Here is a 121,896-nt window from a genome sequence, read left to right as displayed (position 1 = left end):
TGGCTCTTACAACCCTAACGGAGGGACCCATTTCACAGATGGTAAAACCAAGCACATCCAGGGTGGTGTAGACAAGAAAGGGTTTGCAACGACGGTGTCTCTGACAGTAACTGTGCATCCCCCTAGAAGTCTCTAAGGACAGGCCTGAGAAGGGCCAACGTGTGGGCAGTCCCCACAGACCTCTGCCACACGGCCCCCTTGCTAAGTAGAAGAGGCTCTGCCACACACTGGCTAAGGAGGGAGGAATATGTGAAGACCCTCCTCTGCCTCCCTAAGGAGCTGGCAGTGAGTGGCAGGCCAGCCATCTGGGTCACCAGGGAAGCCAGTAGTGGGGAAAGGAAGAGGGACACAGTGGGACTGTGAGGACTGATGGAGCTCACTGCATGTCAACACCTGTAGGGTGCCAGCATAGCTTCACAAATCTATGCACTCTACAGTTTGCATGCAGTTCCCTCCTCCCTCCACCCAGGAACCTCACTTGATACCCTCACCAACCCTGTCAAGAATGGGGCCTATGTGATAGGTGTCAATATTTCCATTTTACATATGGGAAAACTGAGGCTCAGAGGTGGTAGTCACCTGCCCAGGGATGCACAGCCAGGATGTAGTGGCAGGCTTGGGACTGGACCCAAGCTCTCGGATATCCTCTGATCTCTTTCCAAAATTGTTTGGCAGGGCATTGAATCTGATAGACAGCCCCATGACACTGGGCGACTGGCAGGGAGATCCTTGGGGGCAGGGGGTTAGAAGCCACATGTTCCCCCGTTTCCCCAGTCATCTGAGAGGGTCTCTGTCCTGCTCCTTTGGTCAAGATGGGGCCTTCTTGGTCCATTGCTGCCCCCCTGTGGCATCATACCTTATATCCTCAGGCCTGCAAACTTTTCAACTGCAAACTTCAACATTTAGAGCCTGCTGAGTCCTCAAAGAGACTGGGGTGAGGACAGAGAGACAAAGAGGAGTTGGTGACTTGCTCAGGGTCCCCGCTGACACACTGGGGAGTGCCCTGCCTCACAGCTGAGCCCGAAGGAGTAGAGAGTCTCAGGTCTGCAGCCAGGAAGGGCAGCTCAGCCTCAAACTACCCCCTTCCAGAAGACAGAAACTGAGCCCCGCTGTGTGCCATGACAGCTAGAATAGTCTCGAGGACAACTATCCCCTGGTACAGATAAATCTGTGGCCGGACAAAACTGGGCTTACCCATGTCTCCTTCTTCTTGGTCCCTCCTAGGAGATCGCTAAAAATGCACAGGATGCTTTTGGTTGTCACAATGATTGGGGGACACTCCTGGCAGTGGAGGGAGGGATATCAAACACCCGCAATGCATAGGACAGTCCTACCCAATGATGACTCAGCTCAAAAAGAAGGCCAGTGCCACCCCCAATGAGAAACACTATGCCCTGGGTTCAAATCTTGGCTCAGCCCTTCCAGCCATCCCCCACTCCCTCGGCCTCCACTGCTGCCTTGAGACCATGGACGGAGGAGTGCTCAGCAGGGCACCCAGGCAGGAGTGGGGGGCCTTTCCGAGCAGGAGGAAGGTGAAGCCTCCTGGTGTTACACCGCTCCTGCTACAGACACTCTTGGCCCGGGAAATGGCCCGGCCTGGTCTGACTTGCAACTATATTGCCTCTCAACCATGGACGTCTAGGAGCAGGTGCGATGTTAGCTGGGCCCAGCTGCAGCCTTCTCACCCGCTACCCCAAGGCAGGAAAACCGCCTAAGCCAACGTGAATTCTCTGAGCTGCCCTGGGCCACAGCTGTGGCTGGAGTTTGAGTTGCAAGATGGGCCCCAAACAGGACTCTCAGATTTACAAGCTGGAACCACAGAGCATAGAAGCACCATGGTCTCTCCACCAAAGCAGAGAAGACAACACACTGAGAAAGCAAGGACCGCTGTCCCACCCACACGCACAGCCTTGACCCTCAGAAAAGAAGTACAGGCCACAAGGAATTAACCTCTCTGTTAATTTGGGAGGAATGTTTTCGATAGTCATCTAAAAGGTTCAGTTCAGCTTTACAATTGAAATTCCATTCGTGCCAGGCGCGGTGGCTCATGCCTGTAATCCTAGCTCTCTGGGAGGCCGAGGCAGGCAGATTGCTCAAGGTCAGGAGTTCCAAGGCAGCCTGAGCAAGAGCGAAACCCCGTCTCTACTATAATAGAAAGAAATTAATTGGCCGACTAATATATACAGAAAAAAATTAGCCAGGCATGGTGGCGCATGCCTGTAGTCCAGCTACTTGGGAGGCTGAGGCAGGAGGATTGCTTGAGCCCAGGAGTTTGAGGCTGCTGTGAGCTAGGCTGACGCCACGTCACTCACTCTAGCCTGGGCAACAAAGCGAGACTCTGTCTCAAAAAAAGAAAAAGAAAAAGAAATTCCATTCGGTTCGGAATGATGAAAAAGTTCTCTTGCATGGATGGGGGTGATGGTTGCACAACAGTGTGAATGTCTTTTTGCCACTGAATTGTGTCCTTAAAAATGGCTAAAATGGTAAACTCTGCTATATATATATCTTACCATAATAAAAAATAAGAAACTCCATATGTTCTTTAATAAATAAATGCATTAAGCATTTTCCAGTCTTGTTGGGAAGAAGAAATCAGAATGAGGGAGTGCCGCAGAGGACTGGGAATCACAGGAGAGACAGAGGAGCAAGGGCAGGCAGGAGCCGCCCCTCCCCAGGCCTGCCTGTGCGCTGCAGCCCCAGGCGCTGTAGCGTTTGTCAGGGCGGAAGTCCCAGTGCCCCACCCCAGGAAAACGGTGTCTCTCAGCTGCCAGCCCCTAGCAGGCCTTTTCTTCCCACTCCCCGGGCTGGAGGTCAGGCAGACACCAACCAGGTGGAGTCCAGCCTCTGCAGCAGGCTCGCTGTGTCTGACGATGAAGCCCTGGACACGTGCACAGGGCTCAGGAGGCTTTCCAACTCTCTTCCTGCCTCGACTGTATGCACTGACACACCTCGTGTTGACTCCGCCCGGATGCCAGCAGTCACCCCGGTGCCCTGCACACCGAGCCCACGGTGGCCTCCTGGCCAGCCCCGCAGCGGCCCGTGCTGCTCCCCCTCCCCGGGCCGGGAAGGCCCTGGGTCCTGCCCGAGCACAGCCGCCGCGTCCCTACGGACGCCCCTGCAGTGTTCCCGGGCCTGGGCTGGGTGCCAGTCGCGCACTCCCGTGTGCCCCTCCAGGCGCAGCCCATTCTGCGCGCGGGCAAGGGGCTCCAGACGCAGCCCGACTCGGGCGGGGCCCGCGGGAGCGCACAACCACGCCTGGGGCCGGACGCAGCGGCGAGGTCGCCCGGGGACACCGCCCTGGAAGGAAAGCCAGAGAGGCCTGGAGGAGCGAGGCCCAAGGCCGGGCAAGGCGAGCACACACCCCGCTGCCGCGCGCGACTGCCGGGTCAGGGCTCCGGAGCGCGGAGGCTGCAGGCCCGGCCGCCGAGCGGGAACAGAGCGGAAGGCGAGCGGCGCGGGGCGGGGCGGGGCCGCGGCCCTGTGGGCGGGGCGGGCGGGGCGGGGCGGGGCAGCGGCCGGTGGGCGGGGCGGGAGGGGAGGGGCAGCGGCCTGTGGGCGGGGCAGTGCCTCTATGGGCGGGGCCGGCGGGCGGGGCGGGGCAGCGGCCGTGTGGGCGGGGCAGCAGCTGTGGCGGGGCCGCGGCTGTGTGGGCGGGGCGGGGCAGCGGCCTGTGGGCGGGGCAGCAGCCTGTGGGCGGGGCAGCGGCGGGCGGCGGCGTCATGGCCGCGGCGCGGCGCGCGAAGGCCGACACGCTGGCGCTGCGGCGGCGGCTCCTCAGGTACCGGGCGGGCAGGCATGCGGCGCCACGGCGCACGCGCGGCCGGCGCGCAGCCCGGGGCGCCCACCCGGACCGCTGGCGACTCGGGCCCCCGAAGCTGGCGGCGCGGGCGGGCTCCGCGGCCTCCCCCCAGCGCCGTCTCCGGCCGCCCCTCGGCTCGGAGCCCGCCCGCCCGCGCCGCGCTGGCCCCGCTCTGGCGTCCCGCTCGGCGGCCTTTGCCTTGCGCTCCTGCGAGGAGCGCAGCGGCCGGTCCTCAGGGCCGGGCCCGGCGTGAGAGGACCCGGGAAGGGGCCGAAGGGTCAGGCGAGGCTGGGGCGGGCAGCCGTTTCCCGGCAGCCTTCGAGAAGTCTGCGCCCGACTGGAGAGGTGCCCCGTCCCAGCCGCCCCGCCGGGGAAACGCCCTGACGGAGCCCTCGTGCGCCCGGGGCAGCCACCTCGACCCAGGGCCCAAGGCACTGAGGTGGGCGCGTGCAGAAGTGAGCACGGCCACAGAGGCGCAGCGTGACTTCAACAGTTTTGTTTTTGTTTTTGAGTCAGTCTCACTCTGTCACCCAGGCTAGAGTGAGTGCCGTGGCGTCAGCCTGGCTCACAGCAACCTCCAACTCCTGGGCTCAAGCCATCCTCCTGCCTCAGCCTCCCGAGTAGCTGGGACTACAGGCATGCACAACCCCGTGCCTGGCTAATTTTTTCCTCTATATATTAGTTGGCCAATGAATTTCTTTCTATTTTTAGTAGAGACGGGGTCTCGCTCTTGCTCAGGCTGGTTTCGAACTCCTGACCTGGAGCAATCCGCCCGCCTCGGCCTCCCAGAGTGCTGGGATCACAGGTGTGAGCCACCTCGCCCGGCCTTGAGAAGCAATTTTAAAGCTTCAGCAACTTCTTAGCCCAACCGTTTCCTCCTCTGCAGCCACATACGGAGTAGGGAGAGGAGACAGGGAAGCAGCACATTGCCCTTCACGCTTTTGTCCTTTCTGCAGACTGGAAAGGGGTAGGGGAGGCCTGTGATGGACTCATCCCTTCAGGTTTTCAGACGTGGCTGTCCACCCCTTGCCTGTCCCCACAGCTCTTCCTGCAGACTCTTTTTCCCTGAGGATCCCGTTAAGATTGTCCGGGCCCACGGGCAGTACATGTACGACGAGCAGGGGGCAGAGTACCTGGACTGCATCAACAACGTGGCTCATGGTCAGTATCACACCTCAAGCCCGCAGGGTAGGAGAGGGGGCCGAGGCTGTGAGCCTGGTCCCAGGGTGACCCTGAGGTTGCAGAGAAGTGTGGAGAAGCAGCTCCGTGCAGCTGAGGCAGTACCCGTGTGCAGAGGAAGCCCAGTCTTTGTGATGTAGCCATAGAAGTCTCCAAATCGGAGCTGTGCAAAGCCAGGCAGAAGTCCAAGGTCTAGGTCTGTGGGGCCGGTTCCACCTGGGACTGATTGACGAGCTCGGAGGGTGGCTAACAGCCCAGCTATGACCAGGGTTTCCGCCCTACCCACCGTCTCCGGTGCTGGGCAAGGAAACTGGAGTCGGAACTACTTAGTCCTCCGGATGGGGCCGCCAGAGCTGAGGAAAGGCAGGCCGCAACTCAGCAGAGGGTCAGAGCAGGGCCTCTAGTCTCAGACTGCTTGGTCTCAGGTCCCTGTCCCCCACTTAATGACTCTGTGGTCTTGGGCAAGTTAATTAATTCTCTGTGCCTCAGTTTGTTTATCTGTAAAATAGACATAATACCCACCTCAAGGTGTTTTGGAGAATTAAGTGTGTTAATTCATGTAACTTGCTTTGAATGTGCCTGGCACATGGTGAGCCCTCAATTCATGTTCAGTGTTGTCGTTAGCCTTGGCCCCTGGCACACAAGATAACCTCCAGCCCCCACTGGCTAGGGAAGTCAAACCTGTTGATGACAGTCACCTCCCACCCCATCCCTTTATCAAGCAGAAGGCCTCACGAGGCCTCCATAATGTCATGGGCTAGATAGGGTATCCGCCAGAGAACCTTTTCCTTCTGCCAGAATCTCGGGGACTCCTTTTCTAGGTCTCCCTTTCCAGAACTGGCAGCTCTCGCCCCGCTCTGTCTTCACACTCCCCGTGTCTCCTGGCGGGGTTTGCAGCTTGGGGCTGGGGGAGGCCTGGTGGGCCTGGCTGGGCAGAGTGGCCGTGTGACGAAGGTGGCCCTCTTGCAGTTGGGCACTGCCACCCTCAAGTGGTCCAGGCAGCACATGAACAGAACCAGGTGCTCAACACCAACAGCCGATACCTGCACGACAACATCGTGGATTACGCACAGAGGCTGTCAGAGACCCTGCCGGAGAAGCTCTGTGTGTTTTATTTCCTGAATTCTGGGTAAGTGGACTGCCGCCAGTCCCCAGCAAGGGGGCGAGACGACGAAGAGAGTTGCACACGCGGGCCCCGTGTAGTGTAGCCCACCGCGCGTGGACTTGAGGAAGAGGCGGCCCTCCCTTCACCAGGCTCCCGCACGTCCCAGCCGCAGACCCCACGTGCCTTGTCTGTGGCATCCGGTTTCCTTGTCTCTTAGTAAAGGATGCCATTCCCCCCCCCTCCAGGACCATTTTGGGGGCATAATGAGATAATACAGTCCTTTATTTCTGCCTCATGGACACAGTCAGAATCCCTGCCCTCAGCTTGCTCAGTGAGGAGCAAAAACATCAAGTGATTCTGCAAAGAAATACAGAATTACAAAGAGGGCCGTTGTCCGGAGGAAGAGCACAGGGTAGAGCTAGGCCTGGAGGTACTGGGGGGCCTGACCTGTTCTGGGCGCGTCAGGGACGCCTTCCCTGAGGAGCTGATGACGAGCTCAGAGCTGACTAGGCGATAACCAGGAGAGGAAGAAGGAACGGTACTGCCCCCTCCAGCGCGTGTCCTCCTGTCAAGGTTGGTCACCCCACCGAACAGCCTGTGCAAAGGCCCTGCAGCAGGAAGGGGCGTGCTGCCCTGCCTCTCTTGAACTGAAGGAAGGCCAGTGAGGGAGAGGGGAGGGTGTGAGCTGACACTGGGGAGGGAGGCAGGACCCACCGCTCAGGGCCCTGTCCCCCAGCCAGGGAGCTGTCTTCATCCTGAGAGCACTGGGACGCCATTGGAGGACTTTGATCAGGGAGGCGATCTGGGCGGGGGGAGAGCAAGAGTGGACACTGTTGGGGGCCAGTTCAGCAGCCAGGTAAAAGGTGATGGTAGCTGCTTCCTCGGGGAATAGCAGTGGAAACAAACGGGCAGATGATCACAGCATATCTGGGAGGGAACATTCCAACAAATTATAGGCAGTGGCGTCTAGAGTATAGTAAAGATTATTATTATCGTTGCCATTCACATACGACGTTCGTCAGTCCCCCACATAATTTCTAGGAGGTGGAATTCACCATTTTCATTTCACAGATAAGGAAGCAGCAGTTCAAAGGAAGGAACTAGCTTGCCCAGGGCCACCCACCAGGAGCCGGTGGAGCCGGAACTGTAACTTCTCTGGGAAGAGCAGGCAGCTAGGTACGGGAGCCATCCCTGCTGAGGAAGGGACACTCTTGGTGGCTGACTCCACCAAACGTATCCTGCGTGGATTCCAGTGGCTTCCTTGTCGCCAAACCCAGGAATCTCTTTGCTGTCCTGTCGTACTGTGTCTCTCAGCTGTCATGGACAGGGTCAGCCCTGTCTGGAAGTGCCGTGCTCCCAGGGCACTGAGCGCTCCTGGATGTCTGCCAGCTTCCCTGGCCACTGCTGCCCAGTCTCCTCCTCTGTCGCCCCCTGCTCCTCTGTTCCTCAGGGCTGCTCCTGGGCCATTTTCTCTCTGAGCCCTCTCCTTACAAGATCCCTTCCACTCCCTGGGTGGTGTTCACATACTGGTGACTCCCAAGCCCAGACACTTACCGTGTGTTCCAGACTCAAGTTCTAACTGCCCTTGTGACATCTGACGAACATCTCCAACTTCACATGTCCCAAAGACGAGCAAGAGCTGGTGGTCTTCCACTAACGCCCGGTGTGGGACCGTGGCACTGCTCTCCCCGACTCTCCCAGGCACCCACCCCAGAAGACCGTCCACGCCCACCCCCAGCCTATAGTGCCCGGTGAAGGGCACTGCCGTCTACCTCTCTGCTCAAGGCAGAAGCCACATACACCCACAGCCCGTATCCGTCCTGCCTCCTGCTTCTCCAGGATGTCTCTTAAGCCCACCCACCTCCCTCCATCTCCCTGTCGCCACCTGCTCGCCCCTGGGCATCCCCCTCGGGTCTGCTCCCTTCTCCCTTGACACAGCCCACGGCTGCCTCCTGAAATGGGAGCCGAGCTGCGTCCCTTCTCTGATTAACAGTCTCCAGTGGCATCACATGACACAGAAGAAAAGCCAGGTTCCTTCCTAGCCTAAGAATGTGACCCCTGCATGTCCCCACTTCCTACCCTGCCCTCCTTGGGCCCTGGCCTCACGTGTCTTCTCTTGGGTTCCTGAGCACACCGAGCCCTTTTCCTTCACGGGCCTTAGTGCGGACTGCTTCCTCTGCCTGGAAACCGCTCCCTCAGGACTCGGGGCCAGTGTCGCCTCCTCACAGAGGCCTTCCCTGCCCCCTCTGTGTTGGTCTGCTAGGGCCACCGTAGCAAAATACCACTGCCTGGGTGACTTCAGCAACAGAAGTTCATTTTCTCGGTTCTGGCAGGCAGTTGGGTTTCGTTTGAGGCCTCTCTCCTTGGCTTACAGACGGCCGCCTTCTTGCTGTGTCTTCACATGGTCTTTTCTCCTGTGTACACATGTCCCCACTGTCCCTCCACGTGTCCGGAGTCCCTCCTCCTAGGAGAACACCAGTCTGCTTGAATTAAGGCCCACCTTAATGACCTCATTTTAACTGAATCACCTCTTTAAAGGCCTTATGTCCAAATTCAGTCACATACACAGGCCATTCTGAGGTACTGGGGGTTAGGGCTTCGACAGAAGTTTTGAGGGAACACAATTCAGCCCTGACAGCCCCTGTCTCAAGTAGGCCCCCTTCTGGTTCTCCCTTGGCCTGTGTGTCCATTGTAGCACTTACCAAAATGATCGCTCTTTGTTTTTTGGTTTTCATGACACGTAGTAGAATGTAACTTTCAGGAGGGCCAGGGCCTGTTTTACCTACTGTTTTGCCCCCAGCTCCTAGCACGTACGAGGCATTTGATAGTTACCAAATGATTCTCTGAATGATGTCTGAGAATCTTCTTGCAGCTGGAAGGGCTCCTGCCCTCAAGGCGTCTGTGCGGGAAGCTCCTGGACACCTGTCTGAGCTGTGCCCACCTTCTCGGTCATAGGTCAGAGGCCAACGACCTAGCCCTGAGGCTGGCCCGCCAGTACACAGGACACCAAGACGTGGTGGTGTTAGACCAGTAAGTACAAGTCACAGCCCTGCCACTTCCAAAAGCCTAGGCCACAGGCTTATTGGGGATCAGTGAGGCTTTGGCTTTGGGTGCCTTAGGCAGGGAGGATGAAGGGCCTGGGCCGTTGAAGGGGAGTGTGGCAGGCAGAGGACCCCAGAGACACCTCCTGGGAGGGTCTGTCCCTGGGCCACTAGGAGGGGAGGGCAGCCTCTGGAGAGCAGAGAATATTTTATAAGGGAGTCAAAGTTGGTCCCACAACGTATTTTTTTTTTAAGTTTTAAATTTTATTATAATTTTTTTTTTTTTTTTTTGAGACACAGTCTAGCTCTGTTGCCTGGGCTACAGTGCCGTGGCGTCAGCCTAGCTCACAGCAACCTCCAACTCCTGGGCTCAAGCAATCCTTCTGCCTCAGCCTCCCGAGTATCTGGGACTACAGGCATGCGTCACCATGCCCGGCTAATTTTTTCCATATATTTTTAGTTGTCCGACTAATTTCTTTCTAGTTTTAGTAGAGACGGGGTCTCGCTCTTGCTCAGGCTGGTCTTGAACTCCTGACCTCAAGCGATCCTCCTGCCTCGGCCTCCCAGAGTGCTATGATTACAGGCGTGACCACCACGCCTGGCCAATATTTTCTTAATTTGAGTCATTCTTTACAACTTCTCTTTTTTTTTCTATGTGGAAGTGGATCCCACAACCTTTTATTAGATGTTCAACTTGTTCCAACAGTAGCTTCCACGTGTTGAGTACCTGTGAGCGTAGGACCCAGGCCCGGGTTTAGAGCATCATCACATTTAAGGTGCATTAGAGCCTTGAAGGAGAAATCTCCCCATTTTATAGAAGAGAAAACTGAACCCAGAGAGGTTAAATCAGCGGTCCCTGACCTTTTTGGCACCAAGGACTGGCTTCATGGAAGATGATTTTTCCACAAACCGGGGTGTGGGTGGGCGGCAAGGCAGCAGCAGCAGAGCTCTGCGGCCCCGGGCTCGGGAGCACAGGGTTAGAGGACTAGCCTCCGCCATGCAGCCAGCAGGTGGCCTTGCAGGAGTACTGCTGACCCCAAGGCCACTTCCCAGCCCACGGACTCGGGGGCTGTGTCAGATCAGAAGAGTTGGCCTCCCCCGTGTCTGCGGAGGTGGGTGGACAGTGGTCAGGGCCAGGCCGGGGCGTGTGTCTCGCCTGGCCTGAGCCCACCTTCTGTGCTCCCCAGTGCCTACCACGGTCACCTGAGCTCCCTGATTGACATCAGTCCCTACAAGTTCCGCAGCCTGGACGGCCAGAAGGAGTGGGTCCATGTGGTATGCACTGCCCAACTCGCAACAGGTCGGTGCCCGCCCCCAAGCCCAGATGACACGGTGCTGTCACTCCCCACAGGCACCTCTCCCAGACACCTACCGAGGTCCCTACCGGGAGGACCACCCCAATCCAGCTGTGGCCTATGCCAATGAGGTGAAACGCGTGGTCAGCAGCGCACAGGAGAAGGGCAGGAAGGTAACCATGTCCACACCTGCGCGGCCTGCGAAAGAGTGAATGTCGTCTCTGTTGTTGCTTGCAGCGTGCCAGATCCTGGGAACCTAAAGAGAAAGCAGACCGAGGCCTTCTAGCAGGGGTGGCAGTGGAGGGGAGTGAGGGGCTCAGCAGGGGGTTGTTCACCGGCGAGAGCCTGGGCAGAGACACATCTGGGTGTCTCGTAGGCGGCCAGGGCCCAGGTGTGCTGTGCGGGTGTGGAGGAGGTGCCACCTGCCCGTGGCAGTGAAGACTAGGGCTAGCCATTCCCGGGCGGAGGGGAGTGGCAGAGGAGAGGCATCCTGGGCGGACAGCTGGCACAGTGGAGGGAGCGTGTGAGGGCACGGTCCGGCTTCGGGAGACGAGCCTGGCACAGGCAAGACCCGGAGGCCAGAGGACCCAGCTGTGCGCTGAGCACCCGGGCTGCTCCCTGCCTGCAGGCTGCACGATGGGGAGGCCTGACGGGGCGGCGTGGTAAGGGGCAGAGGCAGGAGAGGCACGTCACCCATGGTGGCAGTAAAGGTAGGCTGTTAGCAACTGGCAGAGGGCCCTCTGGAAGGCTTCACCTATGGGGTGGTGGAGCCGAACGCAGGGTGTGTGACGAACAGGGTGGGCTGCCGGGCTAGAAAGGCCACAGGCCCAGCGGGGGAGCCCAGCCTGTGTGTTTCAGAGGCTGTGCAGCCACTATCATAAAACCTAAAAAAACAATTTCTCTGGTCACAACAGAGGTAGAGGACTGGTTTCCCATCCCATCAGCCCTTCCCTTGCCCCAGCAGTGGCCTCTGAAGCAGCCCTAAGGCAGAGCACCATTGGGAAGCCATTGCTGTAAGCAAAGGGGGTCACTGGAGGGTTTTAAACAGGACAGAGGTGTCACCCCTGTTGCCCCAAGGCAGACAGGCTGGAAGAGGTGTCCGGTGAGGAGGCAAGACAGGCAGGTCTGCCGGGAGGCAGGTGTGTGCAGGCAGAGCTGACCAGCAAGGTGCGAGGGAGGGGCGTGGTGCGGGTCACCAGTGAGGGCCAGAGAAGGAACAGGCTTATGGCAGAGAAATCCGTGAATCTAGTTTAGGGCATGCCAAGTAAGTACAGGCAGTCTAGAGGCATCCAGGTGGTGAGAGTTGGTTTGAGGCCTGAAAGAAAAAACTGAGTCACATGGGCCGGGCGCGGTGGCTCACGCCTGTAATCCCAGCACTCTGGGAGGCTGAGGCGGGCAGATCACTCAAGGTCAGGAGTTCAAAACCAGCCTGAGCAAGTGTGAGACCCTATCTCTACTAAAAATAGAAACAAATTAAGTGGCCAACTAAAAATATATAGAAAAAATTAGCCGGGCATGGTAGTCCCAGCTACTTGGGAAGCTGATGCAGGAGGATTGCTTGAGCCCAGGAGATTGAGGTTGCTGTGAGCTAGGCTGACACCACGGCACTCTAGACTGGGCAACATAGTGAGACTCTGTCTCAAAAAGAAGAAAACTGAGTAACAACCCCTCAGATATGATATGGAGCCCAAGGTAGAGGCTCAGCAGTGGTGATGATTTGTCCTGCTTGGCCCAGCTCCAAGCTGGCACCAGCGTGACACTCGGGGCTAGTCACGCGGCACCTCCGCATAACGTTCCCGACATCCATCTCACCCACAGATTGCAGCCTTCTTCGCCGAGTCTCTGCCCAGCGTGGGAGGGCAGATCATCCCCCCTGCCGGCTACTTCTCCCGAGTGGCAGAGTGAGTAGGTGGTCTGCCCCACGGCGGGCAGCACTGTAATGGGGTTTCCCAGCCTCTTCCGATCCCAAGTCAGCCTGCTCTGCTAGCAAGAGTTTTGAGACAAAGCCCTGAAAGAAATAATGGCCCAGAGAAGGCCAGCCGTTTGCCCAAGACCCCCCACCTACTGCCGACAGAGCCAGGATTCAGCCCCAAGATCTCCTGACTCCTGGTCCGATCTCCCTCCCCACAGCCCCCCATCAGCCGTCTGTCCTCTGCCACAGGCACATTCACGGGGCCGGAGGGGTCTTTGTCGCAGATGAGATCCAGGTCGGCTTTGGCCGAGTAGGCAAGCACTTCTGGGCCTTCCAGCTGCAGGGGGACGACTTCATCCCTGACATCGTTACCATGGGCAAGTCCATTGGCAACGGCCACCCTGTTGCCTGTGTGGCCACAACACAGCCTGTGGCAAGGGCGTTTGAAGTCACCGGTGTTGAGTACTTCAACACGGTAAGTGACAGCTCCGGAATAAGGGAGCAGCTTGGGTTCTGATCAGCCCCAGGAGATCAGCAGAGGCCCTAGGACTAGCACTGTGCCCAGCATGAAGACCCAAGACACTAGCCTTGGAGAGGTTACAGCCAAGTCAGATCAAAAACATAAAACACCTTTAAAAATTAGTGTCAAGGCCAGGCGCAGTGGCTCACGCCTGTAATCCTAGCACTTTAGGAGGCCAAGGCGGGCGGATTGCTCAAGGTCAGGGGTTCAAAACCAGCCTGAGCAAGAGCAAGACCCCATCTCTACTAAAAATAGAAAGAAATTGACAAACTAAATATATATATATATACATATATATATACACACACACAAAAAAAAATTAGCCGGGCATGGTGGCGCATGCCTGTAGTCCCAGCTACTCGGGAGGCTGAGGCAGCAGGATTGCTTGAGCCCAGGAGTCTGAGGTTGCTGTGAGCTAGGCTGATGCCACGGCACTCACTCTAGCCTGGGCAACAAAGTGAGACTCTGTCTCAAAAAAAAAAAAAAATCAGTGTCAATCCAAAAGCTGTCACAAAAGAGCAGCCTTATATAATATACAGAAAGAATATAAGAGTCCTCCTTCCAGGCTAGGTGTGGCGGCTCACACCTGTAATCCTAGCACTCTGAGAGGCCAAGGCGGGAGGATCACGTGAGGTCAGGAATTTGAGACCAGCCTGAGCCCTGAGCAAGAGTGAGACCCCATCTCTACTAAAAATAGGAAAAAAAGCTAGCCAGCCATGGTGGCACATGCCTGTAGTCCTAGCTATTCGGGAGGCTAAGACCAGAGGCTCGCTCGAGCCCAGGAGTTGGAGGTTGCTATGTGCGAGGCTGGCACCACAGCACTCTAGCCTGGGCTACCGAGTGAGACTCTTGTCTCCAAAAAAAAAAAAAAAAGTTTTGTTTTCGTCAGTTCAAGCTGCTATAACAAAATACCATAGACTGGGTGCCTTATAAACAACAAGATTGATTTCTCACAGTTCAGGAAGCTGCAAATCTAAGATCAAGAGTGCCATGGTCAGGTTCTTGTGAGAGTCCTCTTCTGGATTGCAGACTGCCAGCTTCTCACTGCACCCTCACATGGTAGAAAGGGTGAGAGAGTTCTCTGGGGTCCCGTTTATAAAGGCCTATTCCATTCATGAAGGCTCTACTCACATGACCTAATAACCTCCTAAAGTCTCTTAATACCATTGCTTTGGAGATTAGGATTCCAATGTACCAGTTTTGGGGGTGCACAAACATTGAAATCCATTACATGTTACACAGGACTCCTAAAAGTTTTCGTTATATTTTTTTCTGCCTCTTTTTGTCTTTTTCTGGAACTCCATTTGCATGTGTTCATATGCTTAATTGTGTCCACAGGTCTCTAAAGCTCTTTTCTTTATTGACTGATTGATTGAGACAGAATTGTGCGGTTGCCCAGGCTGGAGTTCAGGCGTGGTCACTGCACTTGGGTTTGAGGAATCCTCCCACCCCCGTGTCCCAAGTAGCTGGGACCATAGGTACGTGCTGCTGCACCCAGCTTATTCATTCTTCTGCAGTCCTTTTCTGGTCTTCATACTGGACTATCTCAGTAGATAGACTTTCAGGTTTGCTGATCCTTTCATCCGCCAGCTCAAATCTGTTGTTGAGCCTTTCTGGTGAATTTCTCATTTCAGTTATTGTGCTTTTTAATTTCAGATCTTCTACTTGGTTCTAATAACTTCTATCTTTTTTAGACAGTCTCACTTTGTTGCCCGGGCTGGAGTGCCGTGGCATCAGCCTAGCTCACAGCAACCTCCAACTCCTGGGCTCAAGTGATCCTCCTGCCTCAGCCTCCCGAGTAGCTGGGACTACAGGCACACGCCACCATGCCCGGCTAATTTTTCTATGTATTTTTAGTTGGCCAATTAATTTCTTTCTATTTTTAGTAGAGACAGGGTCTTGCTCTTGCTCAGGCTGATTTCGAACTCCTGACCTTGAGCGACCCACCACAGCCTCCCAGAGTGCTAGGATTATAGGCATGAGCCACCATGCCTGGCCAATAATTTTTATCTCTTTATCATTAATCTGTGTTTTGGTGAGATGTCATTTTCATGATTTGCTTTAATTTAGATATAGTTTCCTTTAGTTCTTTTAACATGTTTATAACATCTGATTTAAAGTCTTTATCCAAGAAAGTCAAGGTCTGGGCTTCCTCAGGGATAGATTGCTATGGGTGATGCTTTTTTTTTTTTTTTTTTTTTTTTTGAGATAGTCTCACTCTCTTGCCTAGCCTAGAGTGCCATGGCATCAGCCTAGCTCACAGCAACCTCAAATTCCTGGGTTCAAGCGATCCTCCTGCCTCATCCTCCCAGGTAGCCAAGACTATGGGCACATACCACTGTGCCCCACAAATTTTTTCTATTTTTAGTTGTTTGGCTAATTTCTATTTATAGTGGAGACAGGGTCTCATTCTTGCTTGGGCTGGTCTCAACCTCCCTAGCTCAAGCAATCCTCCTGCCTCGGCCTCTTAAAGAGTGCTAGGAAGAATTTAAAATAAGACTAAGTGGCTAAAAAAAAGGTAAAATAAACGTTTAAATAATTAAAAAAAAAGAAAAAGAGTGCTAGGATTACAGGTGTGAGCCACTGCTCCCAGCCCCATGCTTCTTTCTTTGCATGTTTTATAATTTTTGGTTGAAAGCTGGACATTTTAAATAATGTAATGTGGCAACTTTGGAAATCATATTCTCTTCCCTCCCCATGATTTGTTGTTGCTTTTTTGTTGCTGTTTGCTTAGTGCCATTTCTGAACTAACTCTGTAAAGTCTGAGTTCTTTGTCATGTGTGGCCACGAGTCTCTACTTGGTTAGCTTAGTAGGTCATCTAAGGATTGGACAGAGAGCTCCTTAATTACCTTGAACTGTAAGTCCCTCAGCCTGGAGTTTATAACTCCTCCTAAGCCTTTACTTCCTCATTCAGAGCCTCGGAATAGCCAGTAGGGAGAGCTCAGGGCTTTCCAGGACTGTGCTGAGCTCACACAGCGCTGGGCGTGTCCCTGTGCGTAGGAATGGCCTTCTAGAGTCCCAGGAATACATCCAGGCCTTTCAGAGCCCCTTGTAGACATCTCATAGTGACAGAAAGCAGGTCAGTGGTTACCTGAGGCCAGTAGTAGGGTGGGTGCACAAGGGTGCACAAGGAGTGTGATAGAAACATTCTGCAGTTTCATTGTGAGGGAGGTTCCCCAGGTTACATTTATCATAGCACACTGAACTTTACTTTTTTTTTTTTTTTTTTTTGAGACAGAGTCTCGCTTTGTTGCCCAGGCTAGAGTGAGTGCCGTGACATCAGCCCAGCTCACAGCAACCTCCAACTCCTGGCTCAAGCAATCCTCCTGCCTCAGCCTCCCAAGTAGCTGGGACTACAGGCATTCGCCACCATGCCCGGCTAATTTTTTGTATATATTAGTTGGCCAATTGATTTCTTTCTATTTATAGTAGAGACGGGGTCTCGCTCTTGCTCAGGCTGTTTTTGAACTCCTGACCTCGAGCAATCTGCCCGCCTCGGCCTCCCAGAGAGCTAGGATTACAGGCGTGAGCCACCACACCCGGCCTGAACTTTACACTTTAAACATACAGTTTGGGGTGAGGTTCTTTTTGGCTCAGCCCTTTACAGGGATGAATAGCACACACATTTATATGTAAATTATGCCTCAATAAAGTTGACTTTTTTTAAAAAAGATGTAGTTTAGAAACAAAAACCTGGTCTACAGGAGACCTCCAGCTCCCTCCTGCTCCTCTCAAGTGCAGGTCCTGACTCAGACCCTTCGGGCGGGGGAGGGAGGTGAGCAAAGGCACTCCGGTGTCTGGGTGTCTGAACTGAGGAAGCACCCCGTGCTGGGCGTGGGCAGCCAGAAAGGCCAGGCTTCGTTTAAGTCACAAATGCAGATTTGTGTGTGACGTCTTTCGTTTTAAATTGTTAGCACCTAATTCATAACTTTAGAATAAGGCCATATGGGCCAAGCAAAATGAGTCCACAGGCCAGACGTGGCTCCCAGGGCCCTGCAGTCTGCCCTGAACTTGTGCCACACAGTGGCTTCCCTAGGGCACTCTGGCACGCTGCCCCTGGCCCTCCTTGAAGGGATGGGAACTAGTCCATTGCTGTGAGTCTGGCTGGGCACAGCCAGTGAGATGGGGCCCTAACTCCTCTTGGCAAAGACTAGCTCTGCAGGAGCGCATGGTACACCCTCAGAGTCTGCATCTTCTTGGGGCTCCTGCTGCACCCCTGGGGATATGACCCGGGTTACAGTCACATGAGCACCTGGAAAGCCAGGACAGCTCATGGGGGCCTCCAGAGAACCCCATGTACTGCCAGTGACGATGAGCCCTGAGGGGTTCTGGCCCTGTGCTCTTGTCACTGCCAGTTGTGCTGCCCTCGTCCTCCCTGGGGTTTGGCCTACGAATTCTGCTGGGTGTGTGACATGTCCTTTGTCCTGGCTCAGTTTGGGGGAAGCCCGGTGTCCTGCGCTGTGGGGCTGGCCGTCCTAGAAGTCTTAGAGAAGGAGCAACTCCAGGCTCATGCCGCGCATGTGGGCAGCTTCCTGATGGAGCTCCTCAGGCAGCAAAAGGCCAAACATCCCATCATCGGGGACGTCAGGTGAGGCTCTGGGGGCAGTAGTCACCACCTACCTGCCATGTACCATTTTCTTCTTTCTCCTCTAGCAACTGGAATGGTGGGAATTTTTATGCCTGCTTTCCAGAGGAGCTGAAATAGGGAGGGGCAAGCCAGGACGCCACCTGACCCTGAGCCCAGCCTCCTTCCTCTGTCCACACCAAGGACCCCTCCATTTCCCAGTTACTTCTTGAACTGTTTTCACCACCCTTCCTGCTCTCAGCCTCCCCAGGAGGCACAGGGCAGTGCCCTGGTGGGCTTTCTAAAGGAGGGCTTGGTCAAGGCCCAGCAGAGGGTGAGCGAGGACCCTGGCTCCTCAGGCCTGGCCCCTGAGATACCACCTTGTTCTCCAGGGGTGTTGGGCTCTTTGTTGGCGTGGATCTGATCAAAGATGAGGCCACGAGGACACCAGCAACGGAAGAGGCCGACTACTTGGTATCCAGGTATTTTTCCTTGAAACAAATTGCCTTCTAGAGTAGGAGACACCATAGGTGCCTCTTTGAAAGCCTAGACCTTAAGTGGGAAGGAACCCGCCTCCTGCCTGTCCATCTGCCCACCGTCTTCCCAGACTGACTGAAGGAGGGCAGCAGCTGGGCCTGGGAGCAGGGCAGCTGGCCAGTGGTCGTGCCAGTTCTACATCCAGTGCCTGGCCACAAAGGCTTCCGGTGAGGTGCAGGCTGCCCCAGCTGAGCGGCCTCCTCTGCCCAGAGTGCCAGAGCTAGCAGACGCTCAGATCCAGGCAGCCCCAATGCCACCTCTCACAGGCTGGGAGCTGGAGAAGGGCAGCAGCTTCTCAGGAGTCACACCAGGTGTCCCCAGACCCCCCCAGTTGGGATGGGCAGGATACCTGGTCCTGGCCTGGGTGGAGGGTATCTGGATGAGTCAGCATCTCAGGAGCTCCTTCTCCTTCTGATTTAATTATTATTCTTGCTACCCACATTCCCCATGCTACCCCTCCCCCACCATGGAAACCCCTTCCGGTGTTTGACATTGTGTCCTTACTCAGACTGTGCAACCTGCACTAACCTGCAACAGTATTGGTGTAAACCTCCCTCTGCACCATGTTTTTAAGACTGGGCCATCCTCAGTGGCCGGCTGGGCTCTGCTCTCTGGTCAGTGACGTGCACAGGCTCATCTGGGTTCTGGACACCTCACAGCACTCAGGCTTGCTGCTCTAGTTCAGGAGAAAGTGGGCTCGGGGCAGACGTTCCACTGAGGCCTGAGGCCGGTCACTCCAGAGCTGCGGCTCCATGGCCCAAGCCTTGTTCTCTCTGTACTGGCTGTGGCCGGCACTGTCCGTGCTGGACAGACTGAGGACAGTCACCACACCCCCAGAGCTGGTAGGAGTCAGAGAACGTACACGGTCACCACAGCCGCCTCTCGGGAGCCAGAGTCCCTTACTAGGCTAAAAATGTCACTGTGTGATATGGAAAACGAATCTTAAGTACAAATGATAACGTTAAAGGTAAAGCCATCTTCTAAAAAGAACTGGAAATCAAAAATGAATAGTCCTCTGGGATTGCAAATACCCTGTGGAACAGGAACGTGGAAGTTACTGAAGCCAGTGTGGCCCATGTAGGGTTCATCGTCCTATTTGCAGTGTGGACATTTTCCATATGAAAAGGAAACAGTGCACGTCACATCAACCTTACCTAAAATAGGAAATGCTGGTGATTCTTGTTGCATTCTAGGCTGCTTAAAGGGGCTCCAGGGATTTGTGACAAGAGAGGAGGCACCTCTTCTGGGGGGCAGCAGGCTCAGGGCTGGGTGCAGCGCACCCTAGGTGGGGCCATCGGTGCTGGGGTATAGAATGAGCGAGACTTCGGCAGGGGTGGCTGGTACAGTGTCCTGGCGGGACTGGCCTGTGGAGGGCTGAGGGCAGCATGACTGGAGCCCCCGGGTAGGGGCCAAGGCCAGGCTGAGGGGAGGCTGAGGCATGTGAAGAGGTGTCCTGTCCTCACAGGCTGAAGGAGAACTACATTTTGCTGAGCACAGATGGCCCTGGAAGGAACGTCCTGAAGTTTAAGCCCCCAATGTGCTTCAGCCTGGACAACGCACGACACGTGGTGGCAAAGCTGGACGCCATTCTGACAGGTGAGCCTGGAGCCTGTGGGGCAGCCGGCCACATCTCTAAACCTCCCAACAATGCACCAGGGAAGGGGTGGGAGCCCAGCAGCTGGGGCTGGGAGCATTAAGTGCAAGTAGACTGGGCCCCGCTTGGGCCTCTTCCTCTTGCTGAGCCCCAGGTAGGTGGGAGCTGAGCCGCCACCCAGGCTGACTGGGCAGAGGGCAGACAGCATGGGACCCAAGGCAAGGACAGCCAAAACCCCATTACTTGTGCTTACAGCCACCCAGGGATACAGGAGACAACTCGAGGTTAGGGCCACCCTTGGCTACTGAGTGGCTGAAACAAGATTTATACTAGCAAGAACTGATTGAATGCAAAACGAAATGCCTCCCCACATTCCTAATCGCCTAGGATGGTCATGGTTAGCCCAGGGTCTCCCATAAATTCACTTTTAACCCTCTTAATGCAGCAGGCCAAAATATCGGCTTCTGCACTAGGGCAGAAAGTACAGTGGGCCAACATTGTTAACCATGTAGGAGCCAATACATCAGCCCACTGCACTTTGCACCCTAGATGACATATAGGCCCACCGCACTGAGGGTTAAGGAAATCTCTTAATTACCAAACTGGACAAGGCTGTGTACTGAGGTACATACAGAGCTCAGTGAGACCCCAAATAGGCAAAATTATATCATGGCAGGGACCAAATTTCCCTCCCACCTCTAGGTACTTCATTGCTACCCACAGAAGGGCTTAAAACCAGGGCTGTGGAGCCAGGGGAGGCCCAGTCCCTGCCAGACACCATTGGAGGTGGTGGGGTGCAAAGGCTGGCCACACGCCTGGCTAGGGTTCTTGGACAAGCCCTGAGTCCTGGGAGAAGGGAGGGCTGGCTCCGGCTCTCAGGAAATTGTGGATAAGGGTAGGGGTGAGACTGAAGGCATCATGTCTTTGGCAGAGAAAGTTGAATTCTTTGTGGTCTTTTCTAGACATGGAAGAGAAGGTGAGAAGCTGTGAAACACTGAGGCTCCAGCCCTGAGCCAGCCCTGCTTGGTCAAGTGTCCTCCAGGTGAGTAGGCCTTGCCTCTTGCTCTGAGACCCAGAGCCACTTCCTTAACCCTCAGCAAACTGGACCATATTTTTTTGTCAACATGTTTTTTCTGATTGATGTCCCCCTTCCCAAAAGCTAGCTTCAGCTAATAGTGGGAGGCTCAGCTGCCCAGATTATCTACTCATCCCACCAAAACACGCAGCTTGCATGTGCTAACAGAAGCAGCTACTTCCTCCTTCAGCTCCTCCTACGGGTGAGAAAAAACAAAACTTGTGAGGCGGCCATGTCCACCTGGAGCCACCAGGCTTGGGGTGTTCAAATTCAGCCAGTTAATACCCCTGCCAGAGCAGGCCTGTGTGTGCCAGCCAGGAGGGGGCACTGTCGTGCCCCTATTCAGCTGGCCCCTGGCATTGCCCTAGTCTGAGTTCCCACTGTCCTGCTGGAAGAGACAAAAAAACCTCATTTATATTGGTCAGTCCAGACTGTCTGGTGTTCAGGGCTGAGGGATGCAGGCCTGCTGGGGGGGGCAGCCCTCGCCCCCATCAGCTGCCTTTTAGGAGGTATTTCCCTTCTTTAAAGGGGGCCTACATTCTGGGCAGGGCGGTCTGAGGAAGCTAGCCCAGGATGTGGGGCGTGTGTGGTTATGCCCCACAGGATGCTGCTAGGAGATCGTAGAGGATGTGGACTCAGAACAGTAAGCGGTGGCTCACAAAGGTCAGTGGCCAGGTCCTTCTATCCAAGCTGCGCCCGCCACTCTGGGCAAGAGGTCTCACACAGCAGATCCCACACTCACCCAGGCTTGGGGGTTTTTAAATTTTTATTTCAAAAGCTTGGATAGCTTCAATATCCAGGTCGTGGCAAAATCAGGACACGTGTAAAATACCTTACAATACATTAGATTCCCAAAAAGGTACCAAAAAGTACAGTAAAATTAACACTTCCATTACAGGAAATGTATGACACAAACAATATAAAATTAAAAGGTGAAAAAAAGGTGACACTGGTTTCCTAAGGTACAGTTTACTCTTTTACGACCAGGGTCCACAGGCCCAGGCTGCAGAGCGGCGGCGGGAGCAGACCCTCCCATCTGGTTCTGGGTAACCTGGTAGTAAAATCAGCCCATAATGCCGCTCTGGCCTCTGAGACACCACACGCTGCCTAAAACAACTAGAGCTCTGGAAATAGTCAACAGGAGAGTGATTTCCAGGGGGCAAATTTTAAATAAGATGCACATGGGACAGGCCATAGAAAGTTTGCCAAGTTAAATTTGGTACATAATTGTGTTCACTCCATATCCAAACAAAGCATGTGCGGTCAGCTGGTCGAGCGCTCCTGCCGCCGCCTCAGTATGGCTTATAGTTATTCTGATGGCCGCCGCGTCGCTGGCTCTTGCCGTAGTTTGTACTACCCTGACCTAGGGAACAAAAACAGTAGAGCTAGTACTTACTGAGCATTCACCCTGTGCCAGGCGCTTGACACGCATCTCCACAGGGTCCTCAGCTGCCCTGCCCCGGGCAGGGATTACCTTCCCCACCTTACCGAGGCCCACTGCTAGAGCTCAAAACCAGGTAGCTCCAGTGGCAGAGCCAGGCCTGTCTGACTCCAAAGCCCCTGCTGCCAGTGGCTCCTGTACTCTCTGTCCTGCCTCCCCTGGGTGGATAAGCAGATGGGGCCTCCCTCTCTCCTACTTACTGTAGTCGTAGCCGGGGCCGTAGCCGTAATAGCCATAGGGCGAGTAGTCGTAGCCGCCATAGCCGGGCCCGTAGCCCTGCTGATAGCCGTAGCCCTGGTTCCAGTAGTTGCCGTAGCCCTGATTCCAACTCTGACTCTGACCTGTGGGGGGAGCAGGGCACAGGGGCCCACGGGCCATTTAGCACACGAAGGAGCTAGGATGGAGGAAATCCTGCCCTTTGGGTGGCGGGGTTACTATGGCAACTCAAGCAGAAACCAGGGCGCTGCTGTTCTAATGCAGAGGGGCCTGGGCCCGGCCCTGCATCTGAGAGACCCAAGCAGCGGATCAGAGGCCAGGACGCTAACTTCACTAGGGGCAAACAAGGCAGCTCACTCACTTAAATCACCCTCTGGTCAACCCCACCCTCCCTGGCAGCTCAGCCTTTAAAAAGATGGAGTTCAGGCTTTGGAGTCAGAGGGGCCTGGGATGGAAGGAGGTAAGCGCCTGGCACAGCTCTGCCCTATCCCTTCCGCCCACGGGTATGCCAGACTCAGAGGATACCCACAGAGCCAAGACACCCTATCATGTCCCCTGCCCAGAATGCAATGCGAATGCTCCCTCTTGCCCTGGACCCCAAAGCCACATGAGTAAGAAAGACAGGGCTCTTCCATTCCAAGGGACAGCAGCAGCACAGCCTCAAGCACACAGCCTTGACCCATGAAAACCGTGCCTGCCCACCCCTGCTGCACAGCACCAGAGGGAGCCCCAAGACAGGCATGGAAGGCTCCATGCAGGCAGGGAAATGGGACCGTTTTCATCCAGGTTCCACTCACCTCCACCGCCACCACCACCGCCGCTGCCTCGGTTCCCCCGGTTGCGGTTTCCACGGCCCCCAGAGCCATACTGCTGCTGCTGATAGACCTCTTTGGGCTGAGCCACCTTGATTTCACACTAAAAGCCGAGAGGACAGTGGGTCAGGCCAGTGGAGCAAGCTCGGGACAGGGATTGTGAATGAAGACGTGCACCACAACAGTCAGTGGATAAGGTCCATTTGCTCAAAAACAAACATGCCGGGGTAGGAGACCACATTTGGGCTAGAAGCTCTTGGAACCAACTAAAACCAAAGGTCCTTCTGATGAGAACCTTTCCTGGGGGTGGATGAGCTCAACCCCAGGGCATCTCCACGTCTGTCTGACAGAGGGACAGCTGGCACCACCTTGGTCCTACTGGGCAGGAGGGTCAGATAAGACTACTCAAATGAGGGGCCTTAGATAAGAAGGTGGTTCCTTACATGTTTTTCTTTTTTTACAGAAACTCATCTCACCCAGACACTCTATTGAGAAGGTGACCCTGCTCTCCATCTTGCAGATAAAGCTCTGAGGCTCCACTGGTTTGTTCGGATGGGCCAGATGTCGACATCTCCCTAGGTCCCAAAGAGTCCACTTCCTCTTTGCTCAAAAATCTGCCCACTGAGGATAGGGTGGGATTGGGGACTGAGGTGCTCCTGCTTAAATAAATCCCAATACTGCATTTTTAAGCTAAGTCCCCTGATACACACTCCCATTAAATATAGCCCATTTTACACACTGTATCCCCATGCAAGCATAAACCTTTAACTGGCAAATTACCCCTACACCAAGTGATACAATCTGATGTTTTCTATCCTACTGAATTAAAAACATGAATACAACCAACTAAATATACTTATTTCTGACACCACCAGCAGTTTCACTTAAATCCCGCCTTAGAGGCTCTTCCCATCCATTTCCCATTATTGCACACAAAGAAAAAGGACTCTCTGTATCACTGTCCAGTGGAGTAACAACTAATGCCTCACTTGTCTGCCCCTAAATTTTCTGTTACATTTAAGGGCCTAATCCAATCTTTCCAAACTCTCAATCTGGATGGAGGCTTCCAGGAGCCCCACCCTACCTGTCCCCCCTTATCTGGCTGCCAAGTCCTACACTGCCACAGTGCTTGCCACACCCTGCCACAGCAGGCCACACCCTCAACTCCAACTGCCAACTTAAAAGCCTAAACTACCTTCTCCCTGACCAGAGTCCAGGGAAGAGCTACACTTCTCACTACACAAGACTCTACTCATTTGAAAGCACAACTGGCCCTGGATTTAAGCTGGCCAGGACCCTGGAAGTTCTCTGGGAGGGATCTTGCCCTGAGGGTAACGTTGATAAAGCAGTGCCCAAGTGGACGGAAAGGGACAAAAATGTGGTTGTAGAGCCCCTTCCCAACTGTGCCCCCTTCTCCAAAACAAACAAATAAATTTTGGTTATAAAAAGAGGTAGAAAAATCCTGTAGCAAGAAAAACCTTCACCATAGAGGGATATCAGTGAGTTGCAGAAGTTCTAAACTCTTCTGAGATCTTAGCTAGAGGCCTAATACACCCAGGACTCTAAGATCTAGAACACTGTCACCTCTAGCTTTAAATCAGGAACCAAAAAGGCCACTCAGCATGCTCTAGTGGACAGGCCACACTTCCTCTCCTATCTTCCCTCATATCCTGTATATTTACTGGCAGTCCTCCCAGCCTCAGAGCTCTGAGGGACAGCATCACCGCACAGGGCAGCACACGCTGAGGAAACAGCAAGGTCTGGCTAACCTGCACAACTCTCGCTCCACGTGGCCCAGCCCCTAACCCACACCTGCAGGGCCAGCTCTCCAGCAGCAAGGAGCCAGGCACACAGAGCTGGGGACCTTACCTTGCTTCCACTGATAGTATGGAACTTTTTTTCCAGAACCTTCTTCACAGGTTCTTCTTCTTTAAAGGTGATAAACACAAAACCTCGTCTCTTGTTCAACTTTGGATCCATTGGAAGCTCAATGGCCTCGATCTGCAAAAAGCACAGGCAAACCTCAGGACCGCTACCCCCAACCCCAGGGCATACAGGAAACTCACAGAAGAAAACCACTACAGGCCGGAGAAGGTGAAAAAGCAGCCCTGCCCAGGGCGCCAGGCAGCCAAGGCTACCAAGGACCAGGAAGAAAGCAGCCTCTGGGCACCTTGCAAGCCACTCCCAGAGCCACACACTCACCTCCCCGAACTCTCCAAAGTACTCCCTGATCTTTTCCTCGGTAGCTTCAGGATTCAGACCCCCCACAAAGATTTTCTTCACTGGATCCTTCTTCATAGCCATGGCCTTTTTAGGATCAATGACACGGCCATCCAGCCTGTGCTCCTTCTGGTCTAGGACCTGTTGCAACAGAAGAGGGACAAGTTCTAACTCAGCAGTATGACCTGGACAAGGCCCCTCTCTTTGAGCCATAAAGACAACGAAAGACACCAGCACAGACACACAAATGCATTTCATCCCCTCAAATTTCTACCCAAGCTAGACTTCCCAACCCAGTTTTCTTCAAATCCCAGGTGCAGCTGGTTTACCTAAACACCTATGAATCAGTCCTCATCCCTGAGCCCATGCTGTGTGCCCTTCTTCCTGCCAAAGCAGTCCCAGCTTAAGGCCCATGCATCTCCGTAAACAAAGCGACAGGAATTCAGAACCCAGGCTGGAGGCAGCTGCTGGGAATGGAACCCTCATTCCACCCTTACTATCTGATCTCCTCTACTTTAACTTGGCTGGGCCTTAGGTTTTTGGCTTTCCAAAAAAAGTGGGGCTAAACGCCCATCTCATAAGAATCTTTGATTCTTTTCTAACATTCACAGTAACATATTAATATAGTGCCCGGTAACAGGCACATAAAAAGGTAACAGATATAAACTGTGACCTTCCTGTACCACCCCAGCCCATACTCTCACTCCAAACTTCACATCTATATTTTTATTCCTCAAAAACAGGAACTTAATTTCTAACCTGTATGCTTTCCCCAAAGCACTCGACCACACAAACAGCACACGAACTAGGCATCCCGTTATAATCCCATCGTCTACACTGGACTGCTGATGGACTGCGCCCAGCTTACCTTCTCCACACTGGCTGCATCTCTGAAGAGGATAAACCCAAACCCTCTTGACCGTCCAGTGTTGGGGTCCATTTTTATCGTACAGTCAACGACCTCCCCAAATTTAGTAAAATAGTCTTTTAAATCTTTTTTGCTGGTATCCCAACTCAGGCCACCGACAAACATTTTCCTGAAATGGTAGGATGAGACACATGGCAACAAGTCTTATTATATTATAAGCTGTGATCTCAGGAAGGAACGGCCGTCGCAAAGCTTTCGCTGAAAAGCTTGCAAAGCCACTATCACCGCAGCCGCCCTAAGAGTGTGCATCGCAAGCTCCACTACCCTCCAAACTCAGCTCGACCCGGACTCTAACACGGCTTAACGAGGCTGTGAAGCCCAGGCTGCGCGAGGAAGGACAAGCTCGCCGGACACGTGGACCCTGACCGCCCGCGACTGGGGATCCACGCGGGCCACCACCTCGCATCCCGAGAACCCGTTTCAAGGACCTGGAGGCTTCCCGGGGCCGAGGCCGCCCCGGGTTCAGGGCCCGACTCCGCCCCCCGGCAGGAGGCGGGAGGCCCGGGCGCGCGCCAACTCCGCCCACGCAGCCCGGCGCGGCCCCAGACTCGCGGCGCCCCGGGTCCGAGCGCTCCCCTTCTTCCGGGCCGCCCGCCGCCGCGCCTGCCCCGGCCCCGGCCCGGCCCCGGCCCCGGCGGCGCGCTGGCGGCCCCGCGGCGGCGCCAAAGTCGGCCCAACAAACTCCTGCCAACTCCGGCGGGCGGCGGCGCGCGGGCTGGCCGGCCGGCGCGGGGACCGGGCCGCCCGCCACCCGCAGGCCCGGCCGCCCGCCGCCCCTCCCCCCGCCGCGTGGCGCCAACAAAAGGCGGCCCGGAACAAAGGCGGCGCCCCGTCCGCACCTACCCTGCGTCCTCCTCGTTCTTGCTGGCGTTGATCTGGTCACCCTCGGCGCCGTTCTGATTCCCGCCCGGGGGCGCCGCGGTCCCGCCTCCGGCCCCCGCCGCGGCCCCGCCGCCAGCCCCGGCCGGCGGCTCGCCCTCGGCGGCGGCCTCGTGTCCGTTCTCGGTGGCGCCCGTCGTCTCCATGGGCTGCTCCTCAGCCGCTTCCGACATACTAGGCCGAAGCGCGGCGGCTCCTGCAACGAGTGGCCGCACGCGGCGACGGCGCGTCAGGCCGGCGCGGCTCCCGCCGGCGCTCCCGCCCGCCGCCGGCCGCCCGCCGCCCGCCCGCCGCTCACCTCGCCGCCGATGACGCCGCGCGGCCCGCTCGTCCCCACCCGCCGGGGAAGGCTCCGCGGGCTCGGCCGCGCTCGGGCTCGCGCTGCTGGGGCCTCGCCTCCGTCCGCCGACGGAGCCGCTCCGACCGCGCTCCCGCCTCCTCGGCCGCCGCCGAACAGAGCCGCCGACCCCAAGCCCAGCCCCGGCCCGCGCGCTGCCGCCGCCTGACAATGCCGACTCGTGGCGCTCTTTATAATGCCGGGGGCCAGGGGGCCACCTCGCAACAAGGCGCATGCTCATTGGCCGCGCTGGCCCGTCACTCAGCCCTGCGCCGCCGTCCCATTGGCCGAGCCGGCGCGCGCACATAGATCCGGGCGGGCTTTGTCCTCATTTTAGAACCCGCGCGAGTCAGGGCCCTACGAAGGGTTCCCGAGTCCGGGCCGGGCGGTGTGTCCCGGGCGACCCGCAGCCGCAGCCCAGCGGCGGGCGGGCCCGAGCTGGACCCTCCGCTCTCTCAGGCAGCAGCCTCTCGCCCCGGTGCGCCCCATCCCAGCACTGGCGGCCCCGGCCTCCCCATTTCCCGAAAGAGGAAGCTGGAGCCGAGGAGAGTCTCGCAGCCCAAGGTCGCCCCGCTGGAAGCGGCAGAGCCCGGGCTTCCAAGATGGGGCGACCGGGGTCCTCCACGGCCCTCAGCAGTGGTCGGAGTGATCGGAATGGAAGCCACCCTCCCCCTCAACCTTGCTGTGCTCGAGGACTCGCGCTCCTGCCCTTTTGATCGCCTCCCCCGGCCACCGGGACTGGGGGTCCCCCAGGTGTGGGGTGCCGACAAGTGTCCCTAAGTCTTACTTAGGTCGCTCCGCACCGCCTTGAAGGCTAGTTAACGTCGCATTTACACTTTCGTTTACTCAAAATTTTCCCTTTAATTCCTTTGTTTTTGTTGAAGCTTATTTTTGACCAAAATATGCCGCTCGTGTAATCATGAGGTTTTTGGAGAGTGGCTACTAGTTCTCTGCTCCTGATCCACAAAGATTCAAAGCCCCTTTATATTAGCTCCTTGATCACCAAACCGGTAGTCTCTGATTCCTCTTAATCGTATGGGAGGCAGCCCCCAAACGGATGAGGATTACAACCTAGGAAGCCCAAGGGTTACCAAACAGCAGCACCGAACACAAGCGGCTAACATTTCTCTGGATTCCTGCAGCCAGGCCCAGTGTGGCAGCCAGGCGTTCTATTTTCTCTTGTGTCCTCACAACCCCATAGAAGGCGCTGCTAACATCACCAATTTTACACGAGAAAACTGAAGCCCAGGTTGGCGGCCCAGGGGCAGAGTTGCCTTGAGGATGAAAAATGTTTCACGTTTTGAAAAAAATATTTTCAGACTTTTTTGAAGAAAAATCTGAAGATTTAGCCACACTGCACTGCATTCCCCCCAGGGCAATAGTCAACTAGAACCGGGGTACCCATGCCCAGCTGAGCAAGTGCACTCTGGTTCACCCCAAGTTGGCCCAGGTAACCTCTTCACACTTTCAGGCCAGACTCCGTAACTAGAAGTCACGGATCTACACACAACCATAGTCATGTCGCTGAAATCTGGCGGTAGGGCTTTCCGGAAGTCTCTAGCAAACTGTCTACCCCCACCTCCACCCTAGCCCTCGCCAACCCTCAGAAATGAGGGCCAGCAGATGATGTGCACGGCTCCTTAAGTAGCGAAGATAATTCAGTAAATTAAGTCCAAAGTCAAATAGTAAACATGCAGCTCCGGGACATTATTGAGGACTTAAATTCACAACTTAAGTCTTAAATTCACAACTTTAGCACAACTCAGACACACTTGCAATGATACGTGAAGTCTAAGCATAGCATCTGAACGCGGCTTCACGGTTTGCAATATGCATTCACCAGCACTGCTTTATTGGAGCTTCGAAATAGCTTTGTGCAGTTACCTCTATTTTATACACAACGCTGAAAGCGTTGGCTGAAAGCGTTGGCTAAAACCGTGGCCACGGAGCCGGCATTTTCAACTTCATGTTAGGGATTGTCTCTAGGGCTCCTGACTACTGTGGAACAAGATGTCTCTGATCTTCTAAATTCCTTGGTCTAAGTTAGATCTCCTATTGGATTAAATTATTCTGAGAAAATGCTCTATAATTCTGAGAACTGCACACGAGGAGGGAGTCAGTCTCGGCACAGAATGCAATATAAATATTGCACTCAAGGGTGTTTTCTGCCAGAGGCGGGGCCCCAGGCTGCTTGGAAACTCTAGGAAGTCCCTTGGACACAAGGGTCTTGTTACTGGGTCCCCGTTACGGACCCTGAGTGGAGGGCATCTTCTATAACAGTGAGGTACTCAAGTCAGCAAGGGGCTCAGTTACTCCTCAAAACCCTTAAGAGATCCGCAGAGCACAGGACTAGCTTTGGGGATCAGATGAGGCTATCTAGCATTGTGTGCATAAAACGTGTATTAAATCTTTTGGCTAGAAGACGACATACACACAACGCATTCTGATAGTTATTTTAATCACATGAATTACATTAAATAATTTTTCTCTCTCTCTTTTTTTTTCCTGTGGCTGAGCCTCCAAGATGGAATTTGCAAGAGTTTAACTAACATATTGTCCCTCCGCTGCGGCCACCTTGCACGGCAGCACTTCCCACACGCCACCAGCCAGCTGCGCTGCTTCAGGGCCCACTGGCTTTAGACTCTGACTCTAGCCGGAGGAATCTTTCTAAAACGCAACTCAGACCTTGTCACCACCTCTGTGTGAAAGCCCTGGCTGACTTGCCAGGGCTCTGAGGACCAAGTCCCAGCCCTGACTTTCAGTCAGAGAGACAGTCAGGGCTTCCAGAAATCCACACCCACCCCACACAGCCTCCCTTGCTGTGTGGTCTGTGAGTGGAAGGGTTACCATGTTTCCCCAAAAATAAGATAGGGTCTTATTTATTTATTTTTTAATTTATTTATTCAATTTAAATATTATATTATTTTAATAATTAATATCATATCAATTATATTAATTATAATATTATATAATATATTATATACTTATATAATATAATATATAATTATATAATATAATATATAGTATAATATATAATATTATTATAATATATAATATATTATAATATATAATTATATAATAAATTATATAATATTATATTAATGATAATAATTAAATAATGATAATAATTAAATAATAATATTAATTATTATTTTATTTATTTATTTATTTAAAAAATAAAAATATTTATTTTTCCTCAAGAAGATACCCTAGACTGGGCGCAGTGGCTCACACCTGTAATCCTAGCACTCTGGGAGGTGGATCGCTCAAGGTCAGGAGTTCAAAACCAGCCTGAGCAAGAGCAAGACCCCGTCTCTACTAAAAACAGAAAAAAATTAATTGGACAATTAAAAATACATAGAAAAAATTAGCCAGGCATGGTGGCACATGCCTGTAGTCCCAGCTACTCGGGAGGCTGAGGCAGGAGGATCACTTGAGCCCAGGAGTTTGAGGTTGCTGTGAGCTAGCCTGATGCCATGGACTCACTCTAGCCTGGGCAACAAAGTGAGACCTGTCTCAAAAAAAAACAGGGACACACATAGAAAACACCACATAACAATAGAGGCAGAGATTGGAGTGATACTTTCTTTTTTTTTTTTTTTTTTTGAGACAGGTCTCACTTTGTTGCCCAGGCTAGAGTGAATGCCCTGGCGTCAGCCTAGCTCACAGCAACCTCAAACTCCTGGGCTCAAGCGATCCTCCTGCCTCAGCCTCCCGAGTAGCTGGGACTACAGGCATGCGCCACCATGCCCGGCTAATTTTTTCTATATACATTAGTTGGCCAATTAATTTATTTCTATTTATAGTAGAGACAGGGTCTCGCTCTTGCTCAGGTTGGTTTCGAACTCCTGACCTCGAGCGATCCACCCGCCTCGGCCTCCCAGAGAGCTAGGATTACAGGCGTGAGCTGGAGTGATACATTTACAAGCTAAGGAACGTCAAGGATTGCCAGCCTCACTGGAGGCTACAGGAGAGGCAAGGAAAGACTCCCCCGAGCCTCTTGAGCCTTTGGGGAGGACCATGGCCCTGCCAACACTTTGATTTTGAACTTCTGGCCTCCATAACTGAGGGAATGAACCCTGTTGTTGCAAGCCACATAGTTTGTGGCACTTGATGACAGCAGCCCTAGCAAACCAACACATCTGTAGACTCTGCCTTCTCCAAGAAGTGTCTGTCTTTCATGCCCGGAGGAAGGGCCACTGTCGGAGCAAGACCATACAGCACTGAAGCTGACTAGCAGCTCCATGAGGTCCCGCACCAGGTCCGTCTCCTCACCCTAACCAACCAGTGGGCTTGCCAGTACTTGCAGAACGAGTGAGATCTCTTCCCCCAGGGTTACAAACCGGCGCCTTCTGGACCAAAGCTGACTCTTGGACATGACTCCTTACCCTACATAGTATTTTAATCTAATTTTATTTATTTACTTCTACATAATAAATGAATTTATTTAGCTCTATCACCTGGGATACAGTGCCGTGGTATCAGCCTAGCTCACAGCAACCTCAAACTCCTGGGCTCAAGCGATCCTCCTACCTCAGCCTCCCAAGTAGCTGGGACTACAGGCATGCGCCACCATGCCCGGCTAATTTTTTCTATATATTTTAGTTTGCCAATTAATTTCTTTCTATTTATAGTAGAGATGCGGGGTCTAGCTCTCGCCGGGCCTAATTTTTCTATTTTTGGTAGAGACAGGGTCTCGCTCTTGCTCAGGCTGGTACCAAACTCCTAAGCTCAAGTGATCCTCCTGCTTCGGCCTCCTAGATAGTTAGGATTACAGGCGTGAGCCACAATGCCCAGCCAGTAGTTTGATTGTTTAAAAAAATTACTTGCCAACATTCATAATTTATGGCATTTCTACAAAATGTTATGTTTCCAGATACCTTTGGAAAATTGTTAGATGAAGTCACACTGGGCAGAGTCTTATGTATCCGTAATCGGCAGGAGCTGAGTCACGCTGCCCACAGCAGAGGAGACAGGTGCTGTCCAAACGCCAGCCCCCACCACGTCCGATGTCCTCCCAGACCTCCTGAACTCGCTCTCACCGACTGGAAGCATCTGAGATGTCAATCCCAAAGCAGACCTCCATGAAGTTCAGCTTCATTTGTCTTTAAAACAGGATGACAGGCCAGGCGCGGTGGCTCACGCCTGTAATCCCAGCACTCTGGGAGGCCGAGGCGGGCGGATTGCTCGAGGTAGGGAGTTCGTTCGAAACCAGCCTGAGCAAGAGCGAGACCCCGTCTCTACTATAAAGAGAAAGAAATTAATTGGCCAACTAATATATATAGAAAAAATTAGCCGGGCATGGTGGCGAATGCCTGTAGTCCCAGCTACTCGGGAGGCTGAGGCAGGAGGATCGCTTGAGCCCAGGAGTGTGAGGTTGCTGTGAGCTAGGCTGACGCCACGGCACTCACTCTAGCCTGGACAACAAAGCGAGACTCTGTCTCAAAAAAATAAAAAAATAAAAAATAAATAAAAATCAGGATGACAGCCCCTGTCAGTAGTTCTTCAGGGGCCGAAAGAACGGTGCCTGGTGTAAATGAGCTGCTGTCACCGCTAAGGACAGTCGTCACAACAGAAGCAAAGGGAAGACTCCTTTTTCTACTGAACCCCCCAGCGTGTCTCAAATAGAATCTTCAAACCAGATGAGTACGATCTGAAGAGACTCACCCCACACCCTGCTTCAGGCTCGGAGGGAGCCTCTGTCCATCAGAGGCCAATCAGAAATGGCTGGAACATCCTTCTGGAATCAGACCTCAATGGAATATGTGATTCCCAAACAAAGCCCTAATCCTCCCAGTTTCCTGGGGAGCTCACAAGCTGCAGACAGTGGGCACAGCACGCACCGAGCCCCTGCCTGGCTTCGTGCCACAAGCCCCTGCATAGCTTTTTTTTTTTTGAGACAGAGTCTCACTTTGTTGCCCAGGCTAGAGTGAGTGCCGTGGCGTCAGCCTAGCTCACAGCAACCTCAAACTCCCGGGCTCAAGCAATCCTCCTGCCTCAGCCTCCTGAGTAGCGGGGACTACAGGCATGCGCCACCATGCCCGGCTAAGTTTTTCTATATATATAAGTTGGCCAATTAACTTCTTTCTATTTACAGTAGAGACAAGGTCTCACTCTTGCTCAGGCTGATTTCGAACTCCTGACCTGGAGCAATCCTCCTGCCTCGGCCTCCCAGAGTGCTAGGATTACAGGCGTGAGCTACAGCGCCCGGCCCAGACCTGTTTTCTGAACTCTGAACCCCCATGCACAACTCACCTCACCAACTCTGCTGAGTCGTCTCCAAGGGCCCTCAATCTCTGCATGTACAAAAGTGAACACGTGATGTTCCCCCCAATCCAGACCCTCTGTGGGGCTCTTGGCCACAGAGAGTGCCTGTCCCATCCAGCCACCCATGCCAGCCGGGAACACAGTGAGTCACCTCTCCCATATCCAATCTGCCACCTAGGCCTGAAGTGCCTTCATTACTGTCACCTGCGCTCAGGTGTGTGCACCGCGGGAATATTAGTCAGGGCAGGCCATGCTGTGGCCACGCAACAGATCTGAACACGTCATTCCACAGCAAAATGGAACAGTGCTGGGTGGTGTCCAGGCCAGAGAGGCAGCTGCCCCCACACTGACCCCCAAGGACGGGAGCCCCCTCTGTCTAGTGGCTCCACTGCCCTGTGGGCCTGGTCGGTGGGGTGCACGCAGCCGGCAGAAGGGGAGCGAGGGGGCCTGGAGCGGGGAGCGCAGGCATTGCGGTGGTCCTGAGAGCGGCACAGGTCGCTGCCACTCGCAGCCTGTTAGCCAAGCCCTGTCCTCCTGTGGCCTCTTCCGGCTACGAGGGATACTGAGAAAGGAGACCAGCTGCTTGCACAGGAAGGCAAGGGCAGCTGGGGCAGGGTCCTCACCACCTCGGGCTTTCAGTGCGCCTGTGCGGAGGACAGTGCAGGGAGATGGCCGAGCAGAGCTGTCACGGAGTCAGGTGGCCTTCGAGGACCTTCACAAGCACTGGTCCTGCATAACACGTTGGCCACCCCTGTCCCAAAGCTGGGCCTGCTTGCCACATGGCACCACCTCAGGGAAGCACAGGGGACTCAGGACCCAGCCAGGGAGGGAGGTGGGGCGGGACACGGTTTCCCTGAGGAGGTGGGGCCCGGGCTGCGTCGTGAAGACCAAAACAGGGGCTGTCTGGCCGGAGGGACAGAGAGGGCTGAGGCCCGCTGGGCAGGGGCCTCATGTGCCACGACAAAGGGTTCAGACTTACCCTGCGGGAACCAGTGGGCACTGCTCTGGCAGTGGCTCAGGGCAGGAGGTGGGAAGGAGGGGACAGTGAGACATCAAGGAGGGTGAGTGGCCAGAATGTTGTGTCACATTGATAATGTTGTGTCACATCTACTACTTGGCACATCAGCCACCAGAGACCCCCTCCGCTTGGGGCAGACCCCATCAGCATGATACTAACCTGCCACCTGGGGCATCAGCATAACACTAAACCGATTACCTGGTGCAGCCACTAACCTATTACCTGGCGGGCATTAGCCACCTGGTACCCCACCCCTCGGACCACCCCAAATTAATAAAAGTGGGAAAAATCGGGTAGAGGGGGCTCAGAATTTGATGGTGAGGCCCCCCCTGAGCCCGCAGAGGAATAAACTTTGATTCTCAGACTCTCCGCGTGCCTCTCGCTGTAACTAACACTTGCTGTAAGGAAATGTGGGTGCCCCCCCCACTCCGTGCGTGAGGCAGGATGGCAGTGAGGACTCTGGACCGGAACCTCAGTGAAGGCCCTGAATGCCGGGCTGGCAGGGAGGACGGTGGGAAAGGCTGCCTCTCCAGGAGGAAGCCGTGCCGTCCCAGTGACGTCCCCTCGCTTCCTGGCTGTGCCCGCCACTGGTGGCATGACCCAGTTCACCCATGTCTTCTAGTGCATTAGTCCCTAGTGGCCAGAAAAGGATCAGGGGGTGATCCGTTTCAAAGATCAAGTCCAAACCCCTCATTAACAGAGAAGAAAACCAAAGTTGGCCAAGTTCGTGCAGAGGCGGCAGCTGCCAGCCTTGCATGCCTCCTCCCTCGGCTGCTCCAGGCACAGGCTTTGGGGTCTAATCAGGCCCAAGAGAAAGAGACAGGGGGCACCCGAGGTTTTCATCCTCCCACCCAAGGGCTGAGTCTAAAGACCAGAGAGACGGCCAGCCGGGCGGTGGCTCATGCCTGTCATCCTAGCACTCTGGGAGGCCGAGGCGGGCGGATTGCTCCAGGTCAGGAGTTCGAAACCAGCCTGAGCAAGAACGAGACCCCGTCTCTACTATAATTAATTGGCCAACTAATTATATAGAAAAAATTAGCCAGGCATGGTGGCACATGCCTGTAGTCCCAGCTACTAGGGAGGCTGAGGCAGGAGGATCGCTTGAGCCCAGGAGATTGAGGTTGCTGTGAGCGAGGCTGACACCAGGGCACTCACTCTAGCCTGGGCGACAAAGTGAGACTCTGTCTCAAAAAAAAAAAATAAAAATAAAAATAAAGACCAGAGAGATATGGACACAGAAAACTCCACCTCTGTCCTGCCAGCCCAGAAACAGGAAGCCACAGGCAGGGACCGGGCTCTCAGCGCCACCCCCACCCTCCTCCCTGCACGGCAGGGGGAGGCCAGGCGGGCTGGGGTGCGCACAGCAAGCCCCAGGAGGAGCCGCTGCTCCAGCTGTTCCCAGCTGGAACAAGGCCAGACCAGGTAGGGCTCCCGGGCGGGGGAGATGGGTGGTTGGGTGCCGGGGTTGTTCGGGACCGAGACGCGGCCTCTAGTTAACAATGAGTAACAGCCAGAAACCTTCTCCTGCTGTGAAAAGGATTCTTGAAAGCTTGAGGATTAACATTCTATTTCCACATCCTGCCAGTGAACTGGTCGAACCACTTCTCTAACTGGGAGGCAGGATCCAGGGTTAGAATAGAAGACAGGTCCATACTATCTCCAGATCCAAGTGGGAGAGAGAATGGAAACTGCCCGGAGGCAGGTCCTCCCATTCATACTCACTCCCCCGCCACTGGCCCTGCAACCGCTGGCTTCCTGCCACCCGCCGGGCTCCAGGGCCCCTCCGGCTGCCCCCCAGACAGCCAGTCCTCCTGCTCCCCAAAGCCCCACCACCCCGCCAGCCCCCTTCTGCGGAAGCCTCCTTGGCAGGAAGGCTCCTTGGCCCTTGTGTGCCTTCCCTCCTCCTCCCCTTAAGGAAATCCTGCTGTCCCCAATGGCCCCACGCTGGACTCCTGAACCGCTGGACTCCTGAACCGCAGCGCCTCCCCTCCGTTTCCCAACACAAACTGGAGGGGTCGCCTCCCTCTGGGCACTCCAGCCTCACTTCCAGATCAGCACCTTACAACAGGGATAGGATACACACCGCAGTTGCAAACAAATGCATAATTTAAAAAAATTTTTAACACATTAAAAAACTATGACGATGAGTAGGAAGGTGCTATGGTTTGGATGTGGTTTGTCCCCACCAAAATCCAGGTTGAAATTTTTTTTTTTTTTTTTTTTGAGACAGAGTCTCACTTTGTTGCCCAGGCTAGAGTGAGTGCTGTGGCGTCAGCCTAGCTCACAGCAACCTCAATCTCCTGGGCTCAAGCAATCCTCCTGCCTCAGCCTCCCGAGTAGCTGGGACTACAGGCATGTGCCACCATGCGCAGCTAATTTTTTTCCTATATATATTAGTTGGCCAATTAGTTTCTTTCTATTTATAGTAGAGACGGGATCTCGCTCTTGCTCAGGCTGGTTTTGAACTCCTGACCTTGAGGGATCCACTCAGCTTCGGCCTCCCAGAGTGCCAGGATGACAGGTGTGAGCCACTGCGCCTGGCCCAGGGTGTGTGTTATACACGGAGGTTGCCTCTCCTGTTTTGCTCTTTTCTCCACGCACCAGGTTCCCCTCCTGTTTCTCTGCCATGTTTGATGTAGCATGAGGCCCTTACCCGAAGCCACCAGGTACAGCTGCCTAATCTTGAACTTCCCAGCCTGTGGAACTGTGAGCTAAATAACCCTCTTTTCTTTACAAATTACCCAGTCTCAGGTATTGTTTTTTTTTGTTTGTTTTTTTGAGACAGAGTCTCACTTTGTTGCCTAGGCTAGAGTGAGTGCCGTGGCGTCAGCCTAGCTCACAGCAACCTCAATCTCCTGGGCTCAAGCAATCCTCCTGCCTCAGCCTCCCGAGTAGCTGGAACTACAGGCATGTGCCACCATGCCTGGCTAATTTTTTCTATATATATTAGTTGGCCAATTAATTTCTTTCTATTTATAGTAGAGACAGAGTCTCACTCTTGCTCAGGCTGGTTTCGAACTCCTGACCTCAAGCAATCCGCCTGCCTCGGCCTCCCAGAGTGCTAGGATGACAGGCGTGAGCCACCGCGCCCGGCCAAAACTTCATTTCTTAAACTAATTACTAATCAAAGAATTTTTACACTCACCTATAACCTGTAAGCCCCCCCTCTTCCAGATGTTGCTCCTATTCAGGCCAGACCCACGTACGCCTTCCACGTGTTGACTTAGGACTTCACGTGTAAGCCCCGTCTCCCTGAAACGAATCAAACCTGCCTGTGACCTGGCCACAGTGAGTCCGCTTGCTCGAGGCTCCTTGGGTGTGGCTCTGGGCCATGGTCCTCAAACGTGGCTCAGAATAAACCTCTTTAAATGATCTTCCAGAGTTTGGATCCTTTTCCGTTGACACTGCTTCCGGGCTCCAGCAGAGCTGCACAGTTGCGACAGAGACCACATAGCCCGCAGAACCTAAAATATTTAATGTCTGGCCCTTAACAGAAGACATCTGCTGACCTCCGACCTAAATCCAGTGGACTGACGCCGGGCCCTTTGCCTACGGAGCCCCAACACCCTCAACCCGGGTCTCCCCAGCCGCCTCCACTCTAGCCTGGCTGGTCCCCTCTCTGTCCCTCCCAAAGAAAGAGAACAACCAGGGCCTCCTCGCGTGCGGGGGAGGAAGGCCGCAGGGCCGGCAGGATGTGGGTCTGTGCACGGGACTGGCAGGGGAGACCCACTGCCCCTCGCGGGCTTGTCCCCTGCACAGAGCGAGATGCATGGATGGGGGCCTGGTTCTCCCCATCTGAGCCCGACTCGCTCCCTGGTCTGGGCCACCCCCATCGTTCCCCCTGTAACAGGAGAAGAGGGGGAAATGGGCCCTAAAGACCCTTCCAGTTCGCACATTCTAGGGGTAGGACCAGGACTCCCTGTCCCTGCAAAGGCAGAGCCAGATGCGGTTGTCGACAGAGCACAGTCGTGCAAGGGACACAAAAGCAGAGCCGGCCACACGTGGCTGCCGGTAATTCCACGCTGCTCCACGAGGTGGGAGTGCAGGCGAGGGAAAGGGGCCGGAGTGGGCTAGGACGGCCCCGGGGGGAGCTCAGCCACCAGAGCCACCTGCCTTCCCAGCTGCACGCTCAGGACTCCAGGCAGGCCTGGGCGCGGAAGCAGGGCCCTTCCTTCTGCAGCGCAGAGACGACAGGTCACACCTCCGCCTAGGTCTCCCCCAGTTCCTGCTGCGGCCACAGTGGCCGCGTTATTAAGCACCTACCGGAGATGCACTTAGATCCCCCCAACAGCCTGATGAGGCAGGGACCACTGTTGTCCCTTCCAAGTGCCCCCACCACGCCTCTTTCGTCTGCAGGTTGCCCTGCCCTGGTCCTCCATACGGTGAGACCTGGTGCACTCATTTCCCGCTGCTGCTGCAACAAATGCCCACTCGGGCTGAGAACCACACCCGCTTACTGTCGCGCGGGTCTGGAGAGCGGAAGGCAGGATGCCAGGTTAGGTTCTCCGCTTGCTCAGGATTTTGCAAGGCTCAAAGTTTCACCTGCTGTGATCACACCTGGTGCATGTGACCCCTCCATCCTCACAACAGCAATGAAATCCTTCTCGCGCTTCCCATCTCCCTAGCTCCCCCTCTACCCCTCTGCCACCAGCCAGGGGCAGCCCTCTGCTTGCAGGGACTCCTGCGATTCCACTGGGCTGACCGAGACAACCCAGGACAGTCTCTTCATCTTAAAGTCCACTGTGCTAGCTAACATGACACATTCACAGCGTCCCCACAGGCTCTGGGGGTCAGGGAGGCAGGCCACCTTTGGGGGGGCTAGTTTTTTTTTTTTGAGACAGAGTCTCACTTTTGTTGCCCTGGCTAGAGTGAGTGCCGTGGCGTCAGCCTCGCTCACAGCAACCTCAAACTCCTGGGCTCAAGCGATCCTTCTGCCTCAGCCTCCCGAGTAGCTGGGACTACAGCCACGAGCCACCATGCCCGGCTAATTTTTTCTATATATATGTTAGTTGGCCAATTAATTTCTTTCTATTTATAGTAGAGACAAGGCCTGGTGTGGTGGCTCACGTCTGTAATCCTAGCTCTCTGGAAGGCCAAGGCAGGCAGATCGTTTGAGTTCAGGAGTTCCAAACCAACTTGAGCAAGAACGTGACCCCATCTCTACTATAAATAGAAAGAAATTAATTGCCCAACTAACATATATAGAAAAAATTAGCCAGGCATAGTGGCACATGCCTGTAGTCCCAGCTACTCGGGAGGCTGAGGCAGGAGGATTGCTTGAGCCCAGGAGTTTGAGGTTGCTGTGAGCTAGGCTGACGCCACGGCACTCACTCTAGCCTGGGCAACAAAGTGAGACTGTGTCTCAAAATATATATGTATAGTAGAGACAGGGTCTCGCTCTTGCTCAGGCTGATTTCGAACTCCGGACCTGGAGCAATCCTCCCGCCTCGGCCTCCCAGAGTGCTAGGATTACAGGTGTGAGCCACCGTGCCCGGCCTGGGGTGGGGGGGTTATTTTAGAAATTCTGCTCACCCCGGCCCCCCTCCTCTTCCCACTGCCACACCCCATATCTCAAAGTCCTGTCCCGTCCTATGTGTTGCTCACACTGATTCCTGGGGCCTCGTGACTGCCAGCCCAGACCAGACCATGCTCCCAGCTCACCACGGCCTCCACAGCGGCTCTGCTGTTGGCATCCTCCCCGCTGCCCCGGCGTGCTGCCCGCCCCTCTCTTGCCCCGCCGTAGCCTAAATGATCTCCCCAACACGCAAAGCTAACCGTGCTACTCCCCAGCCGGAATCCTGCAGTGAATCAAGCCTCAGGTGACAAACGGGACCCCATAAGGTTCATTAGCTGAAATGTTTTCTCACCATTGAGTCCCCACCAGGAGCCCAGATCCCCCAAGACAGCCTCTGCCGTCCTGGAGCCGGTCATCTCAGTGGGCCTGTCACCTGCCACCTGCCACCTGCCACCGCAGCCCTGCCCCAGTTCCCTCCTCACCTCCAGGTCTTCCCGTTAGGTAGATAGTGAGGGATTCTGGGTCTCCTAGGGACAGAAGGGGGTGCCGCTGCCCCTATCTTGGTCCTGCCCCACCCTAATCTCTGACCGCTGCACCTGGGGAGGAGTGAACACCTTACAAATCAGCACTCAATTTAGCACGCCAGCTGCAAAAGAAGGCGGAGGACTTTCTCACCCACGTGCCAAGCAGCACGGGTACCACAGAGTCCAGAAACTGACCTAGGGTGACCTGCATGCGTCGGCAAGACTCAGGTCATGGGACGCCCAACTGTGCAATCAGAGCGGGTTCCATGGTGACCTCTGAACCGCAGGGAAGTGCCACCCCGGGCGCTGTGAGACAGGGCGCAGCCCGTCACCGGGCCCTGTTGGCGCCCTTCCTCGCACCCTCCCTTTGCTGCGACAACGGGTCCGGTCGCCATCTGCGGCGGGTGCATCTCGCTCTGTAAACCTGTATCCTGCTCCTGCTCTGTGATCCCACCTTCTCTCCTCCGTCAACCTCATCCTCGAGCTTGCCTTACTTCGGCGAGTCTGGTCCCTCTCCGGCCGTGAGTGCGTCAAGAACCGACACTCTCAGACTCAAACCTGACGTGCCCCCCCAGCACCCTCCTCGTGTGCCCCCTCCTGTCCAACAGATCTCCTGGGAAGCAGGGCTCCCCAGGTCCCTCCTGGCTTCCAGTTCTGTGTTCCCGCAGCTCCTGATGCTTTCCCGTCCGGGAGCACAACGCCGGCCTCCACGTGGAGCCCCGGGGCCCCTGCTTCCCGTCTCTTGCTCCCGGCCGCTCTGCGCCATGCCTGGCGTGGTGGCAGACGCTCGGGAAGTCGCTTTGAGCGGATGGAAAGTCCAGTGCGGGCCAGTGCAGAGTCCCTCACCCTGCACCTGCTCCCTGGCCTTGGCTGTCAACTGCTGCAAGGGCCCCGGGATGTCGCTGTCTGAGAATCAGCTACGTAAGGAACAGGGCTAGCTCCAGGGCACAAAGTCTGGCAGGAACGTGGATGTTAATTCCAAGAGGCCTAGGAAAAAGGGAGGTGGTTTCTGGCCATAGGAAACTGTCAAAATGTGGCCAGAAATGTGCTCAAGAATTCCGCTCAGCAGTGGGAGGCCGCGTGCGCGGGGAGGGCAGGCTTTGCACACGCACGTGCACACGCGCCCCAGCGAACCCGTCCCACCCTCACCAAGAAGGCAAAGAAAACGGGAGGGACAGCCTCCAACCACGGGAAACACTTCCCTGACTCAGGGCTGTGGAAAGCCAGTGCAAGAGGCCACAGACGGATGTGGGAGAGCCAGCCTGCCTGGCCCCCCCGGGGACAGGGGTGAGCCACTGCTCCTGGCCTTTTTTTTAATTATTCAGTCTCCATAGAGACTGTCAAAACTTGCCAATGCCAGGCCCCAGGCCGGAGGATTGCTCAAGGTCAGGTGTTAAACCAGCCTAAGCAAGAGGGAGACCCTGTCTCTACTAAAAATAGAAAGAAATTGATTGGTTAACTAAAAATATATATAGAGAAAAAATTAGCTGGGCATGGTGGCATGTGCTTTGCTTGTAGTGCCAGCTACTCGGGAGGCTGAGGCAGCAGGATCGCTCGAGCCCAGGAGTTTGAGGTTGCTGTGAGCTAGGCTGACGCCACGGCACTCACTCTAGCCTGGGCAACAAAGTGAGACTCTGTCTCAAAAAAAAAAAAAAAAAAAAAAAGAAATGTTGGGGAACTTATCTCCTGGATACACTCACAGAAGTACCAAAAACATTGCACAATATTCATCGCAACCTTATTTTAACTAGCAAAAATACCAAAAACAAATGAAAGTCCAGCAATAAGGACTGGTTAAATAAATTATGGAAATCTATATAACATGATACTAGTGAGGCATTGAAAGAATAAGATTTATCTCTATGAGTGGAAGTAGAAAAAGTTACTGAGATATATTGATTAAGTGGAAAGAAATTGCCGGAACAGTATATTACTGTACAATGTACTGTATTATTTTACAATAATTGTATAACATATATTATTATATTGTATAATGTACTATATAATGTATATTACATTATTGTATGAGTTATATAATATTGTACAATATGATGTATTGTATATTATTGTACACATATTATATAATAATTATATTATTATATATTATTATGTAATGTATATTTTATATCTTATAATTAGATAACAGTACTTATCAGTACTATATAGTATGTAACTTATATTATTATGTAATATACATATATAGTGTATATTTATATATTAAATATTTGCATATATACACAAAACATTTAATAGTGGATACCTCTGGAAAGTCCAAACACAGGGATTAGGGGTTAGTAGAGAAGGACATTTAACTTTTCACTTTACACTCTTTTGTAATATCTGAAAATGTTTTTTTTTGAGACAGTCTCACTCTGCAGCCCAGGCTAGAGTGCAGTGGCGTGGCGTCATCACAGCTCACTGCAACTACAAATTCTTGGGCTCAAGCAATCCTCCTGCCTCAGCCTCCCGAGTAGCTGGAACTACAAGTGTGCACCACCACATCCAGCTAATTTTTTCTATTTTTCTCTAGAGACGGGCTCTCACTCTTGCTCAGGCTGGTCTGGAACTCCTGGCCTCAAGCGATCCTCCTGCTTTAGCCTCCCAGAGTGCTGGGATTACAGCCCTGAGCCACTGTGCTGGGCTACCTGAAATTTCTTTTAACATTATTATTTTTACAATAATAAATCTTTTTTTTTTCTGAACTGATAGATAATATGGGCTACAATGATAAACCTTAAATTCCAAAGCCCAAATCTGTACCCTGAAGAAATCCATCTTTATGAAGTGCCAAGCTGACTTTTCCAAGCTCTTAGCTTTACACGGTAAGGTGTGTTCCAAGTCATGTCTGAGGACATTTCCACCCTCCAGGACCCCACCTGACCCCTCTCTGGCCTCAGGCCCTGCCTAGAATTTCTCTGTAAAAAAAGGGCCTCAGCACCCGTCTCTGGGGAGACACTGTCAGTAAGGAAACCAGACTGGGACATGAGTCTCCATCAGTCATCTTGACTAATGCCCCACATAGCTAGCCTACAAAAGAATTAAAATTGATGTTAAATATATTTTTAAAATTGCATAAACTATATATATATATATATTTTCTCTTTTACTTGACTTCAGCTCCTAAAGTAAGCATCTAGCTTGATAAATACAAAGTCAACTAAACCACTACACACGGATAGAATGGTCAAAATCCGAAACACTGACAATACCAAATGTTGCTGAGGATATGGACCAATAACCCTCTCTCATTGCTGGTGGGGATACAAAATGCGACAGCACTTTTTTTTTTTTTTTTTTTTTGAGACAGAGTCTCACTCTGTTGCCCAGGCTAGAGTGAATGCCGTCATGTCAGCCTAGCTCACAGCAACCTCCAACTCCTGGGCTCAAGCAATGAGTAGCTGGGACTACAGGCATGCGCCACCATGCCCGGCTAATTTTTTCTATATATTTTTAGTTGCAGACTTTTTTTTTTTTAAAGCCTTATATTTTTTGTGGAAATGAGCTCAGTGTAGCGTTGTGGGGTTTTTTTGTTTGTTTTTTTAAAGCAAGGTACAGATAGTGCTGGGATTGTTATAAATAGGGGCCTGGCGCAGTGGCTCACGCCTGTAATCCTAGCACTCTGGGAAGCCAAGGCGGGCAGATTGCTCGAGGTCAGGAGTTCAAAACCAGCCTGAGCAAGAGCGGGACCCCGTCTCTACTATAAATAGAAAGAAATTAATTGGCCAACTAATATATATATAGAAAAAATTAGCCGGGCATAGTGGCGCATGCCTGTAGTCCCAGCTACTTGGGAGGCTGAGGCAGAAGGATCACTTGAGCCCAGGAGTTTGAGGTTGCTGTGAGCGAGGCTGACGCCGCGGCACTCACTCTAGCCTGGGCAACAAGCGAGACTCTGTCTCAAAAAAAAAAAAAAAAAAAAAAAGAAATAGGATTTAGTGGCCGGCGTGGTGGCTCACACCTGTAATCCTAGCACTCTGGGAGGCCGAGGCAGGTGGATTGCTTGAGCTCAGAAGTTCAAGACCAGCCTGGACAACATAGCAAGCCCGGGCTCAAAAAAAAAAAGAAAAAGCTATAAGGAAAATAAAGGATTATAGGACCCTGGTGGGAGATGGGGGGGGTTGGAATTTTAGGGAAAGTGGTCAAGGGAACCTCTCTTATGGGAAACATTTGAGCAGATCCCTGTGAAAAGAGAACAGAGCCATGGGCTATTTGGGGAAAAGCAGTGTAGACCACGGAACTCCACGAGTGGGCTCACTGCTCGTTTTTTTGTGTCTTTCACAGCTCGCAGCAGGGGCCGGGAATGAGAACAAAGTGTGGAAAAGTGCTCAGGAACTAAAGAAACCGGTGTCAGACTGTACCTCAGCCCTCAGCACCTAGGGGACACCACGCAGGACCAGCCCAGGCCCGGGTCTGACCGGGGTCCTCACAACCCGTCGGAGGCACGAGATTCTAAGGCGGTTTGGAATCGCTCTGAGCACAGACTTCCCGCCCTTTTTTTTTTTTTTTTTTTTGAGACAGAGTCTCACTTTGTTGCCCAGGCTAGAGTGAGTGCCGTGGCGTCAGCCCAGCTCACAGCAACCTCAAACTCCTGGGCTCAAGCGATCCTCCTGTCTCAGCCTCCCGAGTAGCTGGGACTACAGGCATGCACCACCATGCCCCTAATTTTTTGTATATATACTTTTAGTTGGTCAATTAATTTCTTTCTATTTTTAGTAGGGGGGGTTTCGCTCAGGCTGGTTTCGAACTCCCGACCTCAAGCAATCCGCCCGCCTCGGCCTCCCAGAGTGCTAGGATTACAGGCGTGAGCCACCGCGCCCGGCCTAGACTTCCCGCCCTTTAGACGCGGCACCGCCCGCAACCGCCTCCCCGCGCCCCAGGGCCCCAGACGCCCGCCCAGGCCCCGCCCCCTCGTGACCACGCCCCAGTGTCCGCCCCCTTGTGGCCCCGCCCCACGCGCTAATGAAGATGCTGAGCGCCGACGATTGGTCTGAAAGTCGGAGGCCTCGTTTTCTGATTGGTCGTCGTGAGCGCCAGTTTCTCCCCGCGCGGATGACCCGGAAGTAGCTCCGGGAACCGGAGTTCCGCGTGCATTCGCCTCCCGGGGCGGCTCGGCTTCGCGCGGCCGCCGCGATGACCAAGATAAAGGGCGACCCGGACGGGCCGGAGGCGCCGGCGGAGGCGTGCTGCGGGGAGCGCACCTACCACGAGCTGCTGGTCAACCTGAACCCCATCGCGCAGCCGCTGGCGTCCCGCCGCCTCACGCGCAAGCTCTACAAGTGCATCAAGAAGGGTGCGGCGGGCTCCGCGAGGGCCGGGCAGGCGCGCGGGGGGCAGGGCGGAGCCCCCCACTGACCCTTCCGTCCTCTGTCCTCCAGCCGTGAAGCAGAAGCAGATTCGGCGCGGGGTGAAGGAGGTGCAGAAGTTTGTCAACAAGGGCGAGAAAGGGTAAGAACCCTCCGGACTTTGCATTCCACGGCGAGGAAGGGATCCCTGCTGTTTAGTCGGTGCTCGGGAAGAGTCAGGTCGACTCCGACCCAGCCCCATACACACAGGACAGTCAAGCGGTGGGTGAGGTCCCTTCGGCACAGAGACCCACACACCGCGTGCACGCGCTCAAAGCAGTTCCACAGGGAAGCGAACTGTGCAAGCCAGCGCGCTCAGGGTAGACTCCGGCTTCCATTCGTCCAGCGACCGTTTATTAAGAGTCTGCTACCTTCCAGGCACTGTGTGTCATGCCAGGACAGGGACATTGATCAGATAATCACACGCAAATAATTACAAGTTGTGATAGTTAGCCTTGAGGAGCAATAGTCATGACTTCATTACCCTACTTCTTTCCCTAATGGCATTTATCGTAATCCAAAGCTTATTTACATTTTTATTCCGTGTATCATCCACTCGGGCTAGAGGAAGCTCCTTGGGAACTCGGCTTCTCGGATGCCGCATCCCCAGAAGAGTCTGGTACATACTGTAGATGCCCAAGAGATAATCGTGGGGGGATTTGATGCTCAGTGCAGCCTGACCTAGTTAGGGGGTGCATCAGGTAAAGTTTCCCTGGGCAGCCTCACTGGAGCTGGGATCTGAAGACAAAATCAGTAAGGGAGTGGGGGGAATCCTGCCAGAAGAGTGGGTGGGCCCCAGGGCAGGAGAGAGGGCAGTGGTGGGCAGAGGAGCTGCCTTCTCATGGAGCCTAAACCATGGCAAGTTTAGTTGTACTCAGAGCTTTGAGAGGCCATTGAGGGTTAAAGCCAGGAAGTGACGTGTTGATTATGTTTAAAACTTTAAGATTTGGTGATTGAGGAAAGGATTAGAGGCAAGAGTGATTTGGGAAAATTCAGATGGGAGGCCTCTGTAGTATGAAGAGGTGATGGTGGAGATAGAATTAAAGCAGGTGGATTGAAGAGGATCAGATTTGGAGGAGGAGGTATGCATGGCTTCTGGCATGGCTAGCCGAATGGACAGACGGCCCACCGTGAGGCTGTGAACAGTGGAGGAGGACCACATGTGTGTGTGGAGAGATCACAGGTTGGTTTTAGACTCGTCTTCCAGGTGCCTGGGAGACAACTCCCTGCCCCAGCAGAACTGGCAGATAGGAAGATGGCTACATGGGTTTGGAGCTTGGAAGAGAGGGCAAGGCTATAGAGCAGATTTGGGAGCTGTCAGCACATATGTGGCACTTGACACCATGGGGGTGCGCCAGGAAGGAGGCGCTGAGGGGGAAGGAAGCCCAGGATCAGCGGTCAGAGCACCAACAGTTTAAGCTGGTAAGAATAGATACTACACTTGATCTTAGCCAAAAGGCCGAGAAAGGATAACACCAACAGTTTAAAAGCTACTCAGAGGAAGGGAAGGCTGCAGAAGGGAGTCTGGAGGCTAAAGGAGCACTAGGAGTGAGGCAGCAGCATTTTGACGAGGGTTCTTTGTGTCTTCAGGCTCGTGAGGCCTGCCCCAGATCCCTGACACCTTGCCAGCCAGGAGCCCTAGCTGAGGCTTCTCTGGCAAGCTTTCACTGGTTCCTTGCCACTCCTGGGACAGAGCCCACACTTCTTAGCCTGGTTCTCAAAGCCATTGGATGTGTCCCCTGCCAGTCTCACCAGTTTTATTGTCTGCCCCTCCCTGTCCTGGATTCCTGAGCTAGCCCCTCCACGGGCTGCCTCACAGACGTTCATCGTCCAGCTCTCAGTTCACGTGGCGGCTCCTGCTTGAAGCCTTTCTGACTCCCAGCAGAGCTGAGCTCTTCCTCCTTGGCATCTCTCCCATCCCTCATCTATCCCAGCACTATACCGCTTGTCACACTTGGTGGCATTTACATGTTGTCAAGAAATAGAGATCACATCCTCAGAAGAATGCACTCCATCAAACATAATCTTGTGCCCCCTTTAGAGGCAGACCCGCATGAATAACTGGGCTCCTTGAGGGGGGGCGTCTTATTCAAGGCCCAGCCCAGAGGTGGTCCTTACAACTGGAAGGAGGAAGGACAGTGCTAGGAATGACAGCGATGCATCTCATTTCAGGATCATGGTTTTGGCAGGAGACACACTGCCCATAGAGGTGTACTGCCATCTCCCAGTCATGTGTGAGGACCGCAACTTGCCCTATATCTACATCCCCTCTAAGACGGTGAGGAGCACGTGGCCCCAACCTTGGTGGACGCTGGGGAGGGGTCTGGGATGTGGTCTGTGGCAACAGGCCAGTGGGAAAGAACACAAATGCCGGGGTTAAGACAGGCTCCAGGCCAGGCGTGGTGGCTCACACCTGTAATCCTAGCACTCTGGGAGGCTGAGGCGGGAGGATCGTTTGAGGTCAGGAGTTCGAAACCAGCCTGAGCGAGACCCCGTCTCTACTAAAAAAAAAAAAAAATAGAAAGAAATTAATTGACCAACTAAAAATATATATACAAAAAATTAGCCGGGCATGGTGGCACATGCCCTGTAGTCCCAGCTACGTGGGAGGCCGAGGCAGGAGGATTGCTTGAGCCCAGGAGTTTGAGGTTGCTGTGAGCTAGGCTGACGCCACGGCACTCACTCTAGCCTGGGCAACAAAGCGAGACTCTGTCTCAAAAAAAAAAAAAAAAGACAGGCTCCAGTATTTAATAGTTGTGGGATTTACAGACGTTCTCTCTCTACAATTTGGCTTCCTTCTTGTAAAATGGAGATCCTTTCCTCTGTGGACTTTAGAATGAGATAGAAGCTGTGCTTGAACATGCTTTGTAAACTACCGTGCTTCACTTGTGTTAGCCCTGTTAGGTGGTTTCACGCTCCAGGGACCTGTAGCTGTCCTTATCTTTATACAGCAGGGGCCAGGCCTGGATCACAGGGAGTGGGGGATGGCGGGGATCTGGAGACCACAGGCCTCCTGCTGGGCTGGAGCCCTTTCATAGTAGCCATGTGGAAATGTAGGCCCAATGTTGCTGTGCCATGGCTTGGAAGTGTGCTTGAATTTAAAGGATAGCAGCTAATTCAAAGTGTTTTTAAATATAATGTGGACCCAAGAGAATGTGGCTGTGGGCCAGTTTAGGCTGCTGCTGGGTCATCAGTTTGTGACTCCCGGGCACACAGGTTGTGTGGCCTTTTTCTCCAAACAGCCCTTCTTTCCCCTTCTCCTCTGAAGGACCTGGGTGCAGCCGCAGGCTCCAAGCGCCCCACCTGCGTGATAATGGTGAAGCCCCACGAGGAATACCAGGAGGCCTACGACGAGTGCCTGGAGGAAGTGCGGGCCCTGCCCCCACCGCTGTGAAGGACTTGGGCAGCACCCTGGGCACCTGCTCTGGAAGCTGCTGGGCTGGTGGCGGGCCAACTGGCTGCCCTCCCGCCACCCACACTGGCAGCTTCTTCCTGTCTCCCCGAGGCACGCCGACTTCTCAGGCAGCTCCAGCAGCTCTTCTCCGTCCGTGCTGCTTCCTGTTGAGCGGAAGTGACTGGTTCCAAGAATGCAGAGCGGGGAAGTAAATGCTATGTCTAAACTGTAGTGAGTCCATGGGTGTTTTTTAAGCAGCAGCTGCTGGTGGGGCAAGGAACTGGCAAGCAGGAAGAGTGGAGGCAGGCTTTCTCAACAGGAGAGCCCGAAGCACTTCGAGTGCTCAGCACCAGTGCTCTGCTGCCCAGGGCAGTGCCTGGCGCAAGCTGACAGCCAGCTCTGCTGCTCACCCCGGGGCTCTCAGTTCGAGCCCCTCGTGAGGGTCGGTTTCCTCGGTCAGGGCCACTTCCATTCCTTTCTTCCTCCAGGAGCCTTAAACGGCACCGTGAAGCTTATGGAAGCAGTTTACCCACCCACACAATAAATTTTAAATAGGAACATGAAGCTAAAAAGGAGCCCCCAGGCCATCTCTTGCCTAACACAATGGCCCTAGTAACCAAATCCTTTCAAACATTTTACACCTGGGGTCCCTTCCTATTGTCAAAGGCCCCAGATAATACTTAGGACACATAGCAACCAAGCTTCAAGCACCCTGGAATAAACTGGAAAGGGCTTGGGCTTGATCTGGTTTAAATTCCAAGCTCTCTCCTTTCCAAGCTGTGAGCCCTGTTGTGTGAGGCATTTCATCTTCCTCAGTTCCCATATGGATTTCTAACGTGTATGTAAAAGTACCTTGCCTGGGGTCTGACATCTTTTGAGGATCCCTCCCCAATCAGAGGTGCAAGTTTGATTTTTCTGCCTGGGTATCGCCGGCCAGCCACATCCTTACCTGCAGCCACTGCCGGGCCGCGCCCAGCACCTGTGTGCAGTGGGTGTGTAGTGATGATTCCTCAGTGAGGCTAGTGGCTGCTAGAAGTGAGGAGAAGGGCAGTGAATATATTCACTCAACGCTATAAAACAATGGCACTCAGTTCTAACTTTGACTTTTTACAGTGGGAAATGGATACATACAGTTGGGCTGTACAGCGGAGGAGGCGGCCACAGCTGGACGCCCTTGGGCTGGGGGCAAGAATGGACAAGTGCTGGCATAGCAGTAGGAGACAGTGCTGGGGGCAGGCATGGAGGATGTCTGCTGCTGAAGGCCAAGTCCTTTGCTACTCTGTCAGTTCCTTTAGTCAAGGGAAATAAAAACAGGAAGAGACACAGCAGGAGCACAGAGGCCAACGTCTTCCTTTCCTTACGGCCAAGGAGCCAACTGCCAGGTGTGGGCTGGTTCATCTCTCTCCTCAGGCTCTGCCAAAGGGCTGCTCTGGCTCTCCCTTGGTAGCACTCCTCAGCCAGGCGCTCTGAAACAAACCAGAGTCCACTGGAGCCACTGCCCTACTGAGACAGACCAAGGCTCGTGGGTGAAAAACCCCTTTTAACAAAGTTCCAGGCAGGAGTCAGAATATGATGCGTTTCCCATCTGCTGGGTTTTGCTCCATGGGACAGTAGGGACACTTCAGCCTGCAAAGGGAGGAGAACCAAGAACGTCTCAGGGCTGGCGGCAGGAGAGCCCAGCCAAGATGCAGCAGAGCACAGGGAACTTACTTTCCTCCGTTAATGAGCTTGTTCAGTGCGTCTCTGGAGATGACATGGCCGCAGATGAGCTTGATGGGAGGGTTGGAATCCGACGTCTGCTGGCGCAGGATGGGGCAAGCAAACACCGAGTGGTACCAGCACTTCATGCCTAGCTCGATCTCGATCTGGGAGGCCGGCAAAGGGGTCAGCTCCACTTCGTGTCATGGCCGTCCTCCCCGGTGTCTCTGGCCCACACTCCCCCTCCAGGCCTTACCGGTAACTCATCCTTGTGACTCCAGACCCCGGTGCACTGCCTCTGCTCGATCACAGCTTTGATGTTCATCAGCACGGGCAGTGCCACGCAGCCAGAGGCAAAACTGCAGAAGGAAGAACGGGCTGAAGTGGCTCCCATCACAGCATGGGACTCAGATGGGTTCTAATGCACAAAAGGTCAAATCGGTCCTCGAAAATCCCTCGGGTTGTTCATAAGGTGCCATGTGTGTATGTCCAACTCGAGAGGGTCATTCTAACATACTCCTAAATTGGAGAACTTACGGGAAAGACAAGGGACGCTCCAGGGGCAGATATCTGCTCACCCAAACTACTGAAAGTCCTGGGTGTGACTGGGAGACAGCGATCGGTTCTAAAGGGCTCAGCCCACCTGTAGGATCTACCTTGCTCTGTTGTCATAATACACCTCTGTAACAGCGGCTATCGGCTACGACACTTCAAAATGGGGGAGGGCTGGGCATGGTGGCTCTTGTCCATAACCCCAGCACTTTGGGAACAAAAAAGTGAGATCCTATTTCAAAAACAACAAAAACCTAATTGATTACGACCAGTTATAGATTCCTTTGTCCCTTCTCCACTCCCACTGCTTCACTTGTCCAGCTTTTATAAATAAATAGACAGATAGACAGAGGGGGAGGTCAGCTCCCATGAGGGTGGGGAGCCGACTGGCGGAACTCAGAGGCTAAACGCTCTGCCGTGCACGGGGCTGTCCTGCACAGCAGAGCCATCTGGAGTGCTGATGGTGTTCTTGCTGGGAAATACCATTCCACAGCTTGGTGACAAATGAGATAAGATTGGAGATAGTCCACCGTATTGGGGTGGAATGTGAGACGCCATGCCCAGCCTGAGTAAAATGCACTGTGACAACTTCACCGTGGCGGAGTGTGTGGCTGTGGGGTCAGGACCGCGTGCCCTTTGTTCCTGAGGTCCAAGGCAAGTGAGTTCACATCCTGAACCTCCATTTCCTCTTCTATAAAGTGAGGATACCAGTTCCCCTGAGTCCCCAGGGTGCTGTGAAGCTGTCAGAGACCGTGCCTGCGAGGGAGAGGGCCGCGCGACAGAGCCAAAGCCATGGTACTCAGCCACACGTCTCCCTCGAGGGAAGTGGCGTCTGGGAGACAAGCCTGGGGAAGGTGGACTGCAGAGGGGCATGGGTTGGTTGGGAAGGTCTTGCAGGGATCTGGGGTGACATACAGGAGAGGCAGGGACCTCATTAAAGAGACCTTACAAAATGGCAACTTTGGCCCTGCCACTGACTGCATGGTGACCTCGGTCTACGACTTTCCTAACTGCAGTTTCTTTAACTGTAGAAACAGGTACTTCTGGCCGGGCACAGTGGCTCACGCCTATAACCTTGGCACTCTGGGAGGCCGAGGCAGGAGAATCACTTAGGGTCAAGAGTTCGATTCAGTATGATGATGGCTGTAAAAAAAATAAAAAAAAAAAAAAAAAAAAAAAAAAAAAAAAAAAGAGTTCGAGACCAGCCTGAGCAAGAGCAAGATCCCATCTCTACTAAAAACAGAAAAAATTAGCTGGCCATGGTGGCACACACATGGCCTATAGTCCCAGCTACTTGGGAGGCTGAGGCAGCAGGATCGCTTGAGCCCAGGAATTGGAGGTTGCTGTGAGCCAGGCTGACACCACAGCACTCTAGCCCGGGCAACACAGACTCTGTCTCAGAAGAAAAAAGGAACAGGTACTTCCTCCTTCCTCTTCTGAAGAATAGCTAACAGTTTAGGTCCGAGAAAGCACTGAGCACAGTCCCTGGTATGTGGTGGGGCCTTGGCAACAGGATGTCTCCCTCTCTACCCCCCACCGTGCTGCCCGAATGGGGCTGGGTTGTACCTGACGCTGAGGGGGGACTCCACAGAAAGCCCCAGCAGGGAACATGCATCCCGGGTAAAGGTTTCACAGATCTCTGCCCAGTGGCTGTTGTCCAGGAGGTGGCAGTAGGGTGACTTCTCTAAGCCCAGCCGCAGGTACACCAGACTGCCCATCATCACCTGGATCTCTACAAGGCAACCGGGTGGCAGCTCAGGGGGTGCAGGGGCTCTGGGTCCATCCCCAAGGGGACAGCAGGACTGCAAAGCACAGTGTTGTGAGCTGGGCTGAGCCCCAGGCCCCTGGCCACATGGAGCAGCCATTGAAATGCCCTCAGGCAAAACTGACTGTCTAAAATCCAGTGGGGAGGTAGAGTCCCCAGGCTGCTTCTGTAGGACAAGGATAGGCATTACCACACAGAACTGGGTAGCAAGGTGAGTCTTTTCTGTTTGCTTTGCATCCTTCCAACTGCATCAAGGAGCAAGTGTGACAGGCTAGTGCTGAGTCTCCCTGTCCTCCCACACCAGCTAATCTCCCCTTCAGAGCAGATCCCAGGTTCAGAGCTTTTAGGAGGCAACAGTATCTAGTTAAACCTTAAAAACACTGCTTGGTTTTCATATTTATTTTTAAATAAAATCAGAACAAGAAAGAATATGGGGCCGGGCGTGGTGGCTCACGCCTGTAATCCTAGCACTCTGGGAGGCTGAGGCAGGCGGATTGCTCGAGGTCAGGAGTTCAAAAACAGCCTGAGCAAGAGTGAGACCCCGTCTCTACTATGATTAGAAAGAAATTAATTGGCCAACTAATATATATACAGAAAAAATTAGCCGGGCATGGTGGGGCATGCCTGTAGTCCCAGCTACTCGGGAGGCCGAGGCAGGAGGATTGCTTGAGTCCAGGAGTTTGAGGTTGCTGTGAGCTAGGCTGACGCCACGGCACTCACTCTAGCCTGGGCAACAAAGCAAGACTCTGTCTCAAACAAAGAAAGAAAGAAAGAATATGGGTTACTACTGGTGAACATCTTGAGGGTGAGACTCAAATTACAGGTCTGGAAATCCTCGAGTGAAGGAAGAGGCCAAGGAAGGATGCTCCAGAGGTGCCCAGGTGAGTCTTAACATGAGCAGAGGGAGGTGGGAGGTGTGTGCGAGCAGAGCAGCGTGAGTGGCACAGCACGTGGGAGTGTGGGTGGCACACGGCAGACGCTGGGGCCCCACGGTGGCCTGAGGTAGAGCTAAAAACGTGTGGCCGAGATGAAAGAGGAAGAGCCTTGAGTCTGGTGGCACTTGGGACACAGTGTGGGATCACAGAGGTGTTCAGGTTGGGGAGAGGCATCAGAGCAACAGCCCCACATGGGCACAGGGACTAGCAACCTGATGTACCTGCCACGTCCAGACATCTGTCCGCCAAGCAGCACCCCGGGCACTCACCCCGTTGGTGCAGCCGAGCAAAGGGCTGAAAGTGCCGGGCATAGCTGAGAGCTTCCAGCTGCTTCTCAGGGCCACCGGCCAGGAGGCGGATGAAGTGCAGTCGGTGCAGCTTGAACTCCAGGGAGCTGTTGAGTTCCAGCAGGCGCTGCCGGTGGGAGACAGCCCATCTGGGAAGAAAAGGGCCAGTTTAGGGTGGAGCTTGTGGGGCCAGAGGAACGCCCCCAAAGCCTGTATGAGACCCTAGGGTCAAGGCTGGAGGCATGTCAAGCGTGTCTGGGGGGGCCAGGCGAGGTGGCTCACGCCTGTACTCCTAGCACTCTGGGAGGCTGAGGCAGGTGGATCGCTCAAGGTCAGGAGTTCAAAACCAGCCTGAGCAAGAGTGAGACCCCGTCTCTACTAAAAATAGAAATTAATTGGCCAACTAAAACATATAGAAAAAAATTAGCCGGCATAGTGGCGCGTGCCTATAGTCCCAGCTACTTGGGAGGCTGAGACAGAAGGATTGCTTGAGCCCAGGAGATTGAGGTTGCTGTGAGCTAGGCTGACGCCACGGCACTCACTCTAGCCTGGGTGACAGAGTGAGACTCTGTCTCAAAAAAGAAAAAAAAAGCGTGTCGGGGGCAACTGAAGGCCACAGCCAAGCCCTGTGCACCGAGAGGTGAGGGCAGAGCACTGCTGGCCCACTAAGGGCCTGCTTACTCCAGCGCAGGGCCCAGGTCTTGTGCGTGCAGAGCTTCCACAATTCGATTCAACTCCAGGAAAGGCTGCTTGAAATCCAGGTCCACATTCAGTGTTGATTCCTGTAAGGGAAGAGAAAGAGATCTCACCACTGGAACACACACTGTATCTAAAATTCTGTTATGAGCATAATAAGACCTCACCCACCAAAGACAGGCTGGAGGGTGCCGGGCTTTGTGTGAGGAGCTGTGGTCCCCTGCCAGCCACTGGGCCCCTCTTGTTCCCATCTCAGTTCCCCAGAGCACAGACTGCAACCAACACCCCACCACAGAGCACCGGAGACAGTCCCTGGGCTCCGCGTTGAATGGCACAATGAGAACTATTCCTTTTCAGTGCTCCTGATTACACTAAGGAAAGGCTCCTTCACTGTTACCACTGGCGTGTCTTTAATACCTAACAAGTGCCACTTTGTCTTCTCACTCATCTCCCTTTTTCGTAAAGGCATATCAGGCCTCAGCTTGGAACCCCGGCTGGCAACCGCCTCTAACTAGAAATGAGTAACTTCACTTTTCATCATACACGTTTTTAGAGCTACCTTTTATTTATGGCACGGGCACTGATTTCCTTTCTAAAGTAAATTTATTTAAAGAATGGCAGGGACTGGGCCGGGCGCGGTGGCTCACACCTGTAATCCTAGCACTCTGGGAGGCCGAGGCAGGAGGATTGTTCGAGGTCAGGAGTTCGAAACCAGCCTGAGCAAGATCGAGACCCCGTCTCTACTATAAATAGAAAGAAATTAATTGGCCAACTAATATATATATATATAGAAAAAATTATCCGGGCATGGTGGCGAATGCCTGTAGTCCTAGCTACTCAGGAGGATGAGGCAGGAGGATTGCCTGAGCCCAGGAGTTTGAGGTTGCTGTGAGCTAGGCTGACACCACGGCATTCACTCTAGCCTGGGCAACAAAGTGAGACTCTGTCTCAAAAAAAAAAAAAAAAAAAAAAAAGAATGGCAGGGACTTAGTATTAAAAAACTATCAGATAAAAAGCAGAGCAGGCAGGTCCTCCTGTGCCCTCCCTGCCTGGCCCGTACCTGGCACAGCTCCTCGGCAACGCTGAGCATGCCCTGCTGGTACAGGTGCTCCACGATGGCCATCTGCAGGATCTGCTGTTGCTTCTCCCGAGAGTCCCACACCGCGTCCGAGACTACACCACAAATCTCAGAGTCAAAGTTCTGGCAAGGAGGAGAGACAGGGCCCTGTGACTCAGGAACCCTCACTTGCCCCTGCCGAGTCCCTGTACATACCACTCCAAGGCACTCCGTCCCACGTGCTCACCCTGTCAATGGCTTTGCCCACTCGGGACACGCTGCTGTGAATGTCCTTGTGGTCCGAAGCCAGTTTCTGCACGGTGTCTTTGATCTTCCGGCAGCACTGTGACATCACCAGGGAGAGGGTGGCCGAGAGAGGGGTCCCCTGGAGGGCTGCAGAGAAACAGCGGAAGGAGTCGGGACACAGAGGAGGCGTGTCTGCTTCCTCTAGTCTGAATGACAGCCTGGCAGCCCTGAACCTGGAGTAAGATACCTAGCTTCTACTCCAGGGCCTGCCACTTTTTAGCTGCATGATGTGGAATTGGTCAAGTGGGACAAGCCATCTTACCTCTTGGAGCCTTCATTTCCTCATCTGTAAAATTGTAGGTTGCTATGAATTGAAGATGATGTGACATTTACTGTGGTTAAATATTTTAGCTCATGTACTATATCATGCATAGAATTCTGTGTGTTTGTCCAGTTACCATGTGACCCAGCAACTCCACTCCTAGGTACATACCCCAGAGAAACAAAAACACACGTCCACACAAACACTTGTGTGTGCATATTCATAGTTGCATTATTCATAATGGCCAAAAAAGGTGGAAACAGCTCAAATGTCTATCAACTAACGGATAAACAAAATGTGGTGCATCCATTCAATGGAACATTATTCAGCCATAGAAAGGAATGAAGTACTGATTCATTTATCATGGGTGAACTACAGAAACATGTAATGAAAGGAGCCAGACACCAAGGCCACACATATTAAGTCACTGTATTTACATGTAGTACCCAGGATAAGCAAATCTATAGAGACAGAAGAGATTAGTGGTTGTCAAGGGCTGGGAGAGAGAGGACTGAGAGACTGTCAATGGGTTGGGTTTCTTTTGGGGGTGATGGAAATGTTCTGAAATTAGGTAGTGGTAATGATTCTACAACTCTGTAAATATACTAAAAACCACTGAATTATACTTTAAAAGGGTGAGCTCGATGGAATGTGAATTACAGCACAATTTAAAAAAAAACATAGGAACCAGGGGTTCCCTCTAGTCCAATCTAAAGACTATAAACCATTGAATAAATTCTGATGTTCGTTGATATTGGAAAAAAATAAATAAAACTACTGAATAAAATAGGAATTGAGCACCTGTCTGGCTAGCCCAGCCAGTAGACACTCTTTTTTTTTTTTGAGACAGAGTCTCACTTTGTTGCCCAGGGTAGAATGAGTGCCGTGGCATCAGCCTAGCTCAGAGCAACCTCAATCTCCTGGGCTCAAGCAATCCTGCTGCCTCAGCCTCCTAAGTAGCTGGGACTACAGGCATGTGCTACCATGCCCGGCTAATTTTTTGTATATATATTTTTAGTTGGTTAATTGATTTCTTTCTATTGTTAGTAGAGATGGGGTCTCGCTCAGGCTGGTTTTGAACTCCTGACCTTGAGCGATCCTCTGGCCCTGGCCTCTCAAAGTGCTAGGATTACAGGCATGAGCAACCACGCCCAGCCTTCATTCTGATTTTCTACCCTCCTCATTTGCAAGAGTGAGACCCCATCTCTACTAAAAATAGGAAGAAATTAATTGGCCAACTAAAAATATATATAGAAAAAATTAGCCGGGCATGGTGGTGCATGCCTGTAGTCCCAGCCACTTGGGAGGCTGAGGCAGAAGGATTGCTTGAGCCCAGGAGTTTGAGGTTGCTGTGAGCTAAGCTGACGCTATGGCACTCTAGCCCCGGCAACAGAGTAGAGTGAGACTCTTGTCTCAAAAATAAATAAATATATAAATAAATGAAAAAAAGAAAATCACAATGAAAAATAATAAAAAAGATAAAAAACTAAAGATTAGATATGAGAAACTAAATGTAGTATGTGATCTTGGATACTGGGTTACAAAATAAAGTGCTTTATGAAAACTTCTGGAACAATGGCAAAATTGAAATGTGAATTATAGTCGTTAGGTGATACCGTGTTTCCCCGAAAATAAGACAGGGTCTTATATTTATTTTTCCTCAAGAAGACACCCCAGGGCTTATTTTTAGGGGATGTGTTTTTTTTTTAAGTACGATACAACAATCTACATTTATTCAAATATAGTTAAGTCGTCTTCTTCTGGAACATCATCGTAACTCTCCAAACCCCGAATTCCATCCTGAATTTCTTGCAACTCTATTAGAACCATTGGCCCCAATCTCTCATGTGGAGCAATAGAGCTCTCATGGGGCAGATGAGAAGGGCTGCTTGTGTTCTTTACCGCTCCGACACGAAATGCATGGATTGTGCAGATACACTGTGTAGCCACGCCCATCACTAGGTCTTATTTTTGGGGTAGGGCTTCTATTACACAAATGCTTAGAAATCCTACTAGGGCTTATTTTATGGGTAGGTCTTATTTTTGGGGAAACACGGTATTATATCAATGTTTTATTTCTTGGTTTTAATAATTACATATATTGTATTTACATAGATAATGCCTTGATCTTAGGTAATGCACACTAAAGGCTCAGGGGCAAAGGGGTACATTATTTGCAACTTATTTTCAAATGGTTAAGAGTAACAAGATGCAAGAGAATGACAAAGCAAATACAGCAACATATTAGCAGATGGGTAAATCTGGGTGAAGGGAATATGAGGTTTTCTGGTTTGTTTTTTATACATACATATTTTTGAGACAGGGTATCATTCTGATACCCAGGCTGGAGTGCAATGGCATTATCATAGGTCACTGCAACCTGAAACTCCTGGGCTCAAGTGATCCTCCTTCCTTAGCCTCCTTAGTAGTTGGGACTATGGGAGTGTCCCACCACACCCAGTTAATTTTTCAATTTTTTGTAGAGAAGGGTCTTGCAATGTTGCTCCGGCTGGTCTTGAAACTCCTGGCCTCAAGCAATCCTCCCACCTCTGATCCCTAAATTAAATTTTTTTTTTTTTTGAGACAGAGTCTTGCTTTGTTGCCCAGGCTAGAGTGAGTGCCATGGCATCAGCCTAGCTCACAGCAACCTTAAACTCCTGGGCTCAAGCAATCCTGCTGCCTTGGCCTCCCGAGTAGCTGGGACTACAGGTATGCGCCACCATGCCCGGCTGATTTTTTCTATATATATTAGTTGGCCAATTAATTTCTTTCTATTTATAGTAGAGACGGGGTCTCACTCTTGCTCAGGCTGGTTTTGAACTCCCGACCTCGAGCAATCCGCCCGACTCGGCCTCCCAGAGAGCTAGGATGACAGGCGTGAGCCATCTGTTAGGCTTTTAGAAATAGCTTAGAGACTTCCATTACCTCCCTTCAAGGAGGTCTAGAGAGGCATGTACCAACATCCCAACTGTGTCCTTCTGGAACCCTCTCACCAACCAGCCTTGGGTCTCCCGTGTCTACAGGGAGGCTGGCATGGGGATCTTGGGGGGGGGGGGCACCAACCTGCGCTGGCCAGCTCAGCCCGCAGCTGGCCTACGTAGTGCAGCAGCTCCTCCAGGCTCTGCTCACAGTGCTGCCCGTAGGTCAGGAACTTCTGCAAGACCTTGTCCAGCTCCCTCTCCACACACGCACACTGCTCCATGGCGGTCGTGGCCTGGGGAGGGGAGCTGCGTTAGGCCTCATCTGGGCCTGGGTGGCACAGTGGGGAGGGTGCCGGGACCACGATCCCTGTTACCATTCCCATGTCATATACCGACACTCGGAAATTCCCTGCTTAACCGAGTATGGCTGTGCACAGCCTCCCTCTCCCCCGGCTGGGGTACGCACAGCACGCAGGCTGCTACGAGGGCAGGGGTTTTCTGAATCGTGGTGAGAAAACTACTCTGTTTTCAACACTTTTCATGCTGTTATCCTCGTTCATTTCCCTTTTTAATCAGAAGGGAGAGCAGGCCTCGCAGGGACCACAGCAGGCAATGCTGACCAGAACTCCATATACATGGTCACACTTCGTGTATTTTCACATGTTCGTTACAGCCACATTCTCTTACAGTTAGAGGAACTGCTTTTGCATGCACCACAGGGAAACATGCCGCGAAGGCAGCCCTTGAACGGCTCCCATTTGGAAACTCGGCTTAGGGAATAACTGCCAACTATGCTGACCCGACGGGCCCTGCCTGCCACTCCAGCCTTGGCCTCCTGCGGTGCCCACCCATGGCAGCACCTTGTGTGTAGCCAGCCCAAAGCCTTGCTCTCTTACAGCTCCATGCCCTGGGCTGCTCTTCATCCCCCTGCACCTCCTGGACTACTCTGGAAGCTGCCGAATCCCTTCCCGGGCAGCTCAGATGTCATCCCTAGCCTGCTCCCACCTGGTTCCCTCTGCTCTCACTTTGCACCCTCTGATGCCAGTTTTGAGCCCTGGGTAACAATCTGTCTGAAGGCCTGCCTTGCCCACCGGACTAGAACTTCTCTTGTGACACAGACTTCCCTCCTCATTATACCATTGAAATAAGTATTAGTACTATTGTTATGACCATTATCAACAGCTAACATTTCGTAGGGACTTATTATGCACCAGGCACTGTTCTAATAACTTTGCATGTGTTAACTCATTTACTTAATTCTCACAAAAACACTATGAGGTAGGTACAGTAATTCAACCCACTTTGCAGATCAGCATCTTGACACTGTTATTTAAAAAGGTGAGGAAAGAGATGGACAGATTTTCACCCCAGCACTGTTTGTTGTGGTAAGGAGTTGGAAACAATCTAGGGGCCTCATCACTAGAGGAGTTATTCCATCAAGTGAGTAAATTGTGGGGGATTCGTCTACAGAAACCTATGCAGTATTTATAAACTATGTTCCAGATATAGCCACAGCAATAAGATCCCAAAACATGGTACTGAGGAGGAAAACAAGAAATAAAATGAAATCTAGGTAGAATACCATTTATGTAAATTGAAAAGATGTGCATACAACCAAGGCAAATAAAAGATATATACCAGGTTGGGCGTATCGCTCGAGGTCAGGAGTTCGAGACCAGCCTAAGCAAGAGCGAGACCCCGTCTCTACTATAAATATAAAAAAATTAATTGGCCAACTAAAAATATACAGAAAAAATTAGCCGGGCATGGTGGCGCATGCCTATAGTCCCAGTTACTCGGAAGGCTGAGGCAGAAGGATCGCTTGAGCCCAGGAGTTTGAGGTTGCTGTGAGCTAGGCTGACGCCACGGCACTCACTCTAGCCTGGGCAACAGAGTGAGACTCTGTCTCAAAAAAAAAAGATATACACCAAATATATCAGAGTGGTTTCCTATGGTAAGGAGAGAAGGGCGGAATGGAGACAAAAAGAAATAAACAAATAAATACAAAGGAGAAAAAGGCCTTGCATGGGCTAATTAAACGTATCATGAACTGAGAAGTGTGATTAACTCAATACAATATTTAAAGATAAAATAGGCCGGGCGAGGTGGCTCACGCCTGTAATCTTAGCACTCTGGGAGGCCGAGGCGGGCGGATTGCTCGAGTTCAGGAGTTCGAAACCAGCCTGAGCAAGAGCGAGACCCCGTCTCTACTATAAAAATAGAAAGAAATTAATTGTTCAACTAATATATATATAGAAAAAATTAGCCGGGCATGGCGGCACATGCCTGTAGTCCCAGCTTCTCGGGAGGCTGAGGCAGGAGGATCACTTAAGCCCAGGATATTAAGGTTGCTGTGAGCTAGGCTAACGCCACGGCGTGCACTCTAGCCTGGGGAACAAAGCGAGAAAAAAAAAAAATTAAAGATAAAATAAATGAGCTGGGGAAACAACTGTTTGCGGGCATTCCATCCAAAAAGCCCAGGAGGCTGATTCAGGCAATCGACTGTGCCTGAACCACAGTGGATCATCTTTGCTAGGTGCAAGGATGTGTGTTTGTGTTTAACAAACTACAAGATGAATACGAGTGCTGACGATTGGAATTTTATGTGCACTGGTCCTAAGCCTTCCTCCTCAAGGTCTCACATGTACAGAAATTACCCACCAGGGTGATTTCTCCAAAACATGCAGCAGATCCTGTTACCCCTTAGCTCAATACTACCATGGACTGACATACAAGCCCTTTGTAATTATACATTTGCTTCCTTTGCACAAGTTGTTCCTATTTCTAGAGTGCGCTCTGCACTTCTTTGTGTGGAGAATGTGAGCCGTACTTTAATCATCAGCTCCGTGTGAAGCCCTCAATGAAAACTCCCTGCTTCACAAACCTGTTGAAGGTGCCCATACCACACACATGCAAGTCCCTACTACTGCAGCACAGTAACTGTCTCTCCCACTGGTCTGTGAGCTGCTCAAGGCTGGAGTCTAGTATCATCCTCTCTCCCCCCTCAGTGCCCAGTCCGGGGCCTGGTCCAAGGTGCTTGCTCAGCATGCATTTGCTGGTTAAACAGAGCATCTATTTCCTGATCTTTGGCCTAGAGGCCTTGAGCTCAAAGGAGGGTAGAAGGGGAGTTGGCAATGGGAAGAAAGAGCCATGAGTGAAATATGCCAAGCCGTGCATGGAGATTTTGTCCCCAGTCCTTAGCATCCTGCAACAAGAGGGCTCCCTGGGCAGGGACAAGGGAAGTTAGTGCAAATCATGGAAACCTCCCTTTTGCCCGACACAGAATTGGACAGCCTGCACTGACCCAATTCTTATACTTTGGCAGCCCACACCTCTGTCCCTTCTCCACCCTACACATCACTCCTCTGCTTAACACCAATAGATTTCCATCGTACTTGGAACAAACTCCATGCTCCAATGGCCTGCAGGCTCCCAACTCTCTCTCCAACCTCATCTCTTGCCACTCTCAGCCTTTTCTCTGTTCCTTGACTACATCAGGTTTACTTCTGTTTCAGGGCCTTTGCAGTGGCTGTTCCCTCTGCCTGGAACACTCGAGAGCCTTTATTCGGGTCTCAATGCAGATGTCATTCTTCAGAGATGCCACAGGACCTGCTGCAGGCCTCTGCCCCACCTTACACAGTTACCCCGCCATGCTGCCCTGTTCCTTTTCTTCATCATCCACCTCTTTTTGAAGCTGCTAATCTTGTTCCTCTCCTGAGCCAAAGCCAGAGGGAGGAAAGAGTCCACCGATGTCCCTGGACAGCAGCCCCTCCGGGGAGTTTCGCTGTGCATTAACGTGCAAATGACTTACAAACTCCTACTCGTCCCGCTAGACACCCTGCTCGAACGCCCGGCGCGGCCCCCGGCCCGCAGCTGGTTACCTCCGACCCCGGCGGGGCGCGCTAGGCCAGGGCGTCTGAGTTCGAGCGGTTCCCCCAGCCGAGGCGACTTTTCGAGGGCCGGGCCCGGGTCCCGCGAGCCCCTGGGACTCCAGCTCCGGGCCCGGGGCGACGACTGCGGAGACAAGAGCCCGAGCCCGCCGCCCGCCGCCCGCCGCCCGCCTCACCCGGTCCCGCAGCCCCAGCGCCGACTTCCGGCGTCGGCGCCCTCGGAACCGGAAGCCGCGGCGGTTGCGCGGCGGGTCGGGGACACGCCCACTCGCGCTTGCGCAGAGAGGGGTGGCCGCCGCCTCGCGCCGGGCCTTCCGCGGGTTCCTCCTCCCCGCGTGAGGAGAGTCGGGAGCAGGGCGGCGGCGAGGGGCGGCGGGCCGCCCGCGTTCGGTCCCCGGGGGGCGGCGCCGCCACCTGGGCGCCCTCGGGCGCGCCCGGGCCTGAGCCTGGAAGCCGGGCGGCCCTGCGGCCCCGGCCGGCCGGCGCGGCGCGCGGAAGGCGACTGGCGGGCGCCCCTGCCCGGCTGGCGGTGCCCTCTCGAGTCCCCGGCGGCCAGCCTGGCGGGCCCCGCGCTCAGCCCGCACGCCGGGCGGTCCCCCGAGAGCCCCCTCGCTGGCGGGGCCGGGCGCACGTAGCCCTGCCCGCCGCCCTCTCCCTGGGGAGCAAGAGGTGGGGTTAGGGGTGCGCGTCTGTCCCGGGGAGGAAGGCCGAGGGCCAGACAGCAGGGAGGCGGCGGTGACCCCAGACCCAGGCCTGGCCTGCGCCCCCATCCTAGACTGGCCCTGGAAACAGCCCAACCCTCTCCCGCCCCCTTCCGGGCCGGTCTCTCTCAAGGCCACCCTGGAGCCCTCCACGCCTCCCCTGCTCCCCGGCGGCGCCCTTGCACAATCTTTTTTTGTTGTTTTCTTTATAGCACTTGCACAATCCAGCTTTGCTTTTGTTTTGTTTTTTTTTTTTGTATTGCACTTCGCTTGCAGTTCTCTTGTGTGTTTACTGGTGGGCTCTGCCTTCCGGCCCCAGCCCCGCCGACACCACTTTGAGGGCAGACGCTCACTGCAGCATCCCCGACACCTCGTGCTTGGAAACACAGCGGGTGCTCGCAGGTTCTCCAGGGAAGCCGGGATCGCGCACCTGCGGGCGGGACAACCGCGGCCCTGCAACCTTACGCAATAGGGCTGGCTGGGGAGAGGGCGGTCCTCGGTGGGCCGGTGAGCCCGCGGGGCACCCGGAGCGTGGGTGGCCCAGGCCCGGCGCGGAAGCCGCGGGGGCGGGGAGTTGAAGGAACCTAGCCCGGGGCCGGGGCTCAGGCCCCCTCTCCAGGCCGGCAGGACCTCGCAGGCTTTGCCCGCGCTTCCCAGCTCCCTCTCCCGGAGCCCGGGCCTGCAGCTGGGCTTCTGGAAGAACCGACACATCAGGAGCCCTTTAACCCTTGTCTGCCCTTGTTTTCCCGCCTATGTGGCTAATCTTGCACGTCAGTATTATTACTTTCGGAAATGCACCACATTTTATTACATAGTCGATGTTGTCAGCCTTTCTTCATTTGGGATTGTTTTCCGCTGGGGCGGGGAGAATTGCTTCAAAGCAGAGAGGTTTAGCTGTTCTCCATATTAGTTCAGTGGTCATCTGTTTAACTTTCTGCCAGTATAGGGGAGTTCTAAACGTTCCTTCTATTCTCTGAATGTTCAATAATTTGTGTCTCTGGAATAAACGTGACAGTAGACAGATTAAAAGGAGAAAAGATTTATAAATTCATCACCAGGCATGTGCTTGGCTCCCCACAGGATGAGACTCAAAGAAGGGCCAGATGACTGCAGTTTAAAAAGCATTTAAGCTGCGGAAAGAATTAAGGGCTGAGGCTTCTGGGGGAGGTGGAAACAGGTTCTGGGAGGTCGAGGTGAGGAAATACATTGTGAACAAAGGCTGTTTTATGCAGATAAAGTCTCAGAGAGCAGCCGGCTGGAGTTGATGGTATCTCCTTTAGTCTCTCCCCCACCCCCCCAGTTAATCTTCCCCGTTTGAGATCTTAGGGAGGGCTGGAGACAGCAGCTGCATTCCTTCTGCAGGAACCTCCCTTAGATAAAGGAAATGCAGAGAAAGCTCCTGTCTGTCCTTCAGGATGGCTGAGGGGTGAAAGATGATCAGAGACCTTGATTCTCTCCTTCAAAACACTCAGCATGCCAAAGTGCCACACTGTAGCGCATCATTTTCTGAGCCCCAACACTGATTTCCTAGGATTTTATTTTAAAACTGTAACTCGGTGAATATCTATTTTATTTTGACGGGTGGTGCAAAGTATGACCTATTTTTCCCCAAATTTTTTGTCCAGTTATCCCAGCAGTTCTTGTTAAATAATCCTTCCTTACTCTCTTGTCTTGAGACCCCTTACTGTATAAGATCTTCCACAGAATAGAATCTATTTCTGGTTCTTCATTCTTTCCATGGAAGTGTAATTTATTTTTACTCCATTGTCAATTGTTTTTCTTGCTACTTTGTAATACGTTCCAATATTACATATTAGCGCAGAGGGATTAAACACCACTTGCAAAAAAAGAAAAAACATCACAAGGTTATTGAGAACGATCAGTGGTTGCCAGGGGCTGGGGAAGAAGCATTCACTGTAGGGGGGGTGAGAGGGGGCTTGGGCTATTCTCTATTTTGATTGTAGGTTTACACAACTCTGCATTTGTGAAAATTCTAAAAACTACCCTAAAATGGGTGAATTTTCCTGTACGTAAATTATACCTTAAAAATGGGGCAAGAACAGATACACATAGCACACTATGTTAATCGTTAAAACAAACAAAACCCCCAAAGTAAAAATAACAGTTCTTGCAGAGAAGAAAAACCCTTCAGGGTCAAGCAGTCCCCTGAAAATCCAAGCTTCTCTGCCTCCCAAAGCCAGTCTTGGAAGGCTGAGCTAGAAGACAGACCATCTCTGCAAGCTGCTGGGGCTAGTGGCAGCGGTAGGTAATGCAGCCATGGCCTGCCTTCCTCCCCAGAACCTGGGAGCACCAGGACTCAGCTCAGGAGAGGCACAGCTGTCCTCCCTGGCCAGGCCCAGGACATGCTCAGACCCTGGTATCCTCCTTCCACCTTCCAGGTGCCTCTGAAAGTCCCCTGCCTCCTCTCCTTGTTCTCTCCTTCCTTAGAAGTCTTTGGTTCAGGCCTGAATGGCCTACATAATTAGCAGTGCCCAGAGCAAAATGCACATGTGAGGCCCTGTGTTTAAACAGTCTCAGAGCAGTTCAAGATGGGGATAGCAGAGCATCACACCAAGCTTAGGGCCCTGGGTGATGGCGCAGGTCACACACACAGCCTCTCTCACCCTCTTCCAGGCAAGACCCCACCCTGGGACCTGCAGGATACTTCCTGTGTCCAGGCCTATCTCGGGATGTCCTCATCCCATGCTGCTGCAGGGGAAATCCCTCCAATCTTTGTGAAAGCCATCCTGGCCATCCCCTCCCCCACCCCACCACTTGGAGCAAGTGAGCCAGCTCTCCTGTGGCCCTCAACCTCACCTCTCATGACACACATCACTTTTGGGTTTGTTTTTTTTTGAGACAGAGTCTCGCTTTGTTGCCCAGGCTAGAGTGAGTGCCGTAGCGTCAGCCTAGCTCACAGCAACCTCAAACTCCTGGGCTCAAGCGATCCTCCTGCCTCAGCCTCCCGAGTAGCTGGGACTACAGGCATGAGCCACCATGCCCGGCTGATTTTTATATTATATATATTAGTTGGCCAATTAATTTCTTTCTATTTTTATGGTAGAGACGGGGTCTCGCTCAGGCTGGTTTTGAACTCCTGACCTTGAGCAATCCGCCCGCCTTGGCCTCCCAGAGTGCTAGGATTACAGGCTGAGCCACCGCGCCAGGCCCTATATATATTTTTAATTGGCCAATTAATTTCTTTCTATTTATAGTAGAGACGGGGGTCTCGCTCTTGCTCAGGCTGGTTTCGAACTCCAGACCTCGAGCAATCCGCTTGCCTCGGCCTCCCAGAGTGCTAGGATTACAGGCGTGAGCCACCGCGCCCGGCCTACTTTTGGTTTTATTGCAAGAAACATCACATTATTTTTCTTTTCTGAATCCAACAGGGAGGCCTAAGCCCCCACTCATCAGGGTGTGGGGTATCTATGGGGTCTACACTCTCTTTGGAGAAAGGCCCGCTAATCTCAGAGAAATTTGCTCTCAGATGGTCCCTTCTGCCCTCCCTCTGCTGACGTGCTTATCACCACGGAGGCCCCTGTGTCATCCCCGGCTCTGTGTCTGAGCTCTCCAGGTTCTCCTCTGCTCCCCGCATCTCCTGCATGGCCCTGGTCACTATTTGAACGGGCAAGCCCTCCCAGGGCAAGGGCAAGGGCAAGGGCCCAAGCACCTTGGCCACCCTGACTTTCTCACCCGAGAGAACCACGCCTAGCCCTGAGGAAGCCCCTCTGCACATCACTGTGGAATGGATGGCAACTGGCTCTGGAGCCCTGGGCTTGGCACAGACCTGGCATGGACCAGGCGCCCAGCAACGGGGAACGAGCGTTCAGAGGTGGAGCCTCCCACCCCAGTCCCGCTCAAACCCATTCTGGTCAGGGCAGAGGGGTCTGGTCACTTTGACTCTGCATCCCCACAGTGCCCTCTGGGGCTGCAGCCGGGAGCAGGCTTGGGGGTGAAAACAGAAGACACTGCCATGTCCCGGCAATGCCCGCCGCCCAAAGGGGATGGATGCAAACCGACCTTACAGCAGCATGCAGAGGAAGCTCTGGGCACAGGGTAGGTAGGGGCGACTTCATGGAGGGCTTCCCAGAGGAAGCAAGACCTGAGCACCCTGAGGACTCTGCCCAGAGGACAAAAGTCCAGAGGGCTAGGAGGGGCTGCTGAGGCCAGAAGGGGCACAACTATCAGTGACCCTGGAGGCCACCATCAGAAGCCTCAAGTGACAGGCAAAGGAGTCCAGAGAGCTGCTGGAAGGTAAGACACTATCTCAGCAGAGAATAGGAGGCACCAAGGCAGGGTGCCCCGTGCGGGGAGGTGGCCCCATTTCTGGACAGAACTCGGCTGCCTAGTCTGCTGAGCCTGAGGGCAGGAGGGAGGGGCCGCCCTGAAGCAGTAGCCCCTACAGTGACACCTGTGATCCGCTGGCCCCAGAGCCACCCAGCCGGCTTGGGGACCCGAGAACTGGTTTGCCCAGCACGGATGAGCTAACAGGGATCCGGTCCCCCAGGTTTGGCTCTCTCTCGCCCTCCCCCTGCGTCTGGGCCAGGCCTTGGTTTCTGGCACAGCTGCCAAGTTTTGGTGCCACCCACCCACTCCCTGATGGCTGCACTGGCCGGCACAGCTCCCTAATTGCTGGGTGGGGAGCTGTTCTGCAAAGCTGCTGTACCGAGGTGGACCCCGGCCACCCGGGGGCACGTGGGCGCACAGCCTGACCTGCCCCTGGCTACAGGGGGTTCTGATCCAGGCTTCAGGCCAGCACCCAGCTCTGGGGGGGGGGGCCTCTGGAGGAGCCACTGGCCCAGAGACCTGGGTTCAGAGGAGCCTGTGAAATGGGAATGGGTACCAAGGTCTGTGGGGGACTGACCTGCCTAACCTGGGTGCTCCCCTCTCCCTTCTCAGGTGTGGCTGTGATGGCTGTCAGCCACGCCCAGGGGTCTGTCTGGGTCATAGGCTCCACCCAGCCTGGCCAGGGCTAAGAGGGACTAGGGCTGGCAGGAAGGAATGGGGCAGAGGGCGGGGCCACGAGCTGGTTTCCAGAGGCCAGTGCTCCAAACACACCCCCCGGGACACACCTCCATCCGCAGGCTCATCTCCACACCTGCCACTTACAGAGCCATAAACACGCCAGCCCCACGGCAGGCAGCTCACACACCCTACTCTCCGCCCTAAGAAGGTAGAGCCCCCCCACATCCCAGCACAGTGACCCCACTCCACGGCCAGGACACACCTGCCCGGCCTGGGAAGCTGTCAGGCATGGCCCTGGAGGACAGGAGCACAGCCAAGGGGAGCCACCTGGGGTTCTCAGCAGACAACTTCTCAGTTTCCCTGAGCTGCACTATTAGGGAAGGGACTAGACAGAGGGCAGACATGGCACGCCAGCTCCCCTGGAGCACGAAGCACATCTAACTCGGCTTGTGTCCCAGGCCCACAAGGTCCCTGCACAGCACCTGGTAGAGAGTAAGTGCTCAACGCACAGCAGCGGCCCAGTGGCCCAGTGGCCCAGTGAGGCATCCTTAAGGAAGAGGAGCTTCCCGTCAGGGGGAGGGGGCCACACCACTGGCACAGCCACGCCGGCCTGTGCTCCAGGCCACCAACCCAGGAGGGGAGCAAAGGCCTAGAGGGGAAGCTGGACCCCTGAGAGGCCTGGGTGGGTGTGGTTTTTAGAGAAGCTGGGACGAGCCTTCGCTGAGAGCAGAGATAGAAAGGACTGACAGTCCTGGAGCCTGTTATAGGACAGGAGGCAGGTGCTTCCTTCTGGGAGAGAACTTCCCACAACACAAATCGTTCATGTTTTATCTCTGCTTAACAAACACCCCGCAGTCCCACTGCCTGTGGGGACACGGTCCCGTCCCTCGCTGTGCTAAAGGCCCTCTACCAAGTGCCCGCTGCCTCCCCCTACCTCTTCCCTGCACCTCCCAGGGCCCCCCACCCCTCTGGAGAGAGGGCCCACAGCCGGACAGAAAGACGGAGGTGGGTTCTGGGAGGGGAGGGCCGGGGCCTTTGGATGCTCCAGCCAAGGCTGTCTCAGGCTGGCCCCAACACAGCAGGGGCCAAGGCACCTGGGGCCCAGACTTCCCACCAAGAGAACAGCTCACGTTCTCCAAGTGGCTCGGTTGACTTGCCCTTTTATTTTTCTGGAGCTCCCTGGTATTTATTGTTCTTGCTGAAAAATGCACTGGTGCTGAAGAAAAGACTCTCGGCCCACACAGCAGCTGAGGACTATGTGCTGCTGGGGCTGGGGGGGTCGGGCAAGGAGCGTGGACCCCTCCGACACACACACATAGGCCCGGCAGACGCCAGACAGGTGGGGGAGCCATGGGATGAGCTGCGGCCTTGGTCGGTGCCCGGCCCCATCCACAGTGCTCTAGACTCAGGCCAGGGACAGGCTCCACGTATACCCCGGGGACTCCTCGTGAAAAACATGGTTTCATTCCGAGGGAGGTCGATGTTCCCAGCCCAGCCACCTTCTGTGGAGATGGCCTCGGCCCAGGGCTGCAGCCTCCCTCCCTCGTGCCTGCCCTCCTGCATCTCGGGGCTCCAGGCTCCCCAGCCTCCTGCCCTGGGCCACACCCACTCTAGGGAGCAGGGCTGGGCCCCCTGCCTGGGTGCTCTTCTACCAGGAGGGCCTTGCCCTGGCTTCCGCTGCAGGCAAGCTGCCCAGCCCACGGCCCCACTGGATCTCTCCTCTCTGCAGCTCCCCTGCCCGGGGCTGGCCGCTGCGGATGCCGCCCTAGACCAGTGTAAGGGAGGGCTGGGGCGCCTTCTGACAGTGTTTCTGCTGCCAGCTCGCTCCGCTGGCCTCAGATCTTGGAGGACTCGAGCCGAGGACTCCAGGGCGTGGGGGGCTCCCTCAGTGCCCGCAGCTCCTGCTCCAGTGCCTGGTTGCGGCGGTACATGTCCATGTAGCCCCCCTGGATCTCCCGCTGGTAGCGCAGCACACGTTCCTTCTCCTCCTGCCACGTCCGCCGCTCCTGCTCGAAGCGCAGCGCTTGCTCCTGGCCCCGGAGCCGCTCCTGCAGCAGCTCGGCCCGCAGCTGCTCCGCGCCGTCCCTGGCCTCGCTGCCTCCTGCCTCCCCCAGCAGCCCCCTGCTCTTGCAGTCATCGGTCTCGCAGCTGCCCGGCGCCTCCTCCCGAGGGGCCTGCTCCTGCAGGCTGCGCACGGCCTCCCGCAGCCGGGCCAGCTCCGTGTCCTGGGCCTGGGCCTGGGCCCGGCTGCCCCGAAGTTGCGTCTTCAGACTGAAGATCTCGGCCAGCTTCTGGGCCAGTTCCGCCTGGGCTTCCCGCAGCTGCTGCTTCAGGAGGCTGATCTCCGCCGTCTTCTGGCACACCTAGAGCGGGGACACGAGCAAACCCGGGTGAGGGGAGCTGGTCACGGGGCAGGGGCCACGCAACGGGGACGGGAGGGCTTCCGAGCCCCCGGTCGTCTCTCACCTCCCACCGGGCTTCCTCCTCCGGTCGTGTGCTGGGGTCGGCCTCGGGGAAGGTGCCGGGGGGCCGAGGCTCAGGGCCCAGGCCCTGCTGAGCCCGCAGCTCCTTGTGCAGGCGCCGCTGCTCCTGCTGGGCCATGAACAGCTGCAGCTGCAGGCTGCGCTCGCTGCGCTCAGCCTTCTGGGCCACCTCGTGCAGCCGCTCCACGTACAGGCGCTTCAGCTCAGACAGCCACAGCCGCTGGCGCTCCTCGAGCACCTGCCGAGGAGAGGCGCCCAGTGGGGCCAGAGCAGCCGCCGGTGTGCACAGGGGGCCCCAGCCCTCTCCCACAGGTAGGCCCAGCACCCGGCCGGACACCCTCACCCAGATGCCCTAGGAGGTGAAGGGTCCCCAGCACATGGCCCTCCAGAAGGGCCTCTCTCCCTCCTTCCCACACAACTCCCAGGCAAGGACCAGCAGGGACATGAGTCCTCTCCACGTGGGATGGGGGGCAGAAACAGAGACATCGCCCACTTTCTCACTCTCTCGTGTCCGGAGCCGTGCGGGTGAGTTAGCGGGGGCCCCTGTCTGGCCTGTACCCCGATGCCAAGGCACAGAACAAGACTGCACGGCCGGGCGCGGCGGCTCATGCCTGTCATCCTAGCTCTCTGGGAGGCCGAGGCGGATCGCTCGAGGTCAGGAGTTCGAAACCAGCCTGAGCAAGAGCGAGACCCCGTCTCTACTATAAATAGAAAGAAATTAATTGGCCAACTAATTAGCCGGGCATGGTGGTGCATGCCTGGAGTCCCAGCTACTCGGGAGGCTGAGGCAGGAGGATCGCTTGAGCCCAGGAGACTGAGGTTGCTGTGAGCTAGGCTGATGCCACGGCACTCACTCTAGCCTGGGCAACAAAGCGGGACTCTGTCTCAAAAAAACCACAAGACTGCAGGGCGGGGCCTTGCTCACCTGCGTGAAGGCGCTAGAGCCATCCTCAACACCAAGGCCCCTCTTCAGCTCCCCGCAGGTCTCGGGCAGCCCGGCCACCACCTCCTCGGCGGTGGGGCAGGAGAACTCATAGGGTGGCGGTGGCTCGGGCAGGCAGCTCAGCACAGCCAGCGGCCCGGCCTCCTTGGGGCTTCTGGAGGCCCGGTCCAGGGAGCCACCGAGATGGTTAAGGTGGCCCAGGGAGGAGCTGAAGGGGCTGGGGCCGGTGCCGGGGCTGCGGCCAAAGCTACCCCCACTGGAGGAGTCAGACAGGCTGGGCTCGGGCTCGGGGCCGCCCTCGTCCAGGCTGAGGGCGTGGAGCAGCTGCGCGCGGGCCTGGCTGGCCCGGGGCCCCGGGCTGAGGGGCGGGTGGCAGGCCAGCGTGTGCAGGCTGCCATTGCTGCGCCACAGCTTCTGGCCCTTATGGGCCGCCAGGCCCTGCATGGACAGGACGCCTTTCCCGTTGCCCGCTGCAGGCTTGAACACGGACGGGCGAATGCGGCACTGCGGGGAAGAGAGGGGAGGTGTGAGGCCCCGGGGGATCCTCTCTGAGGACGTGGGCACAGGCCACTAGGAAGCAGCCCTTGCCAGGACTGTCACATCTCAGCCCACCCCGTCCCCACCCCACCTCCACATCGGGGTCCCCAGGGAGCCCCGCCCTCCCCATGCCACGGAAGGGTGTAGGCAGACAAGGCGCACCTTGTCAAAGCGACCCCGCTCGGGCAGAGAAGTCTTGCTGAAGTCACCAGCCCAAAGATGTTCCCTGTAGTAGGTGGCATAGTCAGCAGGCTCGTTCCGAGGGGCCCGCTTGGCGGTCTTGCCATCCTTCTTGGGGAGGTGTAGGTAGCTGAAGAGCTCACGCTGGCCCAAGCCCTTCCGGAGGAGCCCGTCCGGCTGGCGGGAGCCCCGGGACCCAGCCAGTGCCGCCCGCAGCTCTTCCGAGGAGAAGTCCTGCCGTTCCAACAGGCTGCCCACGCTGCCCATGGCAATGTCAGCAGGCACTGGGGCTGTGGCCATGAAGTTTCAGCAGGGCACGGGCAGCTGCTCCTGGGAATTGGGAGGCTCCATGAGGGGGAGGTGGGCACTCGCCACCCGCCTCCCCTGATACCCAACAGCCAGGTGCCTGCTCCCCGTCGCCCCGCACCTGGCCCAGGAGTGGCAGATGTGAGCCTGGAAAGAATCCCAGGACAGGACTCCTAGATGGCCAGGAGAAGGGGGTGCAGGCTCCAAAGCCACCTGCCCTCTATCACCCCGTTGGACTAAGTCTAAGGAAAAGCAGCGGTTCTCTGGCCGGGGGCTGCGTGTGATTCGGGGGCATGGGCGCGTCACCGCAGCTACAGGACAAGGGCCCTCCTCCCAGGACGCAGCAGCAAAGGGCCAGGGAGGCCGGAACCGGGCTCTGCAACCCTGACCTTGCCTACTTTCCCGCTGGTGCCCCTCGTTTGTGGGGTGGGGAAGACCCACTCAGCCCTTCCTCCTGCTCAGGGACAGAGCTCTCTGAGGGAAACATCTGGCACGGGAGAGGTGGGGGCGACAGGGGCAGGGACACAAACAGGAAGGGCCAAGGGGAGGAAGGATGGCATGAACAATGGCCAGTTTCCGGAACAGGTGTCCTGTCTGGGAGGTGGCGTGGGACACAGGGAGGGGGTGGGTGGACCCCCGCCAGCCCACACACTCGCTGTTTCTCCAAAGCCCACCACCGGGCAAGGGGGTCCCAAATCCTGACCCTGGCAGAGCCAGTCGGTGTGTGAGTGACCTCGGCCAAGCCACTGACCTCAGCGAGCTCGGGCTTCCTCGCGTGTGCAGTGGTGGTGACAGCACTTAGCACTCTGGGATGCTGGGAGGACGGATGAGATAATGTGACAAAGCGCCCGGTCCGGGCCGCCCGCCGCCAGGGCCAGCACAGCTGGCTGCAGCCAAGCCCAGTCAGACACACGAGCTCCACCGAGCGGCCAGGCTGGCGGGCCAGCCCCCACCCGCGCTGGGCCCCCACTCCGGAGGAGCGGCTGGCACCCAGCCCCCACAGACCCTGTGCACAGCCCAGGGCCCAGCGCGTAGTAGGCGCTCAGGAAGGCGCTGCCAAGGGAAGGAACGCCCCGTCCTCTGCCTCCCACCCCGAGCAGCTGCCGGCATTCTGGAACAGCCCAGCAGGCGGGCTGCAGCCGGGGTCCCTACCGCCCGCCCAACGTGCTTCCGGGACACCCACTCCCACCCGAACAATGGTCGGCGGGAGGCTCCGTCTTCCTCCACCACTTCCAGGTTTTGTGTTCGTGGAAGACAAAGCTCTCCAGGAGGGGTGGGGAGGGGGCAGGCCTTGCCCTCACCCCCATGGCCCTTCCCCTCAAGCTGGCCAACACTAACCTTTCCAGCCTCCCCTCCCAGCCCTGAGGCGGGGGCCGGTCTGAGTTTGGACAGCCGGCTCCCCCAGCCCCGTGGGAGCAGGCGTCACGGGCCACCCGGGCTCGGGGGACCCATCCAGGTACGGAATCACAGTGGCTGTGCAGCCCTGCGCAGCAGTCTCAGAGTCCTGTATCATCCTTATTGTCCCTTTTTTAAAGGTAAGGTCGCAGAGCTGGTCAGGGCAAGGGTGTCTGGGATCCCACCTCCCACAGCCAAAAGAACTGGGATTGAATCATGCCGCCTCTCCACCTGACACCACGTCACCACGGCGAGCACAGCCCACGACAGGCTGCTCTGTCCGGGAGCACACGGAGCCCTCGTCTGCTTCTGGGGAGGGGACAGTGGAGACACCTCTGAGATGGGAGAGGCTCTGCCTGCCCTGCCTTCCCCATCGGATTAGCGAGACCATTGCAGACAAAGCAGGCGAAAGGGCTTGTGAGCCTCCAGCGAGCTCCCTGTGGCCACGGGGGTGGGGACGTCAGCGGCAGTGCCAAACACCGCCTCGGCTTCCCCTGGGCACAGGCTCAGCTCCTGTCTCAGGGAGACATAACCAACACCCCATCTTCCCCACAAAGCGTCTCAGACCTGGGGGGAGAGTCCCTGAACTAGAGGTGGGACTATAGACGCCAGCAGTGCACGCCACCACGCGCGACACAGCGTGTTACCTGCCAGGCCCACCCGGCAGCACAGAGACACGGCGGCCGGTCATGTCCAGTGGCACACACGGTCACGCACTAGGTCACCCACGCAGCACTGAGCACCTTCCAGGACACAGACATGACACAGGAGCACCCCAGCATGAAGACCCAGAGGTTCCCCTGGGTACAGGCCTGTGCATGCATCCGTGTGGGGCCGTGGGGCCCGGGCTACCACAAACAGCTAGGGAGCTTGACGAAGGGGGGACAGTCAGCCCCTTCCCTTTCTTTCCTGAAGCCCCCACCGTGCCCCCTCTGCCCCTCCCAGTAACTTTGGCTGTATTGTCACTGGCCCAGCAGTGCCAGGGGCCCCCAGCTTTCAGGAGGCTCCTTGCTGCCCAGATCAGTCTGGGGACAGTCCCTTTTTGTAAAGGGGTCCATCCCACCTCCACCGCTCCTCCCAACACGCACATTCCTTCCTTCCTGTTGCTTGGACGCCCAGGGACTGCCCCACCAGGCCAGGGCAGCTGTGCAGGCGGGGCTGGAGAGGACTGGGGGGGGAGGGAGGACAGCCAGTGCCTCGCAGCCTCACTGGTGGTCAGAGCAGAAAGCTGAGGCTTCCCCCAGGGGCCTGAGCTGAAACCCCCACCCAGCAGGCTAGGTTTGGGCTGGGCCTCTCCTGCCACATTCTTCACAGGTCCCAGCTGGCCCCCAAAGGGTCCCCTCACTCCTGCTCTCCTCAGCCCCCAGCCCGAGACTAGCAGCAGCCTGAAAGCACGGGAGGCGCAGCTCTTGCACGACCCTGGCGTGCAGCTGTGAGAACAGGCTGCCCTCGCCACGCAGCAAAGAAAGAGCACGCACAGAGGGCGTCGCGGTGCCTGTTGGTGTGCCATCCTCACGACACGCACGGGTGGTGAGTTTTGTCACCTCTTACTTCAGAAAAGGAAACTGAGGCCCAGGAGGTGAAACAATGTGCCGAAGGTCATGTTCAGCTGCGTGGGGGGAAGCACACAGGCTCTCCAGGTTTAGAAGTCCCCCCAAGACCCCACGTGGCATCTCCTCTGGGGTGGGGCACTCCAGCCCCCACTCGGGTAGCAGCCTTGGCCTGGCCCTCAGGGAGGGTCCCGCCACCTGCTGGGGATCAGCTCTGCGGAGGGGCATGTCTGCAGCTGCCCCAGAGGAATGGGACTGGAATGTCCCAGCTCCAGAAGAGGGGCAGCAGGGCAGGGGCCACCGAGGGGCTGGGAGAGGCTGGCGCACCCTCCCCCCACAGCAACGTCTGGGGGCAGAGTGGCCGACCCTGCAGGAGTGGCTCTTGCTGTCACCATGGCCATCACGGCCGCAGGGCACAGGGCAGTTTATCTCAGCCTTCCTTTTCAGTCTCATCTCCACAAGAGCCCTGTGGGGGCCAACGGGACAATGACCCTCACTCCATTTCACACACAGGGAAACTGAGGCCTAGAAAAAGGGAGTGAGTTACCCAAGATCCCACAGCCAGGAGCAATCTCAACTCCCTGCGCAAGGTGCTCCCTACTGCACGGGGCTGCCCAGCCAGCGCTGGCACTGCTGCGTGAATGTCCTCCCAGCCCTCATGTGCATCCAGGCTGGCTGGACTGCAGGACCCTCAGCCTGACCCGCAGGGCAGGAAGAGAGAGGAAGCTCTGCAAGCCCCCATGCTAGCTCCAGCTCCGCCGCGGCGGCCGCGTGCATTCAGTCTCGCACATACACACCCACACACCCAGTCGGTGGAGGAGCCCAGCCTGGGAGGAAGCTGATCGGGCCCAGGACGGCCGCCTGCCTCTGCTCCCAGGCCACTCTGTTCCTACGTGGCTGGGGTGTGTGTGTGTGTTGGGGGGGGGTCTGATTGAAGACAACAAGTCCCAGTCTCCTTTCTGGATACAACCAGGGCCCTGATTTCAGCCTGGACCCTGGCCAGCCCTCACTTTGGCCAAAGGCTGTGGCCAGGAGTAGAACGGGTGCTCCGCCCGCCAAGAATGTCCCCTCGGGTCCGCCGCTGCAGCCCGGACGGACGGAGCAGGCGGTTAGGGGAGGAAAAGGACAGAGGGAGGCGAGAGAGGACAGCCGGGAGGTCCCATGGGGAAGGCAGAAGGGCAGGCGAGATTGGCATCCCTACGGAATTGCCCCCAGGTAGGCAAGAGTGGAGGCGAGGGCTCCCCAAAACTGCGGGAGATCCTCGAGCTACCTGGGGGGCGGGGTGGGGGCGCGTCTCCTTCTGGCCCCTCCCTGGGGCCAGCCGGGCGCGCGGAGCAGGGGGGCGGAGGCCGAGGTCAGACTCCGGCGCCAAGGACGCCCGCCTGCCCCACCCAGCCGCGGTGCGGGGTCCCGCGCTGCTCCCAGGAAAGCGCCTCTGCAGGGCTCGCGGACCGGAGGGCAACCTGCCGCCTGTCCTCCCGCGGAGCGTCGGGGTCGGCCCCCGACCCGGCGCCTCCGTGCCTCGGTGTCCAGGAGCAGGGGCACCCGGGCGCGCACCGCGCCCTGCCACCCCCGCCCACTGCTCCTCTCCAAGCCTGGGTCGACGGGGGCTGCGGCGTGGCCGAGGACGCGGGGAGGAGAGACCCCGGCGACCCGCCCCCACCCCCGTCCGGCCCCCGGTGCCCGGCCCCACGCGCCCCACTCACCATGCTGGCGCCGCGCCCTCGCGCGGCGGTTCCCTGGCGCGGACTCGAACCCTCCCGCAAGGCGCCGGCTCCGGCCGAGACTGCGAGCCGGCTCGGGGCGGCCGCGCGGCCGGCGCCGGGGAAACGCGGGCGGGCGGGCGGGCGGGCGCGGGAGCCGGATTGGCGAGGGAGGGACGCGCTCGCTCGCCGGCCCCAGAGGCGGAGGGAAAACCCGGCCTGACTCACCGGCGCGCGGCGAGCCCCGCGCCCGGCCCGGCCCCCGGATGTGCGGGGCGGGCCCGGCGCCCCCGCCCTGCCGCGGGCCGACCCGAGCTCCGCCCGGGCCCGGGCGCGCGGCCGCCCTGCAGCCCGCCAGGTCCCGGCCCCGCGGGGTCCCGGCCCCGCCGCCCCGCCGCCCCGCGGGGGAGCAGCCTTCCCCGCGGAGGCCGAGCCGAAGGAGCGCCTTGGGGACGGAGAGAGTCCCCGGCGTCGCGGCTGGTCCGCGAGCGCACTGCGCGCCGAGGTGCTGCCGTGCTGGATATTTGCCGCCAGAGCCTTCCAGGGGCAGCAAAGTCAGGTGCCTGCAGGGGCCAGAAAAAATAACGTAAATGAGCCAAACGCCCTGGGTGTAAGACAGTTAGGAAGAGGTGGAAACTGAGGGAGAGAAATGGACACCTAAAGGTATCCACATTCAAAAAATCAAAACCCCATTTCTTCCTCGAAAAGTTAAAACGGGGAGTTCCCATAGGACCCACAGTTGCATTCCTAGGTGTACGCCCAAAAGGATTTAAAACAGGTGCTCAAACAGGCACACGGGTGTCCATAGCAGCGCGGGCGCAACAGGGGAACGGCCAAATGGCGCAGACGGCCGGCCCAGCCACAAACCGGTGAATGGGTCAACAAAATGTGACCTGTCCACAAAGCGGAGTATTGTTCAGCCATTAAAAGGATTGACATGTTGACACATACTGCAACGAGGATGAACCCCCAAAACATAGGATAAATGGGAGCAACCAGACGCAGTTCAAAGTCATAGGGACAGGGCCCGGCGAGGTGGCTCACGCCTGTCATCCTAGCACTCTGGGAGGCCAGGGCTGGAGGATTGCTCAAGGTCAGGAGTTCGAAACCAGCCTGAGCAAGAGCGAGACCCCGTCTCTACTATAAAAAATAGAAAGATATTAATTGGCCAACTAATATATATAGAAAAAAAATTAGCCGGGCATGGTGGCGCATGCCTGTAGTCCCAGCTACTCAGGAGGCTGAGGCAGGAGGATCGCCTGAGCCCAGGAGTTTGAGGTTGCTGTGAGCGAGGCTGATGCCCATGGCACTCACTCTAGCCTGGGCAACAAAGCAAGAGTCTGTCTCAAAAAAACAAAACAAAACAAAACAAAAACAAAGTCATAGGGACAGAAAGCAGGCTACTCCTGGAGGTTGTGGGCAGGGGAATGAGTGAACCCTTAATGGACATGGTGTTTCCTTTTGGGATGAGGAAAATATTTTGGAACCAGGTAGAGGTGGTGGTCGTACAACATCATGAATGTACTATATGCCACTGAATTGTGTGCTTTAAAATAACTCATTTTATGTAATGTAAATTTCACCTCATTTTAAAAAAAAATCACGCCTCTTGTGGACCAGGGGCTACCAATTTGCAGCCCCTTGCCTTCCGTGCTGTCCTTACCAACTTCCTAACAACCGAAGTGCCAGACGTCAGAGGATGCATCTAAGAAAACTCATTAGTAGCTACCCCGGGTCCCAGCCCTGTAGGAGCCTCAGTCTGGTAGGGGTGCTCACTGGGACAGCGTGGACCGTGGACCGTTTTGGAGACCCGAGGAAAGGCCTTCCTGGAGAAGTAGCTTTTGTTTTTGTTTTTGTTTTTTGAGACAGAGTCTCGCTGTGTTGCCTGGGCTAGAGTGAGTGCCGTGGCGTCAGCCTAGCTCACAGCAACCTCAAACTCCTGGGCTCAAGCGATCCTCCTGCCTCAGCCTCCCGAGTAGCTGGGACTACAGGCATGCACCACCATGCCCGGCTAATTTTATGTGTGTGTGTGTCTGTTTAGTTGTCCAGCTAATTTCTATTTTTTTTTTTTTTTTTTTTAGTAGAGACGGGGTCTCGCTCTTGCTCAGGCTGGTCTCGAACTCCTGAGCTCAAAGGATCCTCCCAGAGTGCTAGGATTACAGGTGTGAGCCAGTAGCTTTTGAGATGGTGCCGGGCTGGAGAAGGCAACTCACGTCCAAGTGAAGACCCGCTCACCCGTGGGGCCGGAGTCCCAGGGTGGCAAGGTCAGTGGGAGAGAAGGTGGCACGTGAGACAAAAGCATTTCGAGGCCGGCTGGGCCTGGAGGCCTGTGAGGTGGTGGAGGCTGGGTGGCTGCGTTATTGGCATCTCATGGAAGAAATGAGGCCAAGGAGGGCAAGGGCAGTGGGGAGAGGAAGAGTGGGGAGGTTCATGGGATGGTTTGTAGAAAGAAACTACTCGTAAGCATTGACTTGCAAGAAATTGCAGAAGGAGGCAAAGCAGGGAGTCGTGGATGAGTTCTGATGCAAGCTCCGGTTCAGGAGCCACAAGTCCGGCTCCTTCTTCCTCCTGGGAGGGTTGCTGTGACTAAACGGAACACCAAGAAGGTGGCTGAGCGCCCAGGTAGGAGGCTGGGGTGCGGTGCTCAGGGGGCTCCGGCAGGGTGAGGAACAGCCTGGCCCCACCCTTGTGATACTGTGAAATGTGTTTGGTCCTCATCCCAGTTTCCTGGCGCACAACTCCTAAAAATCCTTATAATAAGACCAAGGCAGGTTTAGAATGTTGGGACTTCCAACCCCACCCCCAACCTCAAGGAGGGCAGGGGGCTCAAGGTTAGGTTGATGGCCAATGGCCAATGGTTTAATCAGTCATGCCCATGTCATGAAACCTCCATAAAAACTCAAAAGGACAGGGTTTGGAGAGGTTTGGGGGCAGCTGGACACATGGAGGTGGCAGAAAGGCATGGAAGCTCACTGTCTCTTGCCCCATACCTTGCTCTACGCATCTCTTCATCTTCATCCTTTGGAATATCCTTTATAAGAAACCAGTAAACGAAGCCGGGCGCGGTGGCTCACGCCTGTAATCCTAGCACTCTGGGAGGCTGAGGCGGGCGGATTGCTCCAGGTCAGGAGTTCGAAACCAGCCTGAGCAAGAGCAAGACCCTGTCTCTACTATAAATAGAAAGAAATTAATTGGCCAACTAATATATATAGAAAATTAGCCAGGCACGGTGGCACATGCCTGTAGTCCCAGCTACTCAGGAGGCTGAGGCAGAAGGATTGCTTGAGGCCAGGAGTTTGAGGTTGCTGTGAGCTAGGCTGACACCACGGCACTCACTCTAGCCTGGTCAACAAGCAAGACTCTGTCTCAAAAAAAAAAAAAAAAAGAAACCAGTAAACAGGCCGGGCGTGGTGGCTCACGCCTGTAATCCTAGCACTCTAGGAGGCCGAGGCGGGCGGATTGCTCAAGGTTGGGAGTTCGAAACCAGCCTGAGCGAGACCTCGTCTCTACTAAAAATAGAAAGAAATTAATTGACCAACTAAAAATATATATACAAAAAAAAAAAAAAAATTAGCCGGGCATGGTGGTGCATGCCTGTAGTCCCTGCTAGTCGGGAGGCTGAGGCAGGAGGATTGCTTGAGCCCAGGAGTTTGAGGTTGCTGTGAGCTAGGCTGATGCCACAGCACTCACTCTAGCCTGGGCAACAAAGTGTGACTCTGTCTCAAAAAAAAAAAGAAAAAAGAAAAAGAAACCAGTAAACCTAAGCAAGCATTTTCCTGAGTTCTTTGAGCTGCTCCCACAAATTAACCAAACCCAAGGAGCAGGTTGTGGGAACCGCAATTTCAGAAGCACAGGGAAAACAACCCCCTCCCCTTGCAGTGGTCATCGGAAGTGGGGGCCAGTCCTGGGGATCCCCCTGTGGGATCCAGCACTGTCTGCAGTGGACAGTCGAGTCGGATGGGAGGACATCCACCCGGTATCCGCTGCAGAAGTGACTGCTTGCTGGTGTGTGGGGAAGACTGCACACACGTTTGGTCACAGAAGTCTTCCGTGTTGACTATATGGGGTTAGAGCAGAGGAAGAACAGTTTGTGTTTCGGGCACTCAATCCTTCTAACAGATGTCATTCAACAAAACAAAACTCAGGGCCCGACCCCTTTGGCCAGGAACAGGCTACCTGTCACCCACCTCCTGCATAGATTCTGGACTGCAGGCTGCCAAGGGCACCCTGTCTTCCAGAGGGTGGGGTGTTGGCCTGGCAGATACCCTTCCTTCCTTCCTGGCTTCTCTGACTCTTTTGAGGTTTCCCTGGTTGCCCGGATGGGGAGTGGCAGGCTGGGGGGACTGGCTGCCCCAGGGGAGAGGCAGCTTCTGTCCCCAGTCCAGACAAGAGCGCCTCCTCCTCCCCTCCTGCGCGGCCCCTCCTGCCTTCCTCTGCACGTTCTCATGCATGAGCCATGGAGCCTTGCATTGCACCCTTGGGTGCCCTTGGTCCCACCTCCTCTGGTGCAGTAACCGAGGTCCAGAGAGGGAGGGGACATGATCTGTCTCCCCCAAAACACATCTCAGAGCTGGATCCTGGCAGGGTGGGACCTGGAAGCTGGGTCTCTTGCTGCCAAGTTAGGGGCTCACTCTGTCACCTGCACTCCAGTCCCTGCGGGCTGCCTCTTGTTCTCATCCCACCCCTGACCCTGGCCTCCCATCTGCCTTGGTGAGGCCTTCGAGAGAAGGCGGGCTGGACAGAGGTGGGGAGGCAGGAGCCAGTGGGAGCCCAGACCTCTTTCTTCCCTTCCACATTTGCCCCCACAGCGTGGGAGAGGCCAGATTCCTGGGGCATGGGGTGGGGGTGGGCGGCAGTGGGGGTGCATGATGACTTGTGTTCAGTGAACTTTCCTCACCTTGCTGGGCTTGCAGGGGCAGACACCCCTGCCTGGGGCCACTTGCCCCCAGACTTGACATTCCTGTGGAGTTGGCATGGGAGCCACACTGCCCCAGTGCCAAGGGCGAGGCACTCGGGGCGCCAGGCCAGGGGAAGCGAAGCTGAGCGCTGCCTGGATGCACCCACTTCCTGAGTCGGCTGACCTTGGACGACTGAATTCGTCACTCCAAACCTCAGTTTCCTCACCTCTAAAAGGGGAGGATTGGCCGGGCGCGGTGGCTCCCGCCTGTAATCCCAGCACTCTGGGAGGCCGAGGCTGGCGGATTGCTCGAGGTCAGGAGTTCGAAACCAGCCTGAGCAAGAGCAAGACCCCATCTCTGCTATAAATAGAAAGACATTAATTGGCCAACTAATATATATAGGAAAAATTAGCCGGGCATGGTGGCGCATGCCTGTAGTCCCAGCTACTCGGGAGGCTGAGGCAGGAGGATCGCTTGAGCCCAGGAGTCTGAGGTTGCTGTGAGCTAGGCTGACGCCATGGCACTCACTCTAGCCTGGGCAACAAAGCGAGACTCTGTCTCAAAAAAATAAAACATAAATAAATAAGTAAAAGGGGAGGATGAAGTGCCCTAGCGGCTGCAAAGCGCCCCGCACAGCGCCCGGCAAGTGTAGGCGTCCGTGGAGCCTGCTTTAAGTGGCCGGGGAGTCTGTGTGCCTTGTCCTGCCTTGTCGTGGGTGCGTCCCTCTGGTCCGGGCAGCGCGTGCGCCTGTGCTGCCTGTCAGTGGCCAGGACTGTGAGATCCCGCAGCCGCCCACGCAGGGAGCAGTTTCCCATCTCCCTGGCTGTCACCTCTGGCCTCATCACCTTTCTTCCAGCCTGCCTGGGCTCCCTGCTGCCCAGCCACCCCCCCCACTGTGCCCCAGAGCCTGGTGGCCCACAGACTCTGTGCCCACGCTCCTCCGCCCAGCGTGCAGGGTCCCAGCGTGCAGACTGGTCCTGCGACTCCTTCAGGCTCGGGCACTGCCGTGGCTTCTGTGCACCTCTGCTCTGGGGACTGGCCGTGTCCTTGTCGGCAAGTGGTTGTTGGCTGTTGGGACAGTCCATTAAGAGAACCCAGCGCCCTCCAGGACCCTCCAGGACCCTCCTCCCACCCTCTGTCGCTGCTGCTCCTGGCCTTTCCCATTTCTTCACTGTGGTGGCACTTGTCACAGTGCCTCGTCGTTTGTGGGTCACCTGCCTGTCGTCCCGGGGAGGCAGTAAGCCCTGAGAGCACAGGGCTGGTGGCCAGTCCGTGTCCTGACTGCCCCCAGCGCCTCTTCCAGGGCCTGACAGCAGCCAGACCCAGCTCTGCCCACCGCCTGCGGAGAGCGGTCCCAGGGCTGTTTCCTATTGAGGGGGATGAAGAAAGACAGGAGGCAGAAGATGGTTCTAAATCGGGAAGTTGGGAACTTTCTGGACCCCTCTGATTCCCAGATTCTTCATTTGTAAAACAGGCAGACTTCCTCCCCTGGGGCGTGTCCAGGGACTTGACAGCTGAGTGCCCCCCAGGGCTCTTTACTCCTCGCCCTCTCTGGGGGTGGGGGAGTGGGGGGGTGGGAGGTGGGGGGGGTGTCCCTGGAGAGGCAGCCTCTGAGGATTTCAGACCTTGCAAAGAGCAGGCCAACAGATACCTTCTGGCGCCCACCTAGGTCCAGCCAATTCCTCCGAGATTATTCTAAAGCTGTGTCTCAGAGGGGACATGTGGCTGCAGGTTGACTGTGGGACCCTGCACCAACCTGGCCTCCCCTGGTCTCACACCTGGAGTGAAAGTGGACATGGGACCTGGGCTGCCCTCCCTGAGTCTGCAGAGCTGGGAAGAGCCTTTGTTCACCCTTCCTGCTCCCGTCCCCTCTGCCCTCCCGCGCTGGGGTGACCTGGGCAGCCCCAGGCAGGAGGCGGGGGTGGAACCTTAGAGAGTGGCCAGGGCCTGGGCAGGTGCCTGCCCTGGGGCAAGCTGAGACCTCCAGGAGCCAGCCAGGGCTCATGCCCCACTCACGGGTCACCAGAAACCTGGACCAGCCCCACAGCCACGTCTGGGTTGAGCCGCCACCCCAGGCGGTAACAGGGCACTGGGCTGTAGAAGTCCTGGGCTCCAGTCCCTCCTTGCAGTGGTTTCTGGCAGGGCTGTGGCAGGGGGCAGTGGGAGAAGCCTGGGGAAGTCACTGCAGACCCACAAGGGCGAGATGAAAAGAGCTCTAGAGACTGGCTGCACAATAACCTGAGTGTACTTAGCACTGCCGAACTGTGCGCTTAGAAATGGTTGAGGTGGTAAATTGTATATGTGTATAAGACCACAGTTTAAAATGTGCTAAGTGTGCATGCGGTGGCTCCCGCCTGTAATCCTAGCACTCTGGGAGGCCCAGGTGGGAGGATCGCTCGAGATCAAAATCAGCCTGAGCAAGAGTGAGACCCTGTCTCTACTAAAAACAGAAAGAAATTAATTGGCCAACTAAAAATATACAGAAAAAATCAGCCAGGCATGGTGGCACATGCCTGTAGTCCCAACTACTGGGGAGGCTGAGGCAGAAGGATCGCTTGAGCCCAGGAGTTTGAGGTTGCTGTGAGCTAGGCTGACGCCACGGCACTCACTCTAGCCTGGGCAACAGAGCGAGACTCTGTCTCAAAAATAAATAAATAAATAAGTGAAGCCTCCATGTGCCCACTGCCTGCCTTTAATAGTTACCTACGGGAGACTGGTTTCATTCACTCCTGCATAACCTCCACTCTCCAGGGTTATTTTAAAGCAAGTTCCAGACATTAAGACATTCCCTCCCCCCCATGGTTCAGTGTAGACATATATTTAAAGTTATGATAACTATGCATTTATTTTACAAGGAATGATTTCACAGCACTGTTGTCTTTAATGAGGCTTAGTGCAGGGTCTGCCAGGGCCTCCCTGTGCGGCCGTCTTCCCGCCGTGGCCCTCCGCCAGCACTGGGGCCGCCTGCCCGCTGGGCCCCCTCCCCTGCCCGCCAGGGAAGGCCAGGGAAAGTGACCCTCGAGGTTACAGGAGGGAGGGACTCCTGCCTGTTTGGACAGACGGCTGTGATGTGGCTGGTGGCCTTAGCACCCAAAGGAGGACACTCCCCACTGGCATGTGGGAGCCACAGGCCTGAGCTGGTCTTGGGGGGGTCTCAGCCACCCGGCCACCCATTCCTGCCCTCACTTAGGTGTCTACTCAGCGGGCCCCTCGGCCCCCCTTCCTCTGTCCACATCCAGCCGGTCAGCCAAGAGTCCCCGAGCCCCCTCCGCCCTGGGCCCCAGCTCCATGAAGCATGGCAGGGCTTGGAAGACCTCCAAAACTCAGTGCCCTCTTCCTAGTATCCTTTGCCAAAACCGAGGTTTCCCCAGGCCCCTGCTCCGTTCCACTTCCTTGGCCCAGTGAGTAGATGTGCCTGACACAGCCTGCCTACCTGGCTTCTGTCCCAAACCGCAGCCAGGCCACGTGACAGCCACTGCCGGTACCCAAACATTCATCCAGCCCCACCCTGGATAGCCAGGTAGCCCGCACACCCTCACCTGCCTGCCACCGCCACGCCCCTGCCCCGCCCTCCCTGCAACCTCCCAGGGCGGCTGCTTCCCCCCACCCCCATCTGCTCCTGCTCATCGGAGAGCCGGGCCACACACAGATTCCCACGCTGTCCTCTCGGTCCTTGTGGCAGGCGTCTGTCGTCAGGCCTGTGGCAGGACTGAGGGGAGGACGGGCACAGGACTGGGCGCAGTGTGCAGAGGCCGGGAGTGCAGCCCCCCCCTGCCTGCACGAGCCGCCAGCCCCTGGGCAGGAGCGTCCAGGGCTGATGAGGACAAAGGCGGCAGCAGAAGGACAGAGACCGCTGTTGCTGTGCTTAGTCCGCCCACAGAACTGGGGGGAAGTTCACACACACTTAGCTTGGCTGTGTCCGTCCTCCGGGAAGCAGGTGCTGAGCAGGAATCAGAAGGTGGGATTTGGCAGAGGGTGCCACCCCTGGAGGTGCAGATCCAGCTGCCTAACAGGGGAGGGACTGCCCTGCTCAGTCTCTGGCCACCAGAGAAGAGGGTGACCCTGATCTGAAAGGTGAGGGGCCCCTGAAGCTGCTGACAGCTGGGCACGGTCAGCCAGCTGCTCACCTTGCAGCTGGGCAGTGAGTCCTTTCTGGAAGGATCACATAACTGTGCCCCACGCAGCCATGCTGGGCCGGGCGCCCCCCCCCCCTGATGGCAGGGCTAGGGCCTCCTAGACTCTGTCCCCTCCCCCTTTGTCACAGGGCAGGACCTGCCCTCAGCTGGCTGAGTGAATGCCTGCACACGCAGACAAGGGGACAGACCCACTCTTTAAGAGTCAGGTGTGGCCGGGCGAGGTGGCTCACGCCTGTAATCTTAGCACTCTGGGAGGCCGAGGCGGGCGGATTGCTCGAGGTCAGGAGTTCAAAACCAGCCTGAGCAAGAGCGAGACCCCGTCTCTACTATAAATAGAAAGAAATTAATTGGCCAACTAATATACGTAGAAAAAATTAGACGGGCAAGGTGGTGCATGCCTGTAGTCCCAGCTACTTGGGAGGCTGAGGCAGGAGGATCGCTTGAGCCCAGGAGTTTGAGGTTGCTGTGAGCTAGGCTGACGCCACGGCACTCACTCTAGCCCGGGCGACGAAGTGAGACTCTGTCTCAAAAAAAACAAAAACCAAAAACCAAAAAAAAAAAAAAACCCCAAAGACTTGAGCATATAAACTCAATGCTCTGATGGAAAAAAATTATAAAATTTTGAATCAAAAAATAAATAAATAAAAACATTAGTATGATAAAATGCTATAAATTCCAGGCTTTATTTGGATTTCACCAGTTTTTCAGTAATGTCCATTTCCTAGTCCGCCAGGGCAGCCGGTGTCCCACATTGAACTTGGTCGTCATGGGTCCTTGGTCTCCTCCAGCCCCTAATGCTCCTCGGTCTTTCCTTGTTGTTCACAACTCACTTCTGGAGGAGCACTGGCCAGGCAGCTTGTGGAGCACCCCTCAGCTCGTGTTGGAGAGAGCCTGCCCGTGACGGGAAGGACGCTGCAGAGATGTCCCCTTCATGCAGATCTGGGGCCACGTGACACCACTAGGTGATGGCACCTCAACCTCTCTCTCTTTTTTTGAGACACAGTCTTGCTCTGTCGTCCGGGCTAGAGTGCAGTGGCCTCATTGTAGCTCACAGCAACCTCGACCTCCTGGGCTCAAGTGATCCTCCTGCCTCAGCCTCCCGGGAAGCTGGGACTACAGGCACGTTCCACGACTCCCAGCTAATTATTCTATTTTTTTTTTTTTTTTTTTTGAGACAGAGTCTCGCTTTGTTGCCCAGGCTAGAGTGAGTGCCATGGCATCAGCCTAGCTCACAGCAACCTCAAACTCCTGGGCTCAAGCGATCCTCCTGCCTCAGCCTCCCGAGTAGCTGGGACTACAGGCATGCGCCACCATGCCTGGCTAATTTTTTCTATATATTTATTAGTTGGCCAATTAATTTCTATTTATAGTAGAGACGGGGTCTCGCTCTTGCTCAGGCCGGTTTCGAACTCCTGACCTCGAGCAATCCGCCCGCCTCGGCCTCCCAGAGAGCTAGGGTTACAGGCATGAGCCACCGAGCCCGGCCTCCTTTTTTTTTATTTTTTAGGCCTGCTACGTAGTATCCCACTATGTGGACACACCATAATGTATTTACCCATTCCCCTGCTGATGGGAATTTAGATCATTTCCAGAATTACATTTCAATAAACAATGCTGCAAAGAAAGACTTTGCACGTAACATCTTTTCACACATGTGAGGATCCCATTGAGTCAGAAGCTGTGTGGATTTATGAATATAATTTGGGTAGTGATTGCAACAGACCTCCACCAAGGTGACCCCAATTCCCATTCCCAGCAGCCACGCAAGAAGGCAGCGTAAGGGGGGCTGCTCTGGAGGCCGCAGGAGTGTGCACAGTGCGCAGCGACCCACTGAGCTGTGCATTTGCCAACACGTGTGTTCTGGCACTTTTCTGTGTGTATGTTATACTTCCGTAAAAAGTTTTTAAAAACTCAATGAATATTTAGGCCGGGCGCGGTGGCTCCCGCCTGTAATTCCAGCACTCTGGGAGGCCGAGGCGGGAGGATCGCTTGAGCCCAGGAGTTTGAGGTTGCTGTGAGCTAGGCTGACGCCACGGCACTCACTCTAGCCTGGGCAACAAAGCGAGACTCTGTCTCAAAAAAAATAAAATAAAATAAAATAAAAAATAAAAACTCAATGAAAATTCAAATTGAAACACAAAAATCATGCCCCTTAGTGGGGGTGGGGGGTAGAAGCATGAGGAGAGGGAGCAGGTCACCAGCCCGGCCACACTGGGATGTCCCTGAGGCCGGAAAAGCCAGTGGGCTGGGTGTGGCTAACGTTGGGAGCAGGACCTGGGGCAGAGCGGCCCCTGACGGTGACAGCCCGCCTGCCTCCTTACTTCCTGCTGTTCCTAGTCCTGCTTGCTCAAGCCTCGACAAGCAGGGCAGCAGCAAGTTACCTTAAGGGCACTCCCCTCCGCGGGGGTGGGGGGGGGAGCCCTGCTGGGGAGATCAGTGGTTCTCTCCCGTGGACGTGTCAAGCCCACCTGCCGTCCTGCCAGCGACCCAAGAGAGACCGTCTGCAGAAACTCGGGGGCCCCTGGAGCTTCAGCCTGTTCCTTCTCTCCAGGCTGGTTCTGTCCCCAGGTGCCTCTGGAATTGCACAGGCCAGGCCGCTCCTCAGCAGGAGCAACCACAGTTCTCTCTCAGCCACGGTCTCAAGTTTCCTTCCAAAAACTTGACCAGAGCTCACACATAGCTGGACAGCCTAGCAAGACTCCCCTGTGTCCCCTCAGATTTGGGATCCTGAAGGAATATGCAGGTAAACGTTGGAACCAAACGGATGGAGTGGGAATGTGGAGAGGGACAGAGAGAGATCAGAGGCTCTTCAAGTTTGTTTGTTCTGGGATCAAATCCCAGCTGTGGGATTTATATATAGCATGTGACCTTCAGCCTCAGTTTATTCACCTCTGAAATGGGAATGATAAGTGTTAACTCACAGGGCAATGAGGAGTCAGTGAAATGGTGTGTACCCAGGCTGGCACAGTTGCCAGAACGCAGCCTGGTACGGTGCAGCAGTCACCGGTGGTGGAATGGTAGGAAGGTGAGAAAAGAGATCAACACACTTGTTAAGTGCTGGCCCCATTAAGTTTAAGTGGCGAGCTCTCTGTGTTCTGGTTAGACCCAGATGGAAGTCTTCAAACGGGAAGAGGATCAGAAAGTAAGGATTAGGGCCGGGCGCGGTGGCTCACGCCTGTAATCCTAGCACTCTGGAAGGCCAAGGCGGGCGGATCGCTCAAGGTCAGGAGTTCGAAACCAGCCTGAGCAAGAGTGAGACCCCCGTCTCTACTAAAAATAGAAAGAAATTAATTGGCCAACTAAAAATATATATACAAAAAATTAGCCGGGCATGGTGGCGCATGCCTGTAGTCCCAGCTACTCGGGAGGCTGAGGCAGGAGGATCGCTTGAGCCCAGGAGTCTGAGGTTGCTGTGGGCTAGGCTGACGCCACGGCACTCACTCTAGCCCGGGCAACCTCACACACAAAAAAATGATAAATAAGGATTGAGATAAGACAGCGAGGGGCCTGGCCATGTCCAGTGAGAAGAAGGGAAGGGACTCGGCGCTGCCTAGGCTGGAGAGACAGTGAGGGCTGGCGGGGAGGAGTGGGCCCCCCCTGCAGGGGTCTGAGAAGCGAGGACCATGCTTACTCCTCGTCCCCCTGCATCCCTGATCCTCTGTCTCAGGTGACTGGACTTCTGTCTCTAGAATTTCCTTTCATGCCTAAGGGTGTGCAGCTGGCATGTTCTCTCCATTTTGGTCTGAAAAATGTCTTTAGGTTTTCATGCTGAAGGATATTTTCACCGAGTACCGAGTTCTAGATCGGCAGTCGGTGTCTTGCAGTGCGTTCAAGCTTCCGTTCAGCTGTGGGCTGGCTCCCGTCTTGCTGCTGGGAGTCAGATGTCGTCTAATCTTGCGAATCCGTCAGGTTCCCCACACACGTTCCCCAACAAGCACCCCCTAAATCAGCCGGGCTTGCAACAACGAAGGTTTATTTCTAGTTCACGTTCCACCTCCCACGTGGGTCCGTTGCAGCTCCCACCTGGGACAGGAGGGTCTCTTGGTGGAGGGAAAAGAGCAACAGCAAAATCATGCCACGAGGCCGGGCGCGGTGGCTCACGCCTGTCATCCTGGCACTCTGGGAGGCCGAGGTGGGCGCATTGCTCCAGGTCAGGAGTTCGAAACCAGCCTGAGCAAGAGCGAGACCCCGTCTCTACTACAAATAGAAAGAAATCAATTGGCCAACTAAAAATATATATAGAAAAAAATTGGCCGGGCATGGTGGCGCATGCCTGTAGTCCCAGCTACTCGGGAGGCTGAGGCAGGAGGATCGCTTGAGCCCAGGAGGTTGAGGTTGCTGTGAGCGAGGCTGACGCCACGGCACTCACTCTAGCCTGGGCAACAAAGCGAGACTCTGTCTCAAAAAATAAAAAAAAAATCATGCGACGGTTCGTGAAGCTTTCTCGGCGAAGCGGCAGACATCGCTCACCCCACGTCCCGGGATACACCTGGCAGCAGGGCGGGAGAGCACTGGCCCCCCACAGGCATCGGTGGCAAATAGTTGGGAATAATAACGCGACTTAGCACACCCTGGCTCCCCTAAAGAGCTCTGTATCACTTAGGGTCCGCTCAGGAAAAGATGAACCAAGCCAGCTCTGTCAAACAAAAAGGGATATAATACACAAGGTGGATTGTTTACACAGATTTCAGGAGCTGCAGGAGCAAAAGAGGATGCTGCCGCTGTAACCCAGATATTAGTAATTACAGGAAGTGGCAGCACCCCTAGGCCAGGAGGGTAAAAGGCAGGGTTAACAGGACCTAGGATCTCCGGAGAGAACCCCCAGCTGGGGTTCCACCATTAGGGTGGTCCCGTCCCTGTCCCCCCCCCAGCCCCCTTAGGCTGTCACCTGAGAGGGGGTCATGATGCTTGGTGCAGGAGTGTTGGAAGGAGCTGGAGGCTCTTGCAGTGAAGCCCATGGGAAGTGGGGCCAGGAAGGAACCCTCTCCGCCCGCCTGCTGTTCCGCCTTTAGTGCCTCCCACGGGCAGGCCCCAACAGGAAGGCAGCTGGCACGGGGGGCTGGGAATGTGGTCTGCAGACCCTGGGCCCAGCACCCTGGAGCGGGTGGTGGAAGGGCACGCTTAGACCTGAGAGACAAGAGGCCAATAGCCTGAACTGTGATCCGCTGTTTTCCTTTGACTGCTTCTGTGAGTTTTCCTTTTTTGGGGGGGGAAGAGGGGAAGAGTCTTAGTCTGTTGCCCGGGCTAGAGTGCCGTGGCGTCAGCCTAGCTCACAGCAACTCCAGACTCTTGGGCTCGAGCAATCCTCCTGCCTCAGCCTCCCTAGTAACTGGGACTACAGGCATGTGCCACCATGCCCGGCTAACTATATATATATATATATATATATTTTTTTTTTTTAAGTTGTCTAGCTAATTTATTTCTATTTTTAGTAGAGACGGGGTCTCGCTCTTGCTCAGGCTGGTCTCGAACTCCTGAGCTCAAACAATTTGCCCACCCCGGCCTCCCAGAGTGCTGGGATTATAGGCCTGAGCCACCCCGCCCGGCTGTGAGTTTTCTTTTTGTCTTTGATTTTCTACATTTTCACCATGACAGGTTGAGATAATGGTTTTTGTTTTTTTTTAAAGACAGTCTTGCTTTGTTGCCCAGGCTAGAGTGAGTGCCATGGCGTCAGCCTGGCTCACAGCAACCTCAAACTCCTGGGCTCAAGCAATCCTCCTGCCTCAGCCCCCTGAGTAGCTGGGATTACAGGCATGCGCCACCATGCCCGGCTAATTTTTTTTTTCTATATATATTAGTTGGCCAATTAATTTCTTTCTATTTATAGTAGAGACGGGGTCTCACTCTTGCTCAGGCTGGTTTTGAACTCCTGACCTCGAGCAATCCGCCCGCCTCGGCCTCCCAGAGAGCTAGGATTACAGGCGTGAGCCATCGCGGCCGGCCTGAGATAATGGATTTTTTTTTTTTCTTTTTTTTTTTTTTTACACAGCTAATTGGACTGAAGATAATGGATTTTTAAAAATTTATTCTGCTTGACACCCATCAGAGTCTTGAATCTATAGATTCTATCTTCCATCCAATCTGGAAAATTCTCAATCATAATTTAAAATATTGGTTGGTCTGGTCTCTCTTTTTCCTCTTCTTCTGACGCTGCAATTAAACACCTGTAAGGTCTTCTCATTATAATTTCCATGTCTGTAACCTTTTCTTCGGCATTTTCCATCTTTTCGTCTCTTCTTTCTGGATCAATTCTTCTGACCTGTCTTGCAGTCCTCTAATTCATTTTTCAACCACGTCAAATCTGCTGTTAAACCTATCCATTGAGTTTATAATTTTAATTTGAATTTTCAGTCATAGAATTTCCACTTATTTTTGACATATGCTATATAATTTATAAAGTTTCTAGTTCCCTGGTGAAATTTTCAGTTTTGGCATTTAACTTTATGACAATAGCAAATATAATTTACTTTATAGTATAATATTTATAGCAAATATTTATATTGTTTATAAATATAATTTATTTTATAAATTTTAGATAAATTTATTTATATTTACTTTATGACAATAGCAAATATAATTTATTTTAATAACTATAATTTATTTTATATATTATAGCAAATATAATATATATTTTATAGCAAATATAATTATATTTTATAATTTATTTTATATAGCAAATATAATTTATTTATTTATTTATTTATTTTTTTATTTTTTCTTTTTTTTTTTTAGATAGCTGTAGAAGATGAAAAATATAATTTATTTTAATTGTTCCTTTGGCTTTATTTCTGTTGACTATTTGTTATTTCTGATGGCTTTAGCTGAAGGAATCTTCCTCATGTGTCTGGTTATTTTTGTAGGTTAATTATTGTGTTTCTGAAATTATCTGTAGAAATAATTTGAAATGGGGTGATTTTTTTTTCATTCACCAAAAAGAATTTTCTGTTGCTTCTGCCAGGCGCCTGGAGGGATCAGCGAGCTCAGATCATCTTATTTCATACTTAGGGCATGATGTTTTCTGAGGCACCTGGATGACTCAAAGCTGGTCTACCATTCTGGGAAGGGCTGGTTGACATTCCCTTCACCTTTACTTCCGGACTGCAGTGTTGGGGGCGGAGCCCAGGGTGGGAGGCGGTTTATCAGTCCTCCACTCTTGGCGGGCCCTGGACTCTGACTTTTGTCTCCAACTGTGCAAAGCCACCAAAAGTGAGCTTGGCCCCTCAGCCACTTTCCAACTGGCAAAAGCTTCCAGGGCAATGGCGGCCTCTAGAAGCTGGGTCGCCTCTTTGGAATCCTGTCTTCTTTTGGACCTCAGCACAGCAATTCCTCATTATCTTGTTAGCTCTTTGATGCTTTTAAGATTTTGTGGTTGGTCCGAGTGCAGTGGTGTTTACAACTAATTGATCACAACCAGTTACAGATTCCTTTGTTCCTTCTCCACTCCCACTGCTCCACTTGACCAGCCTTTAAAAAAAAAAAAAAAAAGATTTTGTGTGTGTGTGTGTGTGTGTGTGTGTAAATTCTTAAAACATTTGACCAGCTCTTCCAGTTGTCTTTACCAGGAGGTCTTATCCAAAGTATCTAGTCTGCCTTTACTGAAAGGGGAGTTCCCGGTTTGCTTTTTAAACTATTTAAACTATGAGCGTGGAGGATGGGTCGGAGAGTGCAAGAGTAGTTGCAGGGAGACCAGTTAGTTGTAGGGAGAACACGGAGAAGATGCCATGAGCTTGGATGAGGGCATTGGAGGTAGAGTTGGAAAAGAGACAGATTTCAGAGAGACTCTGGCTGCTGAGTTGACAGGACTTGGCATTAGGTTGTGTCTGGGAGGTGAGGGAGGTGAGGGGGGTGTGCCCCAAGTTTTTGGCACAAGTAACTGAATGGGTGATGGTCCCAGTCTGAGACAGGGTGTCTCCGAGGAAGAACAAGTTGATGAGAGAAGGTCCGTGGTTTGGCTTTGGGCATATATATTTGACGAGGCTTTGGGAGGTCCAAGTGAGAATGTATGCACTTGCAGACTTGAGTGTGGAGATATATAAAATACGGAGTCTGGCCGGGCGCTGTGGCTCACGCCTGTAATCCTAGCTCTTGGGAGGCCGAGGTGGGCGGATTGCTCAAGGTCAGGAGTTCAAAACCAGCCTGAGCAAGAGCGAGACCCCATCTCTACTATAAATAGAAAGAAATTAATTGGCCAACTGATATATATATAAAAAATTAGCCGGGCATGGTGGCGCATGCCTGTAGGCCCAGCTACTCGGGAGGCTGAGGCAGAAGGATCACTGGAGTCCAGGAGTTTGAGGTTGCTGTGAGCTAGGTTGACGCCACGGCACTCACTCTAGCCTGGACAACAAAGCGAGACTCTGTCTCAAAAAAAAAAAATAAATAAATAAAAAAATAAAAAAATAAAAATAAAATAGGGAGTCTTCCACAGGTGTGTGTATATATATATATATATATACCATAGTTGGCCAATTAATTTCTTTCTATTTAAATTCTTCTATTTATAGTAAAGACAGGGTCTCACTCTTGCTCAGGCTGGTTTCGAACTCCTGACCTCGAGCAGTCTGCCCGCCTCGGCCTCCCAGAGTGCTAGGATTACAAGCGTGAGCCACTGCGCCCAGCCTGAATACTGTTTTTAATACTAAAAAAAAAAAAAAAAAATGTTTAACTGGAATTCAGATTTAACTGGGCGTTCTGCAGTTTGTCTAGCAACCCTACCCCTCTCCCAGCTGTGCGGGCTGGTGTCCGGGGGCCGCCTGAACAGCTGCAGCCCTCCCCACCGCTGCTGCTGCCAGCCCCTCCCCCCCCCAGCTGTTTCCACACCTGTCACCGGCCTCATCACCAGACCCACACACACCTCTCTGGTCTTGCCGTCCAGCCCCTGCATGGGGAGGTATAAACCGAAGACCCCAAAACATGCTTGGTGGTGGTGATGTTTTCATTCAAGAATTCTGGCTATAAAGACTGATTTCTGGCTTCTCTTTTGAAAAAATGTGAAGCTGTGGCTGCCTCGAGCCCCGTTTTCTTTTTCTTTTTTATTTTTTTTTTTGAGACAGAGTCTCGCTTTGTTGCCCAGGCTAGAGTGAGTGCCGTGGCGTCAACCTGGCTCACAGCAACCTCAAACTCCTGGGCTCAAGCGATCCTCCTGCCTCAGCCTCCCGAGTAGCTGGGACTACAGGCATGCGCCACCATGCCCGGCTAATTTTTTTTTTCTATATATATATTAGTTGGCCAATTAATTTCTTTCTATTTATAGTAGAGATGGGGTCTCGCTCTTGCTCAGGCTGGTTTTGAACTCCTGACCTTGAGCGATCCGCCCGCCTCGGCCTCCCAGAGTGCTAGGATGACAGGCGTGGGCCACCTCGCCCGGCCCCAAGTGGGGCTTTATAGTCAGGGAGCAGGTGGGGGTTGGTGGGTGCAAGGTGGCTCTAGAACCCCGACAGGATCTTGCTGAACACAGGCCAGGGTGGCCAGACGCCGCTGGGTGGGGCTGGAGCATGAAGACCCTGGTTAGATATCAAGGGTGGAGGGTTCTTGCCAGAACTGGGTTTTACCAGGGATTGCACAGACGGGCGCAGAAGGCTTTGGAGCCTGACTACAGTTGGGTCAGAGAGCCTTCCGTCGTCTGGAGCACCCAGGTGAGCGTCCGTCAGCTGAGCTCGAGGGGAAGGGGGCCCTGACCTGGCTGTGAGCAGGCTCCTCTACCTAGGAGAGGAGTTCCCAGCCTGAGAAGACAACCTGGGCAAAGTCCCTGCATCTGAGGGGGTGTGGCCCACCTGGAGCCAAGGGAGCCTTCTTGCCTGGGCCGGGGAGGAGGGTGTGGGAGAGGAGCGAGGACCCCCCCCCGCCCCCCCAACACCAGTCCCCGGGGAGGAGGGTGTGGGAGAGGAGGGAGGACCCCCCCAACACCAGTCCCCAGGGAGGAGGTGTGGGAGAGGAGGGAGGACCCCCCCAACACTAGTCCCCGGGGAGGAGGGTGTGGGAGAGGAGGGAGGACCCCCCTCAACACCAGTCCCCGGGGAGGAGGGTGTGGGAGAGGAGGGAGGTAGAGACGGGGTCTCGCTCTTGCTCAGGCTGGTCTCGAAGAACTCCTGACCTTGAACCATCCTCCCGCCTCGGCCTCCCGGAGTGCTAGGATTACAGGCGTGAGCCACCGCACCTGGCCTGTGATACATGGTTTTGACTTTCGAGTCATGAACATGTTTTGTATACTTAAAAAGTAAACTTAAAAAGAGAGAAAAAAAGCAAACCTGAAACAGAATATGAGTAGAAAAAAATGAACTTAATTATATATCAAACTAATAACAAAAAAACCCACACTCATTTAAGTAACTTTTTGGATCCACTACTCTGACTTTACACGATGAACAGGACATTTTCTAAGGCTAAAAAAGAACCGTCCAGAAATCCTGACCCTTGCTTGGTAGGTTTGTCGTGGAAGTGGTTTGGTGGTTTGTCTCTTAAACCATTGTGTGTGTATTGTGGGACACACGTATTTTCAAAATTTTAAAGATGAGTGCTATTTGCTCGAGCTCTCTGGAACTGCTTAGAGCAAAGCAAACGTTTCAGCCAACAGATGCGCAGATGCAAAGCAATAACAGCCCTCGCCCCACCTGCGGCCGGTGGGCAGGGAAAGTGGTCCCCACCTCCCAGCCCCAGGCCGTCGGCCCGCTGGGCGGACATCGCCCCCTGCAGGAGAACGCTTGCCTAGCACCTGCCCCGGAAACATCTTGTCAAATGGCAATTTTTCTGACACCCAAACCGGTATCCTCCCTCCTCCCAGGTTTATATTGGAAGAGATGTCTGCATTCTTACAGTCCGTGTATTTTCTTTTTCTTTTTTTTTTTTTTTGAGACAGAGTCTCACTTGTTGCCCAGGCTAGAGTGAGTGCCGTGACGTCAGCCTCGCTCACAGCAACCTCCAACTCCTGGGCTCAAGCGATCCTCCTGCCTCAGCCTCCCGAGTAGCTGGGACTACAGGCATGAGCCACCATGCCCGGCTAATTTTATATATATATATATATATATATATATATATATATATATATATATATATATATATACCAATTGATTTCTTTCTATTTATAGTAGAAACAGGGTCTCGCTCTTGCTCAGGCTGGTTTCGAACTCCTGACCTTGAGCAATCCGCCTGCCTCGGCCTCCCAAGAGCTAGCATTACAGGCGTGAGCCACCGCGCCCGGCAAGTCCGTGTATTTTCTGATTCACAGTTATGAGCTGTCAGAGAGACCGAGTCCTGGTGTTGGCCTTTAATAGTCCACAAACGTGTTGGGAGTCCTGACTCCATCACGCAGAGATATGAACAGGTAGCTCTCAGGATGGTGGCGAGGATGAAATCAGGGGTGGGACGAGGCTGTCCCGGTGTGAGGTGGGTGTGAAGCTGAGGGCGGGGTGTGTGAGCCGCGAGCGGGCACAGGTCAGAGGCAGCGATGGGCAGGGCTGGGCTCTTCATGGGGACCGGGCTCCTGGCTGGATGACCAGGCAGGGGAGGTGTGGGTTCCAAGAAGGAGGAGTGGTTCAGTGACTGGCCGAGGTCACTCAGTGAGTCCTGGCAGGGTGCCCCGATCTACCTGACTCCAAGTGTCCCGTTCTTTCCCCTGCTGGTCTTCATGGGCTCGCAAACAGAGCTCCACTCGACAGGGATTTCCAGTTGGGTTAGGCAGAGGTGAGGGTAGAGCCTGTCTATGTACAAGAATTATTAAAGCTTACAATAACTAGGCCGGGCGCGGTGGCTCCCGCCTGTAATCCTAGCACTCTGGGAGGCCGAGGCGGGCGGATCGCTCGAGGTCAGGAGTTCGAAACCAGCCTGAGCAAGAGCGAGACCCTGTCTCTACTATAAATAAAAAGACATTAATTGGCCAACTAATAATATATAGAAAAAATTAGCCGGGCATGGTGGTGCATGCCTGTAATCCCAGCTACTCTGGAGGCTGAGGCAGGAGGATCGCTTGAGCCCAGGAGTTGGAGGTTGCTGTGATCTAGGCTGACACCACGGCACTCACTGTAGCCTAGGCAAGAAAGTGAGACTCTGTCTCAAAAAAAAAAAAAAAAAAAAAGGTTGCAATAACTTAGCTATCTATTTTTAGTAGAGACGGGGTCCCTTCCTTGCTCAGGCTGGTCTTAAACTTCTGAGCTTGAGCGATCCTCCCGCCTTGGCCTCCCAGAGTGCTAGGATTGCAGGCGTGAGCTACCTCGCCTGGCCTTTAAATTTTGTCTGATAACTCCAAAATCTGTCCCATCTGAACCTAGTCATATCTAAGCTTGATTCTAATGCTCGCCTTGTCTCTCCATGTTTTCCTGCCATTCAGCATGTCAGTTTATTCGGTAAATCTGACATAAATAGAACCTTAGCGTAACATTTGATATTAATCTGATTAGGAGTTGGGTTAGTTTTAATGTTTAATGTAAATTTAAGTGCCAGAGGCTTTAGATTCCTCTACTCTCCCTGGTTTTTTCTCCTCTGTTGTCTTTGGGTTTCCCTAAGAACCTCTTAAATATAATCTATGCCTAGAAGCTCTCCCAGTTGTAATTCACCGAGGTTTACAGAAGGGGAAGCGTTTTCTAATTTTATGATTCTTTTAGTGGGTCTCTGTCCCTGAGCTATGAGCTTCACAGGTGACTTGGCTTTATCTCCCCCGCCCCAGGTGAGTTATGAAGGCTAGAGGGGGCTGGAGTTGGGTAATTACTGTAACCCCAGGTGAGATGGCTCTGACCATCCCCTTTCCTGGGGAGTAGGCTCATTATGGAGATTGTTCTGGTGCCTCTAAAACAGGAGGCCGGGTGTGTGGTGGCTCTTTCTCGTTGTGCACATGGGAATGATGACTTCCAAGCTCTTTGCATGTTGATGCTGGAACTGGAATTTGCTTTTCCCTTTGTTTTTGTTTTGTAAAAACGTTCTCAAGGAACCAGGGCTGGGATGGTACATCTGTATGGGAAACGAGACGTGCCGTGGAGCCAGCCCCCGCCTAATGGTGTCTGGGCTCAGCAGACCTCCCTCCTGCCACACCCCCGTCCGCTGCCTCATTCTGGCTCCATCATCTCTCATTTGGGCTCTCTCCCTCCTCAGATTCCATCCTACAGTCCACCCTGGGTCCTGCCCCCAAAAAGATCTTTCTAGAACACAGACCTACCCAGCTCAAAAACTGTCCCCTGCTTGGAAGCCCTGCACCCTAGAATAAAGTCCCAGTTGCTTAGTGTGGCATTCACTGGGGATTCACCCTAGCCTTCCCTCTGCGCCCCCCCCCCCACGCTCCTGCACAGAACTGGGATGCCAGGGACACCTCGAGCTACTCCCACGTCCCCGGACACAACATGCTCTCTCCCCCCTCTCTGGCTTTGCACACGCTGGTCCCTCTGGAAGCCCTCCCCATCCTAACTGGCAAACTCTCCCCCCACCAGCAAGGCTTCGCCTCCCTGGGGAGCCTCCCTCAAACACTCTGTGCGTAGCCCAGTCGGTGCTGCGCTTGGGTCCCACTGATGCCTGTCCGTGGTCTCCAGCCCCAAGGGACCTCTCCAGCAGCCAGAACCCTGTCTTCCTTTTCTTTCTTTCTTTCTTTTTATTTTATTTTTTTTTGAGACAGAGTCTCGCTTTGTTGCCCAGGCTAGAGTAAGTGCCGTGGCGTTAGCCCAGCTCACAGCAACCTCAAACTCCTGGCCTCAAGCAATCCTTCTGCCTCAGCCTCCCTAGTAGCTGGGACTACAGGCATGGGCCACCATGCCCGGCTAATTTTTTCTATATATATTAGTTGGCCAATTAATTTCTTTCTATTTATAGTAGAGACGGGGTCTCGCTCTTGCTCAGGCTGGTTTCGAACTCCTGACCTCGAGCAATCCACCCGCCTCGGCCTCCCAGAGTGCTAGAATTACAGGCATGAGCCACTGCACCCGGCTATTTATTTAGTTTTTTTGAGACAGAGTCTCACTCTGTTTTCTGGGTAGAGTGCAGTCATGTCCTCATAGCTCACTGCAACCTCCAATTCCTGGGCTCAAGTGATCCTCCTGCCTCGGCCTCCCGAGTAGCTAGGACTACAGGTGCCACCACCATGCCCGGCTAGTTTTCTATTTTTAGTAGAGACGGGGTCTCGCTCTTGCTCAGGCTGGTCTCGAACTCATGAGCTCAAGCGATCCTCCCACCTTGGCCTCCCAGAGTGCTTGGATTACAGGTGTGAGCCACCACCCCGGCCTGTCCTGACTTCACTTGACCCGCACCCTGGCCGGCCAGGCGGGGATGTTAGTTCCACTAAGGAAGCAGTGGGCTGCCCGCTTCTCCCGGCCGACCTCGGCTCAGCTCTCTCCCTTCCCTGGAGAGTGGCAGAGGCCCAGGACGGGGGGTAGCGGGCTGTGGATTTGGGCTGCATCAGCCTGGCATGGGGCATCCCGCGGAGCCTTGAAGGTGGCAGTGGGGGCAGCGGCCAGGGTAGTGCAGGGACTCAGGGCTGCGAGTGTGCCCAGGCCGGGGTGCCCCGCAAGGTGAAGGGATCGTCTTTTCTTCTGCGCGTTCCACTCCCCTAGTGCAGGGGGACAGGAAGGAACCCCCCATTTTCTTCATGTGCCAGGAGAGTACAGAGCGCGAGACTTTGACATCACACCCATTCCCACCAACTCCGAGATGCTGGTGTTACTGCTCCGTGTTACGTGTGAGTCCACGATGCGGCCGCTGGCTTGCCTGGGAGACTGGCACACGGAAAGCGTCCCTGCACCGTCGTCGAGACCTGTGTGCCCCTCACTGCCGTGGGTGGAGCTGGATCGCTGGGCAAGGTCAGTTTAGGGTCACAACCACCCTGGTTAAACGTCTGAGTCTGAAGCTTTACCCCAGCCATCTCTGCTTAGGTCTCCCGGCTCGTACACGGGTTGCACAGCCCACAACCCACACGACTGCGCACAGCAGCCCTGGGATCATCCTCAGCAGAGTCTTTTGGACCAGGGCTGTGGGTCTGCCTTCCTGCACTCTAGGGCCTCAATCCCTTCCCTCCCCAGCACTGCAGGCGTCCCAGCGCCAAACCAAACTACCCTAACGGCCGGCCGACAGTCTCCTCTGACTCCCGCCCAAGTCAGTGGCAGCCACACACACCTGGAAGGCGTCTGCCTTGCAGAGCCCTCACCTCCCCTCAGGGGTTCTGGCCTTTCCTCCGAGGGATTCTGCCAGGAGCACTCCCCAAGTCTATGCTCTCCTCGGCTGCTCCTCCTTTGCCTCCCCTGGCACTCGTCACTTGGCACTTGGATGGGTGATCATGGCGCTCAGTGATCACTGCCACCTGCCCTCATGCTTTTGGGAACACTCTGGGATCCCCCTACTTCTCCCCCATCTTCTTCCCCTACACCTCAGAATCCAGGTCCCCTCCCTCTAGGCTGAGGCGTCGCCACGTCCGGCTTCCCTGAGTCCAGGCCTGTGCGTCCGTTTCTTCAGCAGCTCTTTCCTGACTCGACCTCAGCGAGGCAGGACCAATGCCCAGCCCCGGGTCAGACGGCCAAGAGGGGCAGCAGGGAGCCAGCAGGAGCCTGGAGGGCTGCGGGCACAGGAGCCTCACGCCTTTGACTCCCCCCCCCCCCGCCTGGCCCTGCCCCAGCCCTTCCCCGACTCCTTGCCAGCTTACGGCTAAGAAAGCTACCACCTTTTGCCCCTGCCCCTTCCCCTCCGACGAGGGTGATGGACCACAGCGCGTTTCGTTTGGCCTGCCATACTTTTTGAAAGTTTCACTGAGTTGCTACCATTTAAAAATCAGATTTCGCTTAAGAATCCAGCATCCTGGTTTCTTTTGAGAAATCAGAAGATCTGGTGACACTAGACCCACATTCCTGCATGGTGACAAACAGCCAGAGCTGCAGCTGGCCGTTCTTTCTGTGGGACTTGTACTCTGGTGTTTGGAGTTCTGACCCCCCCAGTCACAACTGCCACCGAATCAGCCACACGGCTCCCAAACTGTGTCTCTGCCCGCGGCGGCCGGTGGGAAGGAAGGAAAAGGAGGGTGGGCTAGGGGTGTCCCGCTCCACCCTCCCCACTGCCCGCAGGCCTCAGCAGGGCAGAGCAGGGCGAGTGGGAAGGGAGGGGGAGTCCCAGTCCGGAGCCACATCCCAGCCTCTGTGATCTCTGTTCCTTGCTAGCAATGTCCCAGGCAGCCAGTGTGTCCTGTCCCAGCTCGAGCCTGCCTCTGGGGCTGGGCTGCCGCGAGGGAGGGCGTAGCTTGCCAGCCTGCTCCACGTCCCGTCCCGCGGAGCCGGGCAGGGGGCCTTGTCCCGGGCGTAGCAGCAGAGCGGCCTGCAAGCATGGGCTTCCTCACCGTCCCGCCTGCTCAGCCAAGTGTGCACCAGGGGGTGGCGGCCTTGTCACAGTCCAGCATGATGTTGAGGACGGTGCAGGGGGCCCCGCCCACAGACAGCGCGGTGCGGGAGTCCACACGGTACTTCACAGTGCTCAGGCCACCCTCCCGGTCCACCTTGAATTGCTCCTGCCAATGAAGTTGACAGCACATGTACTCAGGGCTCCATGGGTCCCCGCTGTCACTGAGCCCACGCGACCTCGTCACCACAGGTCCTGGAATCCCCACTGACAAGAGGAGGAACCTATAAAGCTCAGGGGAGTCAGTCTCCCGCCCAAGGCTGTACCCGCCAGTCGGCAGGAGCGGGGAGTCTCCTGCTGGAGAAGAGACTGGGGAGGGACAGGGATCCCTGCATCGCGGTGTGACAGCTGAGCCTCGCCCTCCCCACCCTGCCAGCCTGCATGGAGCCTGGGGTCTGGGCGGACCACAGTGCCCAGGGTGCCCATGGCAGCCACCAGAGCAGGGCACGGTGCCAAGCACGATGCCCGTCACTGACCTGCCCAAGCAGGGGAGGACAGACGGCCACGCGGGCCCAAGGAGAACCTGGTGAAACGCTCGGGCCTGTTGGTCCCCACACACCACCTGTCTGTGCCCGACGAGGAGACCAGCCAGCACCTGTTTCTGAGCTGCGACGCGCTTCTGGTCCCTCTTCCGCCAGGCCGGGTCGTGCAGGTGGCGGAACGTCTTGTAGCCAGTTGTGATTCCCGAGGGCCGGAAAAGCTAGGAGGCCAAGGCAAGTCGGGGTCAGGCCATCCCTCCTGGAGCCCCGGCCCGCACCACTAGCTCCCCTGAGGTCCCGCTGCCTGCCCGGAAGCCACCGGCAGAGGCCTGCGTTCCCAGCCTGCGCTAGAGGACACTGCGGCCCGGAGAGCAGGGACTAGGCGATGACCACCGCAAGTCAGGTGGGACAGGGCTCAGAACCAGGGGTGCGGCCAGGCGCAGCGGCTCATGCCTGCAATCCTAGCACTCTGGGAGGCCAAGGCGGGCAGATTGCTCAAGGACAGGAGTTCGAAACCAGCCTGAGCAAGAGCAAGACCCCGTCTCTATTAAAAATAGAAATAAATTAATTGGCCAACTAACATATATAGAAAAAATTAGCCGGGCATGGTGGCGCATGCCTGTAGTCCCAGCTCCTCGGGAGGCTGAGGCAGGAGGATCGCTGAGCCCAGGAGTTTGAGGTTGCTGTGAGCTAGGCTGACGCCACGGCACTCACTCTAGCCTGGGCAACAAAGCGAGACTCTGTCTCAAAAAAAAAAAAAAAAAGAACCAGGGTGCCATCTCCACAGCCCCAGGATCTTCATCTGAGGACAAAGAAGAGAACCTCAGGGCAGCCACGACGGCTGAGGCTGAGGCAGGGCCCGGGGGAGCCTCACCTGGAGCCCGGCTCCTTTAATGCGCCGGTAGAACTCGTCGTCCTCTCGGCCCCAGCCCCAGAAGCGGTTGGACATCCCGTTGCACTGACACAGAGACAGGCAGCGTCACTGGCCCTGTCCTCCAGGGGTGCCCTTTGGTCTCCCACCCCTTGGGTGTGCCCAGACCGATCGTCCTCCTCCTCCCTGGCCGCTCTGGCTCACCTCCCCGAGCCTCTGCGACACTGGGGGACGGAGGAGGCTCAGCACCTGCCAGTCCCTCTCCCTGTTCCAATGGGGCCTTGAACTGCTGTAGGTGTCACCTCACAAGTGTCCTGCTGGTCAGAGGGGACCTCTCTTGGGAGCTGTCGATGTCCCACTTGAATTCTGCCTCCCCCATGCTCCCATTCCTCCTGGGCAGCCTGCCTAGTCCCTCCCCGTGTGACAGGCACGGCTGGGCCCGTGCGGACAGCTATCCTTGCATCCTGCTCGGGGCTTTGCCTACATACGGCTGGCTTTTGACACAGCTTGGAGAGAGGAGACTTAGGCCTAAGCCACCCGGTTTTTCCCACCCTCCCATCCCCCAGCAGTGAATGATTCAGGGATGGGCCCAGGACTCAAGCTGGACAATAAAAGCCAGTGCGGGTCAGTCCTGGGAGTCCCGTCCGGGCTGCTGTGGAAGGGGACCCACCTTCCACCAGACTGCAGCCGAGAGGGACACAGGCTGCAGCCACGACAGCCACTGTGCCTCCTGCACGCCTGAAAATAAGCCCCATGTGGGGAAGGCAGAGCTGAGGGATGGACAGAGAAATGGGGCCCTGGCGACACCGTCTGAGAGGTGGGCAAGCCGTACCTGAGGCCAAACCCTCCCCACACTCGTCACTGTCAAGGGCCAACAAATCCCCAGAGTTCCGCAGCCCACTCGCAGGGCGCTTCTGTTCCTGCCGCTGAGCTGCCACTCCTGCAGGGCAAGGCGGGCGCCGTCTCCTGGGCCCGGGAGCACCGCCCCACCCGGCCTTCCACCCCTGCCCAGGCTGAGCAGCCAGGGCCGAGCCGGGCCTCACCAGCTGGTAGTGCTGCTTGGAGAGCAACAGGATGCCACCGACGTAGGTCTTGTAGTGGTAGAGGGGGTGGAGCTCCGGGGAGGCCACGTGGAAGGGCCCGGCCTCCGGGAAGCCGTAGTCCAGCGCCTCGTTGAGAGGCAGCAGGTCCACGTCGTGCATGGCGATGTAGTCTGTGCCGTTGCCGCTCTCCAGGAAGCCCACGTTGATGAGCGCCGCCCGGTTGAACCTGTGCAGGGCGGCCGGGCTGCAGGGCGGGCGACTCCTCCACAGCACCCACCCCGGGCCCTGCGGTGCCGCTGCCGCCCTCCAGCCCGGCACTGACCGTCCCCTGCCCTCGCTGCGCACACGCTTACTGAGCGCCTACTCCCAGAACTCTCACAGCACTGCGCCTGCAGCGGCGGAGAAACCAGGCCCTGCTCTCAAGCAGCCAACGCTCTAATTAAAGAGACAAAAACAAACGAGCGTCGGTGCTGTGGGGCAGCTGTGCCCCAGGGCAGTGGGGCATGCCCCAGCAGAAACCTGAGGCTGAGGAAACGGGCCGAGTGGCACAGGGCTTGAGCAGCAGCACTGCAGGGCCCGGGGCAGGAGCAGACGGCGGCGGGCGGCCGGCAGAGCGAGGGGCAGAGGGCGTGAGGTCGGGATGAGGCCCGTGCGCCACTGGAGGACGGGCCCTGACCCCGGGCGAGCTTGCAGGGCTCCGAGCAGGGGCAGACCGTGCTGGGACTTCCGTGTGCGCAGGGCCACTCTAGTCGGAGTCAGGGCAGGGGGAAGCCGGGACTCCAGGAGGAGGCATGACAGTGACTCGGGCAAGAGACGACGGCGGCCTAGCGTGGCAACGGGGAGACGCTGGCAAATTCCAGCCGTGTTTTGCCGATGGACTGGATGTGTGTGTGACAGAGAAAGGGCGGTTGAGGACAACTGCAGAGCTGTCTGGTCTGAGCAACTGGAAGCCTGGAGCTTCCATTCCTGAGACGAGCAAGAGGGAAGGGCAGGCAGCAGGTCTGGGCTTGAGGGGCCCTCAGAAATCCCCCCGTGATCACAGCAAGCTCGCAAAGCCTCTGAGCCACCCACGGAGGGCCACACAGGTGGCCGGGCTGGAGAGCCTGGAGTTCAGGAGAGAGGTCCGGGCCAGGAACACAGACCTGGGGGCGACCAGGGTAGAGGCAGGATTCTATGCCACGAGATGAGACGAGCTCCCCCAGGGAGTGCTGTAGCTAGAAAAGGGGGCCACCCAACCACTGAGCCTCAAGAGTGCCAATGGTGGGAGACCAGGGAGGTGATGCAGAACCAGCAAGGTGACGAGAAGGGGTGGCCAACGTGGACAGTGCTGTCCCAGACATCAAGCGGGGCGCTTTAAGAAGGAAGCAACAAATGCTGCCGACAGGCCCACGCCTTGGGTTAAGGAAGAGGAAGACCTCGGCGACCTCAATGAGAGTGGCTTCGGTGCCACGATGGGGCAGGCGTCTCAGTGGAAGTGGTTCAAGAGACACGAGGGGAGAGAAAGGGAAGTTTTGCTAAAAAGGGGAGCAGAGAAGTGGGGTGATAGCTGTGGGGCATGTGGGCTCAAGGGAGTCTTTTTCTTTTTCGAGGGGCACTATCTCAGTTTGTTGCGTGCTGAGGAAGGGCGGGGGCCCCGGTGGGGGAGTCGGCTGGGGAGGACCCCCATGAGCAGAAGCTGGGAGGGGGATGCAGGTGTGGGGACTGGGGGAAGTTTTCTCAGATCAAAGCAAAGTTATTGGCCAGGTGCAGTGGCTCACACCTGTAATCCTAGCTCCTTGGGAGGCCGAGGCTGGTGGATTGCTCAAGGTCAGGAGTTCAAAACCAGCCTGAGCAAGAGCGAGACCCCGTCTCTACTATAAACAGAAAGAAATTAATTGACCAACTAATATATACAGAAAAAATTAGCCGGGCATGGTGGTGCATGCCTATAGTCCTAGCTACTTGGGAGAGGCTGAGGCAGGAGGATCGCTTAAGCCCAGGAGTGTGAGGTTGCTGTGAGCTAGGCTGATGCCACGGCACTCACTCTAGCCTGGACAACAAAAGTTGGACTAAAAAGTTTTGAGACTCTGTCTCAAAAAAAAAAAAAAAAAAAAAGAAGCAAAGTTATCAGCGTGAGGACGGGGAGGAATGAGAGCAGAAGGTCGAAGGCTGCCATGGACAGACTGGGGGCCTTCGGGGGGGGGGGGGCATCAGCAGGTGGTGGAGCAGACGGAGTTGGATCTGCCAGGCTGCCACATGCCAGCCAGAAAGTGGCCAGGGCTTGAGGGAGTGATTTCAATGATGGACTGGAACTCGTGTGGGGTGAGAAAGAAGAAAGCCGGGGTGGAAGGTGGGGGCTAGCAGGCTGGGCAGGGCCAGAATTGCAGTCACCTTCCAGCAGGGAGGGCTGAGGGGAAGCAGGTGTAAGCCTAGGGTAAGGTGCTTACATTGTGGTCACCGAGGGGAGCAGTTTTGGGTAAGGGTGAGGATTTTGGGGTAACATTAGACTGTGGGCAAATTTAAAGCCATGGGCCTGACCTTCCCTTTCCCCAACCACTGGCCCATCTCCACGGGGCCTGGCTGCATCCATCACATCTCAGACAGTCGCCACTACACCTGGCTGGTCTCCCTGCTCCTTCTCTGGTCCCAGTATAATCTATTTTACATACAGCAGCCACAGTGATTTTATAAAATGGACATTAGATCAGGGCCCTCCCTCCCCAGAGATTCCTGCCATACCCAGCAGGGGCTTCCGCCATCTCCCGCCCTCCTGCCACTGCCCCAGGTGGCCCCTCGCAGGCCTCTGGACTACTGCCAGGACAGGGAGCAGGCCCTGAGGGGCCGGGGCCAGGGGAGGCCCAGGAGAGGAGTGCTCGGTTGGGGCTGGGGGGGGCAGGGGTGGTCCCTACCTGAAATGATCCACCTGGTTGAGCACGTAGATGTGGTGCGGGACCCTCTTCCTGCTCAGGAAGCGGTGCATGTGCGGCACAAAGACCAGCAGCTCCTCGAAGCGCTCTCGGAAGGGCACCAGCACTGCCAGGCGGTGGGGGCCCCATGATGCGTCTTCTTCCCAGTGCTCAGGGGGTGGCTCTGGGGGGCAGGCCCGGGGTGGCCCCGAGGCCTCCTGCCCTTGTCCCCTGGCTGCCTGGGCCACGTCACCAGAGCAGCTGAGCTGCAGCCAGAGTAGGGAGAAGAAGCCCAATAAGAGACAGGCAACGAAGAGATGGAAGACGGAGCATTTCCGGGGGAGGCCGCCGGGGAGCAACCTGGACCTGGGACAAGAGCAGGACTGGGTCAGAAGGGCGGGCTGAGCTGGGGCCCTCGGACAGACCCTTCTCTGGCCTCCCCACAGGTAGGGTGCGCACACCTGGTCTGCCCTGGGCACCTGGGAATTAGTGCAGAAGCAACTGTGCTGTTTCCGTTCATGCTCCCAGCGCACACTCTGGATCCACTCATGCCACCCCCTCTGGGAAGCCGCCTGACCTCTCTCAGGCCACAGAGCTGCCCCCGTGCCTCTATGCTTTTATTTTCTGCAAGTGAATCCTGGCCAGACTGTGAGCTGCTCGAGGGCCTTGAGCTTGCCCTCCCCAGGCACTGGCTCTGTGTCCCGAGCCAAATGCAGGAGCCCCACCTTAGAGAGCTCCGACCCACGGCCTTCCAAACCTGCTACCCCGCAGATCCACCCCGGTAGAAACTCTGGCTTTGTCCTGCTCTGAGGCTGAGCAGACAGGGATGAGTGCTGGCATCAGGCCCAGGCGAGACAACCAGTTTTCTCTGGAGAATCAGTTTTCTGCTGGGAAGATCAGGCCTGCTCCCAAAGCAATGCAAGGCCCAAACGGACAACAGGAATTCACTAATGTGTCTCAGAGCTTCAGACCAAGAGCCAGCCCATGTGAAAAGAGACAGAGTAAGAAGGAAAGGAAGACGATGGCTGGGTATAGCACCCAAGCTCACTTTGGAAACTGGAAAAATAGCTAAACATCTTAGACATTGCTAGGAGGCTGCTCTTTTGGGCAGCACACACACAAAGAAACAGGTGGAATTCACCGGGTGCCTTTGCCCCCTCCTCTGGAAGTTCCTGAGTATGGTGAGAGAGGAGCTGAGGAATTCAAGACGGAAGCTTCCTCTATATTCCCCTCCCACTGCTCCCTGAAATCATCTGCACAGGAATCACTTGGTGACCTCCCAAAGTCAGCATTAGCCTTATAGATTCTTCCTCCTACGTCCCCCTTTGGTCCTTTCTCACTCTCTGTTTCTTGCCCTGCTCAGACCCCTTCAGCCTCCTGAGTGACTCTCCTCTATTTACAAGGTAAAGGCAAAACTCTCTGGCCTGACAGTTAAAGCTCTCTGTGACCCGGCCATCTCTAGTTGCTCCCAAGCCAAGTCACGCTGGGAGACTCAGAGCTTCTCCACTCGATACATTCCTTCCTGTTCCAGCCCTTGCACGGCCACTCCTTCTGCCTGAAATGTCCTTCTTTATTTTTATCTGCCTGGAAGCCCCCTGTTGATCCTTCAGGGCCAGACTCCAATGCCAAGGCCAGCACCGCCCCTCCCCCCACTTTTGTGTTCCCATGGCATCTTACTTCCCTCTTTAAAGCACGTATTTGTAATGCTTGTCACGCCACATCAGATTCATACCTATGGCCCCGGCACAGGTCAGACGGCAGAGGGTTTGCTAAGTGAGTTAAAGGAAGGGTTAAAGCATTCAGGGCATGCTTTAAGCCACACACTAGAGCCAGACCAACTCCTACCCTTCTCTAGAGACACAGTTGCCAACCTGGAAGCCAGCAGCCCTGAAGCCAGGCCCAGGTCCCACACGCAGCTGAGAGGTGGCACCGCAAGACACACTCACAGGGCTTCTGACTTACCCCCCGCTGTGCTGTGGTAGTGGTTTCTGCTGGGGAGGAGCGGAGCCCAGTCCTGCAAGTGGCCCAGGAAGACTTGAACCTCTACAGATTCTCCCTCGCCCTCTGGGCTCTTTCTGGGGATGGGGTACAGACTGGGGAGATGGATAAAGGGTAACATCTCGCCTTTGGGAAAAGAAGCAGTGGCTGTTATCCAGGGGTGTGGCATGGACTGGCATTCCATGCACTTCCACATGCTATTTCCTCCAGCTTGCTCCCCCTTCCTATCAGGATCACGGCCCCATGAGCACTCTTGTCCTGTGTTCTGAGGGTACAAACCACTGAGCAATTGAACTGGGCCCAGCCTCCCAAATCCTCAGGACAGTGGACACCAAAAACAGTTACTCCTGGTGCCACCTGGTGGCAAATGACAGATCTGCAATCTGGTTGCTCCCAGGCCCAGGCCAGCCTGACTCTGAGGGGTAGCCCAGATGAGACTTTGTCTCCTGCACCAGGTATTCACCAAGGCTGGTAAGAGGTGGATTCAAACGCAGGCAGGCTGGATCCAGAGCCAGCACTTCACTGCTACACTAGCCTGCATCTGTCAGATGGGTCTTTGCACCCTGTATCAAAAGCACACCAGTAGGCCAGGCATGGTGGCTCACACCTGTAATCCTAGCACTCTGGGAGACCAAGGCAGGTGGATCGATCAAGATCCGGGAGTTTGAAACCAGCCTGAGCGAGACCCCATCTCTACCAAAAATAGAAAGAAATTAATTGACCAACTAAAAATACATATACCAAAAAAAATTAGCCGGGCATGGTGGCACATGCCTGTAGTGCCAGCTACTTGGGAGGCTGAGGCAGGAGGATCACTTGAGCCCAGGAGATTGAGGTTGCTGTGAGCTAGGCTGACACCACGGCACTCACTCTAGCCTGGGCAACAAAGTGAGGCTCTGTCTCGAAAAAAAAAGATCCAGGAGTTCGAAACCAGCCTGAGCAAGAGCGAGATCCCATCTCTACTAAAAATAGAAAGAAATTAATTGGCCAACTAAAAATATATAGAAAAAAATTAAGCCGGGCATGGTGGCGCATGCCTGTAGTCCCAGCTACTTGGGAGGCTGAGGCAGAAGGATTGCTTGAGCCCAGGAGGCTGAGGTTGCTTGCTGTGAGCTAGGCTGACGCCATGGCACTCTAGCCCAAGCAACAGAGTGAGACTCTGTCTCAAAAAAAAAAAAAAAGCACACCAGTAAATTTTTCTGGGAACACAGTCATGGAAAGTGATCAGGAAATAGAAATGCACCTCTATTACTTTTCCTTCCTTCTTTCATATAAACCTTAGCAATACCAGGTCTGAAATCTCAGCTGCTCTGAGCTTTCCTCAAAGCTGCAAAAGTAACTAGAAGATAACTGGCACTTCTTCTGTACCAGGCAGGGTGCCATGGGTTTTACATATAATGCTCTCCTTTAATCCTCAGGCAACCCTGCAAAGTAGGTATTATGATCACTGTTTCAGAGATGGAAAGGCTGAGGTCAGAAAGATTAAGTGATCTGTTCCTGGTTACATTATTAAAGAGGATTCCTGGTCAGTGGGCCTGACTCCATAGTCCACGCTTTCTATTATATCCCCATCTTCTCATTTCAACATCATGCCTGAAAAGTGCCCAGAAGAGTTGTGTCCACTAAATTCCAGAATCTTATGGCACCTGGCAAACTTAAAGAGAAAATGGAAATGAGGCACCATTCACTGGGTGGACATCCACCATTACGTGTTCCAGGTCAGAAGACTTGGGGGCGCATGTGGTCCTCCCAAGCCTAGATAGCCAAATCGCTTCCCCCCTTCTGTTTTAATGGGAAACATGTTTAGCTGAGGGCTAGGCATAGGTCACATCTTACACGTAGGACAAGGACAGCCGCACAGGAAATGAACTACTGCGTGTATGAGGACTGCCCAGTACGTGCCAGGCAGTGGCCAGCCAGGCAGAGCACACAGAGCATCTGTCTGTCTGGTGGGTTGTCCCGGGTGTTCCTAGAAGGATGGGGAAGCGCGAGGGAGGGAGGTCAGTGTCTGAGGCTACATGGCTTTAGGATGGGGGAGGTAGGAAACAGAGAAACGGAAGGCGCCTCGGAGAGCAGAGAGAGACAGAGAGACCCACCGTGAGAGGTCAGCGGAGTCAGACCTGCGTGAAGACAGAGGCCAGTGGGAGAAACACAAGGAAACACAGGAGAGGGAGAGAGGCAAAGAGAACAGAAACTCACAAACGGAGGACAACGGGGAAAGAGGGATACCGAGGCAGAGACGCGCGGAGCGATGGAGACTGGTTTCAGAAACAGGGACCCATACGGAGAGCGCCAGGGACCCACGAGGAGCACCAGACTCTCGCAGAGACCCGCAGGAACGGGGACACGACGGCCTCAGCCTCCCAGACCCCGCGGGGCGGCCTGGAAACGAGCAGCACCGGGAGGACGGGGCCCGGGCCGGCCGCCGCCGCTCACCTGCCGTCCTCCCAGGGCAGCTGCGCCGCTTTCCTCCGCGCGGGGAACATCGTGGGGGGCGGCGGCGGCGCATGGGGCTGGAGCTCCCCGCCCGGCCCGCCCGGCCTCCGGGCCTACGCGGCGCCTCCGCGGCGCCTCCGCCTCCCGCCCCGCCCCGGCCCGGCCGCCGGCCCCGCCCCCCGGTCCGCTGGGTCCGCCGCTCCGGCCGCGCCGCCGGCTCCCCGGAGCCGCCGCCTCCAAGGTTCCGCTTGCCGGGGAACACGTGCGCGCTCCCGCCGCCGGCCCGCCGCGTAACTGCCACCGGGACCCGCTCGACATCCCACAGGCCGAAGGTCACGCAACGGGGCACTAGGCTGGGGCTGGACTTAGACTCCAGGCTTCCAACCAGCGCTGCGGATAATGTGCATCTTCTTCCTCCTCCCTAGGGGAGGCGGGGAGCGTCACGGCGTCCCCGCTGTCAGCCCAGGCGGTGCATTCTTGCTCCCCACAAGCTTGGAGGGGCAAGCCCAAGATCAGGGCTCAGTGTTGGGTTAGCCTGTAGCCCAAGGGGGAGTTGGGAGCCGAGCTCTGAAGACAGATTCACTGGGCGGGGCGCGGTGGCTCACGCCTGTCATCCTAGCACTCTGGGAGGCCGAGGCAGGTGGATTGCTCAAGGTCAGGAGTTTGAAACCAGCCTGAGCAAGAGCGAGACCCCCGTCTCCACTAAAAATAGAAATAAATTAATTGGCCCACTAAAAATTTATAGAAAAAAAAAATTAGCCGGGCATGGTGGCGCATGCCTGCAGTCCCAGCTACTTGGGAGGCTGAGGCAGGAGGATCGCTTGAGCCCAGGAGTTTGAGGTTGCTGTGAGCTAGGCTGACGCCACGGCACTCACTCTAGCCTGGACAACAGAGTAAGACTCTGTCTCAAAAAAAAAAAAAAAAAGTGGCACTTTACCTCTGTGGTCTTTTTTCAAAAACCCATAACCCCAGTCTAACCATGAAAAAAACAGCAGACAAATCCCAGCTGAGGGAAATTCTGGAAAATACCTGACCTGTACTCCTCAACACTGTCAAGGAATTATCAAAATCAAGGAAGGTCTGAGGAACTGTCACAGCCAAGAGGAACCTAAGGAGACACAGTGACTAAATGTGATCTGGAATCCTGGAACAGAATAAGAAAAGACATTAGATAACAACTAAAGAAATCTGGATAAATTATGGACTTTAGTTAAAAATAATGTATCAATATTGTTTCATTAGTTTTAACAAATGTACCATACTAATGCAAGGTGTTCATAATGATGTAAACAAAAATAAAATCCTAAATCCCCACAATTGAACAGAACCCTTCTTGGCTAAGGGGACCTCAGAAAAACTTTAAAATTGAGTTCCTGGCCATGAAGAGAAGGGAGGTTCCACACTTCTTTATACTCTCTCCCCTTTGGCATGTAGATACAACAATTGACCAGCATTAACGTTAAAACAGAGATCATAAGACTGAAAACCAGACTCTGTGACAATAAGATACTAAAGTATTAACAGGACCTAAGGCCATGCAAAACAAGGGTTAAATCACACCTGTAAGGCACCAATTTGCTTAACAGATCACTTGAATCTGTGCTTCCTTATTTTAACTTGAAACATTCCAAGCCTTTACACAAAGCTTTATGTCTGGCTGGGCATGGTGGCTCACACCTGTTATCCTAGCACTCTGGGAGTCCGAGGCAGGTGGATCGTTTGAGTTCTGGAGTTCGAAACCAACCTGAGCAAGAGCGAGACCCCGTCTCTACTATAAATAGAAAGAAATTAATTGGCCAACTAATATATATAGAAAAAATTAGCCGGGCATGGTGGCACATGCCTGTAGTCCCAGCTACTGAGGCAGAAGCAGAGGCTGAGGCAGCAGGATCGCTTGAGCCCAGGAGTTTGAGGTTGCTGTGAGCTAGGCTGATGCCACCGCACTCACTCTAGCCTGGGCAAGAGTGAGACTCTGTCTCAAAAAAAAAAAAAAAGCTTTATGTCTTTTACCAATTATAAATCAAAGAATCTCTGACCCCACCTATAAGCTGTAAGCCCTTGCTTCAAGACATCCCACCTTTTCAGGCCAAACCAATATACACCTTCCATGTTTTATGATTTTTACCTCTTCTCTCTCATCCAACCTTCCCAACTTCCCCACAATCCTCCCTTCCAGCTGAAAGAACATCCATCTCCATACCAGTTCTTTGCCTGTTTCCCCCACCCACTTCTGCCCTGCCATGTCATCAGAATTCTTCTTTCCTTAACAGTCCTTGCTGAAGTCACTTGCTCTTGGTTAAGCCCATCAACACCTTCATCTTCACCAGGCAGGGACTCTGTCCTTCCCACACCTGAAGCTCAATGCACCTTCCTTACCAGGAACCTTTTTGCAACATCCATGACAATCCTATCCACTGGGTCTGGAAAGGGAGGGCACTTCACAAGGGACCTGGCACAGAGGAATGGTATGGATTTGAGCCCAACTCCATTGTATTTATTTGCTGGATGGTCTTGGACAAACCCACTACTCCCCACCACCAGAAGGCCTGGAGAGAATAGAAAGAATGAAGTTGAGATATAGGAATTCATTTTGGAATGTGAAACGCTTTGCCCATCGGAAGAACTGACATTCTCTGAAGCATCTTGCAGTGTTATGCCCAATGATAGTTGAGTAAATTCACACTGAACAAGAAGTCAATTTTTTTTTTATTGGGAAACCAATGTAACAAACCTAGACTTATTGAAAATGAAATCAGTAACTAAGACTCTGTAGGCCCCAACCCCAACCAGCACCAAGGCCTCTGCTTGGCCTGACCCCAGTTCCTCAAGCCCCAGAATGGATGACCATGTGAAGCAGCCAGGGTCAACCACGGGGCCACTTTCCCACACTGCAACCCCCTCCACCCTACCCTCAATTGACACACACACACCCTGGATCAGCAGGTCTAGGCCAAAAGAGAGAAGAGCGAGGTTACCAGGGTGGCAGGGAATCACAGCCATACCCGAACCTCCTCAAAATCCCAAGTTAGCAAAGGAAGACAGAAGGAAAACTGGCTTGCCCACCCCTCCCCCTCCCCCATCCACCCAGACAGCAGCCTCACTTCCCTGATCAGTAACACTGTGATTCTGAGGTGCCATTGGAGCTCCCAGTGGCTTCACCAGCCCTGGGTGATTACTGCAAAGAGCCCAGAGGCCAGGGGAGAGGGAAGGCATTTGCCCTACCATCTACTCAGTATCAGTCAGCCAAGCTGCTGCCCCCAGCTTGTGCCTGGGGGTACCTGCAGCCCCTCTCCCCTCCAGAACATCTACATCTGAGAAGCAGTCCTCCTGCCAGAGAGAAGTCAGTTCCAGGAGGTCCTTTCTCCCCCAGCCTGGGAGGATGGCTTGTGAGGCCTGGGATGGCTACACCAGCTTCTTGGCTTCAAAGAAGCTCTTGAGATGCCGCATCTGCCAGACACCAATGGCCACGAGGATGAGGGTCTGTAGAATGGACCACCACAATACCCGCTGGTTGGTGCTCTCACTGGTCTGTCGGAAGCGCTCCTCTCGCCACTGTGGGGAAGAATGGAAGGCAAGCCCAAGTTGGCTGGGGTCACTGGAATTGCTGGGTTCCCAGCCTGCAGCGGTGCCCCAGGGCTGCCCAGCTTTGTCCAGGTTCCAGCCAAGTACCTACAAAGAGTCACTACCTGGGGACTGTCTTCACCCTCACCAGCCAGATACCTCAGGCAACCTGCTCATTTCTCCTATGTCTGTCTCTTCATTTGTCAGGTATAGTCCCCACCTAGTCTGATGCATGGGGGATAGGCGGGGGTAGTTGTGGTGTCACTCCATGGGACAGAGCTGTCCTGCAGTGCTCAGAAGTGGACTTTATCTGAGCACTCTGTCCAGGTCTTCCTTGAAGATTGTGGGAACAGGTTGCAGACTGGTGGCCTGGGCCTGCATCTGGCCTTTACATGTGGTTTGGCTCACACATCGTTTTGCCAACATTTAAAACTCAAGAAAATTTCACATAAAAAACCTGGACCTCTAGCTCCTCTTGAAAAAATTTAATATCTGGACACCCATGGCTGGCATTTCTGCAAGGAAACCCTCAGCTGACACTGAACAGTAGCTGTTCCTGTTTAGATGGGTCACTGCCCTAATAGTCCTTATGGTCATGGACCATTCTTGGTACACTGGCTCCTGGTCACAGGTGAATGTGAGACGCCGTAGTCCTTGGAGCCACTGAAGCAGCACCCAAGGTGTTGGGATCAAAGCCCACTCTGCCCTTCTGTGTGTAACTGTGACTTAGAGCAATAACAGCCTCTTTAAGAGTCAGTGTCCTCAATTACTAATACAAGGTACGGTTAGAAATACCTGCCCCACCTTTAGACCTGCAGTGCAGCACAGGTCAGTTCAGGGGTCTCATGACGTATCTGACATGCCACTCCTGGCTGGGCCAATGGGGAGCTTCTGGGAGCCCACCACTCCCAGCCCAGGGCCTCACCCGCTGGTAGTTCTGCTCTTTCTGGATCTGCTCCACTTGTTCCACCAGCTGTCGCACTCGTAGCTGCAACTCACTCAACTTGTCTTTGGCGGCAATTTCTGCATAGTCGTTGGCATGTTCACCCACCTGGATGTCCAGGTGAACTCTCTGGGGACAAACAAGGGAGACAAGGGGAATGAGGCAGCTCTGCTCCAACTTCCTGCCAGAGACCGACAGCCGATCTCCCACATTCCTTCATCTGTTCATTTAGGCAACAGACTAAGGCCTCATCAGTGTCTAGCCCTATAGGGCTTGGACACATGACCAAGAACAATAAGCTGATGCTCTGACCAAGGCATACGAAAGGCTCAGCCACTGTGTGCTACAAGTCCACTGGAAACCCAGTGTTCTCAGGAGACATAAAATCTGACATACGCATCTCACACCCACAGTACCACCAGTCCCCATTCATAACCAACGGACCGAAGCTGAAATCGGCAAGTCCCACATGGGTCCACTTACCAGCATACCTCCAGCAAAGAGGGAGAACTTGGTGGAATTGGAGTGAAGACAGATCTGGTGCTCACCAGGGGTATGGGAGGTAAAAGTGAACCTGCCCTCAGAGCCATACTGCCGGGCCAGAATGACCTGAAGGAAGGGAAGGGGCCGCAGTCAGTGTTATGGTAGAGATGGGGCTGGAAGAAAATGCTTAAGGCTCTAAGTACAGCAAAAGTTGACAAGCAAAGGCTTAGGGACCTCACAAAACTAAAAGACCCAAAGGTGCTCCACAGCAGTTGCTAAATGCTTGTCTATTTGGGGCTAGGGTGAAGAGTCTAACATCAAGCTGGCAAGTGATCATTCTTGGGAAGGACTTTCCTTTATCCAGAGTTCATGCCCTTTTAATTTTTTTCTAACAAAAGGTGACAGGTGACAGCTAAAGAGTTTTGTTTTCATTTTCACATCCACTTTTTTTTTTTTTTTTTGAGACAGAGTCTCGCTTTGTTGTCCAGGCTAGAGTGAGTGCCATGGCGTCAGCCTAGCTCACAGCAACCTCAAACTCCTGGGCTCAAGCGATCCTACTGCCTCGGCCTCCCAGAGTGCTAGGATTACAGGCATGAGCCACCACGCCCGGCCAATTTTCACATCCTTATTTGTCAAAATTAAAAGCTGTTCGATTTTTTTTGGAAAGCACTGTGTTCTGTGAAATCCTAACGTCTACATGTCACAGCCTTTAAGAGTTGACAAAACACTTCGATTTTCATCACCACAATTAATCCACCCTCGCACGCGTAAGATAAGTGATTCCCACTTCAGACAGGAAAGTGACTCAGGGAAGGCGGAGTCGTGTAGTGGTCAGCAAGAAGACGAGAGGAGCAGCTAGCCCTGCAGCAGCCCAAGTTTGGCCTGCAGTGAATATCCGGGATCTTCTTCTTCGCACAACACCAACAGTCTCTCCCCCACTTTAGCAGGTGCAGAAACTCTTAAGGGGGAAGTGCCAGAGCCTGCCTGGCGGAGAGCTTGAGCGGGGTAAGGGGCCGGCTCACCTTGTCCTCTGGGTCCTTCACCTCCACAAACATGCCGAGCCCGGGGGTGGCCGGCTGGTACTCCTCTCGCTGTTTGTCATACAGCTGCGTCCGGTAGTTTCCTGGAGAGAAGCAGGGCGAGCCCAAGTCAGAGGGGCGCGAGGTGGCGTTGGGTCTGCCGCCACCAGGGGCACGGCGAGGCGGCCTCCTCTCGGCTCCGGAGAGCTGACTGTCCCCGCATCCCCCTCCCCCAAGACCACGGTCACGTCCCAAACTCTTCCCTTCCCGCCACCCCCACACCTCCCCGCACCTATGACCATGGTCTCGTCCGGGATCTCCTCAATGAAGCACTTCTTCTCCGTCTCTCCGATGTGAAAGTACAGCGCGGTTCCGCGGGCCGCAAACCACAGCAGCAGCAGCAGCAGGGTCCGCATCATTCCGCCCAGCCTGGGCCCGGGAGGGGGCCGGACGCCCCGCACGCCCCGCTCCGCGGCCATCTTGCCCCACCTGCCCGCGCAGCCGCAGCCGGCCGAGCCACGTAGCCCTGCCGCCGCCGCCGCCGCGCGGTGCCTGCCGGGACCGCGAGCCCGCCAGGTGGACTACAAGTCCCGCGATGCCCCGCGGCCTCGGCGCGGCGGTGCCTGATTGGGGCGCGGCTCCTACCTGGGGACCCGGCATAGAAAAAATCCTTTCCAGGCCGGGCGCTGTGGCTCACGCCTGTAATCCTAGCTCTTGGGAGGCCGAGGCGGGCGGATTGCTCAAGGTCAGGAGTTCAAAACCAGCCTGAGCAAGAGCGAGACCCCGTCTCTACTATAAATAGAAAGAAATTAATTGGCCAACTAATATATATATAAAAAAATTAGCCGGGCATGGTGGCGCATGCCTGTAGTCCCAGCTACCCGGGAGGCTGAGGCAGAAGGATCGCTCGAACCCAGGAGTTTGAGGTTGCTGTGAGCTAGGCTGACGCCACGGCACTCACTCTAGCCTGTGCAACAAAGCGAGACTCTGTCTCAAAAAAAAAAAAAAAAAAATCCTTTCCGTTGACCCTCGTCGTCGTGGCGGGGCGCCTGGTGGCGGTGGTGGTGATCAGCTTTTTGTAAAAGAAGAAACTGAAGCTGTTTGTTTGAGGTCGCGGAGCGAGTTGCAAGCCGGGCCAGGATCTCTGACTTTCCTTGGCACAGCGTCTGTCCCTCTTGGTTTGCTTCTATTTAAAAAAATGAACTTAAAAAAGAAAAAAAAGGACACAAACAATGGTAGGAATTTATTCGCGAAAAAAATAAAAATAAAAAAAAATTTTTTTTTTTTGATACAGTCTCACTTTGTTGCCCAGGCTAGAGTGAGTGCCGTGGCATCAGCCTAGCTCACAGCAACCTCAATCTCCTGGGCTCAAGAGATCCTACAGGCATGCGCCACCATGCCCGGCTAATTTTCTTCTATATATATTAGTTGGCCAATTAATTATTTTCTATTTATAGTAGAGACGGGGTCTCGCTCTTGCTCAGGCTGGTTTCGAACTCCTGACCTCGAGCGATCCGCCCGCCTCGGCCTCCCAGAGAGCTAGGATGACAGGCGTGAGCAACGGAGCCCGGCCTAAAATCAAAATTTTTAAAAGCCACAATCTCCTTTGTGTACTTCTTTGTCCCCAAACCCCATCCACTCCTAAATCTGGTCTGTACGGTGCCTGGGATCGCGCGCCCACCACCACCGGCACCCATCCGCGCAGCCCTACTGCCAGATCCCGGCCGGCCCAGCAGCTCGCTTCTGGACCCCGGTTCGGTCCCCGGTAGCCGGCCAGTGGAAGGTTTTGATGGGAAGCGCGGGACCATGGCACCCAGTTTTGGAGAACTCTGCGCTTAGCGTGAGATCCGCTGAGGCCTGGGTCTGCCCTTCATGTCCTTCTTGGACTTTATCCAAATTTCAGTGTATTTTGGCAGCTCTTCTTTTGGGTTAGCGGTTTACGATTGAGTGCCTCATGGTTTCATAAAAGATGAAGGTTTTCCTCTCTATTTTTGGTACCCTTTGTTGTTTCATTTGGCCCTAAGGAGGAAAGTTGAGTGGAAATACATTCAGGTTTTCTTTTCCACGAAAAGTTTTTACCTCATTTTCTTAACAGTGACAATATTCCATAGTATGCATGTACATTATTTATTTATTTTTTTTCTTGA

General features: G+C 54.8%; 7 protein-coding genes and 1 pseudogene across 15 annotated transcripts; 2 read left to right on the top strand and 6 right to left on the bottom strand.

The window, feature by feature from the left end:
* The first annotated feature begins 3,694 nt into the window (after positions 1–3,694).
* On the top strand, positions 3,695–23,933 carry PHYKPL (5-phosphohydroxy-L-lysine phospho-lyase). 2 transcript variants are annotated; one of them, XM_012787377.3, is made up of 13 exons: positions 3,695–3,778; positions 4,842–4,960; positions 5,948–6,107; positions 9,039–9,113; positions 10,312–10,399; positions 10,476–10,592; positions 12,238–12,320; positions 12,581–12,806; positions 17,286–17,440; positions 17,809–17,898; positions 19,419–19,549; positions 20,510–20,589; positions 23,555–23,933. In XM_012787377.3, exons 1-12 carry the CDS (start codon positions 3,720–3,722, stop codon positions 20,557–20,559), a joined length of 1,353 nt encoding a protein of 450 aa, XP_012642831.2. In that variant the 5' UTR covers positions 3,695–3,719; the 3' UTR covers positions 20,560–20,589; positions 23,555–23,933. The 2 variants fall into 2 exon arrangements, with proteins under 2 accessions (XP_012642831.2, XP_012642833.2); XM_012787379.3 differs by lacking the exon at positions 3,695–3,778 and adding an exon at positions 3,848–4,238.
* Positions 21,371–27,659, bottom strand: HNRNPAB (heterogeneous nuclear ribonucleoprotein A/B). Of its 2 annotated transcripts, XM_012787380.2 has the most exons (8): positions 27,417–27,659; positions 27,083–27,314; positions 26,180–26,348; positions 25,294–25,452; positions 24,961–25,092; positions 23,077–23,194; positions 22,264–22,404; positions 21,371–21,985 (listed from the first exon to the last, which is right to left on the bottom strand). In XM_012787380.2, exons 2-8 carry the CDS (start codon positions 27,289–27,291, stop codon positions 21,915–21,917), a joined length of 999 nt encoding a protein of 332 aa, XP_012642834.1. In that variant the 5' UTR covers positions 27,292–27,314; positions 27,417–27,659; the 3' UTR covers positions 21,371–21,914. The 2 variants fall into 2 exon arrangements, with proteins under 2 accessions (XP_012642834.1, XP_012642836.1); XM_012787382.2 differs by lacking the exon at positions 22,264–22,404 and having other exon boundaries at positions 27,417–27,658.
* Positions 27,660–45,821: 18,162 nt separating this feature from the next.
* NHP2 (NHP2 ribonucleoprotein) lies at positions 45,822–49,746 on the top strand. The gene is made up of 4 exons (XM_012787376.2): positions 45,822–46,069; positions 46,155–46,224; positions 48,294–48,399; positions 49,390–49,746. Exons 1-4 carry the CDS (start codon positions 45,910–45,912, stop codon positions 49,513–49,515), a joined length of 462 nt encoding a protein of 153 aa, XP_012642830.2. The 5' UTR covers positions 45,822–45,909; the 3' UTR covers positions 49,516–49,746.
* Positions 47,493–47,592, bottom strand: LOC142865512 (uncharacterized; annotated as a pseudogene).
* Positions 49,747–50,606: 860 nt separating the features above from the next.
* RMND5B (required for meiotic nuclear division 5 homolog B) lies at positions 50,607–64,122 on the bottom strand. 5 transcript variants are annotated; one of them, XM_075998487.1, is made up of 11 exons: positions 64,061–64,122; positions 60,137–60,287; positions 57,074–57,115; positions 56,753–56,898; positions 56,509–56,649; positions 55,434–55,534; positions 54,735–54,901; positions 53,332–53,497; positions 51,470–51,572; positions 51,226–51,380; positions 50,607–51,141 (listed from the first exon to the last, which is right to left on the bottom strand). In XM_075998487.1, exons 2-11 carry the CDS (start codon positions 60,273–60,275, stop codon positions 51,078–51,080), a joined length of 1,224 nt encoding a protein of 407 aa, XP_075854602.1. In that variant the 5' UTR covers positions 60,276–60,287; positions 64,061–64,122; the 3' UTR covers positions 50,607–51,077. The 5 variants fall into 5 exon arrangements, with proteins under 5 accessions (XP_075854602.1, XP_075854600.1, XP_075854599.1 ...); XM_075998485.1 differs by having other exon boundaries at positions 63,806–64,076; XM_075998484.1 differs by having other exon boundaries at positions 63,876–64,076.
* Positions 64,123–70,098: 5,976 nt separating this feature from the next.
* On the bottom strand, positions 70,099–78,775 carry N4BP3 (NEDD4 binding protein 3). The gene is made up of 5 exons (XM_012787372.2): positions 78,651–78,775; positions 73,676–74,023; positions 72,959–73,480; positions 72,017–72,271; positions 70,099–71,913 (listed from the first exon to the last, which is right to left on the bottom strand). Exons 2-5 carry the CDS (start codon positions 73,991–73,993, stop codon positions 71,386–71,388), a joined length of 1,623 nt encoding a protein of 540 aa, XP_012642826.2. The 5' UTR covers positions 73,994–74,023; positions 78,651–78,775; the 3' UTR covers positions 70,099–71,385.
* A 24,581-nt stretch (positions 78,776–103,356) lies between these two features.
* B4GALT7 (beta-1,4-galactosyltransferase 7) lies at positions 103,357–114,076 on the bottom strand. 3 transcript variants are annotated; one of them, XM_012787366.2, is made up of 7 exons: positions 113,744–113,899; positions 111,272–111,433; positions 109,313–109,675; positions 106,425–106,650; positions 105,385–105,468; positions 104,627–104,731; positions 103,357–104,140 (listed from the first exon to the last, which is right to left on the bottom strand). In XM_012787366.2, the coding sequence occupies exons 1-7, from the start codon at positions 113,791–113,793 to the stop codon at positions 103,985–103,987; spliced, it is 1,146 nt and encodes a 381-aa protein (XP_012642820.2). In that variant the 5' UTR covers positions 113,794–113,899; the 3' UTR covers positions 103,357–103,984. The 3 variants fall into 3 exon arrangements, with proteins under 3 accessions (XP_012642820.2, XP_012642823.2, XP_012642821.1); XM_012787369.2 differs by lacking the exon at positions 111,272–111,433 and having other exon boundaries at positions 109,313–109,575; positions 113,744–114,076; XM_012787367.3 differs by lacking the exon at positions 111,272–111,433.
* A 2,355-nt stretch (positions 114,077–116,431) lies between these two features.
* Positions 116,432–120,274, bottom strand: TMED9 (transmembrane p24 trafficking protein 9). Its single transcript, XM_012787370.3, has 5 exons — positions 120,042–120,274; positions 119,753–119,853; positions 118,731–118,856; positions 118,230–118,376; positions 116,432–117,295 (listed from the first exon to the last, which is right to left on the bottom strand). Exons 1-5 carry the CDS (start codon positions 120,226–120,228, stop codon positions 117,146–117,148), a joined length of 711 nt encoding a protein of 236 aa, XP_012642824.1. The 5' UTR covers positions 120,229–120,274; the 3' UTR covers positions 116,432–117,145.
* Between the last annotated feature and the right edge of the window lie 1,622 nt (positions 120,275–121,896).

This window comes from Microcebus murinus, chromosome 28 (assembly GCF_040939455.1).
Source record: "Microcebus murinus isolate Inina chromosome 28, M.murinus_Inina_mat1.0, whole genome shotgun sequence".
NCBI lineage: Eukaryota > Metazoa > Chordata > Mammalia > Primates > Cheirogaleidae > Microcebus > Microcebus murinus.
The sequence above is the reverse complement of the archived record's forward strand: the minus strand, read 5'-3'. Positions and strand labels throughout refer to the sequence as shown.

Coding starts and splice junctions, on each gene's coding strand:
- B4GALT7 (XM_012787369.2), bottom strand. CDS start 114,061: ATGTCGAGCGGGTCCCGGTGGCAGTTACGCGGCGGGCCGGCGGCGGGA. Junction 109,576..113,743: donor CTGCCCTGGGAGGACGGCAG/GTGAGCGGCGGC, acceptor CTCTGGCTGCAG/CTCAGCTGCTCTGGTGACGT. Junction 104,141..104,626: donor GCGTCGCAGCTCAGAAACAG/GTGCTGGCTGGT, acceptor CTTCATTGGCAG/GAGCAATTCAAGGTGGACCG.
- RMND5B (XM_075998487.1), bottom strand. CDS start 60,275: ATGGAGCAGTGTGCGTGTGTGGAGAGGGAGCTGGACAAGGTCTTGCAG. Junction 55,535..56,508: donor TTGCCGAGGAGCTGTGCCAG/GTACGGGCCAGG, acceptor CTTCCCTTACAG/GAATCAACACTGAATGTGGA. Junction 54,902..55,433: donor GACCTGGGCCCTGCGCTGGA/GTAAGCAGGCCC, acceptor TTTTCTTCCCAG/ATGGGCTGTCTCCCACCGGC.
- N4BP3 (XM_012787372.2), bottom strand. CDS start 73,993: ATGGCCACAGCCCCAGTGCCTGCTGACATTGCCATGGGCAGCGTGGGC. Junction 72,272..72,958: donor GCTCTAGCGCCTTCACGCAG/GTGAGCAAGGCC, acceptor TCTCCTCGGCAG/GTGCTCGAGGAGCGCCAGCG. Junction 71,914..72,016: donor AGGAGGAAGCCCGGTGGGAG/GTGAGAGACGAC, acceptor TCCCCGCTCTAG/GTGTGCCAGAAGACGGCGGA.
- HNRNPAB (XM_012787380.2), bottom strand. CDS start 27,291: ATGTCGGAAGCGGCTGAGGAGCAGCCCATGGAGACGACGGGCGCCACC. Junction 26,349..27,082: donor AAGAACGAGGAGGACGCAGG/GTAGGTGCGGAC, acceptor CTACCATTTCAG/GAAAATGTTTGTCGGTGGCC. Junction 22,405..23,076: donor CGGTGGTGGTGGCGGTGGAG/GTGAGTGGAACC, acceptor CTCCCCCCACAG/GTCAGAGTCAGAGTTGGAAT.
- PHYKPL (XM_012787377.3), top strand. CDS start 3,720: ATGGCCGCGGCGCGGCGCGCGAAGGCCGACACGCTGGCGCTGCGGCGG. Junction 10,593..12,237: donor CACAGGAGAAGGGCAGGAAG/GTAACCATGTCC, acceptor TCTCACCCACAG/ATTGCAGCCTTCTTCGCCGA. Junction 17,441..17,808: donor CCCATCATCGGGGACGTCAG/GTGAGGCTCTGG, acceptor CTTGTTCTCCAG/GGGTGTTGGGCTCTTTGTTG.
- NHP2 (XM_012787376.2), top strand. CDS start 45,910: ATGACCAAGATAAAGGGCGACCCGGACGGGCCGGAGGCGCCGGCGGAG. Junction 46,070..46,154: donor CTACAAGTGCATCAAGAAGG/GTGCGGCGGGCT, acceptor TCTGTCCTCCAG/CCGTGAAGCAGAAGCAGATT. Junction 48,400..49,389: donor TCTACATCCCCTCTAAGACG/GTGAGGAGCACG, acceptor TCTCCTCTGAAG/GACCTGGGTGCAGCCGCAGG.
- TMED9 (XM_012787370.3), bottom strand. CDS start 120,228: ATGGCCGCGGAGCGGGGCGTGCGGGGCGTCCGGCCCCCTCCCGGGCCC. Junction 118,857..119,752: donor TGAAGGACCCAGAGGACAAG/GTGAGCCGGCCC, acceptor CCCTTCCTTCAG/GTCATTCTGGCCCGGCAGTA. Junction 118,377..118,730: donor TCTTTGCTGGAGGTATGCTG/GTAAGTGGACCC, acceptor GTTTGTCCCCAG/AGAGTTCACCTGGACATCCA.